The sequence below is a fragment of the Camelina sativa genome, chromosome 3 (genome assembly GCF_030686135.1).
Source record: "Camelina sativa cultivar CO46 ecotype springtype chromosome 3, ASM3068613v1".
Classification (NCBI taxonomy): Eukaryota; Viridiplantae; Streptophyta; class Magnoliopsida; order Brassicales; family Brassicaceae; genus Camelina; species Camelina sativa.
The window spans coordinates 30,110,954-30,248,402 of NC_141882.1; the positions used below are offsets into that span (position 1 = coordinate 30,110,954).

The 137,449-nt window shown below is 36.8% G+C and overlaps 20 protein-coding genes, 1 long non-coding RNA gene and 1 pseudogene across 27 annotated transcripts; 10 read left to right on the forward strand and 12 right to left on the reverse strand.

Annotated features, from left to right (window-relative positions):
* Positions 1-2,309: 2,309 nt before the first annotated feature.
* Positions 2,310-3,524, reverse strand: LOC147947890 (uncharacterized). The gene is made up of 5 exons (XM_087507485.1): positions 3,399-3,524; positions 3,084-3,253; positions 2,887-2,956; positions 2,484-2,719; positions 2,310-2,391 (listed from the first exon to the last, which is right to left on the reverse strand). The coding sequence occupies exons 1-5, from the start codon at positions 3,522-3,524 to the stop codon at positions 2,310-2,312; spliced, it is 684 nt and encodes a 227-aa protein (XP_087363611.1).
* Positions 3,525-25,089: 21,565 nt separating this feature from the next.
* Positions 25,090-28,438, forward strand: LOC104778320 (pectinesterase 2-like). Its single transcript, XM_010502743.3, has 3 exons — positions 25,090-25,841; positions 26,473-26,929; positions 27,643-28,438. The coding sequence occupies exons 1-3, from the start codon at positions 25,206-25,208 to the stop codon at positions 28,332-28,334; spliced, it is 1,785 nt and encodes a 594-aa protein (XP_010501045.2). The 5' UTR covers positions 25,090-25,205; the 3' UTR covers positions 28,335-28,438.
* A 686-nt stretch (positions 28,439-29,124) lies between these two features.
* On the forward strand, positions 29,125-32,100 carry LOC104778321 (pectinesterase 1). The gene is made up of 2 exons (XM_010502744.3): positions 29,125-30,540; positions 31,265-32,100. The coding sequence occupies exons 1-2, from the start codon at positions 29,454-29,456 to the stop codon at positions 31,939-31,941; spliced, it is 1,764 nt and encodes a 587-aa protein (XP_010501046.2). The 5' UTR covers positions 29,125-29,453; the 3' UTR covers positions 31,942-32,100.
* A 162-nt stretch (positions 32,101-32,262) lies between these two features.
* Positions 32,263-34,435, reverse strand: LOC104778322 (proteasome subunit alpha type-5-A-like). Its single transcript, XM_010502745.3, has 10 exons — positions 34,274-34,435; positions 34,113-34,188; positions 33,912-33,993; positions 33,617-33,697; positions 33,340-33,453; positions 33,161-33,262; positions 32,955-33,013; positions 32,758-32,860; positions 32,596-32,661; positions 32,263-32,524 (listed from the first exon to the last, which is right to left on the reverse strand). Exons 2-10 carry the CDS (start codon positions 34,124-34,126, stop codon positions 32,432-32,434), a joined length of 714 nt encoding a protein of 237 aa, XP_010501047.2. The 5' UTR covers positions 34,127-34,188; positions 34,274-34,435; the 3' UTR covers positions 32,263-32,431.
* A 788-nt stretch (positions 34,436-35,223) lies between these two features.
* On the reverse strand, positions 35,224-38,025 carry LOC104778323 (uncharacterized). The gene is made up of 6 exons (XM_010502748.3): positions 37,760-38,025; positions 37,272-37,670; positions 37,087-37,177; positions 36,516-36,990; positions 36,340-36,421; positions 35,224-35,700 (listed from the first exon to the last, which is right to left on the reverse strand). The coding sequence occupies exons 1-6, from the start codon at positions 37,826-37,828 to the stop codon at positions 35,476-35,478; spliced, it is 1,341 nt and encodes a 446-aa protein (XP_010501050.1). The 5' UTR covers positions 37,829-38,025; the 3' UTR covers positions 35,224-35,475.
* A 2,926-nt stretch (positions 38,026-40,951) lies between these two features.
* Positions 40,952-41,965, forward strand: LOC104778324 (protein LURP-one-related 3-like). Its single transcript, XM_010502749.3, has 2 exons — positions 40,952-41,434; positions 41,535-41,965. The coding sequence occupies exons 1-2, from the start codon at positions 41,054-41,056 to the stop codon at positions 41,892-41,894; spliced, it is 741 nt and encodes a 246-aa protein (XP_010501051.2). The 5' UTR covers positions 40,952-41,053; the 3' UTR covers positions 41,895-41,965.
* A 2,350-nt stretch (positions 41,966-44,315) lies between these two features.
* On the forward strand, positions 44,316-48,148 carry LOC104778325 (uncharacterized). Of its 2 annotated transcripts, XM_010502750.3 has the most exons (7): positions 44,316-44,776; positions 44,871-45,189; positions 45,427-45,860; positions 46,865-47,017; positions 47,101-47,242; positions 47,356-47,597; positions 47,684-48,148. In XM_010502750.3, exons 1-7 carry the CDS (start codon positions 44,450-44,452, stop codon positions 47,888-47,890), a joined length of 1,824 nt encoding a protein of 607 aa, XP_010501052.2. In that variant the 5' UTR covers positions 44,316-44,449; the 3' UTR covers positions 47,891-48,148. The 2 variants fall into 2 exon arrangements, with proteins under 2 accessions (XP_010501052.2, XP_010501053.2); XM_010502751.2 differs by lacking the exon at positions 44,316-44,776 and having other exon boundaries at positions 45,058-45,189; positions 45,373-45,860.
* A 721-nt stretch (positions 48,149-48,869) lies between these two features.
* Positions 48,870-49,614, forward strand: LOC104778326 (FCS-Like Zinc finger 17). The gene is made up of 2 exons (XM_010502752.2): positions 48,870-49,180; positions 49,288-49,614. The coding sequence occupies exons 1-2, from the start codon at positions 48,993-48,995 to the stop codon at positions 49,478-49,480; spliced, it is 381 nt and encodes a 126-aa protein (XP_010501054.1). The 5' UTR covers positions 48,870-48,992; the 3' UTR covers positions 49,481-49,614.
* Positions 49,615-55,157: 5,543 nt separating this feature from the next.
* LOC147947891 (uncharacterized) lies at positions 55,158-55,967 on the reverse strand. Its single transcript, XM_087507486.1, has 3 exons — positions 55,646-55,967; positions 55,379-55,549; positions 55,158-55,333 (listed from the first exon to the last, which is right to left on the reverse strand). Exons 1-3 carry the CDS (start codon positions 55,965-55,967, stop codon positions 55,158-55,160), a joined length of 669 nt encoding a protein of 222 aa, XP_087363612.1.
* A 6,243-nt stretch (positions 55,968-62,210) lies between these two features.
* LOC104779356 (ethylene-responsive transcription factor RAP2-12) lies at positions 62,211-64,162 on the forward strand. Of its 3 annotated transcripts, none has more exons than XM_087507103.1 (3): positions 62,211-62,703; positions 63,037-63,825; positions 63,913-64,162. In XM_087507103.1, the coding sequence occupies exons 1-2, from the start codon at positions 62,391-62,393 to the stop codon at positions 63,807-63,809; spliced, it is 1,086 nt and encodes a 361-aa protein (XP_087363229.1). In that variant the 5' UTR covers positions 62,211-62,390; the 3' UTR covers positions 63,810-63,825; positions 63,913-64,162. The 3 variants fall into 3 exon arrangements, with proteins under 3 accessions (XP_087363229.1, XP_010502010.2, XP_087363230.1); XM_087507104.1 differs by having other exon boundaries at positions 62,239-62,703; positions 63,043-63,825; XM_010503708.2 differs by having other exon boundaries at positions 63,037-64,162.
* Positions 64,163-65,273: 1,111 nt separating this feature from the next.
* LOC109132306 (GDSL esterase/lipase 5) lies at positions 65,274-68,395 on the forward strand. The gene is made up of 5 exons (XM_019243979.2): positions 65,274-65,706; positions 65,790-65,914; positions 67,439-67,663; positions 67,744-67,996; positions 68,081-68,395. Exons 1-5 carry the CDS (start codon positions 65,394-65,396, stop codon positions 68,329-68,331), a joined length of 1,167 nt encoding a protein of 388 aa, XP_019099524.2. The 5' UTR covers positions 65,274-65,393; the 3' UTR covers positions 68,332-68,395.
* Positions 68,396-78,391: 9,996 nt separating this feature from the next.
* On the reverse strand, positions 78,392-79,239 carry LOC147947892 (polyubiquitin-like). Its single transcript, XM_087507102.1, has one exon. The coding sequence runs from the start codon at positions 79,124-79,126 to the stop codon at positions 78,623-78,625; it is 504 nt and encodes a 167-aa protein (XP_087363228.1). The 5' UTR covers positions 79,127-79,239; the 3' UTR covers positions 78,392-78,622.
* Positions 79,240-80,248: 1,009 nt separating this feature from the next.
* Positions 80,249-82,103, forward strand: LOC104778330 (GDSL esterase/lipase 1). Of its 2 annotated transcripts, none has more exons than XM_087507100.1 (5): positions 80,249-80,733; positions 80,823-80,950; positions 81,050-81,283; positions 81,367-81,622; positions 81,696-82,103. In XM_087507100.1, exons 1-5 carry the CDS (start codon positions 80,466-80,468, stop codon positions 81,938-81,940), a joined length of 1,131 nt encoding a protein of 376 aa, XP_087363226.1. In that variant the 5' UTR covers positions 80,249-80,465; the 3' UTR covers positions 81,941-82,103. The 2 variants fall into 2 exon arrangements, with proteins under 2 accessions (XP_087363226.1, XP_087363227.1); XM_087507101.1 differs by having other exon boundaries at positions 81,704-82,103.
* A 652-nt stretch (positions 82,104-82,755) lies between these two features.
* On the reverse strand, positions 82,756-83,131 carry LOC104778331 (polyubiquitin-like). Its single transcript, XM_019243980.2, has one exon. It carries the CDS (start codon positions 83,129-83,131, stop codon positions 82,757-82,759), a length of 375 nt encoding a protein of 124 aa, XP_019099525.2. The 3' UTR covers position 82,756.
* Positions 83,132-89,325: 6,194 nt separating this feature from the next.
* LOC147947893 (ubiquitin pseudogene) lies at positions 89,326-89,700 on the reverse strand (annotated as a pseudogene).
* A 1,720-nt stretch (positions 89,701-91,420) lies between these two features.
* LOC147947894 (uncharacterized) lies at positions 91,421-95,403 on the reverse strand. Its single transcript, XM_087507487.1, has 6 exons — positions 95,360-95,403; positions 94,110-94,524; positions 93,037-93,837; positions 91,855-92,589; positions 91,531-91,686; positions 91,421-91,429 (listed from the first exon to the last, which is right to left on the reverse strand). The coding sequence occupies exons 1-6, from the start codon at positions 95,401-95,403 to the stop codon at positions 91,421-91,423; spliced, it is 2,160 nt and encodes a 719-aa protein (XP_087363613.1).
* An 8,341-nt stretch (positions 95,404-103,744) lies between these two features.
* LOC104779357 (uncharacterized) lies at positions 103,745-104,343 on the reverse strand. The gene is made up of 3 exons (XR_002037580.2): positions 104,243-104,343; positions 103,910-104,155; positions 103,745-103,832 (listed from the first exon to the last, which is right to left on the reverse strand). It is a non-coding gene; the product is annotated as an uncharacterized LOC104779357 (long non-coding RNA).
* A 3,252-nt stretch (positions 104,344-107,595) lies between these two features.
* Positions 107,596-114,939, reverse strand: LOC147947895 (ubiquitin-like). Its single transcript, XM_087496424.1, has 2 exons — positions 114,813-114,939; positions 107,596-107,791 (listed from the first exon to the last, which is right to left on the reverse strand). Exons 1-2 carry the CDS (start codon positions 114,929-114,931, stop codon positions 107,596-107,598), a joined length of 315 nt encoding a protein of 104 aa, XP_087352550.1. The 5' UTR covers positions 114,932-114,939.
* Positions 114,940-115,821: 882 nt separating this feature from the next.
* Positions 115,822-117,550, forward strand: LOC104778332 (GDSL esterase/lipase 2). Its single transcript, XM_010502758.2, has 5 exons — positions 115,822-116,161; positions 116,243-116,370; positions 116,460-116,690; positions 116,778-117,033; positions 117,120-117,550. The coding sequence occupies exons 1-5, from the start codon at positions 115,882-115,884 to the stop codon at positions 117,359-117,361; spliced, it is 1,137 nt and encodes a 378-aa protein (XP_010501060.2). The 5' UTR covers positions 115,822-115,881; the 3' UTR covers positions 117,362-117,550.
* Positions 117,551-121,992: 4,442 nt separating this feature from the next.
* Positions 121,993-123,898, forward strand: LOC104778333 (GDSL esterase/lipase 3). Of its 2 annotated transcripts, none has more exons than XM_010502760.2 (5): positions 121,993-122,335; positions 122,445-122,572; positions 122,936-123,145; positions 123,213-123,468; positions 123,564-123,898. In XM_010502760.2, the coding sequence occupies exons 1-5, from the start codon at positions 122,068-122,070 to the stop codon at positions 123,809-123,811; spliced, it is 1,110 nt and encodes a 369-aa protein (XP_010501062.2). In that variant the 5' UTR covers positions 121,993-122,067; the 3' UTR covers positions 123,812-123,898. The 2 variants fall into 2 exon arrangements, with proteins under 2 accessions (XP_010501062.2, XP_010501061.2); XM_010502759.2 differs by having other exon boundaries at positions 121,994-122,335; positions 122,915-123,145.
* A 1,010-nt stretch (positions 123,899-124,908) lies between these two features.
* On the reverse strand, positions 124,909-127,305 carry LOC104778334 (inactive GDSL esterase/lipase-like protein 23). 2 transcript variants are annotated; one of them, XM_087507105.1, is made up of 5 exons: positions 127,097-127,305; positions 126,578-126,837; positions 126,214-126,332; positions 125,510-125,969; positions 124,909-125,411 (listed from the first exon to the last, which is right to left on the reverse strand). In XM_087507105.1, the coding sequence occupies exons 2-5, from the start codon at positions 126,831-126,833 to the stop codon at positions 125,095-125,097; spliced, it is 1,152 nt and encodes a 383-aa protein (XP_087363231.1). In that variant the 5' UTR covers positions 126,834-126,837; positions 127,097-127,305; the 3' UTR covers positions 124,909-125,094. The 2 variants fall into 2 exon arrangements, with proteins under 2 accessions (XP_087363231.1, XP_010501063.2); XM_010502761.3 differs by lacking the exon at positions 127,097-127,305 and having other exon boundaries at positions 126,578-126,943.
* A 6,564-nt stretch (positions 127,306-133,869) lies between these two features.
* Positions 133,870-135,865, reverse strand: LOC104779360 (inactive GDSL esterase/lipase-like protein 23). Its single transcript, XM_087496431.1, has 4 exons — positions 135,553-135,865; positions 135,073-135,191; positions 134,440-134,899; positions 133,870-134,344 (listed from the first exon to the last, which is right to left on the reverse strand). The coding sequence occupies exons 1-4, from the start codon at positions 135,812-135,814 to the stop codon at positions 134,064-134,066; spliced, it is 1,122 nt and encodes a 373-aa protein (XP_087352557.1). The 5' UTR covers positions 135,815-135,865; the 3' UTR covers positions 133,870-134,063.
* Between the last annotated feature and the right edge of the window lie 1,584 nt (positions 135,866-137,449).

Genomic DNA, 137,449 nt, shown 5'->3' on the forward strand with positions numbered 1-137,449 from the left:
ATTTTTTAGGACACCATCTGCAAGAACAATTAGACATCACATTATGCAAAACTATGAGGGTGTGAAGGAAGGTCCTAAACCGAATGATATAATTAATATTATCCGTACAAGGTACGGCTGCGAGCTAACATAATCCCAAGCTTGGGAGTCACGAGAGTATGCAGTTAACGAAGTTAGAGGAATTCTGGGAAAAAGTTATGCTAAGATACCAAAATACTTGCACATGCTACAAGAAGCGAATCATGGTACGTACACAAATTATGAAATTGACTTTGATGGAAGATTCAAATATCTTTTTAATTCTTTTGGTCACTCAAGAAGAGAGTTCTACAAGGCAATGTGGAAAGTGATAGTAGTTGATGGAACATTTTTGATGAACAAATAAAAAGGAGTTCTACTAGTTGCTGCAACTGTATATGGTAACTACAATTTGTATCCAATCACATTTGGAAATGCTGATTCTGAGAATGATTGTTCATGGGAGTGGTTTTTTATGCAAGTTAAGATGGTTATAACGGATGAAGAAGGTTTATCATTTGTGTCAGATAGACATACATCAATTGCTAAATCAATTGGAAACATCTACCCATTGGCTACACATGGTATTTGCATCCACTACTTGATTAGTAATATGATAACACATAATAAGGGAAGTGTTGTCGCTGTTATGGTTGCAAAAGCGTCAAAAGCTTATAGAGTTGCTGAGTTTGAGAAAGAGTTTGCACGAATTAACAATATTATTCCTGGAATTGCAAGTTATCTAGAGGATGCCGATGTGAGAAAATGGGCTCGCTGTCATTTTTCGGGTTATAGATATGACATTAACACCAATAATGCGGCTGAGTCAATCAATGCAGCTCTGAGATCACCCAGAGAGTATCCAATAATTCCTTTGTTAGACAACATCACAGAAATGTTGACACGCTGGTTTTATGAGAGTAGAGAGTTAGTGCAAAGCATAAAGATCCTTTAACTGTTGAGATGGAGAAAAATATTTCAAGAAGAATAGAGAAAGGTAAATTCATGAACGGTTATTTGATTGCCAGATACATATTGCGGGTTAAAGGTAACCGAGTAGACTACGTTGTTGACTTAGAAAAAAGAACATTTTCATGTGGCAAGTTCAGCATAGGAAAAATTCCTTGTAGGCATGCTATAAAAGGAGTTATTGAAATTGGCAAGGATCTATATCCTTACGTTGATGATGTGTATACCACTACCGCTGGGAGATCACAATATGAGGAAACTGTTAATCCAATAGGTCGCAGCTGGAGAAACTGGTCGATCTTTTTGTCGATCGTAATATACTTTTGTGCTATGTGTAAAAGCAAAAGTTCATCAGTTGTATACAAGTATATTTATGTGTGATCAGATTCATGAAATCCAAAATTTAAAAATAAAGCAGACCTTATGTACTAATCAACCATTATAAACACAAAATTCATTAGAGGGGGATCATAAACTTCCAGTCGCAAAGTCTCACAACTAATGAAAAATAAAAGTGTAAAAAAACTGAAATATTCAACAAAGGTTTACAAACTCAGAAGAATACACTGGAGGATCATACATCTCCATTCGATCAATAAGCACATGATATTTTGTTGTTATCCAAAGATTAACTGCCATCTTCAATGAAGTACGTATCAATCTTTTTAAAAATCATATTTATGTGAACATATTTTATATTCTTTAAGTTGGACAAACATGATTTTGTTAAGAATTAAATATTTTCAAGAAATGGATGCAATGATGTATATATTTTGGGAGCATACATCTTTAGGCCACCTAAAGTTAGATCGTATTGGTTTCATGAATTGTCAGTTTAGCATGCACGTCAAAAGCGAGTACTTCAAGTTTAGATTGGCAGGACGAAGGCACAAGAGGAATAAACATTTGTTAGGCTATGCCAAAGGTGAATTGACATCTCATGGAAAGACGGGAAAAAGTTGGAAAGACAGGATAAAGTTGGGCTGTAGATTTCGACAAAATTTATGCTCTGGTCTTCGTTAACGGTAATCATTGGATCTCAGTTTGCATTAACTTCATCTTAAGAACTAGTGAAGTCTTCGATTGTAATCAATATCACAACGGGCACGTTGAATCATTCACACACATCATCCCTCGTCTTATGAAGGAAATTTACAGAAAGATTGATGGGAAAGCTCCGTTGTTGACTCAATACGAGATCATCGAGGTCTGTATGCCACCTAAATTAAATCGCTCAAATTGTGATTGTGGAGTTTACGCCCTGAAGTATATCGAGTGTTACATGCTTAATTTACCTTTCGCTTTGATAAACGATGAAAACATCAAGAAAGAAGCCATTTGTTGCCCATCATGACTCGGTCAAACAATTCTCGATCAAGTATAGTTGGACCCAGTTTAAGGTTTCTGTAAATGTAAAACAATTGTAAGAAAAATAATCAAGTAGGAAATTCATTGGTAAATCATAAAATGTATGGAAAAATAATTGAATGACGTACTCAAAATTCATACTCCACTCTTCAAAAGCATTCCATACATAATCAGCAACAAACGTCAATACCGCATCAAGATCATTTCTACCCGTGTTTTGGGGACTCGGTGTAAGATCAAATCTGGATACAGCTAACTTTTGAGATAAGTGTCCTATTGTTTTCTTTAGGTAGTCTTGTGAATCTAAATTAATGTCTATCTCAAGAGGCGGAGTAAACAGATTATCAAATACAAACGTTTCAACCTGTCAAAAAAAAAACGCAGAAGTTAAAGTTTACAACACATAAGTTAAAACGTATTATTTTACAATTACAACATACACGTACAAACAAAATACAACAAAAGGGAAAGACCACACAAAGATTACAATATAATTAGATCGAACCATGCATTGAGCTATTTCTTACGTACCGAAGTTTTGGGCTTCACTTGTGTTGGACTATGATTCACTTCTACAGGACTGGGATTCACTTCTGCTGGTCTGGATGGTTTCGAAGTCGTATCTTTTTATTCCGAATATCAAGGCCTTGATTTCTGATACATCTATCTCCAATGTTTGCAATCGCTCCCCAAAGGTCTCTATAAAGATCTTAAAAGAAAAGTCTAACACTTCCTTAAAGAAACGCTTCATTTCTTCTCTACAAGAACAATGTGAAGTTGATGCTCGCTGACATAGCAGCATATTTTTCCGTGTCTCTGCTCCATGATCAGCTTGCTTCTTCTTCCTCTTCTTCAAGCTAGACATCATAGTTTCTGGTGGAGGAAATGTATGGATAAACTACATCCTGCCAAAAAAAAAACAAATTCAACATACATTCAGTTTGTTTTTCAATTACAAAAAAAATCAACAAATTCAAATATAAGGGAGATAATTAAAGAATGAATAGTAGTCAACTAACATTTTTTCCAATTGATTTTTTTACAAGGATAAGTTCATCGTAGGATACTTTTGCAGCACCTTTCCAATTAGAACATCGAGGAACTGTAATCTCCTTGTCAATCTTCTCTCCCAACAGTTCTCCAATGAAAGGAATCGCTTCCATAACCATAACTTGAAGAAACCATTGAGGATATAACTTATGGGGTTCTTCAGTTTTCTGCTTGCTTCCATAATAGAGTTAACTAAATGGTCAAAAGCTACAAGATCCATGACCTTCTCAAGATCCATGACCAGCTTAATGTATGTTCTTCTCATTTTTTGCCATTACTGATGCGTATGATATTTCGCTTCAAAATCTTTTACCTTAAAAAGACCACACGACGGCTGAAAGTGCACAGCTAATCGGTAGTAGTATTTAAGGATCGATCCCACAGAGAGAGAGTTGTTGTTTAGAGAATCCTTCAAAAGAGATGTAAGGCTAGGACTCAATAAAAATGGGGTTTTGGTTGTCACGGTCGTAAGTAAGCAAATAAACAAAAATAAAGCAAATAAAATAAATAAGACAAGCGTATGACATCAAGGGGAATTGCAGGAATCAATGATCTATCTATCTAGGAAAGTTTAGGGTTAATTTGTTTATCTAAGACTCGGACTACGAAACACGAATGAACCATTAACTTATAGATCACAAGCTAACCGTTTAAGATCCCTATACTACGTTACTCAAACTATCGCAGGCAACGACGCATAGATCTAAGCATTTAAAACAGGTTCGATTCTAATCCATGAAGTTCCATAAGGAAGTGGTATGTGATTCCTATGACACGACACACATCTTAGCTAGGTCAAGCACATATGCAAGTTTTTGGCGACGCACACACACTTTAGATCATAGTTAGTTCATGAGGCTAACTTAAAGCATTAAACAAATACTTAGAATTAAAGTATAGAATAAAAAGAATTTAAATCTAACAAACCCTAAAAATTGTCACCTAAACTAAGATCATCCCCCCCCTAATTATCCCTTTAACCCAATTAGAAAACTACTCTAGCATTTTTAAAGGAATCATCAAAGCAAGGTTTAAACAATTCATAAACATAAAAGAATAAATAGGCAAAGGGGTTTTAGATATTACTTCAATGATTGTCAAACAAAGTGTAAGATCTTCTTCCTTTAGAAAACTAAAAACAAAGCAAATAGAATAGAAAATATTTGGTAGATCTTCAAAGCTTCAAAGAGAGGGACGAGAGAGGGCTCTAGTCGTTGGCTGCTCCTCTGGTCGTGTCTCTAGGCTGCTCCAATTTGTGCACGACTAAACCCTAGGTTTAGATGAGTATTTATAGGGTTTGGAAGGCTTAGGGTTTTGTAAGGGTAAAAACAACTTTAATTGTTTAGTGTATGATAAGGGGTGGCGTAGGAAGGTTCTGGACCATCGTGACTCCTTTGGGTCGGGCTGCCGTGATGGTTTCTAATCGGGCCGTCATTTAAGTCCACTTCGCTTCAAACTTATCTTCTCGTCGGTTTATAACACGTCTCGGTAAACCGGTCATAACTTCCTGAAGAATGATCAGGTTGACTTGATTCCACTTCTAGTAGAAAGAGGACTCTTTTATCTTTTGATAGACACCAAGCACGTCAAAATGTGAGTTCTGGAAGTTTTTCAAACGTAGCCCGTACTGTAAAGCTGTGAATCTGTCCTGAAACGTATTTTTCTTGTCCTTGGGTCTTTTTTGCTATAAAACCTGTAAAATCATCTTGAAACCTAAAATACTTGATGATAGATATTAAAGCCTTGAAATCATGTCCAACTCTTCCTAAATGCAGAGCCGGCCTTGAGGCCAAGCAAGTGAAGCATGTGCTTGCGGCCGTTTTTAGGATAAGTAATATTTCGGCCCTGAATTTGGTAAAATTTCTTTTAGCTCAGTTGGTAAAAAGTGTAAATATTGATGCTGAGGTAATGGGTTTGAGGCTCGATGTCACCTATTTTTGCTTCTTTTTTGCCTAATTTTTTTTGGGCTTGCGTCCCACTAATTGTCAGCGCTGGCTCTACCTAAATGCATACTAAAACTATAGCTAAAATGGGTAAAATAATGATGTTCTCAATTACCAACCCAACAATTACACAAACCAAATTATGTCTTTTTTTCCCACGCGGGAGCTGCTTCAAGGTGGGTCTTCATCAAACTTTGAATGGTAAAGATACCACCTCCCCTCACCAATTTACTCCAAAACTCATTATCGTCTGTCCAATTCTCTAAATCACCACTAAAATCATCTTTGTACTTTAGCCTAGTAACTGCATAAAATTCTTGCATAGTGACTTCTTACCAAACAAAAAACACATCTCATTCTTTTCTTTGTCACGAACTGCCTACACATACACATAATGTTTTTAGTAGCATTGAAGTTGATCTAATACCATAAATAGTTATACAATGAAACGTAATCAAAATAGAGAAAATTAAACAAATAAGTCACACTAGACGACCCATGTCAAAATAGAATTATATTAAATTGCATAACTGAAATGTATACACAAAAATTTTGATGGCAGCCGGCCTTGATCACCTAAAGCGGGTGAAGCCCTTGATTTAGATGGCTTTTCATATGAAGTTGTAGTAGAGTGGTTAAATTATGTGTAATTATTCTGTCAGTAGCATGGTTTAAAAGTACAATAAAACCTACATAAATTAACATTTTTAAGTTAAAAATCTTTATAAATTAATAAATTCTTCTGCTTTTAAATTGACCTACCAAAAATTGTAGAGATAATATATTGATTAAAAAAAATTATTGTTGGAGATTATAACTAATCCACCAGTAGGTTATTGGTGTGTCAGGCGTTCCTCAAACCCTAGTTCACACCCTTTAACAACTTTCCCACAGGAAAAGCTGTCACCAATTGATCTTTTGGTTGGACACAGTGAGGGGTTATGATCGATACCCTGCAGAGCCAGCCTGAGTCCATGGGGGCAAGCTAGCGATAGGTTAGTGGGGTCACGGGACGGGTTGTCACATAAGTACACTCACATTGATTGAATTATAAATTTTGGAGAAATTTTTATCTCGATTAATCACCTGCTCTTTTAAATATATTAAATAAGTATGTTGTTGTTCCTACAAATAGGATAACATATATTATAGTTTAACCATGGAGTTAAGCAATGGAAATGGAACTTGTGATTGCAAGACAAAATGCTTATATATATTATGTTACACATTGATCGTTTAAAGTTGATTTTTTTGTTAAAACTAAACATATGTGAATTTAAATTTAACTATACAAATTTAAAAAAATAAATATGAATAGATTAGAAAGGCAAGAAATATAAAAGAAATAATTTTATTTTTATATAAATAAAATAAAAATTGAAAACAATGTTAAATATATATAATACTTTCTAAATTAAAATATAGAATCAAACTCTTACAACAAATATGAGATATGAAAACATTTGATATTAGTGGGAGAGGAGGAGAGAATGATTACTATAAGATGATAATCCAAATTAGATAATTGAGATGAATCTTTAAAAAATAGAACAATGTAAAAAAAAATATATATATATATATATAATACTTTCTAAATTAAAATACAGAATCAAACTCTTACAACACATATGAGATATAACAACATTTGATATTGGTGGTAGAGGAGTAGAGAATGATTACTTATAAGATAATAATCCAAATTAGATAATGGAGATGAATCTTTTAAAATAAGAACAATGTAAAATATATATCATGTAGTCTCTAAAATTAAAATTTAGCATTGAAAATTTACAATGATATTTCATTTGTTTTTTACAACCCATACAACAAAAATAAGAAATCAAAAATAAAAAAGAACGAAAAATGATTTGAGGTATTGTAGAAGAGAATGAGAGAATATGAAAATGAGATAGTAAAAGAATGTCAATATGAGAGAATGAGAGATTGAGAGAATGTTTATTTATATGATACGATATGATGGAAGTTACATTTAGTATTATGGAGTTACAATAGTAATTTATTGTGTTTGAATAAAATTGAGTGGTGGAATATTATTAATGCATAATTTATTTTATTTTCAGTTATAATTTTATTTTAATGTGTGAGTTAAATGTATTGTGTTTATTGGGCTTAAATATTGTTTAAAGCAATTAGATAGCAAATAAAAAATAAAAAAATTAGAAAACATTAAATGAAAATCAACCAATAAGGAGAAACCAAAACCTTACTTTTATATATATGATATGAATTGTTATGGTTCTTAAAGATCTTGGAGTATATACACATACAATACAGTGAAGCAACACAATAAGTTGGAAACATCAAAAATATATCAATAGATAATAAATAATTGGCAACTTATTTTTGTTCAAAACATTTCAATTGGACAGATTATTTGTAGATTTCCTTGTGAAACAAAGACGTAACTAGCAAGGTGAAAGGCTTCAATTGATCTCAACAGTCATATCAGGCACAATGAATTTTTGGCTCTCAACTTTCATCCCTCTAGGATGCATCCGGAAAATAGAATCGCTTTGTTCTAGATTTCCGTGGGCATGCTGGATATATACAATAAGGCTCTCAAAGGTGGCATGGTCTCAAGTCTGTTTAGCTAAAGAGGAAGGGGGACTGTGCTACTTGGAACAGAACGTTATGTCTATGGATGATTTGACTTCTTTTCTCTAAGAGTGGTTCCCTAGGTAGCTTGGCATAAACGACACAATTGGAGTAAAACTAATAATTTCTGGAATCAACCCGAGAAAACATCTGATTCCTGGTATTGGAGATGCCTTTTGAGGCTCAGAGTTCTTGTTGAAGAGTTTGTTCATTGTAAAATTGGAAATGAAAAGCAAGCAAGTTTTTGGTCTGATAATTGGACCCCCTTATGGTCCTCTTATTAAATATCTTGGTACTGATGGTCCTAGAAACTTGAGAGTGCCTTTGAATGCCAAATTTCATTAGGCCTTCACTGAGAATGGTTTGACGCTAGCTCCCCCAAGATCTAATAAATTTCTAAACCTTCAGTCACATTTAACAACCATCAGCTTGCCCATTGATACCCTTGATGATGAATCTTTGAATGAGTAGTGCATGATATAATTTGTGAATGATTCTCATTACCAAGAACATGGTCCGCTCTTAGACCGAAAGTAAACCCAGCTCCATGGTATGGTTTAGTTTGGTTCAAAGGTCCCATACCCAAACATGTTTGCAACATTTGGATTGCAAACCTCGATCGTCTTCCAACCAAAACAAGATTGGCTCGCTGTTTAACATCCGCAAACCGAAGTGTCAGTTTTGGGAGTGGTTGTCGATCGACACCAAGGAGGGCGTCGGTCAACACCACCATTTTCCGTTACAACATGATTGATTTAATTATCATTTTGGTGCGGTTTGGTTTAAGAGAAACCTTAAAACCGGGTTATTTAAGAAGAAAACCGACCTAGGTCGTGGAGTTTTAGAGATTTGCCATTCTCGAGAGTTTAAGAAAAGGAGAAAAAGTTTTAGAGAGTGTTCTTGAGAGTTTTTGATGATTCTTGGCTTGTATGGTGAGATTTTGTCATGTGGAGTGGAGATCTAGTGCTAGCAACGATGGAGAAGCTTCCTAAGGTGTTGGATTCGTCATTTTTGGGTCAAATCTTCCTGCAAAAGAAGTGAGTGCATGACCATGGTTGATCTAAGCCTAAGATCTCCTTTATTTTGCTTGTTCTATGTTTTTTATGGTGTTTTCTTGCTTGTTTTGGTTGTTGTATGGTTCCTATAGATTCCTAAGGCTTTTAGTCGAGTTTTGGACGGATTGGAGATGGATAAAACAGATATTCAACTTTCGGCTTCAAGAAGAACGTGTTTGCATAGTCAATGTCGATCGACACCAGGTGGGTGTCGGTCAACACCAAGGTGTTGACGGTGCGGAGAGTTGGTGAGTGTTGGATCGAGGTTTCCAGGTCGAGGAAGAGTGTCGATTGACATCAAGGAGGTGTGTCAATCGACACTGGGAGGCTGTGTCAGTAAAAACCAGCAGTCAATGTCAGTCAACACTCATTTGTCAGCAGGCGGCTGACACTTGTTTTCCTGGTTTGTTTGTGTTTGTTTGTTGCATGTTTGGGCTATAGCCCAGTAGATGGGAGGATTGCCTCACTGAGTGTTTGTGACAATACTCATGCATCTCAATTTTTGTTTGTGATGCAGGTAAAGGCAAAGCGTGATCGTGGTTGGTTGCCCAAACCGGAGGGAAAGAGTTTACAAAAGCTACTTCTGAAACTAAAGAACGCGAAGAACGAGCCAGAAAATCTACCTTCACATTTGTTGTACGTGGAATCCGTCGAAGGGTGAATTTGGGAATGGAAGATCTGAGTAAACTGAAGCCATCCAGAAAGTTGGAAAAAGCGGGCCACTCATCCGGGGATTGCACCATCGCCACTAGCTCTACACAGTCTGTCTCGAAAATGGAACAGTCCACGCCCGCCAACAGGAGAGACTCCATTGCCCAGATCAAATCATGTAACTCAGAATGTAGGGGGGAAGGGGTTCGTCTATGACATCTTGCTCCCAAAAGTAGCGCTTTGTCCTCCCTATTACAAAAACACCAACCCAAACCCGTAAAAGAATCAGAACCCTTCCAGGATCTATCCCAAAGTGGACAAAGTAACTATGGATCCCAGTGTATATGATGACGCCTCCTCCCACAAAGTTTTATCATTCGCCGCCTGATTTGTAATATCAATTGTCGCTGCCTCCATACCTTGAAATTTTTTTTTTATTCATATCCTTCCAGATTAACCATACAATCCATGGTAGTCGGGACCAAGTGTCCGAACCACTTGACTGAGAACTCGCCCGCCAGAATAAAAAGTCTAAATTCGTGTAAACTGAACCGAAGGAAAAACCATCAGGTAATAAGGAGACCGGAGAAAAATCTCAGATCCTACGAGATCGAGGGCACTCGAATAGAGCATAATTTATCGTCTCCACCGCTGACTCACACCGCATGCATAGAGTATCGCATCGAGCATCCCGATGAGCAAGCCATTTTAACACCGGGAGAGAACCGGATGTTATCTGCCAGAAAAAATGTTTGACCTTTGAGAGAACCGGATGCTATCTAATTTCAGTTACTCTCTCCTTACTGGTCTATTTGGTATTTACTTTCTTAAACATATAATAATAATTTTTAATTGAACCTAAATTACAACATATATAATCATATATATTAATTCATACTTTAAATATATACTTTAGTACTAAATTGTAACTGAAATTACATAAACAATGAATTGATTATTTGTTTCCTCCATTCACTTTCAGTTAAATACCCTAGCAATTATAATTATAACTCCTCTAATTTAATTTTTGAAAAATGTAATGTAAATAAACATTCTTACATCCGCCTCCATCATATCTCAAATCCTAATATATATATATATATATACATTGGTTGAAAACTCAATGAAGATAATATTGTAATAGTTTAATAATATATTTTACACTGTTCTCCATTTTATTTCTTCTTGCTTTTATGTACTTCTTTTGTTACTTTACATGTTAGATTATTTGTTACATATTCATATATATATATATATATATATATATATTTGATTCTTAAAAATATGTAATATTCTAACTTCTAAGGAAAGACAAATTTGTAATATAATTATGAAATATCAAATCGATTTTTCTTAACTCTCTCTTACCTCTAACAAAATTGTAATACATTTTTGAAGAATACTCATCATTATATTTAGTTTCTGATTAAACATATAATTATATAAAGATCATTAAGCTATATTTATTTAATTCAAATATGTACTTCAAAAAGATTTCTCTATATAAAAAACAATATAATATTCTATTTTCTGTCTAGCTTTTACTACAAAGATAAAACATTATAACTATATCTAGCAATATAAATTAAAATGAGAACAATATAAAAAAGAGACTTAAAAGTAAAATTAATCTTTAAAAATTGTATTTTGAAACTTTTGCTTGCACTTCATATGATTTTATAGAGAATAATTTTGTTTCTCTCATTTAATACTTTAGGTTATGTGTTAGCTTATATGCAAAACTTAAATTAATATTTAAATATCATAGTTAATTTTCATTTTAACATTTATTTATAACCTTAAATCATCAGAGAAACTAATAAAATTATTATCAAAGTTCAATAATAATAAAAACATAGAAAGTCAAGAAAAATGTATATGTGATTATATTTAAATTAGTTATATATTATGAATTTGTATGATTTTTTTTTAAAAAAAGTGTAAATTTCCTAAGGAAATTTAGATTTAGATTTAGATTTAGATTTTTTTTTTTCTTTTTATGATTATTAAATTTAATTTAATTAATTAACATAATTTATTATATATAACAATCCACGCATACACAGTATATAACCTAGTATAAAATGATTTTGCGTTTTTTTCTTCACGATCAAACCTAAAACATGGGATATCACAATAAATCTAAACAGACTTTTGGATCTTTCAATTCACCGCTAAAAGTTGTAATATTGCTTGCCAAATAAAGTAAAGTTTTCGTAATAAGAATGTCATTTTTCTCAACTCAAGACCTCTTTTCTAGGTATTCTTCATCGTTTTTCGAACTTCATGTTTAATTTTTAAAAAATAAATTTTGGTCCTCTTTCTCTTTGTTTTCCTTACAAAGGCATCATTTGGAGCACGATTACAATTTACGCACATAGCGGGTTTAATAATCAAGTAGAACAGATCATAAAACAAAAGCATTAGTAATAGAAAAACTCACACGGAAAAAGAACCCTAATTATTGATCAAGAAACGAAGAAAGCCTCTCTCTTGAGGCGACAAAAAAAGGCGATTAGAACTCTTAACCCTAATCTCCGCCGGAGGTCGGCTTCACGCCGTCCGACGAGAAACCTGCCATGTAGTCGCCCAGCTTCAAGGCCTTTGCCCCACAGCCTCCCGAATCTTCTCCGATCTGAACCCAATCTGGGGACGTTACGGGAACATCACGGTGCGAATAATTTCAGAAACCGTGGCTCTCATCTTCATTCCATCTATTGTAACAAGGGAATAGGTGAGCGATGTCGGTTTTTGGCAAGCAGGTAATTGCTCATGCTCTGTTTATCCCTGGTCACCGGAAGGGCTTCTAGAACTCGAGGAACTGCAATATGCCCCAACGTGGGCAATCCTCAAAAATGTTCCTCCGCAACTATATTATCTCGATGGCATCAGTGTCATCACCAGTGGAATTGGAGACCCTCTTCACACTGAGAAGTCTCGTCTAGATCCTTTCAATATTTGATAGACTCCTAGTAAGGAATCTGCTTCCCAAAAACACACTCGCAGGGTTTTGAAGTTGAACGGACGGAAAGATGATGAACAATGGTTCGAAGATGAAACAAAAGATCGACGAAGAAGGTGAAAGGGTTGAAATGATGCAGCGGATGAAAAGGGGATTGAAATGAACTTCCAAGAGAGATGGAAATCTCCTAGACTTCAGGCTCGAATTCAACTTAGATATTACACACTAAGAAGAAGACAAGTTGAGAAGATATTACACACTTCTCAGATCAAACAAGTAGAAAAGAAGTTTTGATTAAAATGTTTGATGATTTACAAATGAGAGATACATGGTGCTTAAATAGAAAAGAGGGAGGACGAGGAAGAGAAGGGAACTAAAACCCTAGACAGTCTTGCAAGAGCCTTAACAAGGTTGAGTCCATGCAAGATGTCTAGGAAAAGACAAAACATTAAATGCAAAGTTTGAATGAGAAAGAGATAGAAAATGGGCCAAGGCTTTTATAATGGACCTTGGACCACGACTTGGGCTGGCAAAGAAGACTTGAAAATGTTACTTAGGCCTCATTAAACACCTTGTCAAGAAAACTCAATGGGACAAAACTTGACCAAGGGAAAAAGAGCACCAAAGCAACATTTTACCCTTTACCGAGCACCTTGAGCTGTGAGCAATGTCATAGTGGTTTGAGCCACGTCTTGGTTCTTGTTCAGCTCCTTGAGTAGTCCTTGGATGGCTTGGTTGAACCTCTTGGCTTTGGACTTTGTTAGCGGACCCACCGGAATGATCAATGCCTCCTCCGGTACAAGCTGCTCCTTTGATGCTTCCGCTGGTACAAGCTGCTCCTCCGGTGCTTCCTCTGGTCCAAGCTGCTCCTCCGGTGCTTCCTCTGGTTCAAGCTGCTCCTCAGGTTCGTGCTGTTTGGTTGAGCTGGTCATGGTTTCATCAATATTGGTGCCACTAAAGTGAAAGTAGACATCAAGCTTGATTCTACCCTTCCAACCGCAGTCATAGTGAGAGATGTCCAGGGCAACTCAGTTAAAGTAGCCATTGAATACCCTCGCCCTCCTCCAAAATGTGTCAATTGTGGCAGATATGGTCACCTCTTAAGCAGATGTCCCAAACCCCTTATGAAGACTCCTCCTTTCAAGAAGGATGTGCCTACTGGTACTAAAGAGGTTACCCATACCTCTGTTGTTCTCCCCTCTGATAGTGAAGGAGTGGTTCCAAGTGCCCCCATCCCAACGGCTGCTCCCCCCACCTCCCCACGAAGTGCAAGACGTAGGAGATCCCGCTCTTCCAAACGATCAAAAAGCACTCCTCCAAAAATCTACGTTCCAATTCGGTCCTTGGAGAAAGGCGGTTTGTCTGAGCAACCGCGAACCTCAGGGGTGGAGGCAAGGAAAGAGGATGGGACTCCTCCCAAAGCCCCGTTAAGCCACTTGTTGGTATCTCGTGAGACCAGTCTCATCCTGTCCACAACCTCCTCGACGATCAACCATCTCAAGCCCCCTGATCCAACCACCAAAAAACAAGGTATCCTACAGAGTATTGATCCTAACTTCCCTTTACCACCGGACTGGGAGGTGCTGTCTTCGAAGATTAAAAAGAAGCAGTTAAAGAAGTGGCATGCCCAGGTCAGTTCTAAGGGTCCTGGTTCTCCGGTTCCCTCCAGAAGCGAGGCTTCAGGAGGAGCTCATCATCAGTGAAAGCTTTGCTTTCCACCGTCCCCTTTTTGTGTGTTTAATGAGGGTTTTTTGTTGGAATGTAAGAGGATTTAATAGTCCTGGTCGTCAAAGAACGGTCAAAGATTGGATTTTATCTAATCACCTTTTGGTAGGCTGTCTCCTCGAGACTAGAGTCGCGGAGGCTAATGCCTTATCGGTATTTAATTCAGCCCTCCCAGGATGGAGGATGGAAAATAATTACGGCAACTCAGAGCTGGGAAGAATCTAGCTCGTCTGGCACCCCTCTGTTTCAGTCACCACCTTCATGAAGACGGACTAGTTGATTCTTTGTAGTATAAAGCTCCCCACCTTATCTACCTCTTTTGCGCTCGCTTTCATTTATGACAGAAATACGAAATCAGAAAGACGCGAGTTATGGGAGGATCTTTCTTGGTTATCTTCGTCCTCGCCTCTAAATACCACTCCCTGGGTTTTGCTCGGTGAATTCAATCAGATTTTATGCACTAACGAGCATTACTCTGTCCTACCGTCGACCTTACCACTCAGGGGAATGGAGGATATACAGGAGTGTTTCAGAGACAATGGACTGGAGGACATTCCTAGTCGAGGTGTCTTCTTCACGTGGTCCAACCACCAGGAAGGTAACCCTATCGTCAGGAAACTCGACACAGCTCTAGCAAATGGAGAGTGGTTCTCTAGGTTTCCGGATACAAATGCAATTTTTGATCCCCCGGGAGACTCAGACCACTCCCCTTGCATAGTCAACATTGAGACTCAGCCGGAGAGATCAAAGAAGTGCTTCAGATACTTCTCCTTTATATCTACTCACCCTCAATACATCTCGGTTCTATCATCTGCTTGGAGAACAATAAATAGCTATCGGTTCAGACATGTTCTCCCTAGGGGAACGACTCAAGGCTGCGAAGCTGTGTTGCAAAAGATTAAATGGACTGGGATTTGGTAATATCCAACAACGAACCAAGGATGCTCTGCAACATCTTGAGGGTATTCAAGGCCAGTTGTTACCCTCTCCCAACACTACGCTGTTCAGGGCTGAGCATATGGCGAGGAAGAAGTGGGACTTTTTTGCCAGTGCCCTACAGTCTTTTTATCGCAGAAATCGAGAATCAGGTGGCTCAAAGAGGGAGATGCAAACACTGCATTCTTTCACAGGATGGTCCTTGCTCGTCAAGCCAAAAACTTCATTTCTTACCTCAGGGATCAAAATGGGGAACGAGTAGAGAGCCCCTCTCAGATAAAGGAGATGATCATTGCTTATTATTCGCATCTCTTGGGTTCAGAGAGTGCAGCGACCTGCCCTTATTCAGTGGAGCAAATCCAAAGTTTACATCCCTTCAGATGTAACTCTGACCTAGCAGCGAAGCTCACAACTATTCCTTCTGAAGAAGAGATCACTCGCACCTTGTTCTCTATGCCAAAGAACAAAGCCCCAGGACCAGATGGGTTCTCAGCATAATTCTTTTGGGAGACATGGTCGGTAGTGAAACAGAACACCATCAAAGCAGTCCAAGAATTCTTCAGAACCGGACACCTCTTAAAGACGTTCAGTGCCACTGCCTTAACACTGATTCCTAAGGATCCTGGAGCTGATCGCATTTCATGTTTCAGACATGTCGCATGCTGCAACACGGTGTATAAGCTCATCACCCGTTTAATCTCAGCAAGACTTCAGTTGGTCATACCCGCTGCAGTACACAACAATCAAGTGGGGTTCATAAAAGGGACATTGCTATGTGAAAATGTTCTGCTGGCGTCAGAGCTAGTTGACAACTTTCACATTCAAGGTGAGACAACCAGAGGATGTCTACAGATAGACTTATCCAAGGCCTACGACAACGTTAACTGGACTTTCTTGCTAAATATCCTAAAGGCGCTGAACTTGCTTGCGGTATTCAGCAATTGGGTCAGGGTATGCATTACTACCCCTTCGTACAGCATTGCCTACAATGGGGAACTGATAGGACACTTTCAAGGAAAGAGAGGGATTCGACAGGGTGACCCCATGTCTTCTCACCTGTTTGTCCTAGTAATGGACATTCTCGCTAAATCCCTTGACAAAGGGGTTGTTGATGGTGCTTTCGTCCCTCACCCTAAATGCATTGCTCTGCTGGTAACTTATCTCAGTTTTGCTGATGATGTCTTAGTGTTTTTTCACGGATCAGACCAGTCCATTGGAGGAATTTTGGATATCCTGGAGGACTTTAGGAATGGATCGGGGCTTGGCATAAACAGACAGAAAACTGCTCTTATGGTAGACGGAGGGGATGTTCAAAGATCCAGACAGCTCTCAGCAACATTCGGTCTTACACAAGGTGCCCTTCCGGTTCGTTATATGGGGGTCCCATTGATGTGTCGAAAGATGAAGAAGCAGGATTATCAGCCTTTGCTGGACAGAATTCATCATCGATTCACTTCCTGGACAGCAAGATCTCTTTCATTTGCAGGCCGCCTCCAGCTTATTCAGTCGGTCATCTACTCAACAATAAATTTTTGGGCATCGGTCTTTATCTTACCTAATCAATGCCTCCTCAAGTTAGAACAATACTGTAATGCTTTCCTCTGGAAAGGAGCCCCTAACTCGGCAAGGGGGCTAAGATTTCCTGGGAAATGGTTTTCACACCTAAGGAGAGCGGGGGATTAGGACTAAGGCGTCTTACTTCTTGGAACAAAGTTCTGGCTTTAAAGTTGATCTGGCTCCTTTTTACAGCAGCAGGTTCCTTATGGGTGTCGTGGGTGCAGAGGCATCTGATTAGAAATAGGAGTTTTTGGGATCTCAACCCGTCATCTGCTGGTAGCTGGATTTGGAGAGGCCTTTGCAAACTTAGGCCTCTCGCTAGACCTTTTCTAGTTTGTGAGATAGGTTCTGGTGCCATTGCAAGCTTCTGGCAGGACAATTGGACGGGTCTTGGTCCCCTCAAGACATCACTGGCCCCTTAGGTCCCCAAATGGTCGGTTTACCTCTAACTGTTGTGGTTCGAGATGCTCTTCGAGGGTCTGAATGGTGGTTCTCTTCATCTAGAAGCCGAAATCCTGTCATGAACCTAATAAAAACTGCCTTCCCACCGCCGGGTAACATGGCTAGCAGCTCGACGGAGAATTCCTATCTATGGAAAGTGGATAATCAAACTCCCTCAGACACTTTCTCCACCACTCAAACTTGGTTAGCGCTTCATTCTTTTCCTAACATTGTCCCCTGGTACAAGTCTGTATGGTTTAAAGGAAACATCCCCAAGCATGCGGTCATCACTTGGGTAGCAGCTTGGAACAGGCTGCATACAAGGGTCAGGTTAAGAAGTTGGGATTTGTCGGTCCCCTCCTTATGTATCCTCTACAACAATCAAAATGAGACAAGGGATCATCTGTTTTTTGAGTGTAGATTAAGTAGTGAAGTATGGAATCACTACACGTCAAGAGCATCACTAAGTCCTCCTTCATCCTTTCTGGACTGCCTCTTGTGGCTGCAGAATGCCTCGAGAAATAAGCATGTCTCGCTTATCCTCCACCTGCTTCATCAAATTTCGATCTATCTAATATGGCGAGAAAGAAACAACCAGATTCATTTTCTCTCACATCGACCGGCGCATGTGATCATCAGCGAGATAAAGACCATCATCATAGCCCGACTCCTTCCACTTTCAAAGGATCAACCCCGACACAATCATAGAACAACTCCACTAACAACTTGGTTCTCCTTATTCCAATAGCAGAGTTCGTTTTTATCTTTGAGCATGTAATTTTATATCTTCTGTTTTTGGCTTGCGTGTTGTTTGGGCTTTATTGGCCTTGTTTCTGCTACCTTTGTTAGGCCTGGTATCTCTATTATAAATGTGGAATTAAAAAAAAAAAAAAAAAAAAAAAAAAAAAAAAAAAAAAAAAAAACTCACACGTAGAAAATTTAGTGCACAAGAAATCAAACACCTTTATCACGAACAACAACAATAAACTAACCAGATAGGGACTCAAACTCACTTCGAAGTATATATACGTAACCTTGCATTGAATGAAATGCACAATTTGTCTAGTAATAATTAAATTTTATGGAAGTAAACGAGGCGCGATTTACGGCGATATCTGACTATAAATTCCACGTACAACGAACAAATGTTTTAAAACAAATTGAAAAAAGTTAATAATTTCATGACATTAATTACGACGATAATTTGTCAATGCATCCAGCCACCCCATAATCATTTTTTTCGGCGAAATAATTGATTATCTATCAACATAACAGAATCACAACGTTTTAATTTTTGTTTATATAAAATAAATTAAGGAAAGATTTACATGCAGGAAAAAAAAGAATCATTGACTAAACACCTAAAGTTAACAATAATTAATTAACAAAAACAAGTTTATAATAATTCACAGTGCAAATCAGAATTTTAATTTTGATCGATCATGATCCAACATCCACCAAGTTTACTGATTATGTATATAATTAAATACAGTTTGTATGATTGCTATAAATATAAAATAAAAGGAAACTAGATAGAAATTTTGATTAATTAGATTATAGAAGAACAAAAAATGTCGTCGTCTCTAATAATTAAGTTGAATTTAGGCTTAGCTGAATGTATCTGGCGTTGTCCAAATGTGGGTGTCCAACAGGCAACGTTCACATGGTCCTTAATTTCTCAATACCCCCAGTATGATATTCATAAATTATCCTCTTCTTCTCTAATCTTTATTAAAATTAATATATTTACGCTTGTTTTTTAACTAATACTCGTGGGTTCGTTTAATTATTTCCACAAAATTTATATGAAAAAAAAAAAACAGAAGCAGACTATGGTGTGATGGTTGGTTTTTAATGTTTCAAAGCATCAAAATATGATTTGGAGTATTTTATCTTCTATTTTCTACTCTTCATATTTTCTACAGATATATGATTTTGACTTATAACATACCACTTGTCTTTTGGGCCAAAAGTCGCTGTTGAATGATTTCGTTGCTTCCTTACGGTTAGAAAAAAAAAAGTACAAGACAGCCGGAAAAACACATAAAAATTAAAAGCCTCGGGGATAAGTTGTATGATAAATTAGTATAGAGTCTTCTAGTATGAAATTTGTAAAAAAGTCTTTGTGGATGAATAATGAAGTAACCAAAATCACTTAAAATCCGAACAACATAAAGATTCCGATCGTACCAATACGAAGATGGATCCCGTGACAAGCGAATATAAACTTGATATACTTTTGTTTGTTTTGTTTGTCAACATTCACTTTTTATTCGGTACATGCTTTTCTATCAGAGATTTTTTTGTTCTTACGTTGAAAATATGTCTGTCGTTCAAAAATAGATGAGTTGTAGCGAAGAAGTACTATCATTTATAACTTTTCAAATCGATCCAATCTTTCATGCCACTTAACTTTCAAATCTTGTTTTATATTAAAACAACTATTAAAGAATATTTGTCGTTTGCACTTACATCTAAGATAGTATAGTATATCATATATATGTTCCTAGCATAAATTTCCGGAATAGCATGTGATGATGGAATATATATTTTGAAGATATAGTTGTTGACAAACAAAAACATTAATTCTATAGTTATAAATTAATTTAGAGTTAGGAAAGTGTAAGGAAAAAAAGGACATCATTTATTCATGATATACCAAAACCTATTAACGATAGACAGTTTTCAACAATATTTTGTTATCCTATCTATTTTCATTTTTAACAAAAAAAAAAAATATGATTCAAAGTTTCATAAACTCATATAGTTCGATTTCGGTGTGTTATCCTATCCATATACAACTAAAACGATGGACAGATTTCAATGAAATATATTTGAAAAAAAAATAGTTTTTATATTTTTATTATGTTTGTCTCATGTATTATATCATTTGTATGAGTCTCAACATGGATGAAGTGGTCGCTTCTTCGTCCGCGGAAATCAAAATAACGCATGGCATGTTGATACAAATCAAGAAACTTACATGGACAATTGCATTTTGTATACCTTTATTTGACTTAGAGCTATATTAAACCATATATTCAATATTTGAGAAACATAATTATTAAGAGTACTGAAATTACAGTTGACTCCCTTATGACCAAACAAAAAAACAGAAGCCAAAATAACAGATGTAACTCGGAGGAAGTCTGCAAATTAACGTCAACTAGAAGACATAACAATATGTCTACTCCTTAATTATAGTTTAAATTTTAATTAAAAAAAATATAAAAAATAATTTAATAAACCTATGGACTAAATAATAACCACATAGACTTTCTGCATTGAAATAAAATAAATTTACATATAAACGAGTCAAATTAATGAAGGAAAGGCTGATGTTAAAATTATTTGATTTAGGGTTTGATTAAGTAGACTTCTCTATAGACTATTGGAGGTTGACTTTGTTATGCCATCAACTATTAATTCCTGGGCGTTCGGTCAGAACCAAGAGAACCGAACCGATTAAACCAAGATGTTCAGTTTTCGGCAGCAACTGTGAAAGGATCAACAAACCGATCGGCAAAAATTAATTTGGTCATTCGGTTCGGTTCGGCGGAGCATAACCGAGTTATATATACCTAATTTTCACTAACCCTAATCCTAGTCACTTTCATTTCTTCCTCTTCCACCTTCCGCCTCTCTATCTCTGGCGATAAGCGATTCTAAAACCGAAAAATTCTCTGTCTCTCATCATAATCACCTTTCTTCTTCATCTTCGTCATCTACAACTCTTCTCTCTGTCAAACATGGTGTAGATATCGACCTTTTAGATATCAATCTTCCGCTTCTCTCCGATTCAGATTCTGGATCTAAGATTGAGACTGTGACCGATGCCTTCTTACGGGGCATCCATGCCTTCTTCCAGGCGCCACACATACCTGGAACAACGACTCATTTAACACGGTCTTCCCAGATCTTCAAGTTTGTATTTTTTTAATTGATTTGTTTATTTCTTATATAGGCAATCTGATGGATGCTTGATGGTCTGTTTGACAGAGCCCCGACTCGTTCAACACGGTCTTCCCAGATCTTCAAGTTACGCTCCACTGACAACAGAGTGCGTTAACAAATCCGAAAGTTTGTTTTTTTTCCATTGTTACGATTTAGATTGGAATGAGTGACTTATATATATATATATATATATATATATATTTTTGCTTTCTTTACAATATGAGAGGGGAACGATGGAATCGAAAATTAATATTCTTTTTTCTTAATCTCCATGTAAGTAATTGATCTCAAATTCCTGTTTTTTTCTTCTTTTTCTTAACTTGTTTGAAGTTAAATCCTTTATTCAGATGTGGATGTTATTGAATGATGATGTAGCTTGTGTGGTAAAGTTATCGCAGAACCGTGGACAACACACTTATTATGCCCTGTGTAAGTATAAGTCCCGATACTTGAATTTGTTTCTCTTTCCTTACTTACTCGTTTGATTTTTTGACGTCTCGTTACATATGTTTGTTTCAGGCCATGTGGATCATCCTAAAACAACTTGGTGATGTTACTTGTCCTCCTAAAGGTGAAACCTTTTTTTTGTCTCTAATCTCCATCTACAACTAATGAAACATGTTCACTATTCCAATGAAAGTTTCATACTTTGATATAGTAGCTATGGTGATTTTTGCAGAGCTAGTAGCTATGACTCGGTTACTTGCTTTCATATATATTGTTTCAAGTGTAATGATGATACTTTGTGTTTTGATTTTTTAGGTTACATCGGCGAGCTTGAGTATGTTGATGACCACATGTCTGGTGAGATTGTTGTTGAGCTTAATGGAAGGCTGACATTGGTACGGTAAGATTGTTGTTTATGGCCGACTAGCTTAATTTTAGCAAGCACTCTGCATTTCAAGTTAAGTATAGGACAGATTTATAAATTATTTGTGGTTAGGGATTTAAGACGGTTTCCCAACTTGGTTTTCATCATGTTTTTAAGTTTGTCTCTACTCTTGTTACTCATCCATATATATATATATATATATTTTGTTATGCTTCTAGTCTAAGCTTCGAGGGAGATGAATCTTGGAAGGTAGCTACAATCACACCTGCAACTGAGCCTCATATGCTATCAAAAGCATATCCAAGTAAATGTGGCGACATGGTCTCAATAACTTGTGAGTAGTATAGTAGTCTACCGGAAACATTGTAATTTATTAATATTATGTTCGGGTTTGTCCTCGTCCATGGGAAAGCTCTATTTCCGTTCTTCAACGACGAAACAAACAGTGAGACTCTTTCTCCGTTTAAATCTGTTGAGTCGTGGAGATGGTGGGAAAACTGCGGTGGAGATAGGTTGGTTTGAAGAGAAAGAATAACGGGTAAGTGGTTTGAGTGTTATGGGGATTGTTGAGAGTCCTGCTGCCATGGGAAGGAGCTACTAGAAGTGTTACTTTTCTAAAAAATCATGTCATTTGTTTTTTTTTTTTTTAACAATATAAACAAGTTATTGTTTAGAAAATATCTTGATTTAATGATTAGTTAGTTAGAGTATGTTGAGTTAATACAAAAACATTGTTAATCTTTTATGAAATCAAATACAAAAAAAAAACAACCATATAGAAATTAAAGCATACCATATGAAACAAAATACTAAAAGTGGAGAAGAAAGGTACGTTTACACATTGGGTTGTGGTACCGGGGTTTTGAGTTTGAGGTAGCGAGAGGTGACGGGCCATTTCTAGGATCCCAAGTAATCGACATCGAATCACTCCCACTTCTCTTTATTGCCTCGACGTGTTCTCTTCTTCCACCGAATAAGCCTGAGGAGTATCACCATCTTCCACACATGTCTAGTTGTTAGTGGTCTATTTTGTTTCTTCAGCTTACATACTCAAGGTAAATGAGTTAATCCTGTTAGAACAATATTCTAATCCTGGTAAAAGTTTCTTTCTTTTTCATTTTTCCAAATACAAACAAAACCAAACAAACCAACCAATAATCGATTCTTGTAGAGTTGAAAAATAGATAAGAACGCAGAAAGAAAAGAAAAAAAAAAGACGATTAAAGACTTTTTCAATTATACAGACTTCACACAGAACTCCAACACGTTGACTTCCAAAATAAGTCTAAGTTAATGACCTAACTGCCTAAGAAAACCAAAAACTTGATTTCTCCACATGTATAATATATAATCATGTCAAAAACATATAGAAGCAAGTACATAACATATATCAAAGAATACAACAAGAAAATCTTAAAAATTATTCACCAATTTGCAATAAATTGGTTTTCAAATTATGACGACTTCATGTTGATGTCAACATTGTAAACATAAACTAGCCTCTACAAAGATACTTCCCTTGAAGTCTATTTTGTGTGGTCTATTTTTGCAATTACAATTTAATAAAGCAGACACCGTATGAAGTCTACTAGGATAGTTGACTTCTTTTGTTGTCTTCCTTTGTTAATTTTTTGGTCAGTTTTGCAATTAAAAACATATAACAGAGTAGACTTCTTAGAAAGTTTCAACAAGTTAAGTTCAATTACAGTCTACTCTGGTTATTTTTGCAATTGACCAAATCATTGACTTTGTAGTAGACTTCTAGCTAACAAGTAGACTTCATCTATCCGTCAACTAGATAAAGTAAACTTCGTTGTGGTTAGTTTTGCAATTGACCAAGTTTGACTTTCGCCAAGTAGACTACGTACGAAGTCTCCAGGAATATTGACTTCGTTTGCAGTCTCCCGTGGTCATTTTTGGGGTTGACCAACATTTTAATATTTTAACTAGTAGACTTCTTTTACAGTCAACTAATTAATTTTATATCAATAATATTACGGTCAATGTTTTTATATTTTGGTCAAATCCAAAAATAGCCACTATAGAAGTCTACTCTTTTATTATCGGAAGAAGACTTCGTCCGGCAGTCATAACTAAAAAGTCAAGAATTTGGTCAATTGCAAAAATACACCTTAGTAGACTGGAAACGAAGTATCCGACAGAAAGATTATAATGGAGTCTAAACATATTTTTTTGTTTTCAAATGAAATTAAGGAGACTGAAATTTCAGTCTACGGGCTCGAAACTCGATAAATTTTTAATTGCAAAATTGACCACATAGTAGACTTTACATGATATTATGACAGTTAGACTAACAAATGAAGTCTAATTTCGCAAAAAAAAATCAAGGAAAATCACGAAATCTAGCGGAAAATAACCTTTTCGGTGGTTGTTTCGCAATGTCAAGCACGGAGGACGTCGTCTTTAGTCACCACGGAAGAAACCCAGCACCAATTTAATCATTATCCAAGAATCATGACATATAACAAGATGAATGCACTTGCAAATTTTCTTGGATTAAAATGGAGAGCAGATGGAAGAAAATGAAGTTCTCATAGCATTGGGTGTTATTTAAGCTTACAAATTCAGGTTGTTGAAGCTTTAAGAGCTTCAAATTTAGTTGTTCATGGTTGTTGGAAAATTGATAGAGGTGGCACAACCGTAAATAAAGAAGAAGATGAGGATATGGATGTAACAAACATTTTTGCAAGAAATTCAAATAAATCAGAAATAATGGCATTTTTGTGAATACAATGAATGGACAAGGATTTAATAAAAAAAAAGTGGCAAATGTTGGAGAGAGAAAAAGAGGGGTCTAACATTGCAATTTACTCAAGTTTGTAGTCTAATTTTGCAAGTGTCTCAACTTACATTCCAAATTATCTAAATAATATATATATATAATTATATAAATGTGATGATCAGCATAATTACAAATATATATTATAAACAGGTATTTATTTTTATTAAAGTAATGATACCAAAAAGTGGGTCTAAGAGAGTTTGAAATGTATCACTCAAATTATCAATACATACAGCCAAGCAAGTAAATATTTAGTAAGACAAAAATATAGTATAGTTTTTCATCTATAAATTCAACAATATAAAACCCTACTCCACCATCTTCTATGTCCTCACAAACAACATTGTTGAAAACAATGGCACCAATCAAAGATTTCATATCCAAATTCTCAGACTTCAAGAACAACAAGAAACTCATTCTCTCCTCCGCCACAGTAGCCTTGCTAGTATTTGCCACCGTAGTCGGAGTCGCCACCACAAAATCAAACCAAAACAAAAACCAAGAAATCACAACTCTATCTTCGACGTCACACGCCGTTCTAGAGTCCGTTTGCAGCTCAACTCTTTACCCGGATCTATGTTTCTCCGCCGTGGCAGCCACCGGAGGAAAAGAGCTGGCGTCACAGAAAGACGTCATCGAAGCGTCGCTTAACTTAACAACCAAAGCCGTGAGACACAACTACTTCGCCGTCAAGAAGCTGATCACAAAGAGGAAAGGCTTGACGGCGCGTGAGGTAACGGCGCTTCATGATTGTTTGGAGATGATAGACGAGACGCTAGATGGGCTCCACGTGGCGGTGGAGGATCTTCATCAGTATCCTAAGCAAAAGTCTCTGAGGAAACATGCAGATGATCTCAAAACGCTAATCAGCTCAGCCATTACTAACCAAGGGACTTGCCTTGACGGTTTCTCTTACGACAACGCTGATAAGCAAGTTCGTAAAGCGTTACTGAAGGGTCAGGTACGTAAATGTTTAACTCTTCTAAAAGTTTAGATCATATATTAAAATGAAAAATTATGAACAAACTATCAAATTTATGGTTAGAAAGTTTTGTTATCCCTATAGTCAAATTTAGTATCCGAGTGGAAAATTGTTCAGATCTGAAAAGTCTTTGAAGCATTTTAAAAACAAAAACTATACCAGTGTACGGTTATATATTTCCAAAGAGAAGCATATCAATTTCTTCTTCAAAAAACAAATTATGAGTACAAACTTGTGCCTTGTACTTCTTGTAATTTTATTTTGACGACTGAAAATAAAATGCATGGTTTTTTAAAATATACTATATCTCAACATTTTAAATGGCAAAAAAGCTCAACATTTCACAAATTTTGGTGTTAACTCGGTTTTCAACACATGATCATTTATCAGCTTATGCATGAAAACACAAATGATTAATATTAATATTTTGTAATATAACTTAAGAGCTAAATTATCTTTGACATAAGTTTTATTCGGAAACCAAATATAGTGACTAGCCGCTCCATATTTAGAGCACTAAACTGTATTATATATACAAACATTTGTTTTTACTCGGAAGAAAATAAAATATATGTAACACAGCTTGATCATTGAACGGTAATCGAAACAGGTACACGTCGAACACATGTGTAGCAACGCATTAGCAATGATCAAGAACATGACAGACACAGACATAGCCAAGTTCGAGCTAATAAATAAGTCTTCCACCCCCACCAACCGCAAGCTCAAGGAGATTACCGGCGACTTAGACAGCGAAGGATGGCCACATTGGTTATCCGTAGGAGAAAGAAGGCTTCTTCAAGGTTCAACGGTCAATGCAGACGCTACGGTGGCAGCTGATGGAAGCGGTGACTTTAGGACGATAGTGGCGGCTGTAGCGGCGGCGCCGGAGAAGAGTAACAAGAGGTTTGTGATACATATAAAGGCAGGAGTCTATAGAGAGAATGTGGAGGTGACGAAGAAGAAGAAGAATATAATGTTTTTGGGAGATGGTCGAGGCAAAACTATTATCACCGGAAGTAGAAATGTCGTCGACGGAAGCACCACTTTCCACTCCGCTACGGTTGGTAAGTAAATACAATTCTTCTCTGAATTTTTTTTATTAATGAAAATGAACTTAAAAATTTAATGGATATTTAGTGATTTTGAACTTGCAAAAAAAATTACATAAATAAAGCAAATGAATGTGAAGAAAAGAAGAAAAAAAAACAAATGATTTAACAAGCTAGTGATTTTTTTTATTAATATTAGTTTTTGGATGGACCATATTTTTCCATTATATGTTACATACTGCGATAATATTAGTTTGTGTAAGTAAATGCAATTCTTATTTCATTTTTGTTTTATCAAAATGAATTTTAAAAAAAATAATAAGTAAAGGTTATTTAGTGATTTATATATAGCAAATGAATGAAAAGAAAAGATTAAACACTGATTTTTTTTTTTTTTTTGTAAAATTGTGAATTTTCATTACTGAAACTCAATTGTAAAATTTTACAATAGCTTGGAAACATTAGATAACCCCTGATTTTTTAGATAAACACTGATTTTTTAAAATATTAGATTTTGGATAAACCATATTTTCCATTATATATAACATACTGCGATATATAGTGCCATGACTTTTGGTAAACGTAACACGCACACAAGAGACATTTGTTCGTATGGACAAAATAATATAATGATGTATGTGTAACGTCTCACTGGTAAAAGATGGCGTAGACAGCATTGCAACTAAATCCACGTACGGTTACATAATTTTGTTTTCTATTGACTGTAGCTGCCGTCGGCGAGAGGTTCCTAGCCCGTGACATCACATTCCAAAACACGGCGGGTCCGTCAAAGCATCAAGCGGTGGCACTCCGAGTCGGGTCGGATTTTTCCGCTTTCTACAATTGCGACATGTTAGCTTACCAAGACACACTCTACGTCCACTCGAACCGTCAGTTCTTTGTGAAATGTCACATTATCGGAACCGTCGACTTCATCTTCGGAAACGCAGCCGCCGTGTTACAAGACTGTGATATAAACGCACGTAGACCAAATCCCGGCCAGAAAAACATGGTCACGGCACAAGGACGGTCCGATCCGAATCAAAACACGGGGATAGTGATCCATAACTGTCGGATCGGTGGCACGCCGGATCTTTTGGCGGTAAAAGAAACGTTTCCGACGTATCTTGGTCGTCCTTGGAAAGAATATTCACGGACGGTGATAATGCAATCGGCTATATCCGACGTGATCCGACCGGCAGGTTGGCTTGAGTGGAGCGGGAGTTTTGCGTTGGACACTCTGACTTATAGAGAGTATTTGAATAGAGGAGCAGGGGCAGGAACTGCGAATAGAGTAATGTGGAAGGGCTTTAAAGTAATTACAAGTATCACAGAAGCTCAGCAATATACAGCTGGTCAGTTTATTGGTGGTGGGGGATGGTTAGCGTCAACTGGTTTCCCTTTCTTGTTAAGTCTTTGAAATTGAAATTTGAGTTATTATTAATTAAATAAAGATTGTGTTTGTCAAAGCTTACATATTTGTTATCTACATATATCAATAAACCGAGATTCATTAGTATATAACACCTGAACTAAAGGCATTGCAAAGTCAAAGCTGGTATAATTCTTGGTAAGCATGTTCATTTTATCTTGTGTTCGAAAAAATCAGATAAAACCGAGAATCGTGTGTTTTCGGAAGCCCAATGTAGGTGTTGTGTCCCTTGTCGGTTTTAAGTCCCCCAAGAGATATAGATGGAGATCATGCCACTTGTTAGAAAGGCACATGGCTATTTTTTATGTTGTCAAGATAATGTTCTTTGTTTTTTCTTCAATTTGTAGACATTTGTATACTTGAAAAATATCCCAATGATCCCATAACTTATGCAGAATGTTCGCTTTCTATGGTCCTACTACGAAGTTAATAGTGTTGATCTTGATTCTTGACATATACACTAAACTATATTTGTAGTATTTAAACCAAAAAGCATCTTGGATATTACCTTTACTTATGAATTGGTTACAAAACATGGTGTTGCTGCACTTGATTGCGAAGATAAAAAAAACAAAAAGTTACATAATGGAAACTATAATCAAAGTTAATTAAACAAATAATTACAACGTAATCATGAATCTTCACATGCAAATAGATCACATCACACACTCACACACCAAGGAAGTCACCATGGAACAAGCGCGTCACGTTCACAGATTCACATTCTGCGTTCCCACACTTGTATAAAAAGAGATATTTGGCAAAACAAACAGCTTTCAAAACAGAATTATAAAATAGTACAATCACTATTTACAATTAGCAAATACCACAATTTTTACTTTTTTTTACTGTTCACAAGACTTTCCAACCTTCATCAACATTTAATATTTATAACACATGCCATTAAGTCTTTTATTTTTATTTTTTAAATAGGGAATGTATTAGTCTCCGGTTAAGTTTACAAAATGTATTAATTTGCTAACTAACCCTATAAAAAAAGACAACAACACATACACATGTGTATCTCTGACATCAAAGAACAGAACAGAACAAACCTCAAGAATCAGCAGTAAACAAAAAAAAAAGGAGCCTTTTTTGGTAGTACCAATGGATTCTGTAAACTCCTTCAAAGGATATGGAAAAGTAGACGAAGCTCAAGATTCAGCATTGAAGAAAAAGACAAGAAAACGCATACTTCTACTATCAGTCTCCGTCGTGGTTCTCATCGCCGTGATAATCGCCGCCGTAGTCGCCACCGTCGTCCACAAAAAAGATAACGATTCAACAGCGAGTTCACCTCACGGGTTAACACCATCTACTTCACTCAAAACCATCTGCAGCGTAACTCGTTACCCTGAATCTTGCATTTCAAGTATCTCAAAGCTTCCATCTTCAAACACAACAGATCCAGAGACTCTGTTTAAGCTCTCGTTGAAAGTAATCATCGACGAGCTCGATTCGATTTCCGATTTACCGGAGAAGCTGTCAAAAGAGACAGAAGACGAAAGGATCAAATCTGCGTTAAGGGTTTGTGGAGATCTGATCGAAGATGCTTTGGATCGACTCAACGACACTGTCTCCGCCATTGATGACGAAGAGAAGAAGAAAACTCTGTCATCTTCCAAAATCGAAGATCTCAAGACTTGGCTTAGCGCAACGGTAACAGATCACGACACGTGTTTCGATTCGTTGGACGAGTTGAGACAGAACAAAACAGAGTATGCGAACTCGACGATTACACATAATCTGAAATCCGCAATGGCTAAATCGACAGAGTTCACAAGTAGCAGTCTTGCAATAGTATCCAAGATTCTTGCTGCGTTGAGCGATTTGGGGATCCCGATTCACAGGAGAAGAAGACTGATGAGTCATCATCATCAGAAGCCAAGTGTGGATTTTGAGGAGTGGGCGAGACGGAAGTTGTTACAGACGGAAGGTGTGAAGCCTGATGTGACGGTGGCGGGTGATGGAACAGGGGATGTGAAGACGGTGAATGAAGCTGTGTTGATGGTGCCCAAGAAGAGTTTGAAGATGTTTGTGATCTATGTGAAGAGTGGAACTTATAATGAGAATGTTGTGATGGATAAGAGCAAATGGAATGTTATGATTTACGGCGACGGCAAAGGGAAGACCATTATTTCCGGTAGTAAGAACTTTGTCGACGGGACTCCTACTTATGAAACGGCGACGTTTGGTATGTCTTCTTCCCTTGCTGCTGCTTTTTTTTTAGTTCTTGGAGAAATCATTCAAAGCCAATTGAGAATTATAAGAGAATTGATAGTTTTTAGCCAATCGTTTATTAGGGTTCGATTAAGTTTCTTAACATTGGTGAATTTTAGAGGTCAAAATTTGGCATTGAGACTTGACATTGTTACATATTTTACTCATTTGGCTATGGTTTGTTACTTGTTGGTTGTTACTCCTTCTTAGTACTTAGTATTAGTAGTACTAATTAGTATCATGGTCAAATATAGAAGAATTGAGACTTGACATTGTTACATACCCATTTGGCTATGGTCTGTTAGTCGTTAGTTGTTACTCCTTAATTATTATCAACTAATTCATGAAATGACCTAATATGAAAGTGATGATTCTTTGTGTGATTCCGGATATTTCTTTTGCTAATCATATACTTTTGTGAATTAAAAAAATATATGGCGCACTATAGGATGAAATGGCATACAGCATGTTGATCAGAAAAATAAAAGTATATTACCAAAGTGCGTGTTATATGTCACCTAATCCAACTGGTTGTGCTTTAAACGGCAACAAAATCATAGTTGTATGTCTAATTTAATAAAGTTGGTTTAAAATACACTCAGTTGCTAAGTTGTTCATAGATAGTGGTTCATGTTAGGTATTTGAAATAAGCAACACAAAAGTTGCGCGCACGCTAAAATTTTTACTTTTTAACGCAGCTATACAAGGAAAAGGATTTGTGATGAAGGACATCGGAATCATAAACACCTCCGGAGCAACAAAACACCAAGCTGTGGCATTCCGATCAGGCTCCGATTTCTCAGTCTATTACCAATGCTCTTTTGATGGTTTTCAAGACACGCTTTACCCTCACTCCAACCGACAATTTTACCGTGACTGCGACGTCACTGGGACAATCGACTTCATATTCGGAAGTGCTGCTGTCGTTTTCCAAGGCTGCAAAATCATGCCTCGTCAGCCTCTTCCTAACCAGTTCAACACCATAACAGCTCAGGGCAAAAAAGATCCGAACCAAAACTCCGGGATGTCGATCCAGCGTTGCACTATCTCTGCAAACGGCAATGTGGTTGCTCCGACATATCTTGGCCGACCGTGGAAGGAGTTTTCCACAACCGTTATTATGGAGACAGAGATTGGACCGGTGGTTCGACCTATCGGGTGGATGTCGTGGGTTTCTGGAGTTGATCCGCCAGCAAGTATTGTGTACGGGGAGTATAAGAATACAGGTCCCGGGTCAGATGTTTCCCAACGAGTCAAATGGGCTGGGTATAAATCGGTTATGTCGGAGGTGGATGCTGCAAAGTTTACTGTGGCTACGCTTTTACATGGCAGTGATTGGATACCGGCGACAGGAGTGACACACCAGCTATCTTAATTCAGTAGTGACATTATACTTGCGTTTATAGGATTTTCTTTTGAAAAAACATCCCAAACCTATCTACTTTAGTATTTATTTGACACTGGTGTGATCTGTATTTTACCCAACTTAGTTGTTTTTTGTGTATCCCTAATATGATATCTTCTTCAGCTGAAATAATCCAAAGACTAAGGAATTTTTTTCATCACAACTCAACTCAAATTAAAGCTCACAACGATAATACTATCGCATACCACCAAGTCACCAACTTATCCTCGACTTTGACGATGTAACTACCAAAAGGTTACTTATCTAACGACACTAAACAAAGCCAGGAAATTCCTAAGACACAAATCCGAGAGATGTTATTGAATGACATGGCAGACAAAAGATTCTCTTACACAACAGACTAAATATCTGTCTGACATGAGTCATCAATCTAACAAACAAAAGTAACAAGTTTTGCGACACAAGCGGATTGGTAAACTACCCGAATTGAGTTATTTCATCATAGACGAGCGATGACTGCTTCGACTTCTTGTGGAGTGTAGAGATGATAAGCTGGTGCTACCTTTGCAATATCCACGTTATTTGGAGTCACCTAACACCAACCAGAACAATTAGATTGATAAACTTCTGTGAATTGTAAATTTTGAATTGAAAAGCTTGTACCTTTTCTTCCATAACTTGCTTGAGGATTGATACAGCGATCGTCTCAGCTTCTTGAAGAGACAAATCCTGAAACAAGTTAATGAAATTGAAGGTTTTAGTGGAAATGTTGGTGATGCAATCAAACGACTAATTGAAATATAATTGGAAAAAGGTTCAAGTTACTTTGTTGAACTGCTCTTGAAGAGAACTATCGGCTCCTTCCGAGCCTGAACCAATTGCCTTTGCATTGCACTGCCAGAATGTTCCAGACGGATCCGTGTAGTACCTGTAACGAGACAGAGTGATTTACTTAAGATCAACTAACTTTCTCACAAGACATAAGTGAACCATATCCGTAGAAGAAAGCTGCAAGAACTTACAAGCTCGGTCCGTTTTCATCATGACCAGCAATGAGAAGCGATACTCCAAATGGCCGAGACTATAGTAACATTGATTGAAAGAGATAATCAGTAAGCATGTCCCAACTCCCAAATGACGTAATTAAGTTATGGTAATCAATTATTTTGTCCAAACATAAAGCTTAAGAGATGTGAAAGCAACTAAGGATACCAATTTTGATTATTACCATTGATTCTTCATCTCCTTCACCAAACCGTAAAGCCAGATCACACAATGTTTGTGTTGTAGATTCTACAGTCATTGGCTCACCATACGAGAATCTATGGTTCTGATCAACAGCAAAAGAGGCCGGTCAATAACACATATCAACGCTAAAAGAAAAGAACCTAGAAACAGAAACCTCACTTGAGTCTCAACTCTCGCATGCTCAACAAGTGTACGTGCATCAGCAATTAAACCACTCATAGCACAACCAATATGGTCATCAATTTCCATAATCTTCTCCACACTGCTCGGTTCCTAGTAAAAGAAAAAGCACTTTAACAAAGACTGAGAGAGCGAATATCACCATAATGAACACACAACGCTAATACTTCACCACTTTTTGAAATTCCATTGGCAAGTTCAAAAATTATGAATCCAACAAATCAAAAAACAGAGAATTCAATGTTAGAAACTAAACCAGCAATGTTGAAGTGATACGCTTCTCGACAGCAAGCACAACTCCTTCTTTAGTCTTTACTCCAATTGCAGTAGAACCAAGCTGCAACAAAATCCCACAGGCATAATCAGATCCTCAGCATATAATCCAAACACATACGAAACCCAAAATACATCGATTACACAAAAAAGGCGTAAGCTAGATTTGTGCAATAATCTAAACCAATCAAAGAAAACCCTAAATCAATCATAACCCTTTTCTTCAAATCTCTCGATTTCCAAAGGAAACTAACAAAATGGAGAAATCAAGAAGTTACCTTGATAGCTTCAATGGCATATTCGACTTGGAACAGCCTTCCTTCAGGGGAAAAAGTGTTAACTCCTCTGTCATACTCAGTCCTAGGGACAACAAAATCAGAAATCACATATAAGGCAAAACCACGACTGAAGTAAAGGAAGAAAATTTCGGAGAACCCAGAAGCAGAAGAAGATGGATTTGGTTTAAGACGGAGATATACCTAGTGAGAAACATCTTCGGCGATTTCGATCTGTAAAACCTCTTTCAGTCTCCTTCGCACAAACGGAATCAAAACCCTAGAAGAAGAATAACGGATCAAAGTGAATCAAGAAACTCAGAAACTTATCACAATTTGAACTTGATGAGAGTAGAGAATCAAACCAGCTGATATGATCTGCGAATCGAAGAAGAAACAATTGCTTTTGCTCTTCTTTTGGCTTTTGATTTTCACTTCTTGAAGAACAAGTTAGATTGATACGAAACGAACCGTTTTTAATGGGCTTTGATGGGCCTAAACTATCTATCTTATCAACGACCATAGTTAGGCCTTAACCTGCCCATTTGTAGTGACAATTATGACACAACTATAGTAAGACTGAAATTTGAAACATGTCCAAATTATATCAGTGTCAGAAGTTAAGTGTAACAATAAAAGAAAAAGGACAAAAGTTGACAGTCCAGGTTATTATTTTTTGCTGTACTCAAAATTTCAATGATTCTTTTATAATAAACTTTTTTTTTTCTTAAAGCGAATGAAACCAAACAGAAGAGAACAAAAGAAGTGAAAGAGTGTTGTCTCGTAAAGTATTGGGGAAGGATGAAAAGCTATGACTTGTTGCGAGACTTCTACAGTAGAAGTTCTACTCCTTCCAGACGCAAAAGTTTGTCTTTGGGTCAGGGTCTCTCTTATTTTCTCTCTATAATGAAACACTTTTGCATGACAACAACTATTCGAATTTAGTTACCATAATAGACAACAAGAACAAAACTCCATAGTCCATATGTACTATATAGCCTTCTCTAGTGTTTGTGTTTTTTCTTGTACCAAATTTTACAACACGACAAAAAAAAAAAGTTCATAAACTTTTGTTGGACTTATATATTCGAGTGGTTTGTTTCTAGTTCAATTATGTTACCACTTACCACTCTAACTCAAACCACAAAGTTACAATTTTGTATTCAACTTTTTTTTTTCTCTCTTCTAATACTAGACAAAAATAAAATTTGCTCTACTTGATTTTTGCCATTCACTTTTTTTTTTGCATAAACAATAAACGAACATAGATGTTGGACTTCTTATATTCTAGTGGTTTGTTTCTAGTTCAATTATGTTACCACTCCAATTCAAACCACAAAGTTACAATTCTGTATTCAACTTTTTTTTTTCTTCTAATACTACAAATTAATTGACAAAAAAAAAGTTTGCTCTACTTGATTTTTGCCATTCACTTCTTTTTTTCGTTGCATAAACAATAAACGAACATACGTGTTGATAATTTAAACACATAAACAGTGATTTTCTTGTGTTTGTTTTGTTTATGTGTATTTTACTCTCTTTGTAGTTTTTTTTTCTTTAAACCAAGCTAGCGGCAAGTATTATTGCAAGGTAGACAACCACATGAGCTACGGCCGGTAACCAAATAGCCACGGCGGTTAGTCAACTTCCTGGCAGTCTCGGCGGCTCTCTGCATCTGCTCAACATGTTGTTGCCTCGCCGTAGCTCTCCAATCCTCGGCTCTCCGGTGCACCACATCCATTCTCTTCATTAACTTCTCCTCTAAATTTGATCTCATCTTCTGTATTTTCACCTAAAAACAATAACATATCACCCCCAAAAAATCACACATTAATTATTGTAAAAATTATCACTCAACTGCACTCTTTAGACTGATATGATTATGTATATAGCTAGATTAATAATTCTCCAACTTCCCAAGAGAGGAAACTACTTTATGGACTATTACCAATCTTTTCACATGGGACTTGCACAAATTACAAGTACCACTATCATGTAGCTACATACCCTCCCAAAAATCAGACATTAATTTTTGAAATATCATCATTTCGACTGGTATGATTATATAGCTACATACATAACTAATGCAAAACATGTAGCTATGTAATAAAATACTATGATGATTAAATTACTTGAATCTAATAAGTCTCCAATTTCCCAAGAGAGGACATTACTTTATAAAGAAGACTAATCTCTTCACATGGGACATGCACAAACTACAAGTACAACTACAAAGATGTCATCCCAAATTTAAAATTCGAAACTCCAAGACTTTGCGTCCATAAAGAAACAAAGACTAGTCAATGAAGACATCATGCCACATTTTATTTCTCTAATCTTGGCGCGTGGCTCAACAAATCCGTTACAAGTTAGAACAAACAAGTGTATCTCTTAAAAAAATATACGTAGATACATGTACACAATCACATACCTCAAGTTTTCTGGATTGAGCTTCGGCTTTAGCGTTTTCGAGATTAACCCATGCCTGGATTTTGGCTTCTTCTCTTTGATACCTACCAAAAATATTCAATTTAAAAATAAAAAAAATTTACCCAAAAACTCAATTCTTGATTTTTACATATTTTTTTCAAGATTTTGGTTTCATACCTTTGACAAAACTTGATCTTGTCGTCTTCGTCATCCCACAAAACAGCTTTAGATTCAGAGACACTTCTCCGTAACTCACTCTCCATATCGAAATGTCTTAAACTCTTTGATATCTCTTCCTCTTCTTCTTCCCTCGAGTTCCAGTGACTCGTCACCGAGTTACCATACTGACTCGCTGTTGACCCACTGAGTCTAAGCTTGTCTGCGAACTCTGAGATGTCTATAACGTTCTTGGTCTCTGTCAAAGGACCGGACAGTTGCGATGGCGTGTTGTGTCTCGCCGGAGACGTGCTTTTAAACGGCGTGTGACATCTTGAAGTCGCTAAACTCCCGACTGGGGTCATCTCTGTTCCGATGTCTCTGTGTTGAGCTTGAGCTTGAGCTTCTTCCTCGTACCGGAGAAACTTGTCGGAATCTTTGAATATAAACCTTTCCGTTGATGGAAGAATCTGTTGCACTTCGTTTGCTAACTTATCTAAAAGAACACAAAATCCAATTTTTAACTTTCAACTCATCAAAAAGATCAAAACTTTTCAAGATTCTATTAGAAAAAGGTGTCTTCTTTATATACCTTTAAGGATAAGATCTTGTGGAGATAATGAGACAGATCCATTGTAACATTCTTCCGTAACTCTAGATTTTTCTGAGTATACAACTTCCACCTGCCCAAAAAAAACAATTTCTTGATTTCAGTTTACTTATACATTCTCGTTTAAAGATTTGAACTTTATCCAATATGTTAAATGAGAGCAAAACCTGGTGTTTGAACCCATCAAATTGAGTGCTTTTGAGGGAATGTGCTGGAGAATCATGACCAGAGGTGGTGACCCATTTCTCAGCATCCATCCATTTAGAAGGGAAGTTTCTTCTTCTACCAGAGACATTGCTACTGAAACTGAAGACTCCTCTACCTGGAGTACAAGGAGAATCCATTAACATCACTCTTCTATTCCCACTGCTTCTTCCTTCTCCAATGCTCTTTTGTGATGAGAAACTTGGTCTTCTTTCGTTTACCATCTCACTGCTGCTGCTACTGCTTTGGTTCGATGAAATTGGCGGTGACTTGATGAAATCTGAAGTTTTCTTTAGATTGATTCTGCTTGTAATTAGTGAGTCTTCTGCAAATGGGTTTGTGCTAACATTTGAGTTTTTCTCCTGAAGAAAACAAAACAAACAAAGTTCAAGAACACAAGTAAAAGAGATGCTTTTGAGCTGTGCAATCAAAAGACATTGTTTTGTTTTACCATATTATGAGGAAACAGAAGCTGAGTCTGGAGATGGAGCTTATTGTTGCTGTTTCTTGTGAAGTCCATGGAGTTCTTCTCTCTTTTGTTTTGTTTCTACTTTCTAGTACTACTTACCAGTTGGTTTAATTTGGTTTAGTTGTTGTCTGCATCTGATGGAGTTGTTATATTGTTTTTTGGAAGAGTGATGAAAGAGAAGTTGTAGATGTCTATAGAAGGAAAAAGGCTTGACCAGTTTCTCAGAGTAGACCATTTGTCTAAAGGGTACTAGTTTCATGTAATAGAGTACACATTTACATTTTTATTATTTCTTTATTTTTTTGTTCTTTCATTTTCCAGTTGTTGTTTTATACTACTCTTTGGATTCTGATCTGAATCACTATAAAATGACAAAAATTGTGTAAAAATAAAATAAAATATATAATAGAATGGCTAAACAAACAAACAAACCAGAAGAACTAATTGTAAAAAAAAAACAGAAATTTTTCTGATCGTTTAAATTTTGGATTTCATAAAGTTTTTTTTCTTTTTCTTTTCGATAATTTTATGAAGTTTTATAATTCATAGAAAATATATCCGTTATTGTACGGATTATAAAACCATAATTTTCTTTAAAGTAATTAAACTGATATAAACTCATGTTTGACTCTAAGAAAAATGAATGTAAATTCACTTTAATCGTTTTATCATCTAATTATATACACATAATTATGGGCTTATGTTGATTATACTAATGCAGTTCCGCTATATAAGTAATTTGTTTTTAAAATTATTGTCGTGTTTATGAAAACAAGAACTTTAACAAGCTGAGTTACCCATGCTTGGCTTATTATAGGATACATCAAAGTGAACTAAATAGATTTGGATGGTAATCAAGAAAGAAGAAAGAATTGGAGGAAATAGGTGAAGAAGATATAATAGTAGAGTATAGAATTAGAGTAGTACATAGAGTGGTCATGGACTCTTTCACTCTTTTTTTTTTTTGGTGAAATGGACTCTTTCACTCTTGGGAGAAGTACGAATGCATCAAAAGATGTGGCTCCTCTGTCTCCTATAATTTGGTGAAGTCTCTATTATTCGTATAATATAAAATCATCATAATATTATATTAAGGCCCATGAGCTATATTAAAGAGTGTAGAGGCCCATAGAATAATCTCACATGTTTCAACCATTTTTATTTTTTTCACATTTATTTTCACATGTTTCAAACAAATATATTTTGAATACGATTCCTTAGATTTTGTGGTATATTTGGAAGACTCGAAATCGTAAGGTGTTTGAGAATTTGGATAGGGACCCAAGAGATACTCTGCAGTTGGCTGAAGATGAGGAGCGAGAGCCTGGACTCTAGCTCATATAGAAACCGTGACTAAAACTCTGGCTCTTGTGGTTTAGGGAGTAGAACCACCACTTTATTCGGATTTCAATTGTTTTGTTGATGATTTTTGGAAAGAAAGCGACAAATTTCTAGGGATAGGGTGGTATTGCGTGCAAGCAGCCAAGTCATTGCCGACTATGGGAGTGGCAATTCTTCGACGGAGTCTGAGTTCTCTTCACACGGAGATGGAAGCCCTTGTGTGGGATATCAAATGCATGCTTGACATACCCAATCGCGACGTACGTTTTCTGACGGACTGTTCAGACTTGGTAAAGATATGTCTTTCCCAACCGAATAGCCAGCATTCCCAATTTATTTGGAGGAGATACAAAGTGACAAGGGTAAATTCAACTCGTTCTTTTTATCTCTTATCTCTTGATAATTTGGCACATAAGGAATATACTGAACCGCTCCTAAGTATTTTTATAAATGATATTCCCAGATTCTTTTAAGTTTTTGTTAAAGTTGTTGACAAAAAAAAAATGTTTCAAACAAATTTACACTGTGACAATTGTTTTTTATTGAAATTTTATATGTGAACATAAAAATATTGATTGCTAAGTCCTTATGATATCAAAATTCTATATCAAAAGCTTAGATTAGAAAAAAAAAAAAAAAAAAAAAAAAAAAAAAAAAAAAAAAAAAAACACCAAAACCACAATTTCGAAATATTAATAAACAACAAATTTTAAGAACTAATTTGCTAATCCATTTTTTTCATTACAATATTTATCAACATATACCATATTGGACGTCGTCCTGAAAGAGTAAAATTGATGAATAAAACATTCGGGGAGTTATTAATAGCATATGAATCGAGTAACTTGAATTTGTTCTAAGCTGAGCCAGTCCATCAGCTACTAAATTTCATATATAAGTCAAATGATTAGCTGCAAAAAGAGATGATCCAGTTTGATGCATCTCCCCCATCCCAATTCAAGTTTGACATGTATATGTATCTTTTCGTCAACGTCTGAGTAAATTCAACAAGTTGTTGGGAGCCACCTTCCATGACGATCCAAAGGATTCCACTTCCACTACAGTACCAAAGGCTCTATAATACGTGAAGAATACTAAAAACTTCACCATCAAGAGCATATTCACGCTCTTTCCAATAGATGTATTTCTTGTGAACATGAAGACAGCCGACTCGTCTCAAGCTATATATATCTAACATGAACCCATCGAAGCATTTGCTCCTTTGAAATTGCGTTCCATTAGAAGGGTGGTGCCAAGTTGTATAATTGCTCGATTCGTTATAATGTTTTAGAACGTTTTTAAGTCTTATCTCCTGGAAGATTCACATTTGTCAGCTCTTTTACATCGTCTCGTGCCTTTCTTACATCCGCTAGCAGATATTAATTTATATAATGAAAAATCAAGTCATATATATCTTGATTTGCAAAGAGTTCAGATAAGCCAAAAAGGTGAAAGCAACAATTCGACATTGTCTTCTAGGTTACAACAAGTGTGGTTAAATTGATCATGATATAGCGGGAGGTTGGAGCCAAAGTATGTGTCCAGTTGTGAAGAGGACGTGATGAATTGTCTCCCTACCTTGGCAGCATCGTTGGGAACGTGGGGCCAATGGGTATCCTGTAGAACTTGTTCTTGTGCAGTATCATTTCAAGAAACTGACAGCATTTATTAAGCAAAGAGAATGCAAATGCAATGAACCGAAATCGAAGACCAATTCTAAGCATATAAACGAATAAATGAATCTCTATTTATTGAATGTGCATGATATCTATTTTTTCTATTATTCGAATCTCACACGTGACAACGACCTTTACGTACTGTATGTACGTGTTAAAAATAACTATGTGAGATATATGTTTTACATGAATTCTTATCTCACATATTCAACATGTGGATGAAGGAAGACCTTCGTATTGATAAAATATCTATTTTTTCATGATAAACCATAACCTGAATTATATATATATTACTAACTATACTATACTATCTATCAGTGCCACAAATAAAGTTTTTCCATATATGCAGATATATAATCCGATTTCTCCGGTGAAAACCATGGTGAAGATCTACCCTCACCTGGCGTTTCCGGTGGATTTGGGTGTAGTAGAAGTCAAGAATATTATGTACTTAACGAAGGAGCAAGAGAGTTTCACGATTTGGATGAAGTCTTTGGTGTTCCATAGCAAAGGCTGCACGGTGTTTGATTCCAAAGGAAACTTAATCTATCGAGTGGATAACTATAACTCCAAGAGTTGCGGTAATGAAGTTTACTTTATGGATTTATGCGGCAAAGTGTTGTTTACTTTACGTCATAAGGTATATATAGTTAACACTTCATCAATGTTTTTATAAAAAAATCATAAGTTTATTTTATTTTATTCTACTTTGAGATTAACTTTTTGTTATGTGTATATAGAAACTGGGATTATTCAAATCTTGGGAAGGATATAACTCAACCGGGACGACAAGATTTCGACTAAGAAAGAATTTCAAGATTTTACCAAGAGATTCATCTTCGTCTTACAAAGTTGTAATGGGATCGCGTATAGCTGATGGTGATCAACAATCTTGGTATAAGATTGTAAACCGCGGATCGGTTTTTGCAATCGAGGATGGATCGGGAAGAGTAATAGCAGAAGTTAAAAATAAGCAGTCGGATATTAGTGGTATGGATCTTGGAAAAGATGTTTTAACAATGATGGTGGAGCCACAAGTAGACCACTCTTTAATAATGGGTATTGTTATAGCTTATAGTCTTACCAAATGTAAATTGTGATAATTATATGGGTGAGAGTGCAACTTTAATCAGGTGATACTCTTATATATAATGTTAAACGTTGGCACAAACCTAAAGTCTCTCGCTTAAAATGAGAAGCTCGGCGTCGTTCATCCTCGATTGATAGAATTATGAAATATGTTCATTCTGTTTCTATTTGCTTAGATTTCACTTACAGCAGATATATAATTATTACTAACTACTCTATAATTACATTGAGTAGTTGGAGAGAAATAGAAATATATTCGTGATACCACCACCAGAGCTAGTTTCAAGGGGCTGTTCGTCGTTATCCTGACCATGATGACTCGGTTTCTCCAGTAGCGGAAAGACCCTTTTGCGTGATCTGTGTAGGGATGCATGTACGTTACTAATACTAGTAAACGTACCAATTCCACAAATAAGTCAATTTTATGTAAACAATAACTTTAACTAGCTGAGTAATTAACCATATGCTTGTATCAAATTTGGATGGTAATTAAGGAAGCATAAATAATTGGAGTTGTGGGAATTGGTGAAGAAGATAATAGAGTAAAACTGTAAAAGTAGAGTGGTCATGGACTCTTTGGAAGAAGTACGAATGCATGAAAAGATAATAGAGATGAAAATTATCATCATACGAATTTATTAACGACAATGGGCTCAGATTGTAATTTGTAATAGCTCATTCATAATGAGTTATCTTATGTCAGGTTTTAAATGGACTTGTCCATTTCGGATGGGTTCGTATCCATTCTGAATAATCTATCCCATATTTAATTTTTATTTTTCAAAAAATTATGTGTATTTAAGAATATTTACGAAAATATTTATAGGACAAGATACATGTATTATTTTAAATATTTTTTACAAAATTAATAAAAAGTTAGATAAGTTTTTCTGACACACCCGAAAGTGACCTTTAATTTATCTACTAGGTACTATCCCGCGGTTAAACTTTTTTTGATAAAAATTTGTAATAATTTATTTTGTTATTATGTTATTTATAATGGTTTGTGATTAAAAATTTGTTGCTTATATTATCATTTTTGTATTTTAAAAATGTTTATTGAAAACCTGTTAATAAAATATTTGCATGTAATGAATAAAATTATTTAAATTTTTGTCAGTTAAACGAAATCTTTGCTATAATTGTGAAGTAAGTAAAAAAATATAACTAACATGTAAAAAAAATCTTATCTGTTAGTTTTTTTAAGTACAAATTAGTTTTGATTCTAATAGATTTTTTTTCTACAATTTATTTTATTTGATGTGTCTCCTATTTTCATTTTTTAATTAAAAATATTTATTTAATTACTATTTAATTTTAATTATGTTTTTTTAATGGTAATTGAGTGTAATTTTTTACACATTTTAAGGTTAATATTTGTACTTCTCAGTTAATATAGTAGGATGGTGATAATTTGGATGATAATTTAGCTGCTCAATTTTTCTGAAATAGTTCCATTACCCACGATTTTGTCCTGTACTTTATTGAAAGTATGCGGATAATGTTTTTCGTTATCCAATTTACCTGTTCTTGATTCTCATATGTTGTTTTCTATGTCCCATATCCGAAATGAACACGCCTAAAATTAAGTTCAACAACAAAGAATAGTTTTTTTTTCTTTTGGGTAAACTAATACTCCCTTTGTTCATTAAAAATTGTCATCAAAGTGTTATTTTATGTTTTCAATGCAGTTTTCAAAATTAATATTTTCTTTTATTCCTATTATTTGAGCTTATAAATTATAAAAAGAAACTTTTTTTTAGTTTATCTATAAGGATAAAATAGAAATTTACATAATATTCCTAATTTGTGTACATTATGTCAAAATTGACATTCTTTGTGAAAGAGGGAGCAGTAATTTCGTACATTTAAGTTTTTAAACACATTAAAACACTCAAACACATAAACTGTGACATTTTTCAATTATTGTTTGGGTATGTAAATAAATTAAAACTACTTTTTCTAGTGTTCTAGGGGATAAAACATATGATATCAAATTTTATTTACAAATATAGAGAAAAAAACCCTTAAATTTTGCAAATATAAACAAACAATAGAACTTACAGTTGATCTGCTTGTCAAAAACATTCTTTTGTGCAGTATCAATATCATTCCGATAAAACTGTCAGCATTTGACAACGGAGAGAACACAAATACAATGGACCACAACCGAAGACTGATTCTAAGCCTATCAACTAATAATTGAACTTATCTTATTATATTGTATGAGCATTTTTATTTATGCTTTCTATCTATGATTCGAATCTCACGATCACATTAGTCACGTTACAACGACCATACATGTGTTAACAAACAAAAAGGACCATACATTTGTTTTTTGTTGTTTAATAAGAAGGAGAGGACCATACATGTTATCGCTATATGATTTTCTCTGTTATTTTTATTTGGTATCTCACATTGAACATGTGGATGAAGACCATCGTATATATATATATTTTCTAATGAGTCATGATACACACAAGAAACTTCATTACTACTACTAGAAAGTATAAATGTCGAAGAAGACATACTATTATTCAATGCCAACCACAAAGTTTTTCAATATATGCAAATAAACAGTCGAACGATCGAGGCCAAAGTTCCAATTAACCGGACTTTTTCAGCGAAGAACATGGTGAAGATTCATCCTGATGACAAGGCATTTCCGGAGGATTCTGACGTCGGAAAGGACAAGGTTTCGCCGTACTTAACGACGGATAAAGAGAGTTTCACAATTTGGATGAGATCTCTTGTGTTCCATAGCAAAGGCTGCACAGTTTATGATTCCAAAGGAAGCTTAATCTATCGAGTGGATAATTATAACTCCAAGAGTTGCAGTGAAGTTTACCTTATGGATTTATACGGCAAAGTCTTGTTTACTTTACGTCAAAAGGTAAATTTAATAAAGCATTTCATTGTTTTTATGTGTCTTATAAATTTTTTTTTTTTTTTTTTTTTTTTTAACTCTTTTCTTTTCTTGATTATAGAAATTGAGATTATTCAAATCTTGGGAAGGATACAACCCAACCGGGACAAGATTTCGACTAAGTAAGAACTTCAAGATTTCATCAAGAGATTCATCTTCATCATACAATGTTGTCATGGGATCACGACAAACTGATGGTGATCAACAACCATCTTGTTATAAGATTGTAAACCGCAAATCGGATTTCACAATCGAGGATGGATCCGGAAGACTAATGGCACAAGTTCAAAAGAAACAATCGGATATCAAAGGTTTGGATCTTGGAAAAGACGTGTTAACAATGACGGTGGAGCCACAAGTTGATCATTCTTTAATAATGGGTATTGTCATAGCCTATAGTCTTCTCAAATGTAAACTGTGATCATATTTTTGGGTGAGATTGAACTATTTTGTAAAGTTTAGGGGTAGTAAATGAAAATATACAAATATTTGAGGAGCAAGATGTTAATATCTTTGTTAATTGGAGTTTTAAGTTCTTAAAGCTAATCAAAACGTTATTACAGGCATAAACCTCTAAAGCCTCTACCTTGAAATTGGGATTTTTTGTTTTTTTGAAGAATTCACAAAAATGTGGAGAAGCTCGGCTTCGTTCATCCTCGATAAGCATCTGAACAACAAACCCATTTCTATAACTCATTCAATCGACTCTCCTCCTCCACCATCTGATTCAATGGCGGATGAAAACCCTAACCCTAATCCTATTTCGGCTTATTACGAAACCCGAGCGGCGCATCATGGGATCGTGACTAGCGAGTGGCTGGAACAGGCACAAGCCGCGGTTCGTCGTTACCCTGATCATGATTGCTCTGTTTCTCCAGTTTCGGGAAGACCCTTTAGCGTGATTGAGGAGTTTAATAGTTGGAGACAACAGCCTGATTTGGCGGAGGCTGTTGCGGCGATTCGTGCTTTTGCGGCTGTTATTAGGGCTAGTGAAGCGACTACTATGATGGAGCTTGAAATTGAACTCAAGAAAGCTTCTGATACTTTGAAAGTAAGAGTCTTTCTTCTTTGTTTGGGAATTTTGGGTTCTGAGTTTTGAATTACTTGGTGTTGGTATAGCTTATTCGTCTTGGATTCAATCTTTAGTTAATATGCTTTTAGGTGTGCTACTTAGCATTGAGTATTATAGTTTTTTTGGCCTCATGCCCTGACAATAACTTGTGCTCGTGGCATTGCATTGACTTGTGGGGTTCTTCTACTTGGCATAGTAATTTCTGAATGCCAAGTAGCATTTTTAATGACCATGCTATTAGTTTTGCATCTTAGAATAGATTATTTTGACGATAACTTAGGTTTAGCTTGTGGGGTAACGGTTGGCACTGAATTCACCTTGTCGCGTTCTGAACTATAAGTCTGAGTAATTTCTGCATAATTTTCTTGATCATGAAGACACTTTGGTGGCTCGAAAGAGAAAGATAGGTTGAAAGTATTTTTTTGGATTTCTTGATGGTGTGCTTCTGGTTATACTTTGCTTCTTCTATGATGCTATACTTCTTTGAATTATTCTGTTTATTTGAAATTGAGCGATTGGTGGTTTCATCAGTTCTAAGTTTCAGATGGTATATTTGAGTCCTGCTCAACTTGTAGCTTTCAGTCTTTAACGAAAATGCTGTTAGTTTGCAACTTAGCATTGATTTTTTTAACAAAAATTTAGGTTTAGATTTTGGCGTAAATTGTAGATGTGATCATGGCCTTGCATTGACTTGTAGAGTTCTGACATATACTGTGCATTTCTGCAATCTGCGAGTTATTTGATAGTTAAGACTCTCTAGTGGCTCTTAAGGGAAAGATAGGTTGAAAGTTATGTCTATTTGGATGGTGTGTTTTAAGGTTGTAAGTTACATATTCTGTGAATTCTTTGAAATATTCTGTCTCTATGGAGCTGGGGGGATTGATGGATTTCGTTAGTTTTGAGTGTCAGATGGTATTATTTGAGTAGCTTCTGAGTTATTTTGGATGTAGACTCGAAAATGTAAGTTTGTCTTCATGTTTTAGGCATGGGACACAACGTCTATATCCCTAACAGCAGGATGTGATCTATTCATGCGCTATGTGACTCGAACATCTGCTTTGGAATTTGAAGACTTCAACTCTGCAAAATCTCGCGTGCTTGGACGTGCTGAGAAATTTGGGGTAATATCTTGCAAGGTCAGTGGTTTTCTTGGAATGGAAATTGCATACATAGATGAAAATGTAGAAGAAGAGTTTAAACAATAATTGCTTTTTTGCAGGCTCGAAGGATAATTGCAATTCTTAGTCAAGATTTCATGTTTGATGGGTGTACTATACTGGTCCATGGATTCTCCAGAGTTGTATTTGAAATACTAAAGACATCAGCGCAAAACAAGAAACTCTTTAGAGTTTTGTGCACAGGTGTTTTTCTTAGAATTCTGAAATTAATTGTGTCCGTTATTTTCTGGTCGTCTCATTCTGATTTCTTTAACTGACAATCACATTTCCGTGGCACCCATGGAAACGAACTCCAGAGGGAAGGCCAGATAAAACAGGTGTCCTGTTAGCTAAAGAGCTTGCAAAGCTTGATATTCCAGTGAAGCTTCTGATAGATTCAGCTGTGGCATATAGCATGGATGAAGTAGACATGGTGTTTGTTGGAGCAGACGGAGTAGTTGAAAGTGGCGGGATAATTAACATGATGGGTACTTACCAAATCGCCCTCGTTGCACACAGTATGAACAAACCAGTCTATGTAGCTGCAGAGAGTTACAAGGTAACCACTCAAACTTTTTCAATGTGGTTCCAGAAACATCAATGATTCATCATCCTTTTTGTTCTTTTCTTGCAACGGCTGCACAGTTTGCACGGCTCTACCCGTTAGATCAAAAGGACTTAGAACCGGCCTTGCGACCTATTGATTTCAATGTTCCTGTTCCTCCTAAGGTTGAGGTAGAAAGATCTGCAAGGGACTACACTCCTCCTCAGTACTTGACTCTGCTCTTCACTGATCTTGGTGTTCTCACTCCATCTGTAGTAAGTGATGAGCTAATTCAGCTTTACTTGTAAGTAAGTAAAACTGTCTTCTTCTTCTTGCTAACGCTGGTCGGGAAACTCTCAATTTTTTTTGTATAAAAAACAATAACACCATTTTATGGCTATACAGAGACATAGTTTGTCTCTGATTCTACTGCTTATGCACAAGTTTTAGGTAGGAGAGATATCTATGTTACTTGTAATCTTTACTCAAAATTTACCTTCCCAAGTTTCAAGTTTTCTGGTATTTTTTTTAATTTATTATAAATATATTCTCTCAACATTTTCAAATGTTTGGTACAAAAAAGGGTGATATTTTATCAATTATCATCATACGATTGATATTGAAAAGTTGAATTATTGTAGTGAAGTGATAGATGACCTATATAGTATGATGAGATGATGTTTAGAAAATGAAAGCATGATAAACGTGATTGAATTAAAAGATGGATGGTAACTTCTTACGATTAGTATTACTTCCTCTATTTTACACATTTTAAGAAAACAATGATTATTGAGTTTAAATATTTTTTTTTTTAACTAAAAAGATATTATTTAATTTTAAACTAATAATAATTCAAAATTTTAAATATTTTTAATGATTATTTTGTGAAGTTTAACATCAAGTTTTGTAGGACAAAAAAATATCCAAAACATTCATCTTTATGACACTGTGAGAAAGAGTATTATTTAGACACTGGGTCCAAGTAAAATCTGATTGAATATTGTAAAGCCAACTTTTGGATCTAACGGCTAACGTTGTGACTTGTGAGATTAATAAAACACCGGCCACACTTTTTGGCCACTTAAATATCCCACGTTCTTAAACAATACAAATAATACGTTCTTTCTTGGAATTTATCATGTACACAATTACTACTATTCATCTAACATATGTGAATAGCAAAAGTGGTAATTTCCGACAAGAAATTGGCCAATGTCGAAAAAGGTCAAACCCCACATTTAAATTGAGACATAAAGACACATCACTCCACAACCAATACAGTGAAATAGTATCAACTACTTTTATATATTCCCAAAAAACCAACCATTCGGCTTCGACTTCTTCATCTCTATCTTTCTTTTTTTTCTCTCTACTCATTCATATTCAAATCCTAAAGATTATTTAGAGAGAATGACTAAAATCTCCGTTGGACTGCAGCTTGTGACAAGAGATTCAAAGGAAAAACTTAGCAACATAGTAATCAAATCTTCACTGAGACTAAACCGATCCAATCCAAACATCTCGGAGCTTTGTTTCCTCAAAACATGTCATCTCTGCATGAAACACCTCCACCAAGACAAAGATGTCTACATGTACAGGTACGATTTTTTTTTTTTTTTTTTTTACTTTATGATACCTATTCTTGATAATCAAGATATGTGTTCTTGATTATTATTATTATTATTATTTTTTGGCTATAAAACAGAGGAGATTTGGGATTTTGTAGCAAAGAGTGCAGAGAAAGTCAGATTTTGATTGATGATAGAAAAGAATTAGAGGCTTCGACGAAGATGATTGTGGCTTCTTACAGACGCTGTAACTCCGGCGCCGGGAAAAGCGAGTCACGGAATCTGTTTAATGATCTCCGGCCACGACGCCAATTATTTATTGTCCCTTGAGGCCACTCGAAGTAATCACTAATTATAGTTTTGTTTTTGGTTAAAACGCCTTATTCAGTTATTAGTAAAAGAAGGAGATATGTTGATTTGATTGTATCTCCATTGTCAGTTAATAAAATTAAATGTTAACTGGATTTGTTTATGTGGTAAATCTCAGGTGGGATAATTACTGATAATCCTCATTAATTTGGTAGATTAATTGTAGTTGTTGACCAAAAAAATAAAGATAATTAATTAGGGATCGAATTCTCTGTCGATTACTCATTACTGAGATAATCTTATCCAAAAGTGTCATATAAAATAAATTAATCACAACTAAACATTGATTTATTCTAAAAACATAGATTTATATAGATTGGATCTTGTCATGACGGATATGAACTGGATAAAAGAATAATTAAAAAAGGAAAATCTTTCTGAAAAAGAAATTATTCGATTTGTTTTTATCTTCTTCTAAGATATGAAGATATTTTGATATATGGACATAGAGATTAGAGACACTCTTTGGTCGAAGATATGAACAACTCAATTTAATTACGTGTGTAAATATCCGAATATGTATATGTTATGTGGTCGTGTGGCCTACTTAGTGTACTGCATGCTATTTTCATTGTATTAAAATGTTGCAATTTTTATTACTTTTTTTTTGTCCTCGTCAACTAAAATTTATTAAGGTCAACAAAAAATTTATAGTGTGTCACGAGAAAAATAAACAGGTCCGTAGTCTCGGCCCAACTATAAAGATCAATAAGTTAAAATAAATTCAAGTGTTGTTAAGCCCCACCTCTAGATGAGCTATATGGCCCAAAAAGAATAATAAGTTCCCTTGTATGCAAGTTTGATTAATGAGAAATAAAAGGGATTCTTTTGATTCTTAAGTTTTATATATTTGGAATTTGAACCAAAAAAAAAAAAAGTTTTATATATTTGGTTAAAAAGAAAAAAAAAAAGGTTTATATCTGTCTATGAAGAGAAAAAAAAATTGGTATAAATGTGTAGCTCCGAATCGAGTAATACATGTTTATATACATAATTACTTCCACTTTCTTAAAAGTAAAAATAGTGAAACAAATAATTGGTCCATGAATGAAATCAATCATCTTTGAGATAAAGCTAATTTAGGAACTTGTCTCAATCGGTGAAAAAAAAAAAATTTGGACCCCTACCTCTTTTATTCGTCTATCTTTAGTGTTCTAATATACATTAACTAGATATTCACCGTGGTGTACCACGGGACAATATTTTTTTAGAAATACAAAATAAAATTTCTTTATTATATTAACTATCTATATATATAATATATATATATATATAGTTTTTAATCTACTATAATTTTTACATCAATACATTACGCAGTGTATAATTTCTATTGTCTACATGAAGTGGTTTATTATATATAAGTTAAGATATCCTTATTATTCATTAAATTTTATTTAGTCAACAATTATACTTTTTGTGATTTTTCTTTTTCATTTACAATGTAGAGATAATAGTATTACATAATATATTCTATTTTTTATAAGTATACTATAATTTGTTTGTAATTTTGGTTGTTATATCTCTATATCATTTAACACTTTTGTATTTATAGTTGTGCAAGTCGATTAAAATAGTGAAATATTTTTTTGTAAAGTTTGATTTATATCAATTGTTTCTTATTAGTATGGATCGAAAATCTATATATTAATATATTAGTTACAGAAAAACACTTCGGTGAAGAAGTAAATTTTTTTTTTTAACAATTTGTGTCAGTTCAGGCCCCAAATTTTTAAAAAATTAAATTTATTATCAACAATTTAATCACTTGGCTTTCAAACACATGAAAATAAGTTATTATCAACCGTTTTTTAAAGAATAGATTAATTAAATATCTTATATTTAATGCTAATGGTTGTTGGTATGATATTTTTGGAAATTTGATTAGGAGAAAATCTTCTTAAGTTAGATTCCAAATTTGCAATTATTTAAAATAAAAAATAATTGTAAAATTAATGTTAATTACATGATTGTAAATAAGTTCCAACTTCATAATTTATTTGCTAAATGTTTCTGAAAATGTAGATATAGATATACTTTTTATCGTATAAAATATATGAATACACTTAATATTTAAATACACGTATCAAATTGAATCTATAAACATAAGAGAAGATTTACTGAAATAGAGAAGATTTACTGAAATTTTCAACATTCGTTTTATTCATAATTAAAAAAACAATTGAAATCATAATTTATAGTCCACCAAAAAAAACTAATAAAATAGGTTTAGTGAAATCATAATTTATAGTCCGCCAAAAAAAACTAATAAAATAGGTTTAGTTTTATAGGTTACGCACCGAATATTACCTAATAATTCGAACCTAACAAATTTAGTATAAATGTCAAAATTATTGGGGGAAATAATATCGAGTTTAAGAAAATGAATTGATTTGAAATGGGAGTCATCCAACTAGATATAAGAAAACGACAAAGAATTGTTAATTTTTATTTTTCTGTTTGCCATGAAACGACAAAAAGCTTGATTATAGAAAAAAAAAACTCAACTTGCTTCGAAAAGCTTCAAGAATATCTCGTACGTGTCCTTGCACACGTAGATTCATAAATGTGTTTTTGTCCTCTTTTTACAGTTTTAGCCTTAATACAGAAAAAGTATAAAGTCTTAATGGCCCCTGTCTTGTAATCAAAATTACATTTCCAACAGTACCGCGAGTCGTTTTGTATAGTTTTCATTAGATGACATTTATTTTCAGTAGTAATTCATTTATTTATCCTTTATACATTTAAACGTTTCCAGTGATTTATTTGTAATTTTAGTTTTCAAATTACATATTGTGTATTGTTGAAACGAGAAACAACAATAAAATTGATTTGGTTTTAGGGTAGGATCTAGGCGAACTTTCGGTTAAACTCAGAATGAACTAAGAAGAATTGCGAATTGGATTTTTTATATTTGATCTTTTGTGGAAAGTAGCTATTAAATTAAATTGTTCTCATTGCTTTACAGATTCTATCTATTTAAACTTGAACCCTCAACTCGCCATTCTCGCCTCCCCGAAAATCTCGCCCACGATCTCTTAACTTTATCCCGTGAATGACTCAACCTTGGCAACAAAATTCTCGTCTTGGGCTCGCGGTAGGCCCACTATCAGGTCCGAATAATGTTCTCCTTAACGGGTTTGTTATGGGCCTGCAGGTCGGCGAAACCCAACACCAACAATTGCCCCCCCAACCTTTCTATCTTTTAGTGAAAGATAAACGGCGAATATTCAGGGAATCCTCCGCCGTTTCGGTTTCGCGATCTTCTTCGGGGCGAACACGCTGGATCTCGTCCACCAAGATTTTGTGATGATTATCTTCTCTCTCCCAAGATCCAACGGTTGAGGCGAACGATTTCGATGGTCCAGATTAAAGGAGAGAGATTCGTGGGATTCCGAAAACCGAAGCAATTATGACTTATAAACCATAAGCTACACGTCTCGTCATAACCGCGCACTCATCCACTACTTGAAGGTAATCTCTTTTCCTTTCTCTCTTTCTGTTTTAACGATTAGAGTTCTACTTTAAGAAACTTTTCTTCTCCGTCGCCCCTCTTTAGACTTTGCCATCCTCGATTTTTATCTTTTAAACTCTCTATGGCACCACTCGAGCTCTGGGGAAATCACATCCCCCCCGATTACTACAGAGAAGCACCTCGTCGATCTTCGCCAAAAACACGGAGTCCCGCCGGAAGTAGAGATGATATTGTCTCCCGGCAGCACATATACTCCAGAAACCGTTCCGCCGGGCTATTGTTGTGCGTACACGACGTACTTCGAAAGATGCGGACTCGTCTTCAAGATTCCTCGAATCATCTTCCAAGTCTTACAACGCCTTCGAATGGCGTTCCCCCAGATGTGTCCAACTTTCGTGAGACACGTAATCAGACTTTACATCAGAGGACGCGAGAAGGGAATCATAGTCAGCGTCGATGACATCCTGCGGTTGTGTCACGTTAAACACAACTCAGGATTTCAGGGGACATACTACATGTCCCGCCGACACGACCGAGAAATTCTCCAAGCGATTCTCGGGAAAGACGACAGGTGGAGGGAGAAGTACTTCTACTTCCGGGTCAACGCGGCCTCGGTGGGAGACTATAACTTTAACCGGCTCCCAACCCAGTGGGCCGTATGCATGGGTCAGGATGACCTCGACTGCTTTTTATTTGTTACATATATATATATATATATATATATATATATATATTTCTGCTTGGTAGCTCTTTTTATTTTTCTGTGACCTAGTTTGAGGATCAATTGTCCACCTGGATCTGATCCTTTGAATTAATTTATTTCAGACTCCGGCGACCACCCATTGACCCCCGCCATCGAACATTTGACGACCAGGCTGAGAAACGGCCAAGTCTGGTGGAGCACCTTCTCGAGAGCTCGCATAATCACGACCCTTAACATACCGTTGATTCCAGTCGCTCCCGCTCCATCTCCAAACCCAGATCCTCCAGTACGATCTAAAGCCCGTGATTTGCCTATTCCATCTCGCAGCGAGCACGCCGAGCATTCATCCGCTCCTCGAGGTAAATTCGCGACTTTCCCCCGAAGTATGGGGGTTAACTCGTTGTTGTTTATTGCCCCCCTTTATTATTATTATTATATATTTTTTTTATGCCAGTAAAACGCTGTTCCGCCAACGCTTCAGTTCGTCTAATTGGCTTGTTGACAGTTGACCCAGCCGAGCATCGTCAAACCAGTTCTTCATCAACGTCCACCCCGCTACTTGTAATGGCCAGGAAAGCCACACTGCGCGAGCTCCGTGAACATACCCCGTCCTCTCCTCGTGTCAAGGCTGGGGATGTCGATGCTGCCTTGACCTCAGCTCTTTGTGCCGTTCAAACGGCCCCAGTCCCAGGACAGAGCGAGGAGGTTGACCAGGGGAGAGCAACCCCCATCATGTCCGCCGGAAGGAACCGAGAGGTGATGCTCGTGAGCTTGCAGTCCGCTCCCCGTGAGCCACCACCTCCGCAGAAGCGAGCTCGCCCAAGCGAAGACAGGAGTCGGGGTAGCCGAGGGGACCAGCGTCATGATAGTCGCCCCGCCGAGCGTCGGTCTAACCCTCCTCTCGAGGATCAGGTCTCCTCCGGGAACGGGTCCTCCAATCGACCATTCCACTGGAAGTTCGCTCACTCAAGCGACTCACTTGCCTTGGAGGACCAACTGGGGATGGCGATGTTGTTCCGGCACCTGAAGCCTGCTTGATGTAAGGTTCCGCTGGTTAAGGACCTCGCAAAGCGTGAAGCTTACATCGAGGTGATGGCAGCAAACGCCATGGTAAGAACTTATAACCACATCGCGTTGTTTTACGTTTAGCCAACGAGGCGTGTTCCGACTGAAGGCTAACTTTTTTTTTTTCCTTTCTGGGATTTGTCTTAACAGTCCATCGTGTGCCAGAACAAATTGGTCGCTCTTTATGAGAGGCGACTCAAGGATGTTCCGTAGGCAGCCGAGCTGGATAACATGCAGAGGGTGGTCCATGAGCTGATAACGGCGCTAAAGGCTGCGCAGGAAAGGGAGGTTGCCGCGAGCAACAAGGCAATCTCCTTCAAACAAGAGGTGGCTGCACTGAAGGGCGACCGGGAAAAACTCACTGCTCTCGAGAAGGAGCTATCGTAGTTCGATTATTATCAGTACTTATTGGAAGTACTTTCGATGACGAGGCGATATACGCCGTTGTGAACGATCTCGGTGATCCTGTATGGACCTTCCCACTTCGTTCCCATCTTCCCGGCGTTTTTCTCTTTCTTGTGGTCGAAGACCTTACGGAGTACACGTTCTCTAATAGTTAAGCTCCGGGGTTGGACTTTGGAATTGTAGAAGTGGGCTATTGCGTTCTAATAGTTCTGACCTCGTACGAAGGCTATGTCCCTCTTCTCATCGATAATGGTGAGGTTGTCTTGAAAGGCCTCGTTTTTTATAGCCTCGTTTCCGGGAGAAACAGCTCTGCGGATACTGCCTACAGAGATTTCAGCTGGAACAACGTCTTCGATTCCATAAGCCAGGGCGAAGGCGGTTTTACCTGTGCTCCCGCGTGGGGTAGTTCGGGTGGCCCACAGAATTCCGGGGAGCTGAGCATCCTAGCATGATTTCTCGGCACCTAAACGTCGCTTAAGACCATGCAAGATAACCTTGTTGGCCGCCTCGGTCTGCCCGTTCCCCTGCGGGTATCGAGGGGTGGAGGGGGTGAGCCAAATGCCCCAGTCGTCGCAGAACTTCTGCATTATGGAGGACATCAAGTTTGTCCCGTTATCCGTTACGATCTTGTAAGGGATACCGTGCCGGCATACTACGTTTTTCCAAAGGAAATCTTTAACTGCGTCCCCCGTAACTGATTGATAGGATTCCGCCTCAATCCATTTGGTAAAATAATCACTTACGACCAGTAGGTGCTTCACGCGTCGTTTTCCCGACTGCTCGAGGGGACCGATGGCATCCATCGACCACCGCACGAAAGGATAGGGGGAGGAGATCCGCTCATATGCTCGGCGGGCTGATTGATCATGGGAGCGTGACGTTGACACCTATCGCAGCTTTTGGAATGCATGTTGCAATCTACGAGCATGATAGGTCAGAAATATCCTTGCCGTTTTATCCTAAGAGCTAGCTATCACGGGGTCCTTCGTGAGCCTCTTTCATAATGCTTTCAACCTCGTCTCCATGGACGCATCTGAGATATAGTCCGGACACGCACCGTTTGTATAGTTCTTCACCAATGATACAAAATGCCGCGCTTTGTGCATTGAGTTTTCGCGCTTGCCACCGGTCTGTAGGTACGGTTCCATGGGAAATGAACTCGCGTATTTGGATTCGCCAATCCGTCTTTGGTTCCGCATCGCGTTCATCTCCAGAGATATGCGCGTCTAGGAGCTCGTCATCTTGCTCGGACGTCTGGTCAAGATTTTCTTCGGTGGGTACAACGCCGTGCTTGACTTGGTGGACGGTCTAGGCTTTGACGGGGATGGAAATGATGGGTTCGTTTATCCCCTCTATGGGGATGACTCGTTTGACCAAAGGGTCGGAGGTGGAAGCGAGTGCGGCGAGGGCGTCAGCCGCTGAATTCTCTCCTCGCAGAATTTTGGTGAGTTCGAACGATGAAAACTGCTCTGTCAAAGATCGAACGACTTAAAGGTATGAATCCATCCGTTCGTTATTTGCGTCGTAGTTTCCATGAAACTGGCTAGTGATGAGCTGTGAATCGCTGAACGCGGCGAGCTCCTTGACGCCCACTCCTAACACAAGCAGGAGGCCAGCTATCAAGGCTTCGTACTCGACCTCATTGTTTGTAGGTGTAAATCCGAGCCAAAAAGATTGCTCCATGACCTCCTTGGTAGGGGAGATGAGTTGGATCCCGATCCCGCACACTAGTCTGGAGGATGCTCCGTTCGCGTATAACGACCATTTCACGGAATTGTTGCCTTCATGTTCCTATTCGCGGCGAGCTCGATTACAAAATCAGCAAGGACCTGAGCCTTAGCACAAGTTTGAGGTCGTTATTCGATGTCATATTCGCTTAATTCTATTGCCCACTTGGCCAATCTTCTGATTGGCTAGGACTGTCGAGGATGGAGCGTATGGGTTGGGACGTCATTACAATGATTGTGTGCGATTGGAAATAAGGTCGCAACTTACGAGCTGACATCACGACTGCCAGGGCTAGTTTTTCCATGGCAGGATATCGTGTTTCGGCGTCGACCAGAGTCTTACTACCGTAGTAGACGGGTTTCTGTTCCCCTTCGTGTTCTCCTACCAGTACTCCGCTCACTGCAGAGTCGGAGACTGCGATGTAGAGGAAGAGGTGTTCTCCGTCTGCCGGCTTCGAGAGCGCAGGAAGCTCGAAAAGGTATTTTTTTTTTAACTCTTGGAATGCTTTCTCGCACTTGCTGTCCCATTAGAACTTTCGGTTGCCCTTAAGCATTTGGTAGAATGGGAGGCAGCAGTCTGTAGACTGCGCAATGAAGCGATTGAGGGCTGCTATACGCCCCGTGAGTCTTTGCACCTCCCTGGTAGTTTTCGGGCAGGGCATTTCGAGGAAGGTGGTGATCTGCTTAGGATTTGCTTCGATCCCGCGCTCGGTGACCAGATATCCCAAGAACTCACCAGACGCGACGCCGAACGTGCACTTGGTCGGGTTGAGCTTCATCCCATATTGGTTTAAATTTTTAAAACACTCTTTGAGTTGGGAGACATGATCTTGTTCGCGTGTCGATTTGACGAGCATGTCGTCGATGTAAACCTCCATAGTTTTTCCGAGGTGTAGCGTGAACATTTTGTTAACCAATCGTTGGTACGTTGCTCCGGCGTTCTTGAGACCAAAGGGCATAACTTTATAGCAATAAGTGTCCCTATCGGTTATGAAGGCGATATTTTCCTGGTCAGCGGGGTCCATAAGGATCTGGTTGTACCCTGAAAACGCGTCTATAAAGAATAATGTCTCATGCCCGGCGGTCGCTTCAACCAGCCCGTCGATATGCGGAAGGGGGTAATTATCCTTTGGGCAAGCCTTGTTGAGATCCTTGAAGTCGATGCAAATTTGCCACTTCCCGTTTTTATTTTTGACAACGACGGGGTTGGCCAGCCACTCGGCGTACTGGACCTCGCAGATGGAACCGATTTTCAACAGTCGATCCACCTCGCTGTTTACTGCTTTGGCCCTTTTGGGTCCGAGCTTACAAATCTTTTGCTTTATCGGCTTGTAAGTGGGGTCGACATTCAGTTGGTGCGAGGTGACGCTTATGTCAATTCCCTTCATGTCCGACGAGGACCAGGCAAAGGTCGCACAATTTTGCCCCAAAAACTGGATTAATTAGGCCCTTGTGTTGGTGTTCAGGTTGGGTCCAACTCCGACGCATCTGTCGGGATGTCCTTCCATGATAGAGATTTGGTCGAACTTGGTCATTGATGCACTGCGGGTTACCGGGTCCTTTCGTCTCGCGAGATGACAAGCTTCGAGCTCTTCGTTGATCATTAATTGCTATTGATTGCATTTTTTGATTAAGTCATATCCGCCTTGGGTTGGGAATTTCATGCATTGATGGTAAGTGGATGGGACGGCCTTCATGCCATAGAGCCACGGTCTACCGAGGATAGCTTTGAAGGGAACGGGGCGGTTGACGACCAAACGGCGCTCTCCCCTTGCTTCTACGATTAATTGCGCGGTACCTTTGGCCAGAGTTGTGTCCCTGGTGAACCCTGTGAGTGGGGTTTTGCCTCCCTTTAGTTCAAAGTCGGGATAGCTCATTCGTTTGAAGGCATCATAGAGCAGGAGATCAACCGAGCTCCCGGTATCTATCATTATTCGTGACAGCTCGAATCCTCCGACGTCTAGCCTGACGATCAAAGAGTCTTCATGGGGCTTGTCCAAGTCGGCGGTGTATACACCGACTCGGGTGACGTGCGGCAAAGGGTGAGACCTTTGAGGACGAGATCAATACGTTTTTTCGGGGCTGGTGGGGGTGACGACCCCTTGGCCTCATCGGTTCTCTCTCGTTTTGCAACGACATCCTTCGCGTTTGCGTTTGCTTCCCTGGCTTTCTCGCCCTCCTTTTTGAGGTCGATTTCACCGAGCTCTCCCGCCTCGTGCCTCCTTGCGAGATGACAATTCTGCACTCCTCAGTCGAGTGGCCTCGTATTTTGTGGTATTTGCAGAACTTTTCAGGGTTGAAATTAGGGTTTTTGGGTCTGGATGTGGAATCCACCGCGAAGGCGTGTAGGCCGGGCTCTTGCGGATCCCTCTGAAAAGGTTTTTTGGAGGGGTTAAAAGGTGCTTTGACCGATTTATGAAGCTCGGCCATGGCGGCTCGCTCTTCCTTGGCCTTGGCGAAGTTGATTGATCTATGGAGGGCGTCATCGAGCGAGGGAGGCTGCCGTTCTGTGAGCTCCTCTCGAAACTTTGACGTATACCATAGGCCATGTCATAGTGCCACTAGGGCGACCTCGTCGTTCAAATTAGATATTCTAGCTTTGACTGCCTTGAAGCAAATCACGTATTCACGAAGTGATTCGTCTTTTCCTTGAACCAAGAGCCATAAGTCAGATTCGGTCACTTTAGCTTGGAAGAAAATCGAGTATTGCTTTAGAAACACGATAGCTAGTTGGTCAAAGGAGTCGATAGAATTCGACTCCAAGGACACGAACCACTCTAAGGCTGGTCCGACTAGGTTTTCGGCAAAATATCGCTAGTAGCAGGCCTCACACTCATCGTCGGTAAGGTAGGCCTTGGTTATCGCTAACTTGAAAGCTCGGAGGTGTGCCTCGGGGTCTGACGTGCCCTCGTACTCGGGCAGGCGTAGCTTACCGACGTCTCGGAGGTGAATATTAGCGATTGGATCGGTAAACGGGGTGCGCCTTGTTTCTGCGATACGCGATCGATGTCCGGTACAATGCTCGTAGCCAGTTGGGCCTTTGACCGGATTTTGGCCATCTCGGCGCTCGCCTTATTCATGTATTCGGCAAGGAATTGGACGTTGACTACGTCGTTCCTCGGAGGGCCCGGGGGGGGGGGGGGGGGCGAGGCTGTCGACCGTCGTATGACGAGGTATTCCACCCACGAATTCCTCAGCTGAACTTGGGTTAGTTCTCATTGGAGGGTTCGTCGGGACGTTTGAATTGCTGGCATCGCGTGCTGTTGAGCCGACATGCCCGACCGAGGGCTGGTCAGCAGGTCGTAAGCTCGTTGGTTCGTTGAAATTCGTTGAGCTTGGAGCTTGCGGATTCTCCGAGGTCGCGAACACAGGTAGTGTCCTGAGCCCGGGCGGGGTGATGTTGACTGTTTTGAAGTCGAGACGGGTTTGAGGCAGCACTCTTTTCGCAGACTCAGTCGAGATTGTTTCCGAAGGGTAAGCTGTTTCTCGACGGAGGTCGCGATTTCCACGTAGGGCAAGCTCTTGTTCATGCCGCTCGATCCGGCTCATGAGGGCTCGGTTTGTCGCGTCTTGGTTTATAGTCTTATCGATCAAAATCACGAGCATCCCTCGTATTTCTGAGAGATCGGTCCCGTTGGGCATCCCTGAGGATGGTGGGGGCGCTAGATGTTGCCCGGGTCGACTCGCTTTATTGCTCTCAGTGCGAATCCATACCCGGGATTGGTTTCTGCTTCCCGACGGGATTGCGGGGATTCGTGGGTGTAGTTCCGATGGGAATCCCCTGGTTCGGAATTTCGGTTTCCTGAGCCGGAATGACTCTCTGGTGGGTGAGACCCGAATGGCCAAGGTAACCTTGATTTGGTGTCTGGGTGCCGCTAAGTAGCGGGTCTGTCCCAGGTCTGGCCAAATTTTGGATCTCTTGATCAGTGTAGGCCTGGATCTGCTCATCTCGAGCGGGAGCGATGTTTGAACCAGGTTCTTGTAAAGCTGCTGACGGCAAGGTGGTGCTAGTATGCTCGTGGCCGGATTCAGAAGCAATTGAGTTGGTTGTTGATGGATCCATTTCGCTTAGATTTCTTCAAAGTAATCGATTTTTGGGAATAGAAAAGACCTAAGTCCCCATAGGCGGCGCCAAATTGTTGAAACGAGAAACAACAATAAAATTGATTTGGTTTTAGGGTATGATCTGGGCGGGCTTTCGGTTAGAATCGGAATGAACTAAGAAGAATTGTGAATTGGATTTTTTGTATTAGATCTTTTGTGGAAAGTAGCTATTAAATTACATTGTTCTCATTGCTTTACAGATTTTATCTATTTAAACTTGAACCCTCGACTCGCTGTTCTCGCCTCCCCGAAAATCTCGCCCACGATCTATTAACTTTATCCCGTGAACGACTCAACCTTGGCAACAGAATTCTCTTCTTGGGCTCGTGGCAGGCCCACTATCAGGTCTGAATAATGTTCTCCTTAACGGGCTTGTTATGGGCCTGCAGGTCGGCGAAACCCAACACCAATATGTATGTATGGGCACCTACTGAGTGGATGAACAACTACGTTATTATTGCTAAGTGTTGTAAGACTATCTTCAGTGATTTTCTCTATTTTTTCCTATAATAGAAAAACTCTATAATAGATGTGAGTTTTACTTCAACTTACCTCTATTGTCACCTTTAAAATAGAGATTGTTATTTTTTTTTCTATTTATAGAAAAATTCTTGTAGAAAAAAATAGAGTCCCTATATAAATAGAGGAAAAAATAGCAATCTCTATTTTAGAAGAAAAAATAAAGATGAATTGAAATAAAACTCACCTCTATTATAGAAAAAAAAATAGAGATGAGTTAGAGATCCAGAAATTTTTACAGTAAAAATCATTATTTATTTTTGGACAAATTGTTCAATAGGGTAAACTAAAGTTTATTACTAGTTGTACCGTGACATTTATCAGTCAAACAAGTACTTCAGTGCCATATATTTTTCAATTTTCGAATTATTAGACTACTAACTTTGGAGTTTTAACATTAATAATTTTTTTGATTAAAAAAATTAGTAAACTTTTTTAAACAATATTACAGAAAAAAATCCTATCATCATAATTATAAAAGGAAAGAGTTTTTCAACAAACGTTAGGTAAAAAATTGTTTAGACTCTGCTTTTATCTACTAGCAGTCAAACCTGACCAAATTTAATCCTATTATTTACTGCAACTAACCATAATTAAATGACTAAAATCTGAAGGAAATAAATTTAAAGTAGGGTAGTACCGTAAATAGTACATCATGTTAAGGGTATAACCGTAAATAACCATCATACTAGCTTCATCTTCATTTTACTCTAAAAAGCTTTCCCTTACTTTCTCTCAAGAACAAAGTAAAGCGTTGAAGAGAGAAGAAGAAGAAGTAAAAAAAAAAAAAAAAATCCCGAAGTATCAATTTATTTCTATTTTGGCCGTTAAGATTCTATTTGTGATCATTTAACACCCTGAAGAGTCACACCCGCCATGTGTGGAGGAGCTATAATCTCCGATTTCATTCCACCGCCGAGGTCTCGCCGTGTTACTAGCGAGTTTATCTGGCCGGATCTGAAGAAGAGTGCGAAAGCAGCGAAGAAAAGCTCAAAGAAGCGTTCGAACTTCTTCGATCTTGACGATGAGTTCGAAGCTGATTTCCAAGGTTTCAAAGATGATTCTTCTATCGATTGCGATGATGATGATGATTTCGATGTCGGTGATGTTTTCGCCGACGTGAAACCATTTGTTTTCGGTTCGACTCCGAAACCCGCCGTCTCCTCCGCTGCTACCGCCGCCGCCGAAGGTAAACATATTTGGGGATTTGGTGTGAATTAGGATTCGATTCAATTAGCTCGATACTGTTTCAGATATGAATGATTTGGTGTGAAATTGAAACTTGTGAGTTCTCATCTCTTAAGAAATTAGCTTGACCCTGTTGTGTTTATGAGCTAAACTTTGATTATGAGTTGCTGTGTGAAGCATGAAGCTTGATTCGTTGTTCTTGGATATATTTTTATGTATATGATTTTGAGTGATGTTTGTTTGGGGGATATGAGGCTTTGATTTGTGTGATGAAACTGATTTGGGTCATATAGGAACTGTTTTGATTTTGTTGTTATGTTATACACACTACTAGCTTCAGCTTTTGGGAAGAAGGTTGCTGGTGGGGAAGCTGAGAAATCTGGAAAGAGGAAGAGGAAGAATCAGTATCGAGGGATAAGGCAACGTCCTTGGGGCAAATGGGCAGCTGAGATACGTGATCCAAGAGAAGGTGCTAGAATTTGGCTAGGAACGTTCAAGACCGCTGAGGAAGCTGCAAGAGCTTACGATGCTGCTGCACGCAGAATCCGTGGATCTAAAGCTAAGGTTAATTTCCCTGAGGAGAACCCTCAGAAACGTTCTGCTGCCAAGGCTAGTCTTCAGAAACCTGTGGCTAAACCTAACCCAAACCCAAGTCCAGCTGTGGTTCAGAACCCAAACAACTCCTTTGAGGATATGTGTTTCGTGGAGGAGAAACACCAAGTGAACAACAACAACAATCAGTTTGGCTTAGCTAACTCCATTGATGCTGGATGTAATGGTTATCAGTATTTCAGCTCAGACCAGGGTAGTAATTCGTTTGATTGTTCTGAGTTTGGTTGGAGCGATCAAGCTCCAATTACTCCTGACATCTCTTCTGCCCTTATCAACAACAACAACAACAACCCAGCTCTATTCTTTGAAGAAGCCAATCCAGCTAAGAAGCTCAAGTCCATGGATTTCGAGACACCGTGCAACAACAACATTGAGTGGGACGCTTCGCTGGATTTCCTCAACGAGGATGCTGTAGCGACTCAGGACAATGGTGCAAACCCTATGGATCTATGGAGCATCGATGAGATTCATTCCATGATTGGAGGAGTCTTCTGAAGAGATCCATTCTCATGTATATAAAGCTGCATGTTAGTGAGTTTCCCGCATCGTTATCAACTTCCAAAACGTTCTAATCTTCTGCTGTCTCTGTCTCTCTCAGGAGTTGCTGTCTGAAAGCTTGTTTGCATTGCAAGAGCCAAGAGCCTCTCTATCTTGTGGGTGTGATGAAGTTAAGTAGAACTTAATTAGGGGTTGTGTTGTGGTAGGTTTTGTTTTATAATATTCTGAACTATTAGTGAATCTTTGTTGTACCACCCCCCCCCCCCCCCCCCAAAACTTCTTTAAAGTTCGTCATCATAACATGTTTGAACCTCTCTCATCTCTGTTTAATCAAATAATCTTCTGTGCTACTTGAAGAAGTTTGTGAGAAATGGCAAACATGACAAAGAAGACACAAGCTTAGTTTGAGGAACCACACCGGACGAAATTTAAGGATCGGTTATCGTGAATTTTGTAATGAGAGAAAAAGCGGTGATATGATATCATCAAAGTGGTTTGCCTAGAGAAGTGAGCCACTTTGGTTATTTTGTCGTACAATAAATCTAAAGGAAAAAGAAGCCAAACGACGACGTTAAACGACAGAAGAATCTAAAAGTTGAACCTTCTTTTTGCAAGTGGTAACTGACTGACTAACTGGTGAGTTTGTATCTTTCTCGTGACCCTTTTTTTGTTATAAGAGAAGAAATAAATATAAAGAAGAGAGTAAATTAATAACTCTTCTGGACAGTTCTGCATCTTTAGGTCGTTTTCACCCATCTGTATAGGTACACAATTTTACTGAAATGTGTACACACACATAGATCTTTATTTATAAGGGTTGTAGGTGAATAAAAATAGTGAACTTTCAAAGCAAAAAGAGTGAGATTTGTTTATCTTTTTCATTTTTATATCAGAAGGTTTAGTTTCTTTTTCTAACAAATTGTAAAATTCAAAAAGAAACTAACTTTCTTTTCTATTACTATTTTTAAAAAATTACTTAAAAGGTCTGATTGTTAATGTAGCCCAAACTGTACAGAAAAATTGTAAGCTGAAACGGTAAGCTGTTACGGAATAGTGCAAAGCTGTAAGAAAGAAATATACATATAGGAAAGAGATCATATACATGAAAGCTGCATAAAAAAAACTAATTGGTAAAAATTCAAATTAGTATCACTTGTAACGCTTTGTTTGTATTCACCAATCAAACTCTTAGTCTTTTTCTATTATTACTGTTGTTAGTTAGTTAACGTACTACTAATAAAATGTAATCCAAATTAAACATTAAAGGTGCATGCATGAGTTATATATAAGAGTAAAACGTGTGACACAAAATTTGGTGTTCCTCCTATTGTACAAATTAATTATCTCACGGTTACGAATAATAAAACAAATTTAAACATTTGACTTTTTTTATATATAAAGTCTTTGTATAGTATAGGACTATAGGGCTTTTACATAAGTGTGGACACACGTTTTTATATTATAATAGATACATAGTCCTGTCGATAATCGACATGTCTATAAGTTAGATAGAAAAGCAAATGATTTGGTCTATATATGGTTAAGTACACACACAACACGAGTCTTAGAATTTTGTGGTGAATGAGAGAGTCAACATTAATGGAGATAGTCAGAAGAAGAAGAACTATCTCCTTCTCCTTCTCCTTCTCCTTCATCTTCTTAATTCTCTTCTCTTTTAACGTTATCTTTCTCGTCGGAGCGAAAAAATCTCACGACGGTGAGAATAATGTGACGGCCTTGTTCCTCTTCGGAGACTCTTTCTTGGATGCGGGAAACAACAATTACATAAACACCACAACACTTGACCAAGCTAATTTTCCACCTTATGGTCAATCATTCTTTGGCCTCCCCACCGGAAGATTCTCCGACGGTCGTCTCATCTCCGACTTTATCGGTATATATATTATTCTTATAATAGCTAGCTCGTGGTCTTATATAAATATATAGTATTGACGAAAATGTATTCATTAATGATAGCGGAATATGCGAATTTACCGTTAATTCCGCCGTTTTTGGAACCGGGAAATAGTCAAAAGAAGCTTTACGGCGTCAACTTTGCGTCTGCTGGTGCTGGTGCTCTTGTAGAAACGTTCCAAGGTTCGGTACGTTAATTATCTCACTAATCTTTTTATTATATTCCAATTCTCTTATGTTTTTTTCTTTTTTGTATATTTGCAGTGAATCGAATAAATAGATTATATCATTTGATTGATTAAATGGCCTATAAATTTGATTGAAGTTCATTTTTATATAAGTAAATATGTTGATTAAATGATTGCATATGGAGGTGTTGAGTTTTGACCCGATTATCGTGGCTAAATTAATTGAACAATCTTCTTTATAATGTTTTTTTTGGTCCTACCGACGATTTATTTTGTATCGTCTTTTCGTCTTTTACATGCTTTACTAGATTAGTACCCGTGCTATACCACGGGTCAAATTTTATTTTATACAACAAATTTAAATATTTTTATTTGATATATTTTTTAGCATTAAACAGTATCATCATTTAACCTTGATATTTTACATTTAAACTGAATTATAAGTTTATAACTCATTTTATTATAAAACTAACTACATTTTAATTGGTAAATAATAATAGAATATGTAAATAAGATATGCATCTGTTTCTGAGGAAAGAAGTACATATAACTTTAAATTGTGATATGATATTTAAATTGTACATATTACAAATAATAACTTTTAAATATGATATTTATTAAAATGGCAAGGGTTATGTAAACCCTATAAATCTTGATTACCAAGCGAACCCTATAAATCTCGATTATCAAGCGAACCCTATCAATCTCGATCTCGAATCTCGATTATCAAGCAAACCCGTAAAGGTAAATTATACAAATGATACACTTAAGTATAACTAAAATGATTAATGTTTTAATTTTATAACCAATTAATGACTCACATATCTATTATGTAGTCTAAAAAAAATTATGTACTGACTGGACTCATATATCTATTATAAAAAATTGTGTAGACTATGTGTAAGCGATATTTTTAATGTTAAATATTTTTGGCCGTCGAAGGGGTCTCCAGAGTTAATCCTATTTAAATCGGAAAATATTTAAATTTGTTAAATTTCCTTAAACAATATATAGAAGTAGGGTATATATTGTTAGGTAAGATCGAAAATATTGTTTAGTTTAACAAAAATCACAGTTTTTATGTTTAGGGTTACCGAACTCAGAAGATTTTTTGAGTTAAAATATTTTGTTTCATTTGTGTATATCATCTTTTATTCCTTCAAATGCTATTACTATTCCCGATTAGGTTTAAAGTGGTAATCAAAGTAGACCCGTAAATATCGAAAGATTATCGAATATTATACTTAAATTATTAATATGTCAATTCTATAACCACCTAATGACCCATATAACTATTATATGGTCTACCAAAAGTAAGTCATGTACTTCCCAAATATTAAAGAGGGATTTAGATATAAATTTATAATATATATAAGCATTATACCTTTTTATCATTATTTAATTAGAGAAAATGTAGTACCCACTTACTTGTTTAGGACAATTAGGTTTTTGAAAAATTAAGGTTAGGTAAGATGTATTATTCTATGTTGTACAACGTGGTGACCAATTCCTAATAATTGTAAGGTGATAAATTTGAGAACACAATTGGATCACTACAAGAAAGTGGGGAGATTGTGGAGGACAAGATTTGGAAAAGAAGAAAGCAAGAGGAGAATCTCAAGAGCTGTCTATTTGATAAGCGTTGGGAGCAATGACTACTCAAGCCTTTTCCTGACCAATCAATCTCTTTCCATTTCAATGTCTCAACATGTTGACATTGTCATTGGTAATCTGACTACATTCATTCATGTAAGTTCATCATCATCGTCGTCATAAATATAAACCTTATTTTTTTGCATTCATCTATTCCTTAAATTGGTTTGTAACAGGATATATACAAGATTGGAGGACGTAAATTTGGGGTCTTGAATGTGCCGGACTTGGGTTGTTTTCCGGCTTTACGGATACTACAACCAAAGAGTGATTATTGCTTAAGAGATGCTTCAAGATTAGCAAACATGCATAACAAAGCTCTGAGTAATCTCCTGTTTAAGATGCAAAGACAAGTGAAGGGCTTCAAGTTCTCCCTCTTTGACATGAACAAAAGCCTTCGACTCAGAATGCAACACCCTTCTAACTTTGGTATGTGGGCTCTTTGTGAATTTTGTTAGCTTTCCTTGAAATGGCCCATTATAATATATGTTCAATACCCGTGATAAATAATAGGGTTTAAAGAAGGGGAAGAAGCATGTTGTGGAACTGGGAAGTTGAGAGGAGTATTCAGCTGTGGAGGCAAGAGAATTGTGAAAGAATATAAACTGTGTGGAAACCCTAAAGATTATATCTTTTGGGATTCACTTCACCTCACACAAAATACTTATAACCAGTTTGCAAATTTAATTTGGAACGGTGGGCACATGTCAGATTCTCTAGTGGTTGGCCCATACAATATCAATAAGTTATTTCAGATTCCTTGATTTGAATGTATTACACTATATAATACACATGATTGTGTTTATTTGATACAAACATTTTCGTTCATTTCTAGATCTAAGACTTTAAAATAATGTGATGTCATGTTTTCCGCTGCTCCGTTCTCCCGCATCCAAACTAACAAGCGTGATAGCCAAGTTGTATTGTAGTTGAAATGGTAATAGTAAGTAATATGTTTACACTAATTAGTATTGAAAAAAATAAAAAAGATACTGTATGTGTTTCCAACAAAATTTTCCTATATGGCTAACTAGAAGGTTTTTCTATAGAAAATATGGTATATTTCGAAAATTGGAAATGAGAAGTTGCAAAAATGTCTTGATTAAAAAGAGAACTAAAAAAAAAAAAAAACAAGATACAAAACATCTTGAAATGATTAAAAATCCACTAATGGCATATTCTTTTACAAGAAAAATTAAGGAGAAATACGAATATGAAATCCCAAATTAGCCGCCAAGTCTTAGTGACATATCAAGTAAAGGATCGGGTCGTTTTGGATGCTGTAGTCGTCTACACTTAGACCATCATCGAGTTGCTTGGTTTTAAACAACAGCGTCTGCTGGCGCACTGGGATGCCTTCTTTCTCCTGGATCTTGGCCTTAAAGTTTCATTACTGTTATTTCTTAATCAAATTTTTCGTTTTAGCTTAATTTCTCAGTCTTTCCTAAGTTTTCACACATGAACAACCATTTTTTCCATTTCCAATATTAATCATAGGTTTTTTTCGCCAATTGGCCCGTCAATTGTTATGATATCTTCTTCTTTTCTTTTTTTTTTTTTTTTTTTTTTTTTTTTTGTTTTTTTTAATATAGATACCGGTATATTGATTTTAAATAGAGTTACCGTTACAAATAGAGAGGATGAGCATAGCATTGTTTACCAAAAAGACAGAGCAAAAGTTATAGTAATTTAGCATAGAGTGATCCTCTAATTATGGAGCTTGGAAGTTCGCAAACCAATGGTGGAGGAAGGTCTGGTCTAGTAAGATTGGTGATGATGAAGGACGGCAGCTTTCTTCTTTATCGAGTCCAATAAGCCTTCTGCGCATTAGAATTTGAATTTCCTTTTTGAGCTTAGCTCCATTGCAATATTTGGCAGAGTGTATCCTTGAGTTGCGTTCCAACCAAATGCTGTAAAGTAAGGCCTGAAACAGAAGCTTGCATATAACATTCAGCTTGTTGTTTGAAGTAGGTTTTTTCATCCACATTAGAATGTCTGAGAATTCTGATAAAAGCGGTGGAGCAAGATGAGCGAAGAAGTCAAGCCAGAGAACTTTGGAGTAAGGAAATTGGAAGAATAGGTGGTCCCTGGATTCATCTCCTGAAACACAAAAAAGGCAGGACGCAGGAACCGGAAGGTTCCATCTTCGCAACTTGTCTCTTGTGGTGAGCCTGTCTAGTACCGTTAACCATGACATGAAAGCCATTTTTGGAATTTTTTCCTTAAACCATATTTGTGTATGCCAAGGAACAGAGGGACCTGTTGGATGCAAGTGCCTCCAGGTTTGCGATGAGGAGAAGGAGCCGTGTGACTGATTCGGTAAAAGCTTCCAGAGAAAGGTATCATTACCAAGTGCAACAGATGGAGGAGGATGGTTTGTTAGGCACTCTCTTAGCAGTTGTACCAAAGGATGCCGGCCACGAGTTACACTCCATGCTCCATTTGAGTGTGCTTCAGAAACATGAGAAAGTAGGCGGATACCTATGATACGCGGTCCATTCTCACCAACGATGTCAATCAGGGGCCCCAGACCAGTCCAATTGTCATGCCAAAACAAAGAGTCACAGCCTGAGATAACTTCACAGTGAATGAAGGGTCTTGCCAGAGGACGAAGCTTAACCAACCTTCGCCAGATCCAGCTACCTGTGGTTCTGAAATCTGTAGTCCAGAAGCTTCTTCCTCTAATGAGGTGCTTCTTAGCCCAAGAAACCCAAAGTGAGCCTGACTGTGAAAAGAGTAACCATATCAACTTGAGTCCAAAGATTTTATTCCAGTCGATTAGCCTTTTAAGTCCTAACCCTCCTGCAGCTTTCGGAGTATCGACAACATCCCAGGAAAATTTTGCTCCTCGAGCAGAGCCGGCTACACCCTTCCAGAGGAAGGAGCTATAGATTGATTCCAATTCATGAAGACACTTGCTCGGGAGTAAGAATACTGAGTTCCAGAAATTGATGGTGCTATTAATGACTGATTGAAGGAGCTGAAGTCTTCCTGCAAACGAGAGATACCTATGAGTCCAGCCTGAGATTTGTCCCTTGATCTTATCCACAAGAGGCTGGTAATCAGAAGGAGTTAGCTTGGCAGTGATAAGTGGAACTCCCAAATAGCGTACTGGCAGGGCGCCATGTGTGAGGTGCAACCGGTTGGCCATGTCAGTTATGAATTCTCTATTGTTCCCATCCAGAAAGAGACACGATTTCCCCAAATTAACTCCTAGTCCTGAGTACATCTTGAATCTATCTAGAATCTCCAAGATCGCAGTGAGAGAGGACTCAGTACCATAAAAAAACACAAGCACACCATCGGCAAAGCTTAAATGGGTGATTAGTGGATCATGACACTTCGGCTGAGGTTTGATCCTGTCCTCTAGTACAGCCAGATCTTTTTTTTTTTTTTTCCTTTTACAATAATATAGACGCCATCGTATCTTGTTAATATAAATGCTGCTATATTTTTTTCCAGAATATGTATATGAGGTTGCACATGATGTGTCAATTTTAATTTAGAGAATTGTGAAAGTAACATAAATTGTGTTAGAATCCTAAAGATTATATTTTATGGGATTCACCTTATCTCACACAAAATACTTATAACCAATTTGCAAATTTAATTTGGCACGGTGGGCACATGTAAGATTCTCTAGCGGTTACTTGCCCCATACAGTGTCAATAAGTTATTTCAGATTCCTTGATTTGAATGTATTAGACCATATGATACACATGGATGTTGATTATGTTCATTTGTAATCTAAAACTTCAAAGTAATGTGATGCCATGTTTTTCTTTACTCCGTTCTTCGCATCAAAACTAACTAGTGCGTAAGTTAATTATATGGTAGTTTAAATGGTAACTATGAAAGTAATGTAGGATAATCTTATTGATTCACAATGAGAAGATATATATACAGATTATACAGAAGGACTAGGGTATTAGAGAGAAGTTATTGAGAATATATAGTTTACATAAGTAGAGATTCTAATGAAATCATAATCCACTGATTACTCCTTAATACACCCCCTTAAGATGGAGGAGCTTTGCGAAACTCCAATCATGGAAGAGAGAATAGTGAATTGCTGTCGAGATAGGGGTTTGATCAACGCATCAGCTAGCTGATCTTTCGTGGAGACATGAACAACTCTTAATGCACCAGTTTGAACTTGTTATCGAATAAAATGGTAATCCAAAGCGATGTGCTTCATGCGAGAGTGAAAAACTGGATTCGCACATAAGTATGTTGCACCAACATTGTCACAATAGATAGTAGGAGCTGCAGGAAGGTGAATACCAAGTTCAATAAGTAAGGAGCAAATCCAAATTATTTCGGAGGAAGCATTGGCAACCGCTCTATACTCTGCTTCAGTCGAAGATCATGAAACACCACGTTGTTTCTTTGAATACCAAGAGATGGGATTATATCCCAAATAGACAACATAAGCGTTTGTAGACACAAGATCATCAGAGTCACCACCCCAGTCTGCATCTGAATAGGCATGTAGATTGGTTGAAGTTTGACGTCGCAGTGTGATACCATGGGAGGAAGTACCATTTAAGTAGCGCAAGACCCTTTTTACCGCTTTCCAATGCTCATCGATAGGATTATGCATATACTGGGACAACCGATTGACTGAGTAGGAAATATCAGGACGAGTAAAAGCTAAATACTGAAGACTACCGACAACACTACGAAACTCAGCGGGATCAGAGAGCTTAGTACCCGTGTGAAGAGATAACTTCGGTGTAGTTGCCATCGGTTTGTTGACAGGTTTCGACAACAACATGTTTGTTTTAGTCAGAAGATCCGAAATGTACTTCTTTTGTGTCAAATGTAACCCCGTTTCATCACGACATGCTTCAATACCCAAAAAGTAGGATAAGTCTTCATGATCTTTAACTGAAAATCTTGTGGCCAAGCTGTCGAGTGTTTGACGAAGTAAAGGTTTGTCATTTCCAGTGACTAGGATGTCATCAACATACACTAGCATGTACACAATAGAACTGCCACGACGAAGAATGAAAAGAGATGTATCAACCACCGAATTTACAAACCCCATAACAAGCAAATAATTCTTTAACTCCATGTACCAAGCCCTCGATGCTTGTTTAAGACCGTAGATTGCTTTCTTCAGGCGACACACATAATCTGGGGGATCCGCATCAACGAACCCCGGTGGTTGAGACATGTAGACCTCATCAGTTAGAGTGCCCTAAAGAAAGGCATTGTTGACATCTTATGGGCCAGTCTCTAGGAACAGCCACACTTAGTACTACTCGGATTGTGGTTGACTTGACAACAGGACTAAAGGTTTCGTCATAATCAATACCTGAACGCTGATTGTACCCCTTAGCCACCAGACGAGCCTTGTATTGACTTATTGAACCGTCGGAGTTATACTTTGTGGTAAAAACCCAACGACAACCCACAATTGTGATCGGATGTGTAGGCTTCGGAACCAATTCCCAAGTCTGATTGCAGAGCTGAGCATTTATCTCCTCCGTCACAGCTTGTCTCCACCGCTTATCCTGGAGAGCCTGATGTGTGGTCCGAGGTGTAGAGAAAGCAAGATGGGCAGCAAAAGAATATTTACGGTTGGGTTTAGTGATACCCTTCTTAGCACGTGTAGACATGTGAGGTCGATTGACCGGTGGAGGCACTGGCGCATGAGCCTGTAACTGCTGAGGTGGAATCAGAGTCGGAGGTACAACCGAAGGAGATGAAGAGCGAGGCGATGGGACCAGGGAAGGCGAGGAGGATGACGACGGAGTCGGAGTTGGCTGTGGCGACGAAGCCGGTGACAACGACAATGCCGGTGGCGTGGATGATGTCGGATGTGGCGATGAATTTGACGGTGCCGAGTCACCACGAGAGGGAGAAGATGCAGGGTCAGCTGTATTTGTTGGTGAATTTGGATGTGTTGATCGAATTTGGACTCGGGTATCGGTTGTATTGGGATCAATTTGGGCTGTTTGGTTATGGAGGTTATTATGGTGGACCAGAATAGTGTTTGGGTTAATAGTCTGGGCCGTGGGTTGCGGCCTATTTTGAGGTGGAGCAGTGGGCTCAGACAAAAAAGGAGAAGAAGTGGAGGACGAGGAGGGTTGAGAGCGTACCTGTATCGCGGAGTCCGTCAACGGCGGTGAGTGAAGGATCTGACCTAGGGGTAATGAGGACACAGAAGCTTGTAGAGGAGTGACCAGTGACGGTGAGAAGCTCGATGTCGACAATGGTGGTGTCGGAGATTGTGTCGTGGCAAACGGAAACTCTGTTTCGAGAAATTGAACATGTCTCGATATATACACCCGACCACTGACCTTGTCCAAGCAGAGATAGCCACTCTGAGAAGAAGAGTACCCTAGTAGCACACATGGTTTGGATCGAGCATCGAGTTTATGTGCAGCATATGGCCGTAGCCAAGGGAAGCAGGCACAGCCGAAGACCCGTAGCTTGTCATAATTGGGAACCACATTGAAGAGCTTCTGATACAGTGATTGATAAGACAAAACTGGAGTGGGAAGCCGATTAATGAGATAAATTGCAGTAGAAAACGCATAAGGCCAATACGTCGTGGGAATCGATGCATGAGACAACAACGCAAGACCTGTCTCCACAACATGTCGATGCTTGCATTCAGACAAACTGTTGTGTTCCGGTGTATGCGGAGGAGTCGTGTAGTGAGAAATGCCCATTGTAGCAAGATAGTTGTGAAGTGCAAGATACTCTCCACCATTATCCGAGTATAGAGTCTTGATTGGTAAGCCAAAATATTTTTCCACAAGTGCTTTGAATGTAACGAAGGTTTCTTTCACATCAGATTTTCGTTTTAGGGGATATAACCAGGTGTAGCGAGTGTAGTGGTCAACAAAAATAACATAATATTTATAGTTTGTTGTTGAGATGATAGGAGAGGTCCACACATCAGAAAAGAGATATTGAAGTGGTTGTGTAGATGTAATAGTGGACTTAGCAAAAGGTAGCTTGTGTGTTTTATTAAGCAAACAATCTGAGCAAGACAAATACTGTGAAGATGAAGTGGAAAGAGGTAAAGAAAATTTGGTAACAATAGTGTTTAAAATAGCAGAGGAGGGATGACCAAGGCGAGCATGCCAAAAAGCAAGAGTTGTTTTCGAAGTGGGAGATGCATATAGAGCAGTAACTTGAGATCTTGTCACTGGCCACTCATACAAGCCATCCTTAGTCCTGCCTTGGAGCAATAGGCCCCCCGTGAGTAGATCCTTCACCTGAAAGGAAGCAGGAAAGAATGTGACTGATACATTGTTAGAATTGCTGAGGCGGTAAACCGATACCAGATTTTTGTGAATGTTTGGAACACATAAAACATGATGTAAATCAAGAGCACTTGTTGGGGAAGAGAGGGTAGCTGAACCCATATGTGTGATTTGCAAACCTGAGCCATCACCAATGATAACGGTATCATCACCGGAGTAGGGCTGATGTAGAGACAGGTTACACAAATCGGAAGTGATATGATGCGTAGCACCACTGTCTAGCATCCAATCATCAGGATTAAAGGAGGACCCAACCGCAAGATTGGCTCGTGGCTGCCATGGAGTCTTGGACTGAGAACCAGAGACCGAGGGATGATTCTGGAAAATTGACATTTACCGAGGTAAGGACGAAACGGACGGTTGTCAGACCGATGATTAGATTGTTGAGAAAAGGAAGTCTGTGATCCGGTGTTGCTGAAGCGAGATTTGTTGTAGTGACCGCCACGATTGTTGTTGTTGTTGTTGGTATTGTTGCGATGAGTAGCCACGTTTGCGGTGACGGGGAGCAAAGTGACAACAAACTTTGATAGAAGCTTCGCCTCCCGATTCAATAGCCTCTCATGAACATAAGCGATGGTGGGAGAAGTATCTCTTCCCTCAACTTGATCAATAATGGGACGATATTCTTCAGGAAGACCCTCAAGAATCAGCTCAATTTGTTCATCATGGTCCATTGGTTTGCCAAGATTAGCCAAAATATCGAACCGTGTAGTAAGCCCCTGAAGGTACTCGTCAATAGTACGATTACCTTTGGTCCATGCCTTCAACTGATCTCGGATCTGTTGAACATGGCCACGACTGGGTTTGTCGTATGTGCCGGCAAGAGTGCTCCAAATCTCGCAGGAGGTGGTGGTGCGGGAGAGGATTGGTTGCACTGCAAGAGATATAGAGCCCAAGAGAGCACTATAAATCAGTTTATCCTGACGTTTCCAGTTGACATAGTCTGGATTTTCAGAAACGACACCTTCGGTGGTAACAGTGGCGGAAGGGATCTGACCAGAACCATCAAGGTAACCGGCAAGACCATAGCCATCCACCAGAGCGTGAACCTGAAGCTTCCACATGAGATAATTAAGTGGAGAGAGTTTGGTGACATTGGTCATGTTTATGTGAAGCAGTGTTTGGTTATTGATGGTGATGGTATCGGTCATTGTGGGAGAGAAGGCTGAAGACATAAGTACAATAGCGTAGAGAAGAGAGAAGAAGGAAAAAGGAAAATCAAGAGAAAACAAAAATTTAGGTTCTAAACCTGCTCTTATACCATATGAAAGTAATGTCGAAAGATAATCTTATTGATTCACAATGAGAAGATATATATACAGATTATACAGAAGGACTAGGGTATTAGAGAGAGTTATTGAGAATATATAGTTTACATAAGTAGAGATTCTAATGAAATCATAATCCACTGATTACTCCTTAATAGTAACTAGGTTCATAATCCGCACGTACGTGCGGATTTATTTTTGCATAATATTTAAAAAAATATAATTGTCAACTGATCAAACCCGTCTAATATGTTTAATTGCAACATTTATTTTTTTTGACCTGAAAAACCCTATTCCTCGTAATTCACATGAGTAAATAGTATGTTCGCATATGTTCTGCTTGAATTCTTGTTCCCAAAATTTTCGTCCCGTATTTTGTTATACATGAATATACTCACACAAAATTCTCATAACCTGATTATTATAGAACTAATTTGAACGATTTCCTGAAATATAATAAATATGTTGTTTAATCTTTTTTTCTTCTTCTTCCTATGTAAATTGGGTCAGTTTGGCAACATGGATATTTGATATGATTTTTTTTTTAAACCGTTATGTGTATTGCCCAATTAATAGTATAGATTTCCTTCAATTATTGAATGAAATATTCCTTAGTTATACTAATGACAATTTAATGTAAATAATATAGTAAGAGAAGGGCAAATAATAAAATGTGATAGAAAATGTATTATATAGGAGATACCATAAGATATTTTATTAAGGAGAGTTCTATTAATTTGGATATTATTAGTTTTTTAAGTAATATATGTGTCTGTAATTGATAGAGAAATAAAATTACAAAATTGTTTCGTGAGGGGGAAGGCTATAATTGGTCATTAGATCCCTTATATAATCGGTCATTAGATCCCTATGTATCTCAGCTATGAGTATAATATTATTACTTGTTTTCATTTTTATTGGACTGATTTTTTTAAAATATAAAATTTCTGTAAAAACACTATAATTACATATTTATATATAATGTTTAACTACATAGTTATCCAATCATTTCAATTAGTGATCATATGTTCTTTTGGGCAACTATAGTTATTGTTTTTAGCAAAAGAATAAACATTGAGCCAGTTTCAAATGATCTTCAATTTTTTCACCATTAGAGTTTTATAAAACTATTAGAAAGATAACATTATTTCTATTTCTGAAATATGATTTTAAATATATATATCTATATATATATATATATATTTTTTTTTTTACATCTCATAATATAGCTATATTATTATATTACAATACATAATGAAATTAATTTAATTTTGAAAATATGTAGGGAGTAATATTTATCATTTTTTGAATAATATTTATCAATTTTAGAATTTTATTATAGGAGCAAAATATTGTGTATAGAAATAAATTGAATAGAAATTGCAGTTAACAAAATATATATATATATATACAACAATGATAGTTTTATGTAATTTTATGGAATACTAAGGGTGAATAATAAATTGGCTACGGAGCTCTCTGGCAACGACACGTCAGCTTTTTCTCCAGAGTGCTTCTTTTTTAATATATAGGGGATATATGTGGAGAAAGATTCTACATTGAAAATGTGATGAAACTTAAATAATATATAATGGATAGGCCAATCCACTCATTGGCAATTAATTTTGAGTTGGAAGTCCACATCAAACTCTAATTTAACATACTATCATATTCTACACACATTGACCCGTTAATTATTCCGACCTGGAAAGAGGTCTGATTATCCCAATAATTAATGGTCCAAAGGAAGACACAATTCTACCGAGATAGCTAAAAAAAGAGTATTATCTCGAGGGGGCATGATGGATTCTGTCAAGATTAATGGCTAGAAGAGCCACTATCTCAAGGGGGTGTGCGGAGAAATATCTCACATTGGAAAATGTAAAGGGACTTAAATATTATATAAAGGATAAGGACCAATCCACTTGTTGCCAATTGGTTTTTGAGTTGGAAGCCCACAACAAACTCTAAATTAACATGATGGATTCTGTTGAAATTAATGGCTGAAGCCATTATCTCGAGATGGCATATGGAGAAAGATCTCACATTGGAAGATGTGATGGAACTTAAATAATATATAATGGGTTAGAATCTATCAAATACTAATTGGTTTTGAGTTGAAAGTCCACATTAATCTCATCCGATAGATTGCCAAAGTTTTTGAAACGTAAGTGCCCGAAAATGGTAAAGATAATTAGTTGTCTTCATGGCGAGAAGAAAAGATCATCGACGTCGGTTCTACGGGTCTGCTTCTATGACCATGCAAATGAAAATAAAGGCAATAAAAATCCTAACCATTATTTTTAACCAGTCGCAAAACAAACAATGGAAGTGAGTCAGTGACGCATAAACACAGAAAGATCCAACGACTACTGATTAATTTATTTATAAAGAGAGAAATTAAGCAAAAACAATAACAAAACATCTTGAATTTATTAAAACACTGACTTTACTACCAAGAAAATAGAAATATGAATATAAAACTCCAAATTAGCCGCCAAGTTTTAGAGACGGAGTACCAAGTAAATGGTCGACTGCTTCTGGATATTGTAATCCGCTAAAATGCGACCATCTTCAAGCTGCCTCCCGGCAAAGATTAGCTTCTGTAAGTCCGGTGGAATGCCTTCTTTATCCTGGATCTTGGCCTTGATATTATCAATAGTTTCAGAGTGTTCCACCTCTAAGTCTATGATCTTTCCTGACAATGTCTTAACAAAAATATGCATGCCTTCACCATGACGACGAAGGTCCGGTCCATTATTTCGACGGGTCCGCTTTTCGTCAATCTTGAGGTCGATTGTTTTGGAGCTATCGACCTCTAAGTACATCGTTGTTTTTCCATCCCGAGTTTTTTCAAAACGCTGCACGACTTTGCCATGACGAACGTTCGATGGAGTATTTCGACGGCTCAGTTCTTCGTCGATGTTGAGGTCGATGGGTTTGGAGCTATCGACGTCCTCAACTTTGATCGTTGTTTTCCCATTGACAGTCTTGATAAAGATCCGCATTCTACCACACGTACTCTAGTGAATTTGAAAAATGCTGCTAAACAATATCGAAATATGAGAGATCAAAGCAGATCCAACTCTTATACTCCGAATGTCTTAGGATTTTGTCAAATATAATAGAAATAGAATAATTTTATTGAGTTCTCTTTCATAAGATGATTAAGGCATATATATATATAGTGATTAGCTTTGACATATTGTTAATACTGTATAATGTAAACTTTCCTAAACACATAAAAAAATAGCTTGTACAATAAGTAATATCAAGATTTAGAATATTCTTTGGGTTGGACTTCACTTCATTAATGGACTTTATGGTCCATATTACTTGGTCTGCAAGATACAACTTTCCTAATACATTTTTAAAAAAGGACCTTTGTAGGAATTTATTTGTTTACAATTTCCCATACTTGAGTCATTTACTAATCTGACGGCTTTTTGAAACGCCGTCTTGACTCGGCTGTAAATCGACCGTTGTGAAGACCAAGTAGTGCGTGACTCTTTGGTTTCCTTTACATGGTATTACAAATTTAGTCTTTCTATGGGTCAATAAACATCTAGTAAAGTTCAATTACTGTAATTTCTTAATCAATGGTTTTTTTTAAAAGACTTAATTTCTCCATCTTTCCAACACATGAACAACCATTTCTTCCATTATCAATTCTAGATTTGTTTTGGCGCATCAACTGTTATGAACTATCTTCTTTTCTTTTACAATATACGCCACCTTATCTTGTTGATAAAACTGCTGCACTATTTTTTCCAGAATATATCTATCAGGGTCAAAATAATATTTTCCATATAAATAAATAAAAAAAAGTTGCAATGTTTGATTATTACTTATCCACTAGATTGATCCACAAGAAAACGCTTCCTCCTAGTCCTGTACGTAACTTTCTTCCACGTCGCACATGATGTGTCATTTTTCAGTTATATATATGCTAAACTTTCAACAAGGCGTGATGATAGAATTTTATACACCCTGATGAAGTAGATGCAATATATTATTATGATTTCCATAACAATTTGAAATGAATATTTTGACTAGTCGGTCTTATATAAAAATGAGCAGGTAGACACAGATGGATTATATAAATCGTGAGGCTATCTTCGTCAACTTTCACACCTTCACTAATTAATAATAAACCACATTTTGAATTCGAAAATTCAAAGTGTAAAACAGTTTGACTACATGAATTAAGAAAAACTAACCAAAAATCTGAAAGTAAACAACACATTATCTACAGCGATCACCTATGATCTATAAACAAAACAGAGCATTTATATATATAAACAACACATATCATTTACGATAACACCAAGAACACAACATTTCAACATGAAAAGCTCAAGATTAGTTTCGGTCTTCTTATTCGTTTACGCAACGATCCTATCGATCGGGTCGATCATCTGCAAAGACAGCAACAATCTTGTAACGAACCAAGCCGCGTTGTTCGTGTTTGGAGATTCTCTGTTCGATGCCGGAAATAATAACTACATCGATACTTTCTCAAGATTCCGAGCTAATCTCTGGCCGTACGGCCAAACAACATTCAAAAATCCCACCGGAAGAATCTCCGACGGACGTTTGATTCCTGATTTTCTCGGTAACAATTATAAAGTGTTCGATTCTATAATTACACTGTCTTCTCATTAATTACTTATTGTTTAACAGTTTTTTCTACTTACATGGCAGCGGAGTACGCTTGGTTACCGTTGATCCCGCCAAATCTACAACCAAGTAACGGTAATAACCAATTTACCTATGGGGTAAATTTTGCTTCAGGTGGTGCCGGAGCTTTGGTCGGAACCTTTCCCGGAATGGTAAAGTTATATATTTTATCGGTTAGCACGAGTTATTACATATCTATAATAAAACGGTGAAATTCTTTTTTTTTTTTCTAATTTGTTTCACTGTTCAAGGTGATTAATTTGGAGACACAGTTAAATAACTTCAAGAACGTTGAAAAGAGGTTGAGATCTGAGTTAGGAGAGTCAGAGGCTAAGAGGATTTTCTCAAGAGCAGTTTATCTATTTCATATTGGAGCCAACGACTATATTTATCCGTCCCTTTTTGCAAATTCTTCAACTTCCCAATCCAATTCCAAAGAGAATTACTCCGGTTTAGTTATTGGTAACATAACCATTGCAATCAAGGTAAATAAAAGTATATCGAAATTATTCTCAAAAGATTTTTTTTTTTTTGGTTGAAATGAGAGAACGTGTTTCTGTGTCCTTAGGAAGTGTATAAAATTGGAGGAAGAAAGTTTGGATTCTTGAATTTGGGAGCGTATGATTGTGCACCAGCCTCATTGATTATAGACCGAACAAAGATAGGATCTTGTTTCAAGCCACTCACCGAGTTGATGAATCTGCATAACAAGAAGTTTCCTAATGTTTTAAGGCAGTTGGAGCACGAACTATCCGGATTCAGATACGCCCTTCACGATTATCACGCTTCTTTATCCGAAAGAATCAACAATCCTTCAAAATACGGTAAAACTTATATGGTTATTACATGTAATTATGTAAGATTTCTAATTTGTGTTTAATTTGTTTTGGTTGGAAGGGTTTAAGGAAGGGAAGAAGGCATGTTGTGGGACTGGACCATTAAGGGGAATCAATACGTGTGGCGGCCGAGTTTTGGGACCAGCACAAGGCTACGAGTTATGTGAAAACGTTACGGATTACTTGTTTTTCGATTCATTTCATTTGACAGAGAAGGCTCATCGACAGATCGCAGAGCTTATTTGGAGTGGACCGTCAAATGTTACCGGACCTTATAATCTCAAAACCCTGTTTGAATTGAAGTAGATTTTGTCGATGTATACATACAAATATAGGTCCTAGCTATTAAAATAAAAGACGAGGTTACTATCTTGTATAGTCCTAGCTACTATTAGTCATGTTCTTTGTGTTGTTTATAAATACAAAGAATTGATAAGTGTTTGCAATAATATAAACAATCTGCTCAAAAGAAGAATTTCAACTACAATCACAATTACTAGACCGCAAGGAACATGCATAGGAAGGTAAATCATGGGTTTATCATGTAACACAAATCAGAAGATATAAAGTCTAGATTACAATTAGTTCAATTAATCAGCCTTAGATCTGAAGGCTCATTTTTTTTTTTCTTCAACTCAATCTTTCACGCAGCAAGTTATGTAAAATTTACTGCTATTCTTTAACAGTTTGGTCTATTCAAAAGAAAGGTAACACAAATGATAAACCCATATGTGATTTTGCATATATTTTTGTTAGTGGTCCAACGTCTCTTATATAATTCCTTCTTTTGACCCTAATAAGATATTCATTTTCATTTTTTTATATATTTAAATTGGTAAATTTGTTTAATTTTTTTTCCGGAGCTAATTAGTCCTATTCTCTTTAATCCTTCTGATAATCTATTTTTAAGCTTATGGTAATATATAGATATCAACTGATCTAAATTCTAAAGTGATACCTAAAAAGAAGATCATTCAAAATATTTCAACTACATTTCCTTGTGAGTTGTGATCAAGTCAGGGAAAATTACCAAAAACGAAAGCTTAAAACATCTTATTGTGTTTAAAACAAAACGCCAAGTAGCTAGAACAGATAGCCTTTAGAGAATATAAAGGAAGACATTCAGCAAATACAACCACTCTGCATAATGACAAGGTTCGCGTGGGGTCTGATGTTGTAGTCAGCTATGGTGCGACTGTTTTCAAGCTTCGTGCCATGAAAGTTCAGATTCAGCTGGTCCACTGGGGGTCCTCCTTGATCATGGATCATGGTCTTGACATTTTTAATGGTATCGGACCCTTTAACCTCTAGGATGAATGTTTTCTCCTTTATAGTCGATACAAAAATCCGCATGACTGCACCCGGACCAGGATCCAGACCAAGGCCAAGAACCAATTGACGTGTAGGTCCATGGATCTTGAGGTCGATGATGTCCGAGCTATCCTCCACTTCAAGGTTTATGTTCTTTCCCTTCACCGTAGTAAGCGAGATCTGCATTGCAACACTTTCTCGTGTCTGTCTTTTTTTGGGATTTTATTTTATACTCTCTCTTTATCAAAATAGATGATTTTTTGAGAGTTTCACACAAATTAAGAAAAACATTGAATGTTTAGGTATAAATGCATTTTTATTTATAAAAATATATTTTTATTACTATCAACTAATAGTAATTCATTAAAATTTATATTCTCAATTGATGATTCTTGAAAACTACAATTTCTTAGCATTAATTAGTAAAATATTATAGAAAATCAATCTTTGTGATACAAAAAAAATTTCTAGAAAATAGAGAGTGTTTGATAAAATAATAGTATAAAAAGCTTTGGAGACTGGAGAGTTAACAATTTGCTTTCATTTATAATTTCCCATAATAGTTTGTTATATTGACCGTTTATTTGAATTACAATTTCCTATGACATGAATCGTTGTGATTTGTAAAAACTAAAAACGTAATTGCCTTTTCGTTTCTTTTTTACGATTTCCAATTTTGCCATTAGTAATTTTTTATTTTTCGTCAGTCATCAGTGAAAAAAAAGGGGAAGTTTTAATGAATAATTAGTTCATCAATTATTAGTATGCTTTTGCCTAATATTTTTTCTGCAAGTTGGAAAGCAACGTACGTAAATAAGTATTCTTTTTTAACACCGGTGTATTCTACATACAAATTAAAAGAGACAAATGATTAATTTCGATGGAAATATCTATTTTCGGTACTTATTAAATTACGTAAAACATTGACTTTTAGATCACAGAATAATACTCATTTTTATATCAGTCATTATTAGCCTTAAGTTTAACCAATGTTTTAGAAAATGTTTACTGTAATTTAGTTTCTTAAACCGTACTTATCATTTAATCCAAATCGTCATGTTTTTTGGCGACTATGTTACATAATCACATTTTTTTTTTTTTGGACAACCAGAAACTTGTATTAGACTTTCCACGGTTCACATACAAGGTAGAGACATAGAAAAAGCTCTCTTTGCTAGTTCATCTGTAATCTGGTTCTGGGTTCTAGGAATAAAACGAAAATTACAACTAGAGAAACGATTGGATAGATCTAGGATATCATGGAGAATCCCGTGAAAGTCTTTCGAGTGGAGCTTCAAATTCAAAGCCTTGACTAACGTTTGAGAGTCTGAGGCGATCGAGAGGTGAGTGAGACACGAAGCAATTGCAACTTCAACCGCAGTTAGAGTTGCTAACGCTTCGGCCATCAAAGGGGAGGAGACGTGTGTGGCCAGATCTGAGCCTTGTTGTAAGATCTGTTCGTGCTGATCCGTGAAGACCCATCCGAGTCCCGCTTTCGGTTTAGAGATCCACGATGCGTCTACAAAACAGGTATCAAGTCTCATTTTGTTATACCTGATTTACTGGGGATGGAGTTGGGAGCACAATTGATTTTAGTTTTTCCAATTGCGCTGATTGCCATTCCTTTGCCCTGATTATAGCAATTACAGTCGCTTCCTCCGCCCTTATGCGTTCCTTATTGAAAATCAGTTTGTTTCGAGCCATCCATATCATCCAGAGGATCCAAGGGGCTAGAGGACCTCCTCCAATTCCAGAGGGTGGTAGGCATATAAGTCGGTTTGCGGAGGAGATTCCTTCAGTGATGGATGTAAAGGATTGGGAGGGGAAGTTACTATTGAAAGGGGCTAGGGCCCAAACCCTAGTCGCAAACGGGCAATGGAAGAATAAATGTAGTTCAGACTAGGTCTCACTGCAGTGTGGGCACTTCGCATCTCCCGAGATAAGGCGGCGGTTGAGGTTTGCTCCCACCGGAATGGCTTGTTGGACAATCTTCCAAATAAATAGCTTTGTTTTTGGGGACGTCTTAACATTCCAGATGTTAGCTGTCCAACTGAATGACGATGACGCCTGGGAGGTTTGAGGAGCTATTGAGTTAGAGTCTTCCGAGTGAGCGGTATAGTAGCCTAATTTTGTGTTATAAGTTCCATCCTGTGTCGGAAGCCATGCCCATCGGTCCAGGGCTCCTTGCTTACTCGGTTTTAACTGTAAAATTTCTTTTTCATGCGTAGGTAGGGTTCGTTTGATGAGATCTATATTCCACTTTGAAGTGCCTGGTTCAAGGAGGTCAGAAACTGTCCATCCTTGTGATTCTGCTGGTGGTGGTCCCATTGGGGAGGTGGGGGTGTCTAGAGATAGCCAAGGGCTATTCCACAATGGAGTAGTGGTACCTGATCCATTGATGCGTCCCACGTGAGGTTTCAAAAGATCTCTTCCGATGCAGATACTCCGCCATCCGTGGGATGCAGAGTTTGGCACTGCACAGTCCAGTAGAGATGAGTTCGGGCAGTACTTCCCTAGAAGGACTCTAGCCATCATGCAATGAGGAGATGTGAGAAGTCGCCAGCTGATTTTTGCCAGGAGGGCATTGTTGAATGATTGTATATCTTTGAAGCCTAGACCACCCAATTTGAAAGGTTTGGTCATCCTTTTCCAAGAAATCCATGACATCTTTTTCTTTTCAGTATTTTGATCCCACCAGAACCTAGGCATACCTGACTGAATTCTCTTACACAGGTTATTAGGGAGTTTGAAGCATGACATGGTGTAAGTGGGCATGGCTGCTAAGACTGATTTTAGCATAGTAAGCTTCCCTGCCGAAGAGAGGAATCTGGAGGACCAGTTTTGTGCTCTCTGTTTTATCTTGTCCACGATGCTGTTGAACAGGTCCTTCTTCTTGCGGCCAAAGAGTTCCGGTAATCCTAAATACTTACCTTGCCCTCATTCTCTTTGTATACCTAGAATTCTCTTTGCTTCCTCCTTTGTTGAGGACAAGGTTTTGTTTGCGAAGGTGATTGAGGATTTACTTAGGTTTATTTTCTGACCTGATGCTTGTTCGTATACCCGCATGATACTTTTCAGTTTAAAACAGTTTTTTGCGTTTGAGCGACAGAAAAACATTGTGTCGTCAGCAAATAAGAGGTGGTTAACTCAAGGGCTACCTACTGCGACTCGCAAGCCAAGCAGATTTCCTTGTATTTGAGCTTTCGAACAGAGGCCAGACAACACTTCACTGCACATGATGAAGATATACGGTGACAAAGGGTCTCCTTGTCTGATGCCTCGTTCAGGAATAACTGCACCGCAAGCTCTACCATTCAGGAGATAGGCGTATTCCACTGTGTTGAGGCATTGCATGATCCACTGAATCCAGGTTCGATGAAAACCCATCCGTTCCATTACTGCTTTTATAAAATCCCATTCAAGTCGATCATATGCCTTACTCATGTCGGTTTTTACAGCCATATAACATCTTTTCTTTGCTTTCGAGGTTTTCAGGTAGTGTAATGCCTCGTGGGTGATCTATCCGGTTCCCCATATAAGAAGGTAGCAAAGAAATATTTTCCTTTTGCTTTTATTCTTGTGTCAATAAAGTGTGAACTTGACTGCAGGATCTCAACATCAATGCTTTGTTTCCAAAACAGAGCCAAACCTCCAGCTCCAGGGGAGATTGGTGGTACCAAGTGGTTAGAGGGATAGTCAAGCCAATGAAGAGATTGTAAAACCGACTCATTATTGTTCTTTGTCTCCATGAGGAATATCAGGTATGGGAAAATACTTTTACGCATTTCCCTAATTCGCTGGACTGTTATGGGGTTCCCCAACCCACAACAGTTCCAGCTCACCATTCTTAAGGAACTGGGGTTGGCAGATTCTGAAAATCCGCTTTCTTTTTCCTTGTCGCAGGGATCAGAGTAATGCTTGGTGGTCCTGAGGGAGAAGTTTGGTGAGTTGAGGTTTGAGGGTTGTTCGTCTTCCTGTGAATATCCGAGCTTGACCTCTGGGGTTTTGGGGGTTGATTCTTGCCTTTAGGCGAGGGTTTTGATGTTTTCTTTTGAGTTGGATTCGAAGGGCCAGACTTCTCCATATCTCGACTAGTAAGTGTCTTCTTCGGGGAACCTTGAGCAAAGTTTCGTTTCTGTGATTTTGCTCCTAATAGCTTTTGAGATGGCCTTGAGCCTTGTTTGTGTGTAGGGGGACGACCTCTACCACGTTTACTTGGACCTCCCACATCCTTCTCTAGTATTGGTGTAAGATCCAATGAAAGGTGACTCTCATTCACAGGTAGAGGTCCCAGAGAAAGGTCAGTTCCCTCGATGCTCTGGTAAGCAAGGATAGAGTCAGCAGTTTTCTCCATAAGGTTGTCTGTTTCACTTTGTAGGACCCTCATACGTCTAGCTGCACTCTCTGAAGGATCTAGACAGGAGATATATTGTACTGTGACTTCCCGGAGATCCTCCAGAATTTGGTTCCTGCGAGGGATATCAATGGGTGGTGATGGTAGGGCTGATGGAGGATGAGGTAAGAGGTTTTCCTTTCTTGGGGGTGGTGTGTTAGGTTCTGGGCTCGTAATATCGCGTTCTAGAGGGGGTCTTCTAGCTCGAGAGTAAACAGAGGGATCACCCTGCTCATCCACAGAAGTAATTGGTTTTGCTTTCCATTTGAAGGTCCGAGCCATATGACCATGGGAACGATGAGGTAAGGAGCCTCTGAAGCCATGTGATGAGTTTGTCAGATGTCGTGATGGAGATCTGTGGTAGTGAGAGCTATGTCTCGCATCACCGGAGTCTCTGCAACTAGGTTGGTAATGTCTTGAGCCGGAGTGCGATCTCTCAGAGTCCTCAAGGTTGTCAAAGTGGTGCTTTCTAGGATTTGGGTTTGTTCTAGGTAACATACTTCTCTCTGAACCTTGTGCTGGGTTTGTGGGGGGCAAGAAATTATCCTGTGGGGTGTAATAATTCCTTGATATTGGTCTTTGAGCTGACAACTCTCGAACAGGGTTTCTCAGAGCTGGGGGGATCTCTTCTTGAGTTTGCAAGCCGGGGCACTTATTCTTTTCATGCGATAGGCGTAAGCAGTAGGTACAATGGTTTTTCAGGTTTTTATAATCCAGATGCACAATGACCTCGTTGCCCTCCTCAAATTCAACAATTGTCTCCTTTGTGATAGGTTCAAGCCCGTTGATGAGGACTTTTAGTTGGATAACAGAGCTAGTGATCTCCCAATCAAGAAGTTTGCCTAGTACTTCGCTTATGCTTTGAAGCATCTCTATCTTCCAATAGTGTTTTGGGAGGCCTTGCACCTCTATCCAGAAAGGGATCAGAGCTGGGAATGAAGAAGAGATTATAGGTTCCCATTTTTGGAGGATTACCATCCATTGGTCAAAATGGTATGGTCTGTTTGCCAAGACTTGGTGTAAGTCTTCCTCTTTTTCAAACTTGAACTTGAAACGACCCTGACCGAGATCTAAGCATGTGACTTTCCCTCGTAGGTTCCATCTGTTGGTGAGGAAAGGAAACAATCTCCACATGCGTTGAAGGGTGGGGTTGGTTAAGTGTCCGATGAGTGTCAAGGCATTTTCTTGGATGAGATCTGAGGTATCGATTTCTGGGGCTCGGATGCGTTTGCGTGGTGGAGGGGAGAAACCTCGTTCAATCCCTTTGCCTTTTTGATGGTATAGTATGTGATTCGACATATTCACAGGATCAACTAGTAGGCTGGCTTTGTGTTAAGGAGATGTAGAAATAAGAGCAGGGTATGAAAAATTCAACCAGAGCTTAAAGGGTGGGGGATCTCGTTTATAAGGTTATGGGTAGTACATGCAGAGAAACAAGATCAGAGAGGTAGATTATCGTTTGATACTAGAGTAAATGCTCTTTGGATTGGATCTTGGGGGCGCATGAACGAGTTCATCTTGAAGTATATCCGAAGGACAAGGATGGGTGGCAGGAGTTGTCTAGTGGATATAACAGTTGGGCTAATCTTATTGGGTGGGAGCAGTAGGTGAGATCCGGATAAAAGCCATCCTCAACCTTCTCAGGAAAGTCGCCTGGGAGCGTTTTAAAGGAGAAGAGGATTTGTGTATCACCATAGAATATAGCCATGTTACATAATCACATTAGTTAGATTTTTGTGTTTGATTCGTCAAGTTAGGCATGCACTGGAGAAATTTGATATTACGAGATGTAATCGTTATCTTATCGTTCTTGGCTTCTTGCGCTTTTCTTTCAGGTATTAAGTAGTAATGGCCGGTTATAATTCTTATTTTCCTTGTCACGACACAGAATGAATCAAATATCTACTGAATAGTGTTTGGAAATCGAAAACCATGTATTTGGAACATGATATAGATAAAAGTTTTGGAAAATAAACAGAGAGACATTTTAGCAACCGCATTGTTTTACCATCGAGAGAAGTGTCGAGTCATCCTCGATATTACAATCAGCTATGGTGAGACTGTCATCGAGCCGCTTGCCTTCAAATATCAATCTCTGATCTTTCACTAGAATGCCCTCCTTCTCCTCAATCTTGGCCTTGATTTTTCCAATGGTAACGGACCTCTTCACCATGAAGGTGGAAGTAGTACCTCCGAGAGTTGATACAAAAATCCGAATGGCTTCACTTGGACTAGGATCCGGAACAGGACCCAGACGCAAAACCAATTCACGCATCGGCTCCCCATGGATCTATCGTCAACCTCTAGGTTTATGTTCTTTCCCTTCAAAGTCTTAATAGAAATCTGCATTGCAAAAGGAAAACCCAGCTTCTCTTTTCCTCTTACTATATCTCTCTCTCTCGTAAAGGTTTTGTTTTATAATAACGTTTGTGGGAAGAATTTACTTGTTTTACAATTTCTGATATGAAGTCGTAATGGTTGTTATAAATCTTATTTTCCTTTTCGCGCAAAGACTGAACCAAACATTTACTGAATAGTGTTTGGAAATCGAACAGCATGTATCTGGAACTGATATAGATAAAATAAAAGTTTTGGAAAACAAGACAGAGAGACATTTTAGCAACCGCATAGAGCTACCATCAAGAGAAGTGTCGACTCATCCTCGATATCACAGTCAGCTATGGTGAGACTGTCACTGAGTGACTGGCCACCAAAGAGCAGCCTCTGATCTTTCACTAGAATGCCATCCTTCTCCTCAATCTTGGCCTTGATTTTTCCAATGGTAACGGACCTCTTCACCATGAAGGTGGAAGTAGTACCTCCGAGAGTTGATACAAAAATCCGAATGGCTTGGATCCGGAACAGGACACAGACGCAAAACCAATTCACGCATCGGCTCCCCATGGATCTTGAGGTCGATGGAGTTGGAGCTATCGTCAACCTCTAGGTTTATGCTCTTTCCCTTCAAAGTCTTAATAGAAATCTGCATTGCAAAAGGAAAACCCAGCTTCTCTTTTCCTCTTTCTATGTCTCTCTCTCGTAAAGGTTTTGTTTTATAATAACGTTTGTGGGAAGAGTTTACTTGTTTTTACAATTTTCTATGATACTTACTCATTATTTTGACCCTTTTTGGAAAACGTCTTCTTTGACCAAAGCTATTAATGATCGATGAAGAAGCCAAAATGCTGCCCATTCGAATTCTTTTAAAGAGTGGTTTTGCAATTTTACACTTTTTGTGTTCCCTCCACCGTTAGTACATGTTTTACAAGTTCTATCACAACGAGCGTATATTCCAAAATCCTTTGTTTCTATTCCCACTTCATGCATGCAGCTAAATCACGTCTACTAATTTCGAAGATTTTGTCTCATAATTCCTTTTTTTTTTCCTAATTATAAATAGAACCCTAGTTTCTACTTTCTTGTGTATCTCAAGACTAATTTTCAGCTTGACATCAAGTTCGATCACCAAATTGAATTCGAGGAGAGATATGCGAACCGTAAATTTAAAGATGTGTCTCAAGACTAATATGGCAACGTAGTTCGTTATCACTATCTGAAGTAGTTACGCTAAAACGTTCTGTTTCTACTGGCCATTATTGTACACAACAAAACGCACGTATGCAGTGTGGCCACAATGATTGGATTGCTTAACAACTCAAAATCCTTACTTTTTCACAATAATTTCTTTAAAAAATAAAATTTTCTTTTATAAGAACAAACGATTCAAAACAAATGGGCAGTTAGAAGATCTATTATGCAAAATTATTTCTTATGGATGATACTAGCTTGACCACAACAAATTGTTTTTGGGCAAATCAACAAAGTTTTTTGAAATAAACTATTAAAAATATAAATAAAAGTAAAAAACAGAGCACTTGCTATTATATGAAGAAACAAAACAGATCATCTTATATATAAAACAATAATTATGTTTAAAAATAAAATTTTACTTGTATTCTATCTTTTTTTTTTTTGTCAACAAAAGATCAACTCAAACGAGCCAATGCGAAGAAAAGTTGTTTACAAACAAAACATGATGCGGAGAGGTGCACGCTTGGCGTGCCAAGGAATCCGCACTAACATTAGCGTTTCTTGAAATTAAAGATAAAGAAAAAGATGAAAATTCTTCCCTATCAATCTTGATGTCTTCCAGGTACGTCGTGAAGGCTGGCCAGTCAGAAGGAGAAGATACCATCTTCACCAAATCGGAGCAGTCCGTATAGAAAGCCACGTCTCGGAAATCATTACCAATCATACACCGCATCGCCCAAAGAAAAGCTTCAGCTTCGGCATGTAATGGTGATAGACTTCGACGAAAATTCCTAGCGCCCATCAGCGGTGACACAACCTGGAGCGAGGTACAACACCATCCAGCACCTACAAATTGGTCTCCTGCTTTCTAGGAACCATCTATAAAGCAACGATAGCCCGAGAAAACGGGTGGGAGTGAAGTAGTACCCGCCAGACCCGATAAACCTACAGGGATAGGGTGAGAGATGTCTACATCATCCTATACTTGAGCCTGCTGCCACCCTATAGCTTCTCCTTCTGCAACCCTCACAATATCCTCTGGTTTCTCCACAATATCTTCAAAAACTCGTGCATTCCGGGCTTTCCAAATATACCATATCAGCCAAGGAAAAGCTACAACATGAGCCCCTGGATTCTGCTGTCCTAAGAAATGATCCACATTTGCATACACCGAATCTGTCGAAAAGGAAAGTGGGCCCACCAGCACATGGGCTAAAGCCCATACCTGACGAGCAGGAGGACAAACAAAAATTGCATGATTTATTGTCTCCTCCTCCGCTCCACAGCGAACACATCCTAAATCACATGCAATACCACGACGTCCCAGATTAGTCGAGACCGAAATACAGCCAGATAACACCTGCCACATAAAATGTTGAATTTTTGGAGGGCATCGGACCCGCCAAACGCTAGCGAGAAGGGGTGTTATGTCTGGCCCAGAGCCACGAGCCATGAAAGGCTGATTTACATCAAGCCGTGCAGTGTGATAACCCGATTTGACTGTATACCTCCCTGTTTTCGTGAAATGCCAACCGAAAGGGTCTCCCCTTTTATTTCCTCCTAATGGTATAGCCTGGATCAAAGCCACATCAAGTGGATCAAAATGCTCATGAAGCATGTCCATCCGCCAAGTGTTCGTCTGACGATCAATTAAATGATTCATTTGAAGAGAGAGGTCCTTTACCGGGCCCCTAGCTGGTCTCGGGGATTGAGCTGGCACCTAAGGATCAGACCATATGGAAATGGTGTCCCCGGAGCCAACCCATTTAATAAGTCCTTTATTAACCAGAGAGCGAGCGGAACATATACTTCTCCATCCGTATGATGGGGAGTAAGACCTAATAGGATCCAAAGGATGCGTATTTCTATAGTACCTACTTTTAAAAACCCTGGCAAACAGTGAGCCCGGAGCATCAATCAGACGCCATAGCTGTTTAGCCAACATGGCATAATTAAAATCGTCCACATTCCGAAAACCGAGACCGCCGAGCTGTTTGCTGACACATAATTTTTCCCAAGCAAGCCAATGCATGCCCCTTGATTGACCATTAGTGCTCCACCGAAAATTCGCCACTGCACTCGTAAGTTTGGATGTAATTGTTTTTGGTATCCTAAAACAAGACATCACGAAAGTCAGGACAGCTGTAGCCACAGATTTAATCATTACCTCTTTCCCCCCTTTCGAAAGCAAATTTGCCGTCCAACTATTCGTTCGACTCTGAAGTCGTTCACGAACAAAGGAAAAAACTTTGGTTTTTGCCCCACCCAAGCTTTCAGGTAAACCTAGATATGACCCCATACCGCCCAAAGTTGTGATCCCAAGGGCATCCTGTAATTCCGACTTCTTTGTGTCATCAATCTTATGGCCAAACTGAACCGATGACTTGGCAAAATTTATTTGTTGTCCCGAAGCAGATTCATACTGTTTTAGGATATCTAAAATTACCCGACATTGTTCCCTATCCGCCTTACAGAAAAACAGACTATCGTCTGCAAAAAACAAATGCGTAATAGGTGGACATTTATTCGCCACTTTTATCCCAGTAATAAGCTTGTTTGTTTCTGCCTTCCGTATATTTGCAATTAAAACCTCTGTACATAAAATGAACAAATAAGGAGACAAAGGATCCCCCTGACGTAACCCTCTCTGAGGAATGATCAAGCCATTGGGCTGGCCATTGAGAAGAACTCTATACTCAACCGAAGTGACACAAAACATTATCCACGACACCCATACCTCTGCAAACCCCATTTTGTGTAACAAAGTCGCGAGAAAGTCCCACTCAACCCTATCATAAGCCTTACTCATATCTGTTTTGATTGCCATAAATTGCCCTTTACAAGACGGGTTGGTACGTAAACCGTGAAACATCTCTTGTGCAATAAGGATATTATCTGAGATCAATCGGCCAGGAACAAAAGCCGATTGGGTCTCAGAAATAAGGCCCAGTAAAACTCTCTTAAGCCGCTGGCACAATATTTTTGAAATGATTTTATATCCCACATTACATAGGCTAATTGGACGCAATTCTGCCATCCTAGTTGGCTTGGCCACCTTTGGAATAAGACAAATATGAGTTCGATTAAGATTCTTATCAAAAATCCCCTCCACAAAAACCTATTCATCAAAGCCACAAGATCCAATTTCACTATACCCCAAGCTTTCTGGAATAACAAAGCGGTCATCTCGTTTGGACCTGGGGCTTTATCCGGGTGCATCATAAACAAAGCTGACTTTACCTCGGCCTCTGTTGCTGGACCTATAAGCCGCTCATTCTCCTCATCTGTAATAACCGGGTTTACCTCCCTTAAGATCTCCTCCAAATTGGCCGGATTTGTTGAAGTAAACAATTCCTCGAAATATGATACCGCCGTGTCACAAATGTCACCATCCTCAGTTGACCAAATATTATCCTTAGAAAACAAACCTGTAATCCGATTGCGAGCACGTCGCTGCTTTGTTTGGGCATGAAAATATTTTGAATTTTTGTCTCCCAATCGCATCCACTTATTCCGACTCTTTTGATACCAATAAATTTCTTCATCCCCGTATGCTTGGTGCAACCTATTCTGTAAATCCGAGATCACATAAGAAGGAATAGAATCATCCTCCAGAGCCACCTCTAATTGACGTTTCAAATCCTCAATGTTGTCCCTGCCGAAAGGAACTTGTGATTTGCGCCACTGGGAACTTGTATTCTATCTTTTTTGTTAATTAGATTTGGTAATTATTATTTCGAGTTTTTTTCAGGATATCGTCTTCGACTTCCATTCCTCTAGGCATGGCTCTATGACTGCGCCCAAACGTTAATATTAGCGTTATCAATTATGTGGTCTAAGTAAAAGATCCAATTAATTTGAAAAGGCATATAAAAATATCCTAAAAACGAAAGAATATAAATGTAAAATAATGTGTTCATTTGTTTCTTATAAGAAAAAGATGAAATCTTATATTGTAATGGTCATCTTTTAGCTGTCAAAACATTCGAGACTTATAAACATATTACAAATTTGATCGAAAATTCTTTAAAGAAAAGGTATATTTGCTAATATGAAATTGATATTATATGATAGTTTCAAATGTATCATGATGTGTATACTATAGATAACAAAATTTAAAATTTAATATACTTAAAATTATTTCTTTGATATACAAAACATCATTTGTAGTATAATATATAGTTATTAAGACCAAGTGACAAGTTTATTAGTTCAACTGGTAACTCTCATACAAATTCTAAAAGTCGTCGGGTTGAGTGGAACTTGAGAGGTCTAATAATTTTTTTATTACTAACCGAGTTATGTATTGGCCCAAAGACTAATATTAATATTATGCGGTCTAAATAAAAGGCTCAATAATTTTTAGATACCTATCTAGTAAAACCCTTAAAAAGAAAGATATATAAACCTAAAATACTGTGTCTGTTTGATTCATTTAAGTAAAAGATGACATCTTATCTTATGATGGTCATCTTGTCGTCGTCAAAAACCTTTCAGATTTGTTAAGAATTCTAAATCCGATCTGGACATTCATGACAGATTTGAAGGTATCTTCACTAATCTCAAATTCATAAACTTGTTAATGGATAGTTAGTTTTTTTCTTTTTCTTTTTCATATTATGTATTGCATTTTTTTATTTGTTAAACTGAATTATGATGAGATTTATCTAATCACCGATTAACTTGTTCTCCACAAACTCATAGATTCATTGCGTATTTATCCATAATTTTTCAAATCTATGCAAGTCTTAGATCTTTGATTTTTATAATTTTTGTATTGAATAATTGTCTCTAATTCATATATATTCCAGTCTGAGATCTCGATTCTTATTTTAGTTAAATCGAGATAATTTACGTATTAAACATGATAATCATTAAAAATGTTTTAGTTTTGTAAACAATACCAAATCTAAATGGGCAGCTTATGAAAGATTTAAAGGTATCTTCGATAATATCGAATTCATATAATAATTAACGATAGTTAGGTTTTTATAGAGTACTGTTCTTCAAATTAGATATTGTAAATGGTTTCATTTGTAAAATTGATGAATTTAGATGAGATTTATTTAATAGCTTATTAATTAACATGTCATTATATGCATATAATCTTAAATTTATAGTGTGCTTATTTGTAATGTTTTTAAATCAATACAAGCCTTAGATCTTGAATTTTGTATCGAATTATTATCTCTTTTACATATATATTTAATCCCGAGATTTAATTTTTATTTTAGTTTACTTGAAATAAGTTTTCCTAGAATAAGATAATAGTCAATATGTTTCTATAGTTTCTTCTAATTTTTTATGTCAAAAACACAAAATTTTCTTTTGATTCTGTTGTAAGTTTATTAATGTAGCAACAATTTCTTCTGGTTTAGGTTTTTTCCTAAAACAATTCTTCATCTTGAACTAATGAGAATATTTTAAAACTAAATAGTATGAATTAAAATTGTCATGGTTATAATGTTTTTATTGATATGTATTATTGGTTTTTAGTGATTAGAATCCTCATGTTAATCTCTAGCCTATGGCTAAGGCTCATTGTCTTGATCATATTGGTTACTTTTTCATGGTGTCAATGTGAGATGGACTTGCAATATTTTAATTTCATGTTTTAACTATGTTACAGATTTAGTCTATATTGTCTTACTTAGATAATAATTTACCATAGCAATATCTAAGGAATACAATATAGGCTCTCAATCAGTCGTATAGAAAAAGAATGATATATATTGCAACTCAATCGCAGTTTGATGCTATGAAAAGAACACCTTGTTTGTTTGGCCAAGACGATGGGCTCTCACTATAGCCTCGAGATCAACATGAGGATTCCAATTACTACAAAACCAATAAAAAAACATGTTAAGAAATACATCACAATTCCATCTTACATACATGATGTCTCTACATTAAGATTTCAGTTACATGGGTATATTGTCTTTTCCATGTTTGACAACTAATGAGTAATTGAGTATGCATAATTATTAAAAGTCACCTTTCATAGTGGTCCTTCACCAATTCCTATGACACATTAGTATTGTGTCTCAAATTTTCAAGTCCATTTTGCTGTTTAAAAAAAAAAAATAATTATTATTAAATTATAAGTAATAATGGATCCATAGTTAGTAAAAAGCCCCATAAATGTTTTAAAAGGCCCCAAAATTAGCAAAAATGCCTTATAATTGATAGAAGAGACCTCATAATTAATAAAACAGGCCTCATCAATATAATAAAAACTGGATGTGCTTCTCTCGAGTGTTGACACCTCAGCTATTTAGTTAAAGGAGGAGTTGACACATTAATTAAAACAGTTAGCCAATCAAATTATAAGGATTAATACAACTCAATATTTTTGTCCAATAATAATACTTCTCCATTCCACATCATTCCTTCTGCTTTCTATTATGGTCCCAACCCAATTTCAATAGTGTCCAAGAAAAACAGTAAAAGAACCCAAATTAACCTTTGTATGGCAACTGAGGAAGGTGACGAACACAACACCAGAGGAAAGAAAGAGGACATCAAAACCCTAATCGGAGGTCATCCAAAGAAAGAACAATAGTCTCAAACCATTCTTGAAGCAAGTGAAGGCTACGAGTCTCTCATACTTGATGTTATGTTTCAGATTTGGCTGCCAAATTGAACCTTAATATTCCACTCTTTTTCTGTGTAGAAATTTTCAGTCTTTCCTTAGTTCTAAAACTCAAAGGAAGATTTAGATCAGAGGAAGTTCCCAACAAATCCAACGAGTCAACGCGATCCAACTTAGCCTCATATATAGTCCACCAACGAAGTGTGTGTTCAGACTCATTAGACGAGATCTGATCCTTGTCACCATCAGAAAACTCTGAACCGTTGTTGTTATGATACCTGGTGCTGGTGGGATCGTGGCGGGATCGAATCAGGGATATAGTGCTAGTAGTTCGAGTGAGTCAGCTGTAGAGAACTATGTTTAAGATAAAATTGAAGTTTGATGATTAGGCTATGGAGTTGAGAAGTTTTACAGATTTAGATTTAAAAGAAGCTAGAGCATTAGTGCAGAAGACTCTTGAGATTTGAAAGTTAGATTCTGCGGCATAATGCGATTTTTTCTAGAAGAAAAAACTATAAAAACTTGTTTTACCACGATTACCCTATTAATTATGATTTAAAAAAAAAACAAAACAAAAAAAATTATATAAAAACATATAAAAACAAACCCGCAGCATAGCGCGGGTACTAACCTAATATTTAATAAAAGAGAAAACTAACAATTCTACTACATTTCATACTAAAACTCAACACAGCTACAACATTTGCAAATATATTATCCCGACTACCACAAAGATAACTGAAAAAGACTATTATGTCCTTTCCTACTAAATACATATCGCAATAATTTATTGAAAATATATTTTTAATTAAAAAAATCAAGATGAGAACAGAAACATAAACAATGGGGAAATATTCATGTCTTTCTTTTGTGGAACATGTAATTTTTCTATTTTTTTTGTTTTTCTAAGCTCTAACATATGGTAAATTAAGTTTCTTTATTGATTTTACATGTTTTGATTTGCTACAAGAAAATTGGCGAATGAATATGCTAAAACTAGTGGTTGTCCAAGCAATTATGTCGCCATGGCAATACCATTAATTTGTTTTCCTTCATGAATGTGTTTGTTCATCTTCCTTCTTCAATTTGAACTTCGTTCAAACCAGCAGACCCAAAGCATCTCTCCGCTACACCGCAATTGCCAAGCACCAAACCTCCCAAATATAAATTCGGATCGAAAAGAGAAGAACAACTAAGAAAGGAAGTCGGACTAGAAGGGCTCTCACTGGCCTCGGAAAGACAAACTCGAGAAAATAAACAGATTCAGATCTAAGGTTAACCGGCAGAAAAAGAGGAAAAAAGAACTAATTTTACTTGTTTTTCGTTTTTTTTTCTTGTCAATTAACTTTACTTGTTTCTGTGGACCACTTTTTATAATTATTCACCAAATGGACAAGTTGTTTATCATTTGGAGGCTGACTCGTAGACAATTTTACTTAATGGACAAGTTCGAAATTCTTCTAATTTGTCCATTTACAACACTTGTTTAATTATTAATTTTATAGAAAAGTTTGTAGCTTCATAACCTTTCTAAGGACAATTCCGCTTAAAGTACAAGTTTCGTTTATAACTTGTCCAATAGTTAATATACATAACAAAATTTTTGCTTAACAGATAATTTGATGATTAAATAGTTTAAGAATGGGAAAATCCCATAAAAAACCATTAAAATGGTAACAACTTCCAGTTTAAACCTCCAAACTATTATACTCCAAACTAAAACCACCAAAATGTCAAATTTATTAAATCAAACCTTCAATGTGGCATACTGGCATTCATGTTCGTGGGTCAATATTTATCACCGGAACAGTTAACTCCGTCAACGGAATAGTTCACCCCGTCAACTGAACAATAACTTCGTTCCTCTAACAACCCACATGTGATTTTTAATATATTTTTCTATTAATAAAAATAATTAAAATAATTAAAAATAATAATAATAAAAAATGCCCAAAATCAAATCGATTTAGGGGTTAAGGTAAGTAAAAAATAAAATAAAAGACTTACACGATGTCTTTTTGTAATGACTCATAAGCATTTTATATGAACATGGTTTATGTTTTATAGAATGATTTCTTTTTTTATCTTTTTGTTTTATTTTGATTTTTTCTTTTTTCTTTGTAATGTTTTTACTTTTTATAATTAATTATCGCATTTAAAATCCTAATTTATGAAAATCATGTTAGTTAATAGAACAAACGGAGTTATTCTCCAGTTGACGGGGTGAACTATTCTGTTAACGGAGTTAATTGTTCCGGTGATAAATGTGAACCCACATACACAAATGCCATATTGAAGGTTTGATTTAATAAATTTAACACTTTGGTGGTTTTAGTTGGAAGTATAATAGTTTGAAGGTTTAAACTTGAAGTCATTTTCACTTTTGTGGTTTTTATAGGATTTTCCCGCTTAAGGATATAAGATTATAATATATATATTTGGGTTATATAGGATAATGTCGAGTAATAATTGGCTGTTTTATCTCCATACTTTAATATAAATAATTCACATGATCTTGATATTACATTATTTTATTTCATTTTCAATCTATTTAAATTAAACTAAAGGATATTTTGATATATAATATCTAAATAACTAAATGAGAATTGAATATATATTTTTTTATAAAGAGATAACTGTATATATTTCTGTTTAAAAAGAGAAGTGAATATATATTTAAATTTATGATTTGATTAGCTAAGATGTCCGTTCATAAATCTATATTTATAATATAACTCTTAAATATATATTTAAAACAACAGACAATTTTAGTAATTAATTCACAATAATTTATTTTTATAAATCTGACACATTTTTTATTAACTTTTCTATTCTATCTCATCAATCTCATATGTTGTACTAACTCTCATTTTTGTAACTTTTGTAATATTTATAGTAATGCAATGAGTGATTAATAATAGTATTTAGAAAAATTACATAAATAAGAAAATATATTAATATATAATGATTGCATATCTATAACTCTCACAAAGTTTATATGACTCCTATATCAATGAAATACTCTCTCTTTTTCTTTTAATTTAGTTGTCGTTTTAGGTTTTCAATGAAAATGTTTGGTGAATATTCCAGTTTTCTTCCTACTGTTTTAAAGTTTTGACCATTGAAATATTTATAAAATATAATAATAAAGGGTAAAACAGATAATTGAATAGATTTTTTTTTTAATTTGTGTGAGAAATCCTTAAACGACAAGTAAAAAACCGGAGAAAGTATAAATTACATTTACCTAATTGATATAAAGATTAGTGCATTTATTATCCAATTAAATAATAATTTTTCCATATGCTCTTAACTACAATTTCTCTTATAAATAGAAAAATACACATTTTACTAACCTTCATATCTCAAATCTTATATAATATTTTTATTTAATTAATATTGTCTTAACTAACAATCTCCAAAATTACAAAAAAATTATCCAAAAACAATATAAACAATATAGACTACTAGTATATAATACATGAGAGTTGGTTAAACGTCGAAATTCTAATTACATTGCTCAACAGTTATGTGGCATATTACTGTTTATTAACGCATTAATCCACATGAGAGTTTGGTTTATTTGAGTGGAATGTGAAATGGAAATTATGGAATATGAAAAAAGAAAAAAATATACCATTTAAATTAATCAGGCATCAAAATGTTATTCTTAACAGTTAGGCGTATCAAATAATTTTGTCAGTCTAGCAAAATATAGAATGTAGTTTCGCGGGACAACACATTAAAAAATATAATATGTAGTCGTAAAAGTTGTGGGGAAAAATGAATATAGATGTATAATATAGAAATATATATATATATATATATATATAAAGTTTTATGGGTTTGTAGTTACTGAAACTAAATATATATATATATATCTGATCCAAATTTAGTGATCTTTTACTATTAGCTGTTCCATTTTGTTATTTACATACAATTCTTTTTGGTGAAATGTATTTTTGTCATAAAAATTTTAAATCACGTTTCAAATATAATGTACCATGCACCAAAAGGCCTATTATATACTAATGTGGGTTTATCTCAGAGCGGTGCAGACGATATAGAAAAATAAACATTTGCTTGTGGCATCAAATTTTGAGAAAAAGGGCATATGTCTATAATATTGATTTTATATAGTTTATTCCTAATAAAAATTATATATATACGGAAAGAATATTTATACTTTATATGTTACAACGTTACAAACTCAAATATATAGAGAATTTAAAAACAAAATATGGGCTTATCTATTATAATCTGGTTTTAAACATAATCGCTTAAAATCTGTTAATTAATTAATTAAAAAGAATTAGATACACTAGTAGAGTATAAGAAAAACTTTGTGAGCAAGCAAAGCTTCATAATTTAATTATTATTGGATATAGGATTAGGAAGATATTGAATGCTAATGAAGGTAGTGATGGGATTAGTTTTGAAAATCTGTGAAAATAAGATAGTTTGGAAATTAAGATCAGTAAAGAATATGATTCCAATTGTGCTTTTGGATTGACGTAAACTAAATAATAGAATATATTTATGATATAATGAGAACAAATATGCGTTGTAGGCTTGTAGTTCGACTGTAGAGGATTGGACCTTGTCATTTCTATTAATTATTAATTATGCTAATTAAAGAATATATTTAAAAAGTTTGACAGAATTATAGTTAGTATAAATTCGAATATGCTATTATATTCACTCAAGAAGATTATATTAATTATATTAGTTTCCAAAATCTAGGACCTATCAATATTTGCTAAATCAATATCCCATGTTTATGGAATATTTTTGTTAAGTTTGTTCTAGCAGTTAATGATGATTGATTTAATTTTTCTTGTTAACATTTTAGTAAATGTTAATTTTATACGATTTAATCTATAATAAATATTTAATTTTATAAGTTACCAAAACTTTAGGACAAAACAGTATCTTTGAAATTAATATGTCATATTTATAGAAGAATTTTAAAGATTTTCTGCGGCAATTAATGATATTTTTATACATATAAAAAGAGCTTTTGATGAAGACCAAGAAGCATTAAAAAAAAAAAATCTATCTTTCTCAAAATTGTACAATGGATATCCCGAAAACATTTGTGACTATTTTCTTTATAGTCATAATGACAATTTCGTTTTCTAACAACAACGTTTTGGCAGAAACTGGTTAGCTACTATTGTTCGATTGTATTTGATCATTTGTAGAGTTGTCTTTGTTTAATGGTCTTTGATCATTTGAAGAGAATTGTTAAAATCATGTTATTATTTTTTTGGCTATAAAAAGATGAAGTATTTTATTCGAATATCTTACATATATGTAACGTGGGTTGTCTAATTGCAGTGATCCAGCCATATGCTCGTTGCATTGAGTCATGTGCGCAGTATTATGGAAATACGAAATGTTACATGGACTGTAGTAGACAACATTATGATGGAGGACAATGTGATTCTCCTATTAAAGGCCAACCAGTACCACAATGTTGCTGCTACAAGTATACAAAATGATACTCCTCCTAATTGGCGATTTGAGTACTGTATTAGTATTGTTTTTCTCTTATCATATTTTAAAAAGATGAATTTTGTTTTATTTATCTCTTCAACTTCTCATTAGTGAATTTAATAATAAAATAAAAAAATATTCTTGTCAAAATTGTATACAGAATTTGCACAGTTAAAACTTAATTTGATAAATTAGAAATTATAATCTATATAAGATTTCCGAAAGCAGTAACAAATTTGTTTTTTTGGGACTTGAGCAATATCAAAATAGTTAAGGAAGACGTGCAGAGTCATTCTAATTTCTAGGTGACGAGGTGTCAGAATGGCTAGTGGTAGTGGGCATGGTCTGTAGATTTGTCTCCGGAAGGATGGTCTGTAGATTTGTTTCCCAACCCATACATGTAGGTAATCATTTGGAATACATCTAATCATGCTGATACTTTGTGGTTGGTGAGATTAAGTGATATGACCTTTTTTGGTCGCTAGGGAAGACTAGTACGTACACATGCAGAAGCATGTACGTGTAAGGATTAGAAATTGTAGAAGAATGATCTTTGCACGTGTAACTCGTCTTATTGCCCGTACTCCTTCAAAGCCATAACATGAAAGTTGTTTAAGTTAATGAAAATGCTTTAAATTTTCGTTCCGGTGCCACTGAGAAACAAGCTCAGAAATGAGTCTGCTGTTTAAACTATCGTTTTACGATTCTCATAAATTTCCTAATAACTTGTTAAATGTCAGAATCTCATAACAAAAACAAAAGAGACAGGTTTGAGATGGAAGAAGATCATTGTAAAGGGAACTGAAGTGCAGAAGATATGGCTTGAAGAAAGAGAGGATGCACATCTTCACCTTCTCCATGTGAGGCCATATCTACACGACATGGAGAAACAAGTCAGATTCAGTCTAAATTTCTTAAAACAACATCCAACTCTTAGTATTTTTTTTACCTCGCTCGCATATTGCCTTGTAAACGCTGTGAGATAGCCAAGTGTTGATATGGACCACTGTTCTCTCTCACCGACTTCACAACTCTTCTTTGGGTTTCCATTCTCACTGTCCACCTCCATCGCCGATGACTTGTCATCTTCCGCACCTATAGATTTTAGATCCTGCACTGATCTCACTTTTGTTGAATCTGGGAGCCGTTCCTTCAACACACCCAAGAAACTTTGGAACAGCAGGAGCAGTAGAACCTATGAAACAATGCAAGTTGGCTTCTAGTAAACCAAAGGAATAAGATCTTCTGCTGCATTAAAAAGGACTCAAAACAGATATAATACCTCGGTTTCAGAGAGAGCTCTGTTAAGAAGGGCCTCTTTTGCCTCGGTGGACTCCCGAAGAGATAACTCCGCCTCTCCTGTCTGTCTTCTCCACTGTTCAAACGCTTCATCTTCGCTGGATTGTCACCCTCAACTAGGGAGAGTTTGCTCTCAGCAGCCTCCAACTCTACTCGTGCGTTTGCTGAAGCTTTCTCAGCTACCAAAACATTTTTCGTAATGTTTAATATTTCTTTCCTTAAATCAGAGATACGATTATAAGTCTTGTTAAGAGCATTGCCAAGTAAGTATCTGTTTGGACCTCAATTTATTTAAGCTTAGTGGGCTTAATAAAATTGGATTGTGTGAATGAGAAATTAGGCCTTAATGGTTTGGTCTTGCTCAAGATGGAGCTCCAAGAGGAGTGGGTCAGATTGGATAGAGTCAAAACTGTGTTTCACGTTTCCGTGAGACTCGGTCTCTTTGTTTTCGTGATCAAGTGGAGAGTTGGATTTCATTGAGAGATCGTCGCTTCTTCACGTCGCCCACCTCCTAGATTTGCGATGGACTTGGAAAAGTTGTAGAGAATCAATTTAAAACCCAAGTCATCCAAGTCCTCTATATATTCTCATCGAGTTCTTCTCTTAGAAGATAGTGAATTGACGAAATCAATCGATTGTTCTCACACACAGCAAAAGCACAAAACATCCAGCAGTCTCTCTCACAAAGTAAGTGTCTTAAGTGTCTTCGAGAGTATCGTAGAGTGTAGTTCGTATAGAGCCGGTGTGTTTGAGTGATTGGTTGTATCCTGGGACTCTTGTAACCACTAATCCCGTCGCACTGCGGGGGTTTCAAAGAGTTAAGGAAAGAGATTTCGGTCTCGCCTCCATTCTCCCCTTAACGTTTGTGTGTTTTCTCAAAATCATTACCTCTTACGTAGTGTGGCAAATTTCTAGCTCCTACATTCTTAACTCTTTGAATCTGTTGTTGTTCTATAAACATCTAACAGATTGATTTGAGATTTCATAAACGTTTAAGGAGAGGTTGTGTGTGTATTCACAATTTTGTTTACCACAGTTGCGATTGGTTAAAGACCATAACGAGAGCTTGAGAGCCTCGGACCTGTTGCGAGAGCTTGAGCCTCGGACCTCTTACGTAGTGTGGCAAATTTCTAGCTCCTACAGTATCTGCAGGGAGAGAAACAAAAATCAGAATATAAACAAACATGCTCTACAGAAAGTAGATTAAATATTTCTGTTGAGGGTCACAACGGATAAGTTAGAACGCAACTGACCTCCCACGGCTGATCAGACACATGAAATTGATCAACATTTTCTGGAGAGAACACCCATCTAACAATTGCCTGATTAGACACTAGTCTATAACCCATCACCCTATCAATTGCCACCGCTGTCATTTGTACATTGTTCTTCCAGTATGTACTCACTTGAGATAATAGCATCACATGTTTATCATTATCAGGACAAAGTTTTGCAAATACTTGGCCATATCGCTTCAGGACAGTGGCCAAATGAGTGAAACTTTTTGATCCGATGTCAAGTAAAGCTTGGATTCTTGAATTTGGGAGCGTATGATTGTGCACCAGCCTCAATGATTATAGACCGAACAAAGATAGGATCTTGTTACAAGCCACTCACCGAGCTGATCAATCTGCATAACAAGAAGCTTCCTAATGTTTTAAGGCAGTTGGAGCGTGAACTATCCGGATTCAAGTACGCCCTTCACGATTATCACACTTCTTTATCCGAAAGAATCAACAATCCTTCAAAATAGGGTAAATCAACACTCATAGTAATTACATGTAATTAAGTAAAGGATTTTATAATTTGTGTTACGGTTTTGGTTTGAAGGGTTTAAGGAAGGGAAAAAGGCATGTTGTGGGACTGGACCATTAAGGGGAATCAATACGTGTGGAGGCCGAGTTTTGGGACCAGCACAAGGCTACGAGTTATGTGAAAGTAATACGGATTACTTGTTTTTCGATTCATTTCATTTGACAGAGAAGGCCCATCGACAGATCGCAGTGCTTATTTGGAGTGGACCGTCAAATGTTACTGGACCTTATAATCTCAAAACCCTGTTTGAATTGAAGTAGATTTTGTCGATGTATACATACATATGTATATAGGTCCTACTCCCTAGCTATTAAAATAAACGAGAGGATTTTCAAAAATACCTTTTTTTCCTATATTTATTTTTAAAAATATTCATTTTCTATATATAAAAGCTCTAAACTCTAAATACTAAATTCTAACCCATCAAAACTATATCCTAAATGTAAAATAGAGACCCAAACCTAAAAAAAAATTCGAAAAATTAATTGAACATATTGTAATTATGTAAAAAATAATAAAAATGAAAATGTTCAAAAAAAAAATATTTTTGAAAAGAGGAATCCCAAAAAGGATATTTCAAATAAATTCTCTAGAATAAATGAGTCACTATCTTGTCTAGTCCTAGCTACTAATAGTCATGTTCTTTGTGTTGTTTATAAATACTAAGAATTGATGAATGTTTGCAAATAATATGAACAATCTGCGCAAAAGAAGAATTTCAACTACAATCACCATTACTTAGACCGCAAGGAACATGCATACAAAGGTAAATCATGTAACACAAATCAGAAAGATATAAAGTCTAGAATACAATTACTTTAATCAATCAGCCTTAGATCTAAAGGCTTTTTTTTTTTCTCCAACTCAATCTTTCACGCAGCAAGTTATGTAAAATTTAGTAATCCTTTAACAGTTTGGTCTATTCAAAAGAAAGGTAATACAAATGACAAATCCAAATGTAATTTGCATATATCTTCGTTAGTGGTCCAACGTCTTATATAATACCTTCTTTTGACCCCTAATAAGATATTCTTTTATATATATATATATATATATATATATATTTAAATTGGTAATTTTTTCTATTTTTTTACAGAGCTACTTAGTCTTTTTCTCTTTTACTCCTGATAATCTTTTTTAAATTTATGGAAATATATATATATATATATATATATATATTCTTTGGTGCACGGTATATATATATTTTTTGGTAGAACAGAATGAGTTGAACTCCCATGATTTATTAATAAATAGTGAACTTAAATACAAACATCCCATGATATTGCATAACCACCAGTGTCTTGCAACACAAGACGGACTAGATTCAAACAAATGAAAACCTAGTTGTAACGAGAACGCATAGTTACCAAAATCATTCAAAATATTTCAACTAAATTTCCTTGTGATCAAGTCAGAGAAAATTACCAAAACGAAAGCTTAAAACATCTTATTTTATATAAAACACACCACCAATTAAGTATTTAGAACAGATAGCCTTTTAGAAAATAAAAAGGAAGACATTCAGCAAATACAACCACTCTGCATAATGACAAGGTTCGCACGGGGTCTGATGTTGTAGTCAGCTATGGTTCGACTGTTTTCAAGCTTCGTGCCATGAAAGTTCAGATTCAGCTGGTCCACTGGTGGTCCTCCTTGATGGATGAATGTTCTCTTCTTTATAGTCGATACAAAAATCCGCATGACAGCACCCGGACCAGGATCCGGACCAAGGCCAAGAACCAATTGACGTGTAGGTCCATGGATTTTGAGGATATTAGAGTATAACCGGTTATTAACATTAGTTTAACCCGGTTATCTGATTGAGTTGATTAGTCTAACTATAAAGACTAATTAGTTTGTTAATTCTAGTTAAGCTTTTTGTAACAAACTTTTATCTTTGGATTAATAAAAAGAATCATGTTTCTCTCTTCTTCTTCGAGCTTCGTCTCTCCTCTATCATATCTCTTATTTCTCTGGTTAATCGGAGTTTAATATGGTATCAGAGCGCATGATCAGGCCTAACAAGCATTTTTTCCCAAAGAAATAAGTGGCATGTCTTGTTGTGGATTAAAAATTTCTTTCGGTTGTGGGTTCACCCGTGGATGTTCAGTTCCACAAACTTCACGCTACAGATGTCCAATCCTGAGCGTGAGGGGGGTATATTAGACAATATCCCACATCGAAAGAAATAAGATTTGTGGGGCAATATAAATAGTACATGGATCCCTCCACTCATTGCCAATTGGTTTTGGGTTGGGTATCCATGTTTACTAATATGGTATTAGAGCAATGAAATTGTGTTTCTATTGCTTCCGCATCTCGCGACGGAGATGAGTTTTCCGATTTGCTCTTCTTTTCAGTTTGTTCAAGAATTATTTGCCGTTATGTGCGATTTTCTCATCGGAGTCTTTTACACCTTTCTGATTCTCTTAATTCTCTTTTGATTGACCTTTGTGAGTTCGATTTTTGCTTTTGATTCCTCTTTTTGTCTCACTTTCTTTGGATTTCTTGTTCTTGCTTTGAGAATGAGTTCTTCTGGTAATTTGAATGCTCCGGTGAATCGACCTCCCACTCCGAACCCAGTGAATGTTCAACCGCAGTATCAAACTGATCATTATGAGAATCCGTATCATTTGCATAGTGCTGACCATGCAGGACTTGTTCTCGTTTCGGATCATCTTGTCACTGCTTCGGATTTTCCCTCCTGGCGTTGATCGATGTGGATGGCTCTTAATGTCAGAAACAAACTTGGATTTATCAAAGGTACGATCTCAAAACCTCAAGAAGACCATAGAGATTTTGGTGTATGGTCTAGATGCAATGATATAGTATCTACTTAGTTGATGAATTCAGTTGATGAAAAGATAGGACAGAGTTTATTTTTTATCCCTACTGCTGAAGGGATTTGGAAGAATATATTGTCTCGTTTTAAGCAAGATGATGCTCCTAGGATCTTTTCTATTGAACAGAAGCTTATTCAGATTGTTCAAGGACAATGGATGTGTCTACGTATTATACGGCTTTGCTTTCTTTGTGGGAAGAACATAAGAATTATGTGGAACTTCTAGTGTGTACTTGTGGAAGATGTGAATGTGATGCAGCTACTAAATGGGAAAGACTGCAGCAACGAAGCCGTGTGACTAAATTTTTGATGGGTTTGAATGAGAGTTATGATCAGGCTAGACGTCATATACTAATGCTTAGGCCGATCCCCACTATTGAAGAAGCTTTTAACATGGTGACACAAGATGAACGACAGATAGTGGTCAAATCGACTAAAGGAATTGACAGTGTGGCTTTTCAGAGTGTGGCTACGATGAATGATGCAGAGAGTGCCTATATAGCTGCTGATAATACTAATAGGATTATTCAGAAGCCCATTTGCTCTCACTGTGGCAAAGTGGATCACACAATTCAGAAGTGTTACAAGCTTCATGGTTTTCCACTAGGGTAAAAGACTAATACTGCGGGATACAATTACAGACCTCCAAATCAATTCCAACCTCGGATGCCAACAATGCAGTCTCAGCCAAGGATGTCTCAACAATCTTCTAACCAAATGGTGCCATATGCAAATTCTATGCAAAAGGCTAATGCAATGGCTCAAGTTTATTCTGAGATTGGAATGTTTCCGACTGAAGATGTGTCGTATGGTCCTGTTTCTACTCATTATCCACAGTACATGGTTCCCAATGGTGTTCCTGCAAGTTTACAAGGATTTACACCGCAGCAAATTGATCAGACGGTTTCTCAATACAAAGGTCAAGTTCAGGTTCAAGAGCCTATAACTACATCTTCTGGTTCTAGTATTCCTAGTGCTATGGCCACGGATCTGAACATGGTTTGATGGCAGAGACTTCTACCTCTGGTATCACTATTCCTTTTCCTTCGACTTCTCTTAAATATCAAAATCATATTATAATTTTCCAAAATCATATTTTCTCTTCTTTACAACAACTTTTACCGCATGATGCTTGGATTATAGATAGTGGAGCTTCTAATCACGTTTGTTCCAATCTAGCTTTGTTTACAGATTTACGACCCGTTACAGATATTACTGTGACATTTCCGAATGGTACCAGGGTTTCCATCACTCATATAGGCACAATTTACATCTCTCAAAAGTTGATTTTATATAATGTTTTGCATGTTCCTGATTTCAAATTTAATTTGATTAGTGTTAGTAGATTGGTTAAAACATTATCTTGTTCTGCACATTTCTTTGATACTTGTTGTTTGATTCAGGAACTTTATCAGGGCTTGATGATTGAGAGGGGTAAAGTCTTTCAAGACCTTTACATTCTGGCAACTGAGAATACTTCCCTCTCTCCATCTCTTCCTGCAGCATGTTCTTTTTTTGCTTCTGTGGTCTCTGATGATTCTCTTTGGCATCAACGTCTTGGACATCCGTCGCATATAGTTCTCCAGAAACTTGTTAGTTTGATTCCTTCTTTAAAGAGTTCTTCTTTATCTTCGCATTGTAGCATTTGTCCTTTAGCTAAACAGAAAAGGTTAGCGTATGTTTCTCATGGCAATCTAGCAGATAAGCCTTTTGATTTAGTCCATCTTGATATATGGGGTCCTTTTAGTGTCGAGTCTGTAGAAGGGTTTCGTTATTTTCTTACTTTGGTTGATGATTGTACTCTTACTACATGGATTTATCTGTTAAGAAATAAAAAATAAGTTCATACAGTTTTTCCTATATTTCTTAAACATGTTAAAACGCAATATGATAGCACTGTTAAGGCCATACGATCTGATAATGCACCAGAATTAGCATTCACTGATATTATAAAGGAACAAGGAATGATTCATTATTTTTCGTGTGCTTATATACCACAACAAAATTCTGTTGTTGAACGCAAGCATCAACATCTTTAAATGTGGCAAGATCTTTACTTTTTCAATCGAATATCCCTCTGCAATACTGGACAGATTGTGTATTGACTGCAGTATTTTTAATCAATCGCATGCCTTCTCCTGTTTTAGATCATAAATCACCATATGAACTGTTACCTGCCAAATTACCCGATTATAGTTTACTCAAAAGTTTTGGTTCCTTGTGTTATGTCTCGACTAATAATCATGAGCGTCATAAGTTCTCTCCTAGGGCTAAACCGTGTGTTTTTCTAGAGTATCCAGTTGGTTATAAGGGATATAAAGTCATGGATTTAGAGTCTAATGCTATTTCAATATCTTGAAATGTTGTGTTTCAAGAGGATGTTTTCCCTTTTAAGACTAGTCCATTACTGTCCTCTGCAGTTGATATGTTTCCAAATTCTATTTTGCCTCTCCCTGTTCCATTGCATTTTGTTGAAAGCATGCCTCTTATTGATGAAGAATCTTTAGTTCCTACTGTACCATCTGCACCATCATTAGAGCATGATCATGGTACATTCTGGCTGGCATTGTATCTACGTCTACTACGGATCATACTTCTGTATTTAATGTTAGACCAAAGCGACAGCCTAAAGCTCCTAGTTATCTGGCTGAGTATCATTTCTCTCTTGTTCCTTCTATCTCTACTTTACCACCCACACAGATACCACTTTCGTTAACCACACCGTCACCACCTCCTCCTCCCATTGAATCTCTTCCTCCATCACCTACAAAGACTACACCATATCCTCTTTCTTCTGTTTGTACCCTTGATCGATATACACCTTTGATTCAATCCTATATCCTTTCTTATAGTGCTGAAACAGAACCCAAAACTTTCCATCAAGCCATGAAATCGGGAAGTGGACAAAGGCATCAAATGATGAGCTCTTTGCTCTTGAACTTAATAAGACTTTTTCTGTTGAGTCTCTACCTGCAGGAAAACATGCAATTGGCTGCAAATGGGTTTTTACTATCAAGTACAACTCTGATGGTTCTATTGAACGGTATAAGGCACGACTGGTTGCGCATGGCTTCACACAACAGGAGGGGATTGATTATCTCGAGACTTTTTCCCCAGTCACAAAACTAACCAGTGTTAAGTTGCTTCTTGGACTTGCTTCTGCGAGAGGCTGGAGTTTGACTCAAATGGATGTCTCCAATGCTTTTCTCCACGGTGACTTGGATGAAGAGATATACATGAGTCTTTCTCAAGGTTACACGCCTCCACCAGGTGTAGTTTTTCTCCAAATCCGGTATGCCGTTTACTCAAGTCCTTATATGGTTTGAAACAAGCCTCACGACAATGGTATAAATGTTTGTCTACTGTTTTCTTGGGAGCTAATTACGTTCAGTCTCCTGCTGACAATACTCTGTTCGTTAAAGTCTTTATGCTTCCATCAGGAATTTGTTCCATTGTTGTTGTGCTCGTTTATGTCGATGACATTATGATCGCAAGTAATGATGATGCTGCTGATGCTGCTGTCCAAGATTTAAAGACACTTTTGCAGTCTGAATTTAAGATAAAGGATCTTGGACCGGCTCGCTTTTTCCTTGGACTAGAGATTTCGCGATCATCAGAGGGTATCTCAGTGTGTCAACGCAAATATGCTCAGAATCTACTTGAGGATGCAGGTCTCTTAGGCTGTAAACCGAGCTCTATTCCGATGGATCCAAACCTGCGTCTTACCAAGGATATGGGCACTCTGTTATCTTCTCCTACTTCTTACAGAGAACTCATTGGTAGACTTCTCTATCTAACTATCACCAGACCAGATATCACATTTGCTGTTCATCAACTTAGCCAGTTTATATCAGCTCCTACTGATATCTATCTCCAAGCTGCACACAAAGTTCTCCGTTATCTCAAGATGAATCCAAGACAAGGTTTGATGTATCCTGTCACTTCAGATCTCTGCTTGAATGGATTTTCTGATGCAGATTGGACTACTTGTAAGGAGACAAGGCGTTCAGTCACAGGATATTGCATTTACATTGGTTCTTCACTCATTTGCTGGAAATCTAAAAAGCAGGCAGTTGCAAGTCGAAGTAGCACCAAATCAGAGTATAGAAGTATGGCACAGGCAACCTGTGAGATCATCTGGTTACAACAGATTAAAAAAGCCGCTCCAGCCAAGCTATTCTGTGATAACAAGTCCGCCTTACACATTGCCATGAATCATGTCTTTCATGAGCGGACTAAACGTATCGAAATTGATTGTCACACCATGCGGGACCGGCTCAAGAAAGGTACACTTAAAGCTCTCCATGTACCGATTGAAGAACAACATGCTGATATTCTTACCAAGCCTCTCCATCCACGACCGTTTCATCATCTGTTGCAGAAAATGTCTTTGTCAAATCTTTGTCTTCTAAACCAGACACTTTGGAGATAAAGATTTGAGGGAGGCGTAGTAGAGTATAATCGGTTATTAAAATTGGTTTAACTCGGTTATCTGATTGAGTTGATTAGTCTAACTATAAAGACTAATTAGTTTGTTAATTTTAGTTAAGCTTTTTGTAAAAAACTTTTATCTTTGGATTAATAAGAAGAATCACATTTCTCTTTTCTTCTTCAAGCGTCTCTCCTCTATCGTATCTCTTATTTCTCCGGTTAATCGGAGTTTAATAGAGGTCGATGATGTCTGAGATATCCTCCACTTGAAGCTTTATGTTCTTTCCCTTCACCGTAGTAAGCGAGATCTGCAATGCAAGACTTCTCGTGTCTCTCTCTCTTTTATTGTTTTCTTATATAGATCTTTGGTGAGTGAACAATTTACTTTCATTTACAATTTCCCATAAATTCATAATACTTTTTGTTATATTGTCTGAAGCGTTGTGATTTGTGAAAACGTAAGTGCTCTTTCATTTCTTTTTTTACGATTTCCAATTTTGCCATTTTTATTTTTTATTTTTTGTCAGCCATCAGTAAACAAGAAAGGGGCAGGCGTATTGAATTATTAGTTTCCTTTTTGCCTTTTCCTAATATTTTTTCTAAGTTGAAAAGCAACGCAATTAAGCATTCTTTTTTAACACCGGTGTATTCTACATACAAAAGAGACAAATATAAACTGCGATTCGAAGGAAATATATACTTTCAGTGTTTCGTAAATTAGTTGCATACTTAAAACATTGTTTTTTAGATCATAGAATAAAAGTTACTTGTTTTTTTTTAATCAGTTAGTAGCCTTAACCAATTTTTTTAAATGTTTACTGTAATTTAGTTTGTTAAACAGTAATTATCACTTAAGTTTGTTAAACAGTAATTATCACTTAAACCAATTCGTCATGTTTTTTGCGACTATCTTACATAATCACATTAGCTAGGTTTTTGTATTTGATTCGTCATGTTAAGCTCGGCCATGCAGGGGAGAAATTTGATATTACGACTTTGATGTGATCGATATCTTATCGTTCTTGCGCTTTCTTTCTGATAGGTCATGTTCTTCTGATATGAAGTCGTAATGGTTGTTATAAATCTTATTTTCCTTTTCGCGCAAAGACTGAACCAAACATTTACTGAATAGTGTTTGGAAATCGAACAGCATGTATCTGGAACTGATATAGATAAAATAAAAGTTTTGGAAAACAAGACAGAGAGACATTTTAGCAACCGCATAGAGCTACCATCAAGAGAAGTGTCGACTCATCCTCGATATCACAGTCAGCTATGGTGAGACTGTCACTGAGTGACTGGCCACCAAAGAGCAGCCTCTGATCTTTCACTAGAATGCCATCCTTCTCCTCAATCTTGGCCTTGATTTTTCCAATGGTAACGGACCTCTTCACCATGAAGGTGGAAGTAGTACCTCCGAGAGTTGATACAAAAATCCGAATGGCTTGGATCCGGAACAGGACACAGACGCAAAACCAATTCACGCATCGGCTCCCCATGGATCTTGAGGTCGATGGAGTTGGAGCTATCGTCAACCTCTAGGTTTATGCTCTTTCCCTTCAAAGTCTTAATAGAAATCTGCATTGCAAAAGGAAAACCCAGCTTCTCTTTTCCTCTTTCTATGTCTCTCTCTCGTAAAGGTTTTGTTTTATAATAACGTTTGTGGGAAGAGTTTACTTGTTTTTACAATTTTCTATGATACTTACTCATTATTTTGACCCTTTTTGGAAAACGTCTTCTTTGACCAAAGCTATTAATGATCGATGAAGAAGCCAAAATGCTGCCCATTCGAATTCTTTTAAAGAGTGGTTTTGCAATTTTACACTTTTTGTGTTCCCTCCACCGTTAGTACATGTTTTACAAGTTCTATCACAACGAGCGTATATTCCAAAATCCTTTGTTTCTATTCCCACTTCATGCATGCAGCTAAATCACGTCTACTAATTTCGAAGATTTTGTCTCATAATTCCTTTTTTTTTTCCTAATTATAAATAGAACCCTAGTTTCTACTTTCTTGTGTATCTCAAGACTAATTTTCAGCTTGACATCAAGTTCGATCACCAAATTGAATTCGAGGAGAGATATGCGAACCGTAAATTTAAAGATGTGTCTCAAGACTAATATGGCAACGTAGTTCGTTATCACTATCTGAAGTAGTTACGCTAAAACGTTCTGTTTCTACTGGCCATTATTGTACACAACAAAACGCACGTATGCAGTGTGGCCACAATGATTGGATTGCTTAACAACTCAAAATCCTTACTTTTTCACAATAATTTCTTTAAAAAATAAAATTTTCTTTTATAAGAACAAACGATTCAAAACAAATGGGCAGTTAGAAGATCTATTATGCAAAATTATTTCTTATGGATGATACTAGCTTGACCACAACAAATTGTTTTTGGGCAAATCAACAAAGTTTTTTGAAATAAACTATTAAAAATATAAATAAAAGTAAAAAACAGAGCACTTGCTATTATATGAAGAAACAAAACAGATCATCTTATATATAAAACAATAATTATGTTTAAAATATGGAAAGCTCTCGATCAATTTCAATTACCTTCTTTGCGTACACAATAAGCTTTTTAATCGGATCCATCAATTGTGGAGACGACAATAACAACAACAACAATTTAGTAACAAATCAATCTGCTTTGTTTGTGTTTGGAGATTCTGTGTTCGATGCCGGAAACAACAACTACATCGATACTCTTCCCAGTTTCCGGTCTAATTACTGGCCGTACGGTCAAACCACTTTCAAGTTCCCTACTGGAAGAGTCTCCGACGGACGTTCAATTCCTGATTTTATTGGTAACAATATTGTTCTGTTTTGTTTACCGGCAAAAAATTTAACGCCTTTTCTTTTTTTAAAACTAATCGTCGATGTGGCAGCGGAGTACGCATGGTTACCGTTGATCCCACCATATCTACAACCAAGTAACGGTAACAATCAGTTTACTTATGGAGTTAGTTTTGCTTCCGCCGGTGCCGGAGCTTTAGTCGGAACCTTTCCCGGAATGGTAACCATCAATTATTAGTTATTAAATTTTTTACTAGTTGAATGGATGATAATTATTTTGACGTTTTACTTTAATTTTTACCACTAAAGGTGATAGATTTGAGAACACAGTTAAACAACTTCAAGAAAGTTGAAAAATCGTTGAGGTCTAAGTTGGGAGATGCAGAGGGGAAGAGGGTTATCTCAAGAGCAGTTTATCTGTTTCATATTGGAGTCAACGATTATCAATATCCATTCTCTACAAACTCTTCCCTTTTCCAATCCAATCCCAAAGAAATCTACGTAGATTTTGTTGTCGGTAACACAACGGCCGTGATCAAGGTAAAATAATATTAATAACTAACCTAAAAAACGTGTTTGTTGGAACAAGTTTGATCAGTTAATGAGAGCTTGTGTTTATGTTCTTAGGAATTGTATAAAATTGGAGGAAGGAAGTTTGGGATCTTGAACATGGGAGCGTATGATTGTGCACCAGCTTCATTGATTATAGACCAAACTAAGATAGGATCTTGTTTTAAGCCGGTCGCGGAGCTGATCAATCTGCACAACGAGAAGCTTTGGAATAGTTTGAGGTGGCTAGAGCGTGAACTATCCGGATTCAAATACGCTCTTCACGACTACCACACTTCTCTATCCGAAAGAATGAACAATCCTTCGAAATACGGTAGCAAAACCTTGCTTAATATTGCAATTCATGTAACAGAATATTTAGTATAAACTTTTGGATCGTTTCATTATCTTTTTTAATAGGGTTTAAGGAGGGGAAGAAGGCATGTTGTGGAACCGGACCGTTGAGGGGAATCAATACATGCGGAGGCCGAATGGGAGTATCACAAAGTTACGAGTTATGCGAAAACGTTACAGATTACTTGTTCTTCGATCATTTTCATTTGACTGAGAAGGCACATCGACAAATCGCAGGGCTGATATGGAGCGGACCGACCAATGTCACTGAACCATATAATCTCAAAGCCTTATTTGAACTTAATTAAACTCAATCACCCGTTGCATCTTTCTTTTCATGTTATCTATATGTGTGTAATTAAAATTTTCTTTTCTAGTGTTTTTCTTTGGGTGTCCTATTATAACCAATCCATGTTAATATTTGTTTACAATTTCATACCGTTGTATATAAGTGTATAATTTTTTACCGCTATAAAAAAACGTCTATTTTCTGGCCTCTCAAATTTTTTAATTTGTTACCATGATTGGAAATTTGGACTCCCGCCATTGTGAAGGAAACGTCTCTTTGGTTTACTTTTTCAAATTTTTTTACATTTTTTTTCTGTTATTCGAAGGGTTTGTAAAACAAATTGGGATGTTATACTGACTTGTATTAATATTGTCAAAGCGAAGATCTTTTTTCAAAGCCCATTAATGTTTCTAAGTTTTGTTTTCCCTCACATCTTTGGACATGTATCAATGATACAGTATCATTATTCATTAGTATCACTATTTTGAGACATTTGGTCTCAGCAAAAAACAATTACATTTTAATTCTAAGGGCACGATTTGGTCCAATTTTGCGGCAAGATGTCGCTCTATTCTTTACTATTTATCTCGTCAAAAATGTGACTCATGCAAATGCTTATTCTAGAAAAGTACTAATTTGAAGTTTTGACTCATCATAAATAAAGCTTTCGTGGTTAAAATATTCTTACAACAGTATTATCAAACTATCAACTAATCAACGATTCTGTCTAATGCGAATATATGACGAACACGTGATTATAGATTTGAAATATATAGATACAAATTGATGAGTCTTTAACATCATTTTTCTTTTCTTTATGGTTATCTTGTAGATAATATATTCAATAATTAGTTCGACCAAAAATATCAAAGTACTATTACTCGAACAAGAGCCCAAGAACCAAAATATATGACAAATTATTAAAACTGTCTTTGTTAACTTCATACTTTTATGATTTTATCAACACAAGACATCATATCGATTATTATAATTCAAAGTCATGCATCAGAAAATAAGCGCTTACAAAAAACAAAACAAAAACAACATGACATGATTAGGGATGTTAAAATGGGACTACCCTGCCCATTTAGATCCTGCTCATTTAAGCCCTACCCGTTTTGGATCCGTTTATACTTTACCCGTTTATACCCTGTCCGTTTAGATTCTGTACCCGTTTAGACCCTGCCCATTTATCTGGCCCGTTTAGACCCGTTTAGATGGATTTTTTTTTTATTTTTTACTTAAGATTGTTTTTTTACTAGAGATTGTAATCAGAGAACAACAAAGGAAAACACAAACGAAAACATTATATATCAAAGAAACGAAATATGAATTCATACTTGTATGATACAACAAAACAGAACAAAACCTACTAGTACCAAACAAACCAATTCGGATCATCATCCACTAAAACTACTAGAAAGAGTATAATGAAACAGAACAAGACCACACTAGAAGCAACATATTCAATGCATGATAGAATCTCCTGATCTTGAACATTCTTCTGAAGTACATGTTGTTGTGCCAATGTCATAGTTGTTCTCTATGTTACCTGTTAAAGTTAAGAGTTTTATGGAAAATAGTTTTATGTAAAAGTTAAAGTTCACTTATTAAGGAAAATAGTATTATGTAAAAGTTAAGAGTTTAGTTACCTTCATAATCTGCAAAACCACGTAACCAATTACGGGTACAGAGCAAAGCTTGAACGTTCTTTGGAAGCAAACGGTTTCTGTAAGGAGTTATGACCCGAGATCCAATACTAAAGGCTGACGCAGATGCTACCGTGGTGATGGGAATACTTAGTATTTCACAAGCCAAAGAGGCTAATTCCCCAAGTCGATGCTGGTTGTCCTTCCAAAAGGACAAAACATCCAATTTTGGAAAAGACTTTCTCTCCAATCTTGGCTCTTCTAAATAGATATCCAGATGTGTCTTTGTCTTGCCTACTCCAACTCCGATGCTTTTTTCAAGCTCAAAAAGATCCTACAGAAAAGAAGCAACAAAAGCAACATAAACAACAAAAGCAACATAAGCAACATAAGCAACATAAGCAACATAAGCAACACAAGCAACATAAACAACAAAAGCAACATTCTTACATTGTCATAATCATCATCAAGTGGAGATTCATTGACCCAATCATGCGGATTTGGAGTTACAGAAATACTTGAAGAACAAGTCCTAGACTTAGCCTTATAATCTTCATAGAGCATCTCCAAATTGTCTTTAAGCTTTTTGATTTTCGATGCAGAAGTAGTTGGATCAACTCTTTCATAAGCTACTTCAAGCATTTGCAGTTTCATTCTTGGGTCTAAAACAGCTCCCATTGCCAAAATAAGACTATAATCCTTCCAATACTTGGTAAACATAATCTGCATATCCTGAGCCAGTTTTGCCACATCTTCATCATCACAAGATGCAAATTTCCTCAGCAACAGTTCAATTCTCCACACTTGTGTAAAATAGACATTAGAAGTAGGATACTTAGAACCTGAAAAGTGTGTCGTGATATCACTAAACAGCTTCAACAACTCACAGATTTTCTCTCCACGATTCCATTCATCATCAGAAGGCAAAGTCTTGTAGTTGCTGTCAAACCACTTCAAGCTGACAAATGCTTCCTTAAACTTCAAAGCTCTTACAAGCATCTCATATGTGGAGTTCCATCTGGTAGGAACATCCTGTGATAACCCTGCTCCACTCTTAATCTTTACTCTCTCAACACATGCAGCAAAAGCGTCTCTCCTCTTTGAAGATGCTTTAACATATATCACACTCTCTCTGATGTTGTGCAGAACATCTTTTGCTAGATCTAAACCTTTCTTCACTATCAGTTTAAGAATATGGGCACAACATCTAACATGCATAAATTTCCCATCACATAATAAACCACTACCACTAATCATTTGAAGTTGACCCTTGAGAATGTTCAACATACTATTGTTGTTTGTTGCATTATCTAAGGTAATAGAAAATACCTTTTTCTCCAATCCCCATTCTTTCAAACATTCCAGAATCTTGTTAGAGATTTCTTCACCAGTGTGATTAGTGGGCTGTCAAACAAATATAACTCATAACTGTACCTCGAGCTGTCCATAAGTCTGAAGTGAAACAGACACGCGCACGCTGGTTTGCAAGTACTTCTTTCAGCTTGACCTTTTCCATCTCATACTTCCTATACACATCCGCTGCAGCAGTCTGTCTACAAATTGGTTGACACTCGGGATTGAGTTACTTGTCTCTTGCTCTAACTTTCTCATACTCAGGATAGCGAAATGGCAAATCATGGTAAATTATGATCTCACTTGTCAACTCACGGTTAATCTGATGATCATATAGAGGCCTATCTTCATTCTTTGGTTTCTTTGGACACTTCTCCAAATGACGAATCAAGCTCTTAGTCCCATGTGTTTTAGTATTGATCACCAACTTGGTTCCACAGTGGATGCATTTGCCTCTTTCTTTGCCATCATCTTCAACCCCAACTGACACAATATCTTTCCACACCTTTGAAGTTAACTTTCTCTTCCGTGGAGCATTTTGAGTTGCTTGAGTTGTTGATTGAGTTTCACTTTGTTCTGTTCTGTGGAGCATTTCTGTCTCTTCCTCCTCGTTCCCATCAATTTCTACATCTATATCACAATCTTCTTCATTCATATCCATATAATCACTTTGAGCATTAAGCCTTGCTATCAAATGTTCAGTTTCTAAGTCCATTCTGCAAAATTAATAAAAGAGGAGACATATGTGAAATGCTTATAAAAATGAGACTCAATGCTGATATATATGCAAAGCAACTCAAACATTTTAGTGAGATAATGGTTGCAAACTCAAGCAAATATGAAACACCAAGGAGGCGCACTTAACATCACACTCAAAGAAAGAAACACAATAGTATATACTACATTGAACATTGGCTGAAAATTCAAATTCAAACCAGAAACACAACAATTACAAACCTGATGAATAACTTCGAACTTCTCCAAAGCAACAAAGAGGTAATGATACTGAGAATACTGAGAATCAAACATTCTCTAGTCCACTAAACAAACAACAAAGCAACAAAGGGTTGAAACAAATCACAAATACTGAGAATCAACACAACAAAGGGTATACCCATCAATCAATAATCATAAATTGTAAAACCCACGAAGCAAATATGAATCATACAAGTATACAACACAGAACAAGACCAACACCAAATAATCAATTGAACTGAAGGATTAGAGAGAGACCTTGTGAATCCTCTAATGGTGGCGTGACGATGGCGTGATGGTGGAGAAAAAGGTTGTGTATGCTCGGAGCCTCCGATTCGGAGCGTGACAGTGGCGAAAAGATTCGTCGGGATCAGAGAGCAAAAGATGACGAAGGTGGGTTTCTGCTTCGCGATTGTGAGTTGTGACATTATCCCTAACCTCCTACCACTAAACGACTAAACGTTGTCGTTTACATCAAAAATTGAAAAAAAAAAAAAAACTATCAGGCTATCCATTTAAAATTAAATAAGACCCGTTAATAAAAGGGCTTAAACGGGTGCACCCAATTAAAATTATTAGTTTTCTAAACGGATTCGGATCTAAAAATACTATACAGAGCCCTATAAGACCCGCGGGCCTTAAGCCCATTTTAACATCACTAGACATGACCATACGAAAACTGTTGAGATAAAAATGCTTTGAAGTTATATATAGTCAACAAGAGCTAGCTAGTGTTAAGAAATCAAACATGAAAAAGTGTCGATTAGTTTCGATCATCTTCTTCGTCTACGCAACAATCTCGTCGATCGGGTCAATCAACTGCAGAGACAATAATAATCTGGTAACAAACCAAGCTGCTTTGTTCGTGTTTGGAGATTCTCTTTTCGATGCCGGAAACAACAACTACATCGATACTGTCTCAAGTTTCCGGTCTAACATATGGCCGTACGGTCAAACCACTTTCAAACAACCCACCGGAAGAATCTCTGACGGGCGTTTGATTCCAGATTTCATCGGTAACAAGACAAAGTCCAAAACTACTCTATTTCGTCAGCTAATTTTATTATTGAGAATTATTCTTTTATAAAAAAAAAAGTAAATATTAACTGATCGTTGGTGTCGCAGCTGAGAACGCATGGTTACCGTTGATCCCGCCAAATCTACAACCAAGCAACGGTAACAATCAATTTATTTATGGAGTAACTTTTGCTTCTGCTGGCGCCGGAGCTTTGGTCGGGACCTTACCTGGAATGGTAAATATCCTCAATTTTTATTTATGTTTTATTTAAATTTCTTGTGCGACTTTTACAAAAAAAAAAAAAAAAAAAAAATTAGAAAGTTTTAATTCTTCTAATTTTAGTTTGTTTTATAAATTTTAATGAATTTTCATTATGGCTAAAATAGATATTAAATAACTTTATAATTTGTGAAACGTAGACATTTTTTAGAAAGGTACTTTGAATTGAAATAGAGGGCGGCGTAGAAATTAAAAGAATTGTGTTGTTTTTATTACATTTACATCAACCGATCAGATAATACTGTATAGTGTACATTTGACTAGATGACATTTTTCACTCTCTTTTTTAACCTTAAAGGTGATAACTTTGGGAACACAGTTAAACAACTTCAAAAATGTTGAAAAGAGTTTGAGGTCTGAATTAGGAGATGCAGTGACCAAGAGGGTTTTCTCAAGAGCAGTTTATCTGTTTCATATCGGAGGCAACGACTACTTTTACCCTTTCTCTGCAAACTCCTCAACTTTCCAATCAAATTCTAAAGAGAAATTTGTCGATTTTGTTATCGGTAATACGACATCCGTGATCGAGGTAAAAATAAAACGAAAAACTAGTTCAAATTATTAACTTTTGGTCTAAAAGTGATAAATATTTGTAGGAGTTGTATAAAATGGGAGGAAGGAAGTTTGGATTTTTGAACATGGGACCGTACGACTGTGCACCAAATTCATTGATAAGAGACCGGACAAAGATAGGATCTTGTTTTAAACCTGCCGCTGAGCTTATCGATATGCACAACAAGAAGTTTCCGGAAGTTTTAAGAAGGCTACAAAGTGAATTATCCGGATTTAGATACGCTCTCCATGACTATCACACCTCTCTTTCCGAAAGAATCAACAATCCCTTGAAATACGGTAGCTAAACTTAGTAATTACATATATTTATGTAAGAGAACGGTCTATATAATAGCTTAAGGAACATTTTGTGTTTCTGTTTGTTAATTTTGAAGGGTTCAAGGAAGGGAAGAAGGCATGTTGTGGGAGTGGACCATTGAGAGGAATTAATACGTGTGGAAATCGAATGGGACCGTCGCAAAGTTACGAGCTATGCGAAAACGTTACCGATTATTTGTTCTTTGATTCCTCTCATTTGACTGAAAAGGCTCATCGACAAATCGCAGAGCTGATTTGGAGCGGACAGCCTAATGTCACTGGACCTTATAATCTCAAAGCTTTATTTGAACTTCAGCTTACATAAAAATCGCCTACATGTGTATATGAAATTAATTAAGCAGGTCGCCATATATTTGTCTTGTCCAATCATATTAGTCACTAAGTACTAAAACTGATGGGTTTTTTTTTTTTTTTTTTTTTGGCCAAAGGTCATAGCCCCACATATATAGGTAGGTATACATGTTAGTTTATTTCTTCTTGACGATGAAATATTGAGTTACAGGATAAGGCCACAAGAAACAATGTGCTAGCATCCAGAACCATTTGCGTTTACCTTTTCTTGCACTGGAAGATTCGTCACCGGCGCGAGCAATTTACGGTAAATCGATGATGATTAAATTACAATTTATTGCCATTTCGAATACTAATACAAACACTTGAATTTTTAAACTATATAAGCCCGACAAAAATATGTTACTATAAGTATATAATCGACGGACCTATAGTATTACTATATACTATTATCTTTGATGCGATCCAAATCTATCTTTACTTTTATTTTGTCGACTTGGATTTATTTATTATCAACATGTAACGTAGACTCGTAGAGGAGTCAAGATCGGTGTGCACTGCAATCAATAAAGGTTTTTAATTACGTCTGTCTGTTTCCAGTTCCCATCTTGGGAGAGGCACTTTGGATTAGGTCTTATTTAAATAGGCACCTTTGAGCCATTTAATATTGTGCTCTAAAATTTTGCCACTTTGGATCACTTGTTATTCAAATAGAAGAAGATAACTTAAATTATGGCCAGATGACTCGATGAGATTGGCTCGGTCTTATTTTATTTTTATGTTCGTGTCGCTTGTGAATAAAATATTTATGATCCACAAAATCAGATCATACTCCATACTCTGTTTATTTACTGTAAAAGCTATTATATCTCCCAACTGGTAAAAGATAGCTATCATATTCGTTCTATATATAACTAAAATCAGCTTATTATTTCAAATTCAATGTCACAACAAAACATATCGTCATACAATGTTGATAAAAAAATTCTTTGTATATCTACAATCTACATAATTTCTATTTACTGAACATATTAGATAATCTCTCGAATAGGTTAATTAGAGTAAACCGATAGGTTAATGAACACTCGAATCATTCCAATACGTGGTAAAAGTTGCAAAGATCAATCTTTTATTAAAGAGGAAAGCTCACTAGAGAAAACTGCAAAAAAAAAAAAAAAAAAAAAATGGAAGAAGAAAATGTTGCAAACTACTAAACACATCAAGAATCCGATTTTAATACGGTTATACTCTTGTAGAAACCAGATTGATCCCTAAAGATTGATTTGAATTTGAAACTCAGTAAAATTCATAACCGCGGCTAGAGTCGCTGGCTTGTACAGTGGTTGACGTTGTAGGCTCCCAAGATTCACGCATAGGTTCATCGACTGGGTAAACCACAAGCTCACGGACGTTCATCGGTTGGATAACATTTGGATCGGCTCCAAAAAGTAGATGGCCGAACATTTCTTGCGCCTTCTCGGTGTTGTGACGTCCGTCGAAGAATAGGTAAGACCGTTGGAACTCGCATAGCTCGGAGTGCACGTTAGGTAAACCGCAACCATAAGCAGTGTGTGTCCCAACTCCGCAGCACGATGAGTTTGTAATGAAAAACCCTACGAGTAACAGATGTTTTGTATATGAGTATTCACATGGTAACATAGGTTATAAAATGAATGAAAACTGAAAACACCATCATAATTAATCAACTCACGGAAGTTCATGTTCCTCTGCGTCCTACGAAGAATGACATTGTAGAAATCGAAAACGGTGAACTGGAAACCAGGAGCTGTTTTAGCCAGTTCGTTCAACATCGGTCCAATTTTTTCGTTATGTTGCTTAGCCAAATCGTTGAGTTTTTCATAGCATTGATCCATCCCGGTGTGGTAATCTTGTCTGACGATAGGTAAGCAACCCAATGGAGCTAGGTTTTGGATCACGAACTTACTCGCTCCTGATGAATACAACAAGCTGATATCGTTCTTTAACTTGTTGGTCACGGAAATGACAAAAGCTTGTTGAGCAGATGCGTCAGCGTTAGGGTTGTTCTTGGTGAAATTCAAGTAATCGTTTGCGCCAATGTATATCATAAACACTGACTTCTTGATGAAGTCATCATTCCAGTTTGCTGCTTTCATTTGATTGAATTTTCTCACTTGTTGATTCAGAGTCAACTAAAGAACAAAAAAAAAAGGAAACCCAATTTGCAATTGTTAAAGTAAAGCTTATTGACTTGAAGTCTGCACCCAAATAAAGTGAAGCTTCAATATTGATTTAAAAGTAACAAGAGGGCTATGTAAAGTAAACACACAAAATATCCTAGCTCAGTGTATGCGAAGAGTTAAATAATTTTATTCGAGTTAATTAGTTGTTGAATATTATAGATATACTTGGTTACAAGAAAATAAGTAGACTTACAGATTCCACCGGAGCTCCGAGAAGAGTAGCATCGGCGACGGCGAAACTAGCTCCACGTGAGACATTTACGTTCGGTTTAAGCGCAGCCGGGATCTCGATCGGAATCCCCATGAATTTAGCTGTATTAAAAGTAGTTTTGTTACTACACATCTAAATCTAAGTATGCGGACGAAAAATAATAAATAAATAATTTCCATGTGATTAGTGAAACCACTAATCTTCCTATTTGTCTTATGAAGTATTTTTTTCAACATTATTTTAAGTAGTTAATGGCAACACTCGTTATATCTTTAACATGTTTCAAGATTTGGAGACTTGTGTAACCAAAAAAATAATAATAATAATAAAAGAAGTCTTTACGAACCGACGAAGTCCGGAGCAATGAGGCCGTCGCAGAATTTGCCGTTGGGATCATCCCGGGATTTTCCGTACGGCCAGAAACCTTGAGCGACGAAAGCTTTAGAGAGAGTCTGTTTGTTTCCGGCGTCGAAGTTGGAGTCGCCGAAGGTAAACAAGGCCACAGCCGGAATAGTCTGTCCGGCGACGGTGATAGGGTTGTGAAAGAGGGTCAACACCAAAAATAGCCCTAGAACACTGACTAAATTACAGTGGTCTGCCATCACCCTTTAGTGTAGAGAGAGTAGTGGGAGAAAGAGAGAGATACACAGACAGAACAGTGAGTGAACCAATTGAAGTGCCTTTAGCTCGTATACCGATTCGTTATATAAATAGATTTGACAACAGAACCAAGGATTCAATAACAAATACATTCTCTCTCATCGACACGCACTAGTTTGCTATTTACTGTGTATGTGAATAGACAGTAACACCCTCAACGCATATTGACATCTTTTGATTTTTTTTTGAAATAGCACATTCTTACCTCTTCTCCCATGATTGATTCTTTCTCCGACCAAACGAGCGAGACTCTTCTTATCTCCTCAAGCATCTCTCAGGCGGAACTTCACTGTCCTCGCCTCTTCGGTGATAAGTCCTGAGTCTCTAGCTCTTGTGACAGCTTATATCTCAGTCGCCAGCATTTAGATAGTTCGATTGTAAAATAAAAATCAAACATGGAACTAACTAATTTGCAGGAAAATGGCAAATGATGGGATCTCTCTTTTTATATGTAAACAGATTACACACGTTATATACGTAAAATGATCACTAACGTCCAAGTATATAATTAATACTGGGTTAAATAAATGATTAACGTGGATCAGTAGGTATTTATTTTAACAAGTTATATGATAATAGTATTTAGTAATAAGTTATCATGCATGCACGATTCGTACTTTGAATAGTTTATTACAGTAACATATAAATCATGTTTTACACAATGATAAATGAAAAGTGAAACGTAAATCTAAGTTGTTTTTTTTAAAACTCATTTACTATTGTTCTATGTACTATTATTGTTCTATGTAATTAAGTTGTTATTATAATGGATATCATGTCACCAATTAAGCTTGCTTGTGAACATATAACGTTTGTATCACAATAACCAAGTTAGTTGCTAATAAGTTACTTATCAAGTAAACAAAAATTACTTATCATTATCAAGTTAAAGTAATCGTTTACTGCGATAAATAAAAAAAGTTAAGACAGCTTTCTTCTAATAAGAGAAGAGAGTTTTCGAAACAATGGCAGTTTCTGTAATTAAATTAAAAAGAAGGATACATATGGTAAACAAAATTAAAATAATTAGTTAATGATAACGTGTAGCGCGAGGTTCATTTCTTTATACTATTCCTAATTAACGCAATCGGCTACTAGCTAATAAACGATTATTGATCAATTGAAGAGGTAGTTTGTTAAAAGAAAAAAAAAAGATCAATTGACGTGGTGTTATTGAATTGTAATTTTCAGTTGAGTTTTAAAATTTTTGATGAATTCAAAACACACATATACGATAATTATATATATATATATATATATATATGTAACTTGGGTGATCAGGCTCAACGGATAACATGAGCATCAAACTAGGTTGCGTAAGACTTTTGTTGTAACTTGTTTTCGGGTCAAGGGGCCATGAGATCTGACTTATTCCAGAGCCAGGAGAAGCTATCTGAAAAACCTCGGACTCCTGCATGTTTGTAGAGTAGTTTCTAGGATGGATCGAATCTAAAGTAGCTTATTACAACCGTTTGCCCCAAAAAAAACAAAAAGTAGCTCATTACAACCTTTCTTAATTAGTTTTACTACCACATCATCACTAGATCATGCTCGTGTGGGTTATATGATAATTTTTGTTAATAACAGTTCATAGTAACCCCGTCTGACGGATTACTGGTTTCTAATTTATTTCAAAACTATATTTTTTTCTAATAGTAGTATCAAGATAGTAGTACCAAGATTTAAAATTATATATTTCAATGAAATATTTTTTAGAAGAAAACATGTAGAGTTAAACCTTTCTTGTTGTTTCCTCGAATTAATATTCTTTACCATCAAAGTGTGTCTATAAAATGATAGAGTTGAAAAACAATCTGAGAAGCAAACATAATGATTGACGCTTAGTTTCATTCTGGTAGATGTGACGATTGCTAAGCCTACAAGTTCCATTCGGTTTCATTGGAGATAATTTCTAACCAAGCAAATCTCAACACAGCACAAAACAAATACTTACCATTAAATCACATTGTAGGTTCCAAGAGAATGTTTTAGTACTCTATGCCACACACAATAGACTAGTTTATATAATCACAACATGCAAATCCACAACATCAACAATAGAAATTAGTGAATCCAAACCTAGAACCATAAGAACTATGATACCAAGCTGAAATGACCGACCCGTTTTTTATAATAATCATAATAAGAATCTAGTGATCCCATACTCATTAACAACCTAACCCCGAACACACAACATCGGATAACATAAGCGATACCATTAAACCAATAAAGTATCCAATAATCAAATAACTAATTCCATACCAACTTGAACAATAATCCAATCTAACATAAAATAAAAAACCAGTAATCCTAAACAACATTCTAAGACTCAACTATAGCAACCTAACAGAAGCCAGACAACAACGAATCGAGCCACTAGAACATCCTCCTCTTCATTGCCTTGATTCCACGATCATACTTTGCCTTTACCTGCACCACAAACACAAACTGAGATGCATGAGTATTTTATAAACACTTAGTGAGGCAATCCTCTCATCTACTGGGCTATACACACAAGCAATAAGATCTCTTTATACCACAAACAACAAACAATAAAACAAACCAGACAATATACAAAGCATTTTCATCATCAGCCGCTACTGAAGAAGGGTGTCGACCGACACCTTGCTCGACATCCCCAAAATCCTTAGCTTGATCGACACTTGCCAAAGTCATCGAATCGTCCTCTTGTTGGTGTCGACCGACACCGATGCCAAGCATCAATTTTCTCTGACCAGAAACTCCGAATCTTGCCTCCAAACTCCTCCTATCTGCCCCACACAATCCTAGGAACGAACCCAAGCCTCAGGAGTCACAAAAAACGCATAAAACTCACAAGAAACAATCACATAACCCATCAAATATCACAGAAATAGAGATCTCAGCTTAGATAAGCCATGGTCTTGCACTCACATTTTTTAAACAATGAGATCTAAGCCCAAACGACGAAGTTAGCACCACAAAAACCTTCCCACCACGTCCCTAGCCTTGGATCCACACTCTTCAGGAAGAAAAATTACTCACAGGCCAAAGGATCTCCAAAAACCTCAAGAACAGTCTCTAGGAAATTCTCTCAAAAAATGTGAAAAACGGCTAAAAGGGACAAAGGAAGTCGAGTTTCTCCTTTTAAACTTGAGTTTGGGGCTTCCTAAACCAACCACACAAACCGAAGGATGTCTTGGCGGGCTTTCTAGCTCAGGTGTTTGCGTGGGTTCCAGCAATGGCACCGCCAGCAGCTGGTGTGGCGGCTCTTGTGGTGCCGCCAGAGGTTGGTGGGCAAGTTCTGGTGGTACCGCCAGTTGTTGGTGGTCAGTCCTTTAGCGCAGCAGACTCAGCCAAATTCTGTTCCTAGCAAGGGCGGTAAGCCTGCGCAGGGGTAGAAGCGGAAGTTTGACGCCATGCAGAGGTTGGAGTCTAGCGGTGTGGGGAGTTTCGGGTGTGGGTGCTTTGAGCACAAGGTGGCGAGGTATCCACAGAGGAGCAACCAGCCAGCGCTGCCGACGAGTCGAGTGTGTTACCACTGCAGAGAGGCGGGACATCTCAGATCGGCTTGTCCCAAGCTGCATCTGATGGCGGTGGCGGTGGTAGAACCAAGAGTGCAGCAGGTAAGGCAAACAAAGTTGCCGTTACTAGCGGTGTCATGTGTGTACACGATAGTGGAGACGAGAGGAACCAGTGCTAACACGATCACGGGTATAATTTCTAAAATTGATTTTGTGGTTTTCTATCATTTTTGAATATTATGGGTGTCTGTGATGAATTCTAGGGTTCTTAGTGCATAAAGTTTGTGTAGAGACCTTATTGGTGGGAGGACTTATGTCCCATATGTTTTTCGACTATGAAACTACTCATTGCTTTGTTACCCCAGAGTGTGCCAAGAGAAGCAACATTCGTGGAGATCCCAGAGAGCGGTTCAGGACTGTTAAAGTTGTTGGAGGCGGGATGATCCAAGTCCGAACAGGTCTATCTCAGGGACTAAGTTGAGTCTGAGGTATATGAGCCCTTTATGGAGCAGGTGGGACCGGTTGCATACATGATGGAGTTGCCTAAGGTTATGCATGCGTTCCACAAGGTCTTCCATGTGTCGATGCTGAGGAAGTGTCTTCACAAGGATGAAGAGGTGTTGGCTGAGATTCCTGCAGATCTTCAGCCCAACATGACTTTTGAGGCGAGATCTGTGAGGGTTCTTGAGAGGCGGATCAAGAAAATTCAGCGGAAGAAGATTCCTATGATGAGAGTCCAGTGGGACTGTGATGGTGTGTTAGAGGAGACTTGGGAGCCATAGGCGAGGATGAAGGCAAGGTTCAAGAAGTGGTTCGAGAAACAGGTCAAGGCTAGAGCTTGCCTAACCTCGGTCCTAGTGTCGTGATGGTTTGAAGACCGTGGCTAGAGCGGATGGAGTCTTCCAGCCCATCTCTCTTGTTACTTTGTCGCTTAAGGGTGGTTGGTTGGGCGACTAAGTACCAAGATGAGGTAGTGCTCGGGATGCGTGATGTTGGCTTAGTGTTGTTGTATCTTAATATTTTCATTATGTATTTTCGATGAGGTTGTAACGATTATGAAATTTTATGATTAATAAGATGAGTATTTCTTTATTTGACTGGTGTGTCATAGAAAAGGAAATAGCTTGGGGTTATTATAAATGGCAAGTTTCCATAAATAGAAAGTTCAAAAAATGGAAAGTTTTATGGAAAGTGTGATGATTTTTGTGATGATCATGCGGGATGCGTGCTTGTGTGGCGGTCTTTGTGACGTTTTGCATCATGGCATTGAGTGGTCTTGGTGATGCTTGTGCCATGATAGAGGTCTTAGTGACTTTTTGTACCCTGACATTCTTCTTGGTGACAAAGATCTTGGTGACGCTTGTCAGTGGTAGTGTTCTTAGTGATGTTTTATACCCTGACAGTTGTCTTGGTGATGCCGGTCAGGGGTAGTGGTCTTGGTGACGCTGGATATCTTTGTGGTGGTCTTAGCGACGCGGATACCATGGTGGCGGTCCCAGTGACATTTGTGGCCTTTGTGGCGGTCTTTTTTGGACATTTTTCTGGCCTTGGTGGTGATCCTGCAGGGCGTTTCTGTGGTTTTTGTGATGTGTTTAGGGTCTTTGTGACGTCTTTGTGTTGGTCGTAGGACATTGCGATGTTCTTAAGAGAGCCATAGAGGTAGTTCTAGTCAGCGTGGTACTCGATCGAGCTCAGAATTATTGCTCTAGAGATATGAGATTTCGAACAACTCATGAGGGGATGGTTAGGTTCCTGTATACCGTTATCTCGAAGAACTTTGTGGCCTGAGGGTATAATTGGTATATCAACTTTGGGTGACGATCCGAAGGCACGCTGTAGGGTGATAGCCTGAGAGCAAGATTTGACTTCCTGCTTACCGTAGCTTGAGGGCTGAGGCCCGATAGCGAGCCGATAAAAATCGAAGGTTGAGACCTGAGAGCGGGGAAGATGCATGAGTTGAGAGCGAATAATATCAGAGACGCAGGTTATTGGCCAGATAGAGTCCTCATAGTTAGTCGGAGGAAGTGCGGGCTAGAGTGTTGGTTGCACAAGAGATCTTTGACTGTTGGTTTGGTGATAGATTCGAGGACGAATCTATGCTGGTAGGGCAGAATTGTAACACCCGCGAACCAAAAATTGGAATTTTGGTGGGTGTGTCGATCGAAACAGTTAGTGGTGTCGATCGACACAGAGTTTTGGTCAGGTTTTCGGTTTGATTTTTAAATCTTCGGTTGCATGGCTAGTTTATGGAGCCCTAAGACTCGAGTATAAAAAGAAAAAATCGAGTTTTTTCATTTCCGGTAGCCGTTTTCACACTTTTAGAGAGAAAATAAGAAAGGAGAGTTTTCCAAAGAAGCGTTCTTGTGTTTTTGGAGATCATTTGTCCTGTGAGTGATTTTTCTTCTTAGAGAGTGGGGATTTAAGGCTAGGAACGTGGTGGAAAGGTTGTTGTGGTGTTAGCTTCGTCGTTTGGGCTTAGATCTTGTTATTGCATGACTATGGCTTATCTAAGCTAAGATCTCTGTTACTGTGATTTTGTGTGATATGTAATTGTTTTCTTGTGAGTTCTATGCGTTTTTAGATATGGTCTTCGGATCGTGTGGGACGAAAAGGAGAAGCTTAGAGGCGAGATTCGGAGTTTCTAGTCATGAGGAAGTGATGCTCGGCATGAGTGTCGATCGATACAAGGCTTGTGTTGGTCGACACTAATGCGAGGATGGCGCGACAAGACCTACATGCATTGGTTGATGCCATACTCCCTCTATTATCTCTCTGTCTCTCTCTCACACATAGATTAAAAAACATTTAATCAAAAAAATCAATAATTTATTCCATAAAACTACACCTCATCCCAAAAAAAACTGTTAATTCTATACTAGTATTATATCATTAAAGTAATACACCAAAAGAGATGTCTTAATTAATTAGAGTCTAAATAATAATCCTTTTAAAACCAAAAAAATACTCAGAACATCAATTTATTGAAAACAGAGGGAGTAGTTATTTAGTGATGAATTTAAACTTCAAAAAACGTTATTGAATATTATTGGTTTAGGGATACAGAAATTGTAAATCACAAAAGCAATGATTTATAATTAATTTTTAATATATTTTCTTAATATGTGTGAAAATTCTAAAAAATGAATTAAATTAGGAACAAAGTGAGCATCAAATTAAAAAATTATTGATTAAATATTATGGTAGATCAATAGCTTAATGAACTCTAGATTTAATTCCATTATGTGGTAAGAGTTGCAAAGATCAAATCTTTTTTTTTTGATAAGAAGATCAAATCTTTTAGTACTTCCTCTGTTTCACATAAATTATTGTTCTAAATATTCTTATTTGTTTCACAAATAGTATCGTTGGACATTTCCAATATATCTTTTAATTTTTTTTTAAATTTATTTTTAACTCAAAAGTTTTTTTCATTGAATCTAAATTACTAATTACTTATTAAATATGAGCATATGTATAATTCAAATTTTTCTTATATAGAGGAAAATCCATTAGAGAACACAGGAAACAACGTTGCAAACCGTTAAACATCAAGATTCCGATGTTTGATACGGAACTCATTATCCTTGTAGGAATCTGATTGATCCCTAAAGATTGATTTAGAGAGAGAAATTTATAACCGCAGCTAGACAACGAGCTAGAGATGCTGGCTTAGAAAGTGGCTGACGTTGTAGGCATCCAAGACTCACGCATCGGTTCATCAGCTGGGTAAACCACAAGCTCACGGACGTTCATCGGTTGGATAACATTTGGATCGGCACCAAAGAGTAGATTTCCGAACATTTCTTGTGCCTTCTCGGTGTTGTGACGTCCGTCAAAGAATAGGTAAGACCGTTGGTACTCGCATAGCTTCGAGTGCACGTTAGGTAAACCGCAACCGTAGGCATTGTGTGTCCCAATTCCGCAGCACGATGAGTTCGTAACGAAAAACCCTAAGCGTAACAATTTAAAGGTTATTTTCACATGGTAACAGAGTTTATAAAATTATTAAGATTTGAAAACCACCGTAACCCATTAATCAACTCACGGAAGTTCAGGTTCCTCTGCGTCCTACGAAGAATGACATTGTAGAAATCGAAGACGGTAAATTGGAAACCAGGAGATGCTTTGGCCATTTCGTTCAGCATCGGTCCAATTTTTTCGTTGTGTTGCTTAGCCAAATCGTTGAGTTTTTCATAGCATTGATCCATCCCGGTGTTGTAATCTTGTCTGACGATAGGTAAGCAACCCAATGGAGCTAGGGTTTGGATCACGAACTTACTCGCTCCTGATGAATACAACAAGCTGATATCGTTCTTTAACTTGTTGGTCACGGAAATGACAAAAGCTTGTTGAGCAGATGCATCAGCGTTAGGGTTGTTCTTGGTGAAATTCAAGTAATCGTTTGCCCCAATGTAAATTATAAACACTGACTTCTTGATGAAGTCATCATTCCAGTTTGCTGCTTTCATATCAGCGAAGATTTTAACTTGTTGATTCAGAGTCAACTAAAGAAACAGAAAAAAAAAAAAAAAAAAAAAAAACATATATTTATAGATAATTGAAAGAAAAAAAAAAGTTCAGTGTCTTTTTATGTAAAGTACAACACTAAATAAAGTCCTTTGAGTTAGATGTTGAATATTATAGATATACTTGATTATAAGAAAGTAAATTGACTTACAGATTCCACCGGAGCTCCGAGAAGAGTAGCATCGGCGACGGCAAAACTAGCTCCACGTGAGACATTTACGTTCGGTTTAAGCGCCGCCGGGATCTCGATTGGAATCCCCATGAATTTTGCTATATACGTAATTTTTTTTTGAAAATAGCTATATACGTAATTTGCTTTTAATTATATACATCTCCGAGTATCAATACCAAAAATTTGATGGTTTTATGTAGGAAAAAAAAAAGTCATTTCCATGTGATTAATGCATAGATTACCGAAACTATGCACTAATCTTACTTTTCTTCTTAAACGCTTATTTATAAACATTTTCAACGTTAATATTAAGTACAACACTGAACACTCGTCGTGATTTGTAACTATATAAACGTTTTAAATGATAAAAACATCATTTTTACATGTTTCATGTTTTGGAGATTAGTGTAGAATTCGATTAAAAAGTCTTCCGGTTATAGTAACAAAAAAAAATCGTACCAACGAAGTCCGGAGCGATGAAGCCGTCAGAGAATTTGCCGTTGGGATCATCTCGGGATTTTCCATACGGCCAGAAACCTTGAGCGACGTTAGCTTGGGTGAGAGTCTGTTTGTTTCCTGCGTCGAAGTTGGAATCACCGAAGGTGAACAAGGCCACCGCCGGAATATTCTGTCCGGAGACGGTGATCCGGTTGTGGTAGAGTGTCAATACCAAAAATACCCCGAGAACACTGACTAAAGAAGTGCAATGAGTTGCCATCATTTACACAGACCAATGAGTGAGAAGATTGCTGCTTTAAGTGTATTTTAGCTCCTAGATCGTATTCGTATATTTATATTGCAATATACAATTTGACAATTAAAAATAAATGTTTATGTACCAATGATAACGTAGCGCTAGGATTTTTTAATAATAGACTATTAATGCACTAGCTAGTACCGAAGCGATAGTTGGGTGTTCAAAGATTAGCTTAGCCATAGTTGGGTGGTCATATCCATGTTCAAAATATAGGTTAGGTTAGCCATAGTTGGGTGTTCAAAATATAGGTTAGGTTAGCCATTTGACCAAAAAAAAAAAAAAAAAAGGTTAGCCATAGTTGGGTGTTCAAAATATGGTTGATTTTGTCTGGATTTCAACAATACTTTGTTCTCATTGTATTTTGGTTTCCATTAGGTTGAATATCAGAAATTAGACATAAAACAACTAAAAAGAAATAGATTGTTATCAGATTTTTTTGTAACGGGGCCAGTTTTTAACTAAATTCTGTATAAGAAAATATTGACTAGGAAGAAGTTTTTTGAAAAAATGCCATCAATATATTAACGATTAACGACTATTTTAAAGATAAAAATTCATATTAATCACGTCAAATACAAAAAAAAATTACAAAAAAATCTGTATACTGATACTTGTTTCCAAAAACAATATATTGTTATTACCCGTCTCAAAATCGTACATTTTTAGAGCTCAGACCAAGATTAAAATTGCAAAATATGTCAAATGGAATGTCTTTTGTTTTTTCTTTAATTTACTAGTAACGTTTTGCCATCAAGTGTTTATAAACTAATAGAGTTTCGTTTTTGCCATCAAGTGTTTTATATAAACTAATAGAGTTGAATGTATCAGAAGCAAAAATAATGAAATGATGCTTAGTTTTGAATCATTGAAACAATAAAACGGTCCACACTTCTTTAACAAAAAAAAAAAGAAAAAAAAAGTCCACACTTCAAATTTGCATGACGTAGAGATAGAGTATGTTAAACGTGCCTTATTTGTGACTCATCCTCTGTTTCAAAAATTCTCATCTAGCTCTATGCTTCCTAAAATCGCTAGATCCACTTTCTTCGCTTCGATTAATGACTAATCTCCATCTAGCATCAATTATCCGATTATACATGTCTAATTTGATTATAACCTGTCTAATTCGATTACTTTCTATTTTATTTTGCGTATATTGATTGTTTTTAGAGCGAAATATAAATCAAATATTTTCTTTTGTTATTTAGACATTTAAACTAAGAGTTTATGATGTTTTGCAATAACTAATGTACAAAATTTAATAAAAAATCATGAATTTTTCTATTCAAATGACATTATTATGTGTTTACCATAATTTTAAAGTTAGTACTATAGTTTTATATTTTATTTGATATATATTTTTTACATAAACAGAATTATACATATATTTAGTACTATATTTTTATTTTGTTATTCATTTAATAAAATAACCCTAAACTAATCTCCGATTAATCTCAATTTAATTTCTGATTTTTTCGTTAGGCGCTAGGCCCACCCCAACCGCCCGACTAGCGCCTAACAATTTCTAAAACATGGGACTCATCTATATATATCATTGAATCTTGTTCTAGTTTCATACAAAATTTAATATATATATAT

What these genes read in the sequence shown, in the direction of transcription:
- LOC104778332 (XM_010502758.2), top strand. Translation starts at nt 115,882, where the DNA reads ATGGAAAGCTCTCGATCAATTTCAATTACCTTCTTTGCGTACACAATA. An exon ending in TTCAATTCCTGATTTTATTG is followed by an intron (nt 116,162 to 116,242) that starts GTAACAATATTG and finishes TCGATGTGGCAG; the next exon opens with CGGAGTACGCATGGTTACCG. An exon ending in TCGGAACCTTTCCCGGAATG is followed by an intron (nt 116,371 to 116,459) that starts GTAACCATCAAT and finishes TTACCACTAAAG; the next exon opens with GTGATAGATTTGAGAACACA.
- LOC104778330 (XM_087507100.1), top strand. Translation starts at nt 80,466, where the DNA reads ATGAAAAGCTCAAGATTAGTTTCGGTCTTCTTATTCGTTTACGCAACG. An exon ending in TTTGATTCCTGATTTTCTCG is followed by an intron (nt 80,734 to 80,822) that starts GTAACAATTATA and finishes CTTACATGGCAG; the next exon opens with CGGAGTACGCTTGGTTACCG. An exon ending in CAACAATCCTTCAAAATACG is followed by an intron (nt 81,623 to 81,695) that starts GTAAAACTTATA and finishes TTTGGTTGGAAG; the next exon opens with GGTTTAAGGAAGGGAAGAAG.
- LOC104778320 (XM_010502743.3), top strand. Translation starts at nt 25,206, where the DNA reads ATGTCCTCACAAACAACATTGTTGAAAACAATGGCACCAATCAAAGAT. An exon ending in AAGCGTTACTGAAGGGTCAG is followed by an intron (nt 25,842 to 26,472) that starts GTACGTAAATGT and finishes TAATCGAAACAG; the next exon opens with GTACACGTCGAACACATGTG. An exon ending in TTTCCACTCCGCTACGGTTG is followed by an intron (nt 26,930 to 27,642) that starts GTAAGTAAATAC and finishes TATTGACTGTAG; the next exon opens with CTGCCGTCGGCGAGAGGTTC.
- LOC104778325 (XM_010502750.3), top strand. Translation starts at nt 44,450, where the DNA reads ATGCAAATAAACAGTCGAACGATCGAGGCCAAAGTTCCAATTAACCGG. An exon ending in TGTTTACTTTACGTCAAAAG is followed by an intron (nt 44,777 to 44,870) that starts GTAAATTTAATA and finishes TCTTGATTATAG; the next exon opens with AAATTGAGATTATTCAAATC. An exon ending in TTGGGGTAATATCTTGCAAG is followed by an intron (nt 47,018 to 47,100) that starts GTCAGTGGTTTT and finishes GCTTTTTTGCAG; the next exon opens with GCTCGAAGGATAATTGCAAT.
- LOC147947891 (XM_087507486.1), bottom strand. Translation starts at nt 55,967, where the DNA reads ATGGATGCCATCGGTCCCCTCGAGCAGTCGGGAAAACGACGCGTGAAG. An exon ending in CAACAAGGTTATCTTGCATG is followed by an intron (nt 55,550 to 55,645) that starts GTCTTAAGCGAC and finishes GCGGGAGCACAG; the next exon opens with GTAAAACCGCCTTCGCCCTG. An exon ending in GGACATAGCCTTCGTACGAG is followed by an intron (nt 55,334 to 55,378) that starts GTCAGAACTATT and finishes ACAATTCCAAAG; the next exon opens with TCCAACCCCGGAGCTTAACT.
- LOC104778334 (XM_087507105.1), bottom strand. Translation starts at nt 126,833, where the DNA reads ATGGCAGACCACTGTAATTTAGTCAGTGTTCTAGGGCTATTTTTGGTG. An exon ending in TCGGAGCTCCGGTGGAATCT is followed by an intron (nt 125,970 to 126,213) that starts GTAAGTCTACTT and finishes TTTGTTCTTTAG; the next exon opens with TTGACTCTGAATCAACAAGT. An exon ending in GCAGAGGAACATGAACTTCC is followed by an intron (nt 125,412 to 125,509) that starts GTGAGTTGATTA and finishes TGTTACTCGTAG; the next exon opens with GGTTTTTCATTACAAACTCA.
- LOC104778323 (XM_010502748.3), bottom strand. Translation starts at nt 37,828, where the DNA reads ATGGACTTCACAAGAAACAGCAACAATAAGCTCCATCTCCAGACTCAG. An exon ending in ACAAGATCTTATCCTTAAAG is followed by an intron (nt 36,991 to 37,086) that starts GTATATAAAGAA and finishes GTGTTCTTTTAG; the next exon opens with ATAAGTTAGCAAACGAAGTG. An exon ending in AAGATCAAGTTTTGTCAAAG is followed by an intron (nt 36,422 to 36,515) that starts GTATGAAACCAA and finishes TATTTTTGGTAG; the next exon opens with GTATCAAAGAGAAGAAGCCA.
- LOC147947895 (XM_087496424.1), bottom strand. Translation starts at nt 114,931, where the DNA reads ATGCAGATTTCTATTAAGACTTTGAAGGGAAAGAGCATAAACCTAGAG. An exon ending in CGTGAATTGGTTTTGCGTCT is followed by an intron (nt 107,792 to 114,812) that starts GTGTCCTGTTCC and finishes TGGTCCGGATCC; the next exon opens with TGGTCCGGGTGCTGTCATGC.
- LOC104778321 (XM_010502744.3), top strand. Translation starts at nt 29,454, where the DNA reads ATGGATTCTGTAAACTCCTTCAAAGGATATGGAAAAGTAGACGAAGCT. An exon ending in TTATGAAACGGCGACGTTTG is followed by an intron (nt 30,541 to 31,264) that starts GTATGTCTTCTT and finishes TTTTTAACGCAG; the next exon opens with CTATACAAGGAAAAGGATTT.
- LOC104778324 (XM_010502749.3), top strand. Translation starts at nt 41,054, where the DNA reads ATGATAAACCATAACCTGAATTATATATATATTACTAACTATACTATA. An exon ending in TGTTTACTTTACGTCATAAG is followed by an intron (nt 41,435 to 41,534) that starts GTATATATAGTT and finishes ATGTGTATATAG; the next exon opens with AAACTGGGATTATTCAAATC.
- LOC147947890 (XM_087507485.1), bottom strand. Translation starts at nt 3,524, where the DNA reads ATGGTTATGGAAGCGATTCCTTTCATTGGAGAACTGTTGGGAGAGAAG. An exon ending in AAGCGTTTCTTTAAGGAAGT is followed by an intron (nt 2,957 to 3,083) that starts GTTAGACTTTTC and finishes GAAACCATCCAG; the next exon opens with ACCAGCAGAAGTGAATCCCA. An exon ending in AAGTGAAGCCCAAAACTTCG is followed by an intron (nt 2,720 to 2,886) that starts GTACGTAAGAAA and finishes TTTTTTTGACAG; the next exon opens with GTTGAAACGTTTGTATTTGA.
- LOC147947892 (XM_087507102.1), bottom strand. Translation starts at nt 79,126, where the DNA reads ATGCGGATCTTTATCAAGACTGTCAATGGGAAAACAACGATCAAAGTT.
- LOC147947894 (XM_087507487.1), bottom strand. Translation starts at nt 95,403, where the DNA reads ATGAATGTCCAGATCGGATTTAGAATTCTTAACAAATCTGAAAG. An exon ending in TTTCGAAAGGGGGGAAAGAG is followed by an intron (nt 92,590 to 93,036) that starts GTAATGATTAAA and finishes TCTGATCCTTAG; the next exon opens with GTGCCAGCTCAATCCCCGAG. An exon ending in TAGGGTGGCAGCAGGCTCAA is followed by an intron (nt 91,687 to 91,854) that starts GTATAGGATGAT and finishes ACCTCGCTCCAG; the next exon opens with GTTGTGTCACCGCTGATGGG.
- LOC104779356 (XM_010503708.2), top strand. Translation starts at nt 62,391, where the DNA reads ATGTGTGGAGGAGCTATAATCTCCGATTTCATTCCACCGCCGAGGTCT. An exon ending in TGCTACCGCCGCCGCCGAAG is followed by an intron (nt 62,704 to 63,036) that starts GTAAACATATTT and finishes ACACACTACTAG; the next exon opens with CTTCAGCTTTTGGGAAGAAG.
- LOC109132306 (XM_019243979.2), top strand. Translation starts at nt 65,394, where the DNA reads ATGAGAGAGTCAACATTAATGGAGATAGTCAGAAGAAGAAGAACTATC. An exon ending in TCTCATCTCCGACTTTATCG is followed by an intron (nt 65,707 to 65,789) that starts GTATATATATTA and finishes CATTAATGATAG; the next exon opens with CGGAATATGCGAATTTACCG. An exon ending in TAGAAACGTTCCAAGGTTCG is followed by an intron (nt 65,915 to 67,438) that starts GTACGTTAATTA and finishes AATAATTGTAAG; the next exon opens with GTGATAAATTTGAGAACACA.
- LOC104778326 (XM_010502752.2), top strand. Translation starts at nt 48,993, where the DNA reads ATGACTAAAATCTCCGTTGGACTGCAGCTTGTGACAAGAGATTCAAAG. An exon ending in AAAGATGTCTACATGTACAG is followed by an intron (nt 49,181 to 49,287) that starts GTACGATTTTTT and finishes GCTATAAAACAG; the next exon opens with AGGAGATTTGGGATTTTGTA.
- LOC104779360 (XM_087496431.1), bottom strand. Translation starts at nt 135,814, where the DNA reads ATGATGGCAACTCATTGCACTTCTTTAGTCAGTGTTCTCGGGGTATTT. An exon ending in CATCGCTCCGGACTTCGTTG is followed by an intron (nt 135,192 to 135,552) that starts GTACGATTTTTT and finishes TTACGTATATAG; the next exon opens with CAAAATTCATGGGGATTCCA. An exon ending in TCGGAGCTCCGGTGGAATCT is followed by an intron (nt 134,900 to 135,072) that starts GTAAGTCAATTT and finishes CTGTTTCTTTAG; the next exon opens with TTGACTCTGAATCAACAAGT.
- LOC104778333 (XM_010502759.2), top strand. Translation starts at nt 122,068, where the DNA reads ATGAAAAAGTGTCGATTAGTTTCGATCATCTTCTTCGTCTACGCAACA. An exon ending in TCGGGACCTTACCTGGAATG is followed by an intron (nt 122,573 to 122,914) that starts GTAAATATCCTC and finishes TTAACCTTAAAG; the next exon opens with GTGATAACTTTGGGAACACA. An exon ending in ATACGACATCCGTGATCGAG is followed by an intron (nt 123,146 to 123,212) that starts GTAAAAATAAAA and finishes AAATATTTGTAG; the next exon opens with GAGTTGTATAAAATGGGAGG.
- LOC104778322 (XM_010502745.3), bottom strand. An exon ending in ATGCCATTGAAGCTATCAAG is followed by an intron (nt 33,698 to 33,911) that starts GTAACTTCTTGA and finishes ATTTTGTTGCAG; the next exon opens with CTTGGTTCTACTGCAATTGG. An exon ending in ATGCGAGAGTTGAGACTCAA is followed by an intron (nt 33,263 to 33,339) that starts GTGAGGTTTCTG and finishes GCTGTTGATCAG; the next exon opens with AACCATAGATTCTCGTATGG.
- LOC104778331 (XM_019243980.2), bottom strand. Translation starts at nt 83,131, where the DNA reads ATGCAGATCTCGCTTACTACGGTGAAGGGAAAGAACATAAACCTTGAA.